Source organism: Tamandua tetradactyla, chromosome 17, assembly GCF_023851605.1.
Source record: "Tamandua tetradactyla isolate mTamTet1 chromosome 17, mTamTet1.pri, whole genome shotgun sequence".
In the NCBI taxonomy this organism is placed as follows: domain Eukaryota; kingdom Metazoa; phylum Chordata; class Mammalia; order Pilosa; family Myrmecophagidae; genus Tamandua; species Tamandua tetradactyla.
In genome coordinates, this window is record NC_135343.1 from 71,792,436 (window position 1) to 71,936,614 (window position 144,179).

A 144,179-nucleotide genomic window follows, 5' to 3' on the forward strand; every position below is an offset into this window, starting at 1 on the left:
TACCGCTGTGTTCTGATTTACCTTAGTCCAGATCTGATTGTCTTCTTTCTTATCTCTAATCAAAGCCTGATCTCTTTTTAAGATTCTTTAACAGCTGTTGTATGTGGCAATGCTGACTTTCAGACCTGCAGAACTCCTATTCTGAGTCTTAGGTGTCAACAGGTACACAAAGTTCCAAAGAAATACCAGGTTATATGCATGTAGCACAGTTTCTCAATATCTAGAAATAACTATTATAGCTCAGAACTAAATGTGACTGCTATAAGAGATTACAATCTAGGCCACAATTTTCTTATAATTATTTTCTAAAAAGATGACATAATGTTTGGTCTTTTGGTTCTGGCTTATTTTGCATCACATAATGTTCCTAAGGTTCTTTCACCTCATTGCATGCCTCATGACTTCATTCCTTTCTGTAGCCACATAATATTCCATAGGTATACACCAGAGTTTGCCATTCTACTTCTTAGTCAGTGTATCCTTCAGCCACCTCCATCCATTGGGTATTATGTATAATATCCTAAGTCAAAAGTCCATGTCTCACATTATCCTCACTTAGTTATATAGTCATCAACACTCTTGATTTTATACAATTTTCGTTGCCCCCAGGAGAAAAATAGCCAATGAACACACCCTCACCAAAAAGAAAATCCAAACCTCCCCCTAACTCCTATTCTTCCCCCCTAATTATTTATCCCTGGTAATGCTGTGGCACTATTAATATCTTCCTGTTAAACATATACCATAGCATAAAATAAACATTTTCTCCCTTGCCACAATATCATTTACTCTTTGTACAAGATTCATACCTTTGAAGTAATTCATGCAAGAACTTATTTATAGCTTTAATGTTAATCAGTGGATATTATGGATCCATACAGCCCCTTTCAATCATGTTCACATTCAATATGGCAATATTACTTATAGATGCACTGAAAAACAGCCTTCACCACAATCTATTCCCTTACATTTATGTTCAACCTCATTAGCTTACGGTTCACCCATCTCTAGCCTCCATGTATCTCTATGTCCCCCATTATCCATTTTATAAGCCTCTGAGTTTCCATTTACCAAGGTCTTAAAAGCAGAATCATACAGTATCTATCCATTAGTGACTGGTTTATTTCACTCAGCATTATGTCCTCAAGGTTCATCCATGTTGTCATAGGCTTCAGGACCTCATTTTGTCTTATTGCTGTAAAATATTCCATCATATATATTTACCGCATTTGTTTATCCACTCATCTGTTTTTGGGCACTTGGATTGTTTCCATCTTTTGACAATTGTGAGTAATGCTGCTTTGAACATCGGTGTGCAAATATCTGTTTGTGTCACTGCTTTCAGATCTTCTGGGTGTATACCAAGTAGTGGCATTGACAGGTCATAAGGCAACTTGATATTTAGTTTTCTGAGGAACTGCCAGACTGTCTTCCACAGCGACTGTACCATTATCCATTCCCACCAGCTTTGTGATTTTCTGTCTGCTTTTATGCATTTAAATGCCTTATTAGCTTTATAAGGTTACTTTGAAAGTTGTTTTCCCTCAGTTGTCTAAGGTTTTCTATTTACTGGTCGTTTTTCCTTTCTCTGGTTGTTTCATGGAACAGTGGTGAACTGAATCTATTCTATTCCGCCATCTTTCTAGAAGTGCTTCCAAGTTCTTTATAGCACATTTCTTATTACTTAAACTTCTGAGGACCTGTTACACTTATATTTTTCTTCATGTTTCTTGGAATGCTTAAAAATGTTTTTATTAAATGTTAGGCATTTTGTATAAGTTATAGAGGCTTTGGATGATGTTATGTTTTTTCCAGAGAGGGTATGTTCTGTCATCAGGAAGGCAGATAAATTAGGAGTAGATTGCCTTAATTGTAAAAGGAACTGAGCTAATTGAGACTGGTTTACAGTTTTGTAAGGCCACACCTACCTCCCCGGGGTCTCCAGCTGAGACTGTGAGGTGTTTACTAGGGCTTTTTCTACTTGATGGGGTTTTTCACAGAACACTGGAACTGCAAAACACTTTACCGTGCCCTCCATCCACCTCTGCATATTTTTGTATATAATCTTTCCCAGTCAAGATATTAGCAAATGCCTCAAAAGAAACAATCTGAGTGTAGGATCAGTTTCTTTTACTTCCTTTATCACCCAGATTTGGCTCCCCAAGCCTTGCTTGACTTGGAAACCTCACATTCCAACATGTGCCTTTCTAACACCATGAGGTCATCACAACTTGTACTGGCTTCTTCCTTGTAGCAGCGGCGTTGGCCCAGGCCCTCTGTATCATTCTTAGTCTTCCATTTCCTGCCAAGAGTTGACAATGCTGCCAGAGAGAAAAATGAAATTAAGAAAACAAGCAAAAAAATCCCAGCTGAATAATGTAGGCTTACGTCTCTCATGTTCCTTTCCTCAGGACTTTGGTTGGCGCCTTAACCCTAGCTGCCTTGGCTAATCACCATTATCTTCAAACAGTTTTTTTTTTCTAATATTTTAATTAGTTTTTCTAGTTGCTCTTGTTGGGAGTGTTGATGTCCTGCAATTAATTCCTCACAACCAGAAGAAGAATCTGAAGTCATTCTTTTAGGCTCTAGTATTTCAAATCAGGATATACGGCATTTGTATGTCACTTTGGAGAAAGTCGACTACTTGGCTTTATAGACTGAAGTTCTCTACTTCATGAAGCTGAAATAGGTGATTGCTCAAGAAACTAGAAAAATAGTCAAAACCATGTAGTCCTTTTTGCTGCATTTTTTTATATTGATCTGGGATTCTTTTGTGTTTGCACACTAGGCTCAGTTTCCCAGATGTCACAGAGAGAAGCCAGGCAAATAAGCCTACTGAAATACTGTTTATATGTGAATATATGGTATCACACAGGCAAAAACCATAGCGATGCCTAGAAAAATTATCCAGCAAGCACACATACATTTACATCAGCATATAAATAGCATTGAAAAGAAAATCAAATAATAAAAAGTTGTCATATGAATATTATAATTGGGAATTCAATTTTAAGATTCATCAATCAAATGAGACAAAAGTCTAATTACTCAGTTCTAATGCTTAGCTCATTCTCTTAGCTTAAAGGAAGCAATGTCTGATTTTCTGGGTTAAAATTCATGAGACCTGAATTCCTGTCTCTGTTATTTGGCTTTAAGCAAATAAGATTTTTTTTTTCTAGGTCTGTTTGTTCCTTTGTAAAATGGGCCAGATTTATTTATATCACTCTTTTCATAGAATAAAATTAGATCGTGTATTCATATATATATAAGAACTAAGAAAAGTTAAATGCATCTCTAAATATAGATTATTATTATTCAATTTTTAAAAGTTTGAGAGATCAGCAAATATATAAATAGGTACTTTTAGACAAACTCTTGCCTGGGCATCTGACTCAGGAAACAGCTTTTTAGAAAGAGCAAACTGGGGTTTAAAGCAGAATGAGATTCCTGGAACTTAGTCTTAACTCAGAAGGTGGACAAATATATTTTGTTTTCAGACTAACTTGAAATATTTTGGCTTTATCCACCCAAGTTGCCTTTTCCTATTCTCTGTGACTTAACTTCCCCCTTTCAAACACACACACACACACAAAAACACACACATACACATACATACTCACCCTTGCCCTACCTTAAGACTTAAGTCTAAAGCAGTATCCTTAGATCACTCATTTTAGAGGGACAAGTACAAATTGGGAAAGATAGCATTTTTAAGTCAGTTTAATCATTTAATTACTTCGTATGAACAAGCCTTACATTCTTTCCTGGAGGAAAATGGAAAGAGCCTGTGACTGCTAAGTTCCCAAGAGAGACAGGTTGGAGGCTTAGATATAATGGAGAAGAAGATAAAATAACATCTGTTTAGCTTGACATTAAGCTTGAGATCAACCTCAGGTGTGTGGAGGTAAGGAAAGGACAGAAACAATGGGTAGGATTACTTCAGCCCTGTCTGCAAGGTCATGGAGAAATAAATATCACCCACTGTTTATTGAACACTTATTCTGTGCCATTTTCTCTGTTGGGTGCTTGACATGCATCAGCGCATTTTATTTTCACTATAACCCATGATCTTTATTCTAACATTATATTGTAGAGCAGATAAGTGTAGCTCTGTGCTCGGGAAGGAGAGAGAGCTACTTGCCATTGTGTTTTTAGCACCTCTCTGGCAGTACATGTAAATATCAGAAAAATATTTCATTCGCTGTCAGTTTTGAATAGATGCTCCTTTTTAATCTTTACAGCTTAAACAAACTAGGATTTCTATTCCATTATTTTGCACATGCCTTGTACACTAGCTTGGCTTTTATTGATAATGTTTATTACTTTTATTTTAATCCTCTAACTTTGAAATTAATAGACCAGCTTCACAGCAATCTTCTTAGTCCTTCTCTAATCATTATTATGAAAATTAGGCTCCAGTTTAAGACCTAAGTATTCACATAAATGTCTTCTAGTAAAAATTCAACAATAATAATAATGATAGTCATAGAAACAAATATTTAGGATGCTCACTACCTGTCATTCACTGTGTGAAGAACTTAAAAGACATGATTTAGCTTTTTAATACAATTTACTTTTTAGAATGGTTGAATATTGCAAAGATGATACAGAGAGTTTCCCTATACCCACACCCAGATCCCCCTATTATTAATATCTCCCATGGTAATGGACATCTGTTACAGTTAACAAACCAGCGATGATATATTATTATTAAATAAAATCCATATTTTATTTACTTTTTTAGTTTTTTGTTTTTTTTTTTTACCAAATATACATTTTCCCTTCCAGGATTATATCCAGGATACCCTATTATATGGAGTTGTCAGGTCTCCCTTATTCCCTCTTGGCTGTGACAGTTTCTTAGATTTTTCTTGTTTTTGATCATCTTAATGGTTTTGAGTGTTCTGATTGGAAGTTTTGTGAAATGTCTCTCAGTTGGGACTTGTCTAGATGTTTAACCATGATTATAATAAGGTTATAAGTTTTGGGGAGGAAGACCACAGAGGTGAGGTACTCTTCACATCACATCACATACCATCTCATCATATCATTATCTCATCACATCACATCTTGTCACATCTCATCTCATCATGTCACATCTCATCTCATCATGTCACATCTCATCTCATCATGTCACATCTCATCTCATCATGTCACATCTCATCATGTCACATCTCATCATGTCTCATAATATCTCATTACATCACATCACATCACATCTCATCATATCTCATTACATCACGTCACGTCACATCTCATCATGTCACATCTCATCACATCACATCTCAACATGTCACATCTCATCTCATCATCACATCACATCTCATCATGTCTCCTCATGTCACATCTCATCACCATACCATCCCATCTCTTCACACCTCTTCACATGCTATCACATCACATCTGATCCAATCTCATCCCATCCCATCACACCTTGGGTACAGATTATTCACATGACATCACTGTTGATGCTGATCTTGACCACCTGGTCAATGTAACATTTTTTGGGTTTCTCCACTGTTGAGTTACTCTCTATCTTCTTCCTGTACTGTACTTTTTGAAGGAAGTCACTATGAGCAGCCCACACTAATGGGATGCAGAGTTATGCCCTACAGATTTTATTTGGAATTCTTCTGCATGAGAGTTTTGTCTCTTCTCCCCTATATATATATATTTATTGAATCTTTCTAGCAGGATGGGCCAGTGGCACTTATTTTATGCTTTAGATTATTTGATAACATACTCATTGCTCAGATTACTCAAGTTTTGGCCTTTGGTTGCTTTTTCAGTTGGCTCCTTTAGCCCTTTGACACACCCCCATACTGTGAGGTTGTTTGTATGTTTGTTTTGATCACATCCTTACTTTCTGGCACCAAAAAGTGCTCCAGGATCATCCTTTATATTTCTTGTTTCAGTCCTCAAATCAGCCATTTCTCCTAAAATCCCTGGAGATTTATTTCACTGGAGAATATTTTTCCAAATTGCAATTTTCAATTTGCGTGCTGGATGTGCTCATTTCTACTGGAGTCTCATTGCTTCTAGGCCCTGTGACAAAGGAAATATGTGTATATACTAACCTGGGTATATATCTCTCTTTATATATGCATCTAGAAATATTTCTATGTGTAACCATCTGTATCTCTATCAAGCAAAACCTAAGTTTATATTGATGTCTCCAACTCTAATCCATTACCACATGTATCCCTTTGTATATCTCTAAATTCCCAGTCCAGATGAGAAACCTGACTCTCACAATCTGCCATTCATTTACTTTATTGTTTAATACAAGTGTACATGCCATAGTGATTTCAGAATTGTTAACACATACCCTTATGGTGGAAAATCTTTGTCATCTAGGGGACAATTCTCATTTCTATTTTTTTTGCCTTTCGTATTACAGGTTCTACTCATTTCCAAAGTTTATGTCAGAACCTTTTTTCTCTACCCCTTTCAGTAAGGTTGTCATCCAGTAGTAATACGGTAAGATTGCTTTGTTCCATTGTGCATTCCATCCTGGGTTCCTATGGTTTCATTTTCATTCTCAAAATGAACATCTGAAGTAGGAGTTTTAATTATCTTCTTTCTGCAGATGTAGCATAAGGTTTAACTTGGCCCAGAATTCATAGCTAATAATTAATAGAAGTTAAATTTGAGATCAGATTTGTATTTCTTAGTTTGATGATTGAGATTCTCCTAAAAAGGTACAAATTTTATCATTTTTATTTTTAACAAACCCAAGCATGCGCTTGTCAATGGAGGCTTCTCCTCCTGAAGGGAGATGATCTTGGCTGGAGAGCAAAACATGCTATTGGGCACAACCCTCATGCTCAAAGCATACACTGGTAGGTAAAGGTCACACTTATATCATTTCTCACAGCCATATGTAACATGAGACTGAAGGCTCGAACACATGGTTTTCCAATGTCTCTATTCTCAATGAGAACACAAGGGGGATATGAAATAGGGAAATGAGTTTTATTTATTTTTTTCATTTTTAAAATTGTGAATATGTATATAATCAAATTTCGTAATTCAGTGGCATTAATTAAAAGGATATGTTATCACCAACACCATCTGTCACCAGAACTTTTCATCACCCAAAAAGAAATTCTGTGTGCACTAAAAAAACAGCTCCCGATTCCCTCCCTTCCCCACCCACCTGCCTCCAACCCCTAGTAACCTCTCATCTACTTCCTCTTTCTATGAGCTTTTTTTAAGAAAACATTTTTATTCACAAATGTTCACCCAGATATAGTCTACACAGGTGTACAATCAATGACTCACAATATCATCACTTAGGTATATATTGCATCACAGCAAATAAAAAGAAAAATACACACTGCACCTCTTACCCCTCGCTCTCATTGACCAGTAGTATTTCCACCTACCTGCTTTATTTTACCTCTTACTCCCCTAGTATTTATTTATTTTTTATCCATATTTTTTTACGCATCTGTCCATACCCTGGATAAAAGGAGCATCTCAAGGATTTCACAATCACAGTCACATTTATACTGTCGTCTTCAAGAATCAAGGTTACTGGAATACAGCTCCACAGTTTCAGGTACTTCCCTCCAGCCACTCCAATACACCATAAATTAAAAAGGGATATCTATGTAATACGGAAAAACAACCTTCAGAATAAACTCTCAACTCTGTTTGAAATCTGTCAGTCACTGAAACTTTATTTTATCTCGTTTCTCTCTTCCCCCTTTTGGTCGAGAAGATTTTCTCAATTCCTTGATGCTGAGTCTCGACTCATCCTGGGATTTCTGTCCCACATTGCCAGACATTGCCATGTCCCATGTAGTGGGAGGGCTGAGCTGTGCGTTCATGTGCTGAGTTGGCTTAGAGAGGGCCATATCGAACAACAGAAGAGGTTCTCTGGGGTGATTCTTAGGCCTAATTTTAGGTAGGCTTTCTCTATGAGTTTTTTTTTTTCTGCATGGACAGGCACCGGGAATCAAACCCGGGTCTCCGGCATGGCAGGCAAGAACTCTACCTGCTGAGCCACGGTGGCCCGCCCTCTCTATGAGCTTTTAAAGGCAAGTGAATAATTTGCCTTCCTATGAAATGGCTGTTGTAGCAAGGAGACAGCATTCTCTCCTAGGAATGGAAGAAAAACATTAGAAAAAAGGATTCCCCTTGTCAACTATGAGCAACTAGATTCCATTGTAGTAGGGTTAGTGTACATTTAATCTCAGCCAATTGGAAGACCCCACAAAGGTTTGGGCTAATGTCTGCCAGAATTGGGGGTGTTTATAATGGAAGAAAGAACTTTTCAAAGAAATGAACAACTTTCTTGCCATGCTTAAGCAACTGTGATTTCTACTTTTAGCAGAAATATTAAAGGAGGGGATGATTTACTGAACAAAAATATATCCGTGCATTGAGGTGTCCAGGCTTCACGAGGCTGAGAAGTATTGCAATGACAATGTGATTGCTTCTTTCCCTCACCCTGAAATGCATTTCCTTGGATGAGAGGTGTTGCTTTCAGTTCACCAGCTGCCATGTGCCTTCCCCTGCCATTGATCATTTAAGTCCCCTAGAAGACCTTGGCAGATGCAATCTGATTATGACTTAGTCATTTTGGGGGGGTTAGTGGAGATATTAAATTTTCCTCATGATTTGGAGTGAAGCTGATAACCTGGTTTATCTCAGAGGCTTTGTTGACATGAGCAGTTTCTGGTCACGGTTTCTGAATGAATGGTGTTATCAGAGACAGTGGCTATGACCAAATATATTTCCTGGATGGAGCTAGAGGCAGCCTGAGCTAAAGGTATAAATGTTTCAATTCATAATCCCCTGAGCCTTTCTTTGCTGTCAGGAGAGTGTTTGTGGGTGGCACAGTCAGCAGCAGTATGGTTTAGAAATGACAATTGATTTTATTTATCATTTTATATTATAGTAATCAAATTTTCAAACATCACAAAAGTAGGAAAGATAATTTAATGAGCCCCCATATGCCCATAACCCAGATTCCATCATTCATTTTGCTAATCTGGGCCCATACAAACCACCAGCACACTCTCTGCCCGCCCCACTGACCTTCGAAGTGTTGTAAAGCTGATCTCAGATGTGATTTTGCTTTATTTTTAATATTGCAATATGTTTCTTTAATAGATGATCTTTTAAAACATAAGAATAATAACATTTGCACATGAGACAACACTGAAAATAATCCCTTAACATTACCATAAACCCAATCTGTGTGCAAATTTCCAAATTCTCAAAAATATCTTTTTTAGAGTCGGTTCGTTTGAATGAAGGTCACAAAAGCTTCCTACGTAATGTCAGTTGTCATGCTTCTCAAGTCTTTTTTTATCCCTCTAATAGTTCCTCCTCTCTCCCCTTTTTTCCATGCCATACATTAGCTGATGGAAACCTGATGATTTAAAGTAGAATAACATTTGCCACATTCTGCATAGGCTGATAGCACTTTTGGGGTGTAACGTGTGACGATGTGCTGTTATGTCTGGTGTATTAGTAACCCTCTTGCTTTCTGGCCTTGCAAGATATTCTGATCTTGTCTTGTATATTTTCTTCCCTAGACTTAGAGTATGATTACTTTTAGTGAAAAATGGTATTCAGAGACCACTTTTATGTACATTTGCTAAATGCTTTTAGATTATAGTCATTATCTCTACTGAGCCTTTACAGTAGACAGAGTAGGAAATCCATTTTTGTATTTTAAGAACAAGAAAAATAAATCATGACCATAGTCATATTTCTAATTCAAATTCAAATTGGAATTAGATTTTGTCATCAATTTTGTATTTATTCCTCTTTTCTCTTACGCTAAAAAGTCTTTATGCTTACCTATATTAACATAATTGCTTATTTCTTTAATAATGCCAAAATCATTTGCATAGTTATGGATTTGCTCACATATGGATGTGTGATATGAATTTCAAAATAGCAACATCATGTTATTAATAGCTATGATTACTAAATGTAGTTTAAAATTTCTGGGCATGTATGCATATGTTTTGTCTTAAGAACACTTCCTAGCAGGATTATCCGGTAAAATTGCTATCTTTTAGAGTCACCAAAAACTTTTTTTTTTCAGTGATGCCACTAAGTTGATATGCAGTTAGGATCATTCATTACATTTCATTCTCAAATTTTAATTTCATTTAAATTTCTAATTGCAGTGGGTTGGGGAGAAAGCACAGGTATTTCCCAGGCAGGGTCTGTTAACAGGCACATATTTCTCTAAGGGGAGCTTCCTGCTGGTCAGTGGCAGCCTGGATCTATATGCCCAGATCCCTTCTGAGAACGGTGCTATGCCTCACCTCTCCAGGCCTCTCAAAGGTGCTTGGGGCAAGCTAGGAGAACACAGCCTCAGGACAAACTGCTTCCTTATACAGCCCAGATGTAAACCCGCTATATATCGCACTTCAAATTGGGTACCAAGGTTGATCATGTGTTTACTTGCAAATCCAGATCAGATGGGAACTTCAAAATTTTAGGCAGCACTGCAAATGTAACACGTTGCCTGCACTGGAATCTGCCAACACTCCATCGTCCTCTCTCAGGCTCCGAACACACATGAACGGAGGTCACCTTCAAAATTCCTACTCCCACGCTAAAACAGCCCCGAGGGCCTCTATGCCAGGGTTCCTAACCCAAAGCCCCTCAGTCCATCACTGGTGGGACCCTTTCTGCCCATTTGCTCCAGGCCAAGTTTATAACACGGCTGGCACTGCCTGCTGGTCCCCTCATTGTCCTCTCTCTGCTGGTGGAGATCTGCTGGCCTGAAGCTTGGACTTTATATGGGAACAATTTTCCATCTCTCTCATTCTTGCTTGTTTCCTCCTCATCCTTCTGAATAGAAGCTTAAGTTGCTCTGTTTTGTTGCTCCAAACAGGAATGTTATAAATTTCAACAAAGTCCCAGTGCTAGATGTTTCCCTCAGTAGCCCCATGACATTTACTTTGTCACCAGGACTGAGGGTTCCCTTCCAGATCCTTCTCTGGCTATTGCATTTCACAGAGGCTAACGGGCTTCCTTGTCCCAGTGGTGCTGTGGGTGGATGCTCCCGGTGTCTGAATTAGTGCCACAGACAACTTGCATGGCTGAAAAGAGAAGGAGGATGGTCAAGCAGCTGGTTGCTGTACAGAGACTGTGGGAGAAGCCCTTTTATTTTCAAACATTTAGAATCTCTTAGGCATATTTGCCAAACACAGAAATTCTGAATGCTAAATAGTTCTTTAAAAGTTTAAACTTTGCATCACTCGTATCACAGGAGAACAACTTTGCTAGCTGTGGAGTCACCAGTATCCACTAAGAATTGCTTCATGTGGTCATAGGTAGCACACATCTACCTTTTGTTGTCTTTGGATTCTCTCCCTCCTATCCCTGCTCTAGAAATATATCTCAGCAAAGAGCTGTCCAGTTAAATGGATGATGTTTCATTGTGTTAAATTTATGGCTCAATTACTATCAATCTTATGCTATCAGCTTCCAGTGTCTGAATATAATTAATATAAACAAAGTAGTGAACCATCATTTCTTATGCCACCTTGTTTTATGTAGGAAAAAAAATTAAATCAATGCCCACTTTATAAGTAATTGCCTCTAACATGTGATCTTTGATTGTCCAGGTAGGCATAACAGGAAAGAGAATTATTCCTTCGGGTATAGTTTATTCCAGTTTTGTACATTTCTAAGTGACATTCACCTTGCTTAAATTAATGACATATTTTTTCCCACCATTTCTAGCATGTTCATTGGAAGGGGGAACTCAGACATGCAGAGGTTAACTTCTGAATAAAGAGTAATGGCCATGTGCGCTTGGTCATCTGAGAATGTCCAAGACAAACCTAGTAGGTATCTTTATATTGTGTTCAGCCAGGTGTGACCGAGAATCATGTAGATTATTACATAACAATAACATTTTGCTGCACATCTATCATGGGAAATCATTAAAGCAAAGTTTTATAAACTACTTGCCTTTTACGTCAAAACAGTGCTGTGTATTAAGCCAATAGAATGCATTTCTCTTGTTATAACAAGGCCATTCAATTAAAACAAAATGGCTCACACCAAGTGACTTCCTGGCATTTAATTATTTAGCATCTCAGATCCACGTGTACTTAACAGCTAACCTTTTTACCATTTGTAGTTCTATGGCATTTTAAGGTTCACTGAAGGTATTGAACCCTCATTTTTCTGTTGAAAACTTTATTAAGCATTCCTTGCTTAGCCAAATAGACATCTGATTTCTCCAGATTAATGTTTTAGATATTTTTAAATACCAGAAGCACATTTAGCTGCTTTGCAGAAATTTCAATATGTGCCCAAAGGATTATCAAGGATCTATAGAGGGTATTATCATTATATATTCATTTGCTTCCCTGCAAAAGACTGAGACTTACAGCAAATCTTTATAAAAAGCAGCAGAGTTGCTGTATTTTGGCAGAGCTCCAGATTGTTTGATAATAAGTGCCACCTTATTACTTCACTCTGAGTGTTCTCCCTTAATACATCTTTTCTTCCTGAATTTAAATTGCTCATATATGCAGTGTGACTATATTTATGTTTCTTTCAGACATTGCAGAATGTTTATTGGCATAAAATTAAACAGTTTACAGTTAACAAAAATATATGAAAATGAAAGTCAAATGGTAGTATCAAATTGTAACATATAAAATAATGAGCTAACTTCCCTAATATATTAAATTAAGAAAAGAACATATACCGTAATTAGAAGCTGGGCAAAAAACATGGGCAAGTAGTTGATAAATAAATGCACAGGGTCAATAAATGTATTAAAAATGTTTATCCTTGTTAGAAACCAGGAAAAGGCTGATTGAACAATGAGAATTAATTGCTTTCTCTCAAGTTCCTCAAGATGGAAAAGAATGAAAAGTTTCTTAGAAAGCAAGTCCGAATACACACATCCTCCAACATCGCTGGTGGAACTCAAGGGGGAAGTCCTTTCAGAGAGCATTTTGTCAATATGTATTTAAAGCTCTAACTTAGTGAATGTTCCCTTGATCCACCAACTAGCAGTTAACAAACACACAAAGTGCATATAAAATATTATTTACCACAGTGTTTTTGAAAGTGGGGCGGAGTGAAAAGAAACCACCTAATCTCCAATGATAGCCAACCGGTTAGATAAATTATGGTATAGTTATAAAATAGGATAATAGGCAGCTTTTAAAGTGAAGTTATGGAAATCTATTTATTGGCATGAAAACATGTTGATTGCAAATTTTGCTGGAAAAATAAGTTAAAATATATCTCTGCAGCATAAAACCATTTTTTAATAAATGGTCACATCAAGAATATTAAAAAGCCTGAAAGAGGGTGGGCAACAGAGGCTCAGTGACAGAGTTCTTGCCTGCCATACCAGAGACCCAGGTTCGTTTCCTGGTGCCTGCCCATGTTAAAAAACAAACAAACAAACAAAAAAACCGGAAAGAGTAAATACTATGTCATTAGTGGCAAACTTTCAATAATAGACTCAAGGGTGGAATAGTTCCTCCATTTGGTTTATCTGTATCTTCTCAATCTAATAGTCAAGTATTACTTTTGCAGTTTACAAATAAAAATTTCATATTTTTAACACGGTGTGTATGGATCTAAATGAGCCTTGTCTCCTATTGTCGCCTTTAGAAACAAAAATTCTAATGATTGGCATAAAATTACTTTTGTGCCTTTTCACTAGCATGGTGTTCTCTACTGAAAGAGTCAGGTTTTATCGGTCTTACTGAGCAGATTTGTGATATTTCTTAGTAGCTGTGTTGTCCTGCAAGGTGCTCTCATCCTCTGGAGGAACCTGTTTTCTTACCTGTCCTAAAGCTGGAAAGAACTTACAACATGAGTAAGAGTGGTGAATTCCAAAGATGAAGTCATGAATAAGATTACTTTGATAAGACCTATTTTCAAGATAATGCATTGTTTTTCCCATAAATGTAAGTGTGCAGTATTTAAGATACATTTTGAAGTGTGCTACGCATTCTGTTTGAGCTTAAAAAATTATGCAAAGGCCAAGTCCATCAATTCTAAGAACATACACACACACACACACACACACACACATTTATTTCACTGTTAGTTCTCTTTAGATCATACCAAATGAAGCAAAATGATGCCACCCAAGGGGTTTAAACATATTATGGTAATAATTCAACATCAGAAGCCTGGACACATAGTCATCCAATGTGATGGCAATTTGTCATGGACAGGAAATGAACAGCTCAGATTAGCTGCCTTTTATGGACCACATGCTGTGTGCTCCACCCAGACCACCCACGATGTCAGCGCATCCTCCCGGTGCTCCTATGAGGTAAGTAGTACTGTCCGCAGACCTGAGGCTCAGAGAATTGCAGTGGCCTGCTCAATTTCACATTCTCTAAAGTGGCACAACCCAGGATTATGTGACTTGACTCCAGAGTCCTTGCTCTTAATGCCACATTAAACTCCTGGTGATGAGAAAAACACAATTAGCAAAGCCTCTAATCTTTTATTTGCATTTCTATTGTGGCGGTTAGTCAATTTTTTTAAAGAGAAAAATGTCTGCTTTCCTTAAAGTTAATAGCATCCATGAATAAATGATAGAGTATGCACAATCCACAAATCTATTTTAATTTCAAATGCTTCCATTTCCTTAAGAAAGGCCTAGGGTAAGTTAGTTATTTGTTACAAACACAATATTCTACCGATACCTATAATTAAGACAATTATTTGTTACATACACAAATTGTACTGCTGCCTGTAATCAAGGCAAAGAACTTTCAGCAAGTTGACAAATGATTATATTTTCCAGTAAGAAAATCCTGAGTCCTATAGAACAGTCTCTAATTGTACCTTTATTACTTTACTTACAATATTCTATCTGTAATTATGATGTGCATGAATGGCAGGCTTTTCAGTAATTAGACAACAAGCATTGCAAAGGTAGGGCCCCCATTTGTATATATATCCAACAAAATCCAGTCCAGTGTTCTCCCCAGAGAAGGTGCGCACTGAGATGGCTCCAGAAAATTAGACGTCATCCAGAAGGTGGGTAGAATGGAAGAGAGTTTTTCACAGTAGGTAATAGCGAGAACAAAGGCTCTGTTATGGTAAGTTGAATGGCATTTCAGCAAAATGCAGGTAAACCTGTCTGGTGGAAGCTGATGGCGTATCATTTGGAATAATTACAGAACTGTGGTCACAATACACAGTGCCTGTCAATACTTGCTGTGCATCGAAACAGAAGCTTTCTGTGATCATTACAGATCATCTTTGAGATGCAGCTGGGGTCACGGTGAGCAATTTCAGCAGGAAATCTGCTCAATCAAGTGTTTCTTTTTTGAGGTGTAAGAAAAAAATCAAGGTACATTTTTTTGACCCAGTCTTTTTGGTTTCTCCCAAATCGAGGGGTTTCTGAAGTATAATGGCAAGCATCTTGCTGTATTGTGGTACAGGCCTTTTAAATACATGCCTTTATGATTGATTACAAGTCAGAAAATTGTGAAATGTGGAATAGATCATTCAGATGTACCATGACAAAGTAGTGAAATGCACTTGCTTGTGTGATCGAACATGTGTTGGGTGCTGTGAAAATACATTGCATGCTTTGCGTCTAGTCCAAAGGAAGACTCAGAGGCTTTAGGGGAGGATGGTGAGGCTGAGACAGGACAAAGCTTCCTGGTCAGTGGGTATGTAACTGGCGTTCAGAGAGATTTTTTTCTTTTTAAATGCGTCTCTCAACTCAAGTTTGAGCAACATCACATACAACACTGCCTTTTAGCCTTAATATGCTCACTACTCTAAAAACCTTCTTATTCACGCATTTATTTAGTAGATGCCTATTGAGCTGCCACTACCAGCAACACAATCAGCACAGCGGTAAGATTTAGACGGCCCTTTGCCTCTGGGGGTCCCTCCCACCATAAGAAAATATTTAAAATTTTATTATATGACTGTACTAAGCTAAAGATGAGTATAATCTAGGGTAGATAATTTATTAAATATTCATTACTATTACATTATTTTTTGCCTTCTAATTTTAAAAGAAATACAAGAAAAATATTTTCATGGGCCCCTAAAATGCTGTAGGTCCAAGGCACTGTGTCTGTTGTGCCTAATGGAGAAGTGAGCTGGAACCACAATACTTTACTTTCCTGCTCTATGCATGGGACTCCTTTCTCTTGTGTACTCGGGGAATGAGTAGTAATACTTAAATACAGGTGCATTATTTCTTATAGTCTATAGACATTTAATTCAGCAGCTAAGTCATTTGAAATTTGAATCTACTCTTCCTCCTCAGTTTGGGAATAATCTCCTATTTAACCAGTTACACTCCTTTATGAACAGTATGTTTTCTAAAGGTAAAATCAGGGTCAGAATTAGGCCATCTGCTCCAGCTTCTTTTTTATTTTTATTTATTTGCATGGGCAGCACCAGGAATCAAACTCGGGTCTCCAGCATGGCAGGTGAAAATTTTGCCACTGAGCCACCATTGTACCGCCCTCCTGCTTCTTTTGAAGTTAGATTGAGGGGGGCCAGGAAACTTTCCTTTGAGATGGCTCCTCTGCCCCAAGTCTGATTTCCCCAACTGGGCAGGAGCGAGTCTGTTCTTGGGGAGTGATTTGAACTATTCCAGCTCACAGGAAGTTGAGACATGAAGCAGGCTCTTAATAGAGTAGTCAAGTGTCACAGAAATCTCTGACCGTGGCATTCTTTCCCTATAGGAAAACTTCCAGGGAAGCCAGATGGTAAGTGGATGCTTGCTTTGAGAATAAGCATGGAATCAGAGTCAGAGAAATGAGTTGGGTGCTTCAGTGGCACACTTGCTATGCCCATCTCTACAATAATACCCATACTTATACCTCTGTGCCTCAAGGTCAAGCTCTGTGGTCTGGTTATCACCACTGCTGGATTGGATTGGGTAGAAAATGTGAAATTAACTTTTCTTATCCCATCTTCCTGTATATCCATGCTGTCCAACTCTATTTGATCGATATTTTCTTTCTTTGCACATGTTGACATTGATTTGGTAAGTGTCCTCTTTGGTTATATTTTCATTACTAGGTATTCTTTCAGAGTGTTTTAGGAGGGGTGGACTGTGGTAAATATACCACGTAGAGCTTCTCAAAATGACTTTCATGTGAACCTATTTTGCAACCAAAATAACATGACCAATTTGGGGACATATAGACCCTAAATTTCATGGTGATTTCTAAGTAGGGAGGCCTCCTATGCCTTATCTAAAACAATCAAGAGCTTGTGTAATTAATTATGTGTATGGGTTAGTCTATCTCTTAGACTGAACTAGGTCATACAAGAGTAATGTTTACCATACAGTGAGTTCTTATGTACAAAGTGCTAGGCAAAGAGCTTTATATTCTTTTGTTTCAATTGACATCACAATGACCCTCTGATCAAGGAAATTGCTGATTAGGAAACTGAGGGTCAGAGACATTAAATGATTCAAACAAGTTCACTGAGGAAGTGGCATATCAAGACTATGCACACATGATGTGACATCACCATACACCTATTAAGGCAGTTAGAATAAAAAATAGTGACAATACTAAATGCTGGTGAGGATTCAGATAAATTGGATCTCTCATGCATTGCTTGTGGTTATAAAAAGTGATATAGCTACTTTGGAAAATATTTTGGAAGTTAGTTAAAAACTAAATATGTATTTATCATATAGGACCCAGCAATTTCACTCCTGAGCATTTATCCCAGAGAAATGAAAATATTTGTTCATGGAAAAACTAGTACACAAATTGTTCTTTGCAGTTTTATGTGTAAGTTCCAACACAGTAAATAATCAAAATACCCTTTAACAGGTGAATGGTTAAATTGACTGTGATGCATGCATACTGTGGATTATTATTGAGCAATAAAAGGAACAGACTCTTGATATATACAATAACTTCATGCACTTTATAATATCATTTATATAGTATTCTTGAAATAACAAAATTACAGGATTAGAGAACAGTTATTTGGTTGTCCTTGATTAGGGTTGGTGGGGGTCAGGGAAGTGGGTATAAATATAAAGGGGTAGCATGAGGGAAATTTTTGTAGTGATAGAATAAATACTTATTTATCTTGATTGCTGTAGTGCATACATGTATCTACAAATGTGATAAAATGGCATAGAACTATACAAACACATTGGACCAATTAGTTCCCTGCTTTTGATACTATACTACAGTTTTTGATATGTAACAATTTGGAGACACTGAGTGAAGGATACACAGGGCCTCTCTATATTATCTTTGTAATTGTGAATCTATAATATTTCAAAATAAAAAGTTTGAAATATTGAACAAAAAGTGACTGAGTAAGAGTAGTCTTTTATGAAACATGGAAGTCAAGAGGACCCAGGAAGGCTGAAAATCTTAAAGTTCTTATTTGTTTAGGCACACTTTAAATGAGCAAGCTAAGACTAACAGCTTTTTGAAAGTAATATGACAGTGACAAGCAGTAAGGGTCCCCAGTAAGGGTTCATTTTATTTATCAAGAAATACAGGCTAGGCATCCTCTTACCTTTCTGCAACTCTACCCACAGACTTGATCATCTCTCTTGTTGCAATGAGTTGAATACTCCTCTTCTTGTCTAAGGTCAATTCCTCCACTGATGGCCTCTGTACCATTACCTCCCTCCTTTCAAGGCTTTTATTTATGCAAATTTCTTCTGTCTCTTACACCATCAATAATACATCATTTGTGTTTTCTAATGAATCATTCCCATCAGTCTTCTTTTATTCACTCCCCCTTGTTATTATACATTTCTCAACACCCCTCTCTTAACACCTCAACACTCCAACTCCTACTGATGGTTGTCTTATATTTACTATTTCTACTTCTTTACTTCTCATTCTCTCCTCATCCCACATCAACCACTTGTCAACTCCAAGCACAATTCTGAAACTTACACTTCTGACCTGACCTCTCCTGACTCATCAGTAGCATTTCACATGGTTGATTACTTTCCTTCTTGAAAACATTTTTTTTCTTGTGTTCAAGTCAGCATCTTTACCTGGCTTTACCTCCGTCTCACTCGCCTCCCTTCTCAGGCTCCTTTTCTGATAGTTCCTTGTCTGCTAGTCCTATCACTGTTCCAGTACCCCTGGATTTTTCTTTTCTAGACTGTTCTCTTAAGTTATTTCATCCAGTCCCATGCCTTCCAAAGTCAATCATTTTCAGATGATTCTCTTCTTTAAATGTCCAGTTCAGATCTTTCTCTTGAGCTCTAGCTGGAAGATCCAAATAAAGGAAAGAAGCCTGCTTGATAGTGCCTCTTGGGAGTTGTGGTGGATTAAATTGTGTAACCTTATTTTGACATGTCCTTGTCCTTGGTCTGGATTCTGTTGGGTGTAGACCCATTTTAAATAAGATCTCTTGAAGATGTTATTTCAGTCAAGGTGTGGCCCAAATGAATCAGACTGGGCTTTCATCTGGATTACTGGGGTCCTTTATAAGTAGAATAAAATTTAGATATAGAGGAAGAAAGCCATGGGAAGAAGCTGGAAGTCAATGGAATCTGGAGGAGAAAGGAGAAGACATCGCCAAGTGTGTCACACATGACAGAAAAGTCAAGGATCAAGGATTGCTGGCAGCTAGCCCCAGAATGCCACGGTCTTTGGGGAGAAAACATTTTCTTGCTCATGGCTTAATATTGGACTTCTAGCATCAAAACCATGAGCCAATAAATTCCCATTGTTTATGCCAATCCTTGCACAATACTTATTTTAGCAACTGGAAATCTAAGATAAGAGTTTAATTGCACCTCAAATGGCACCTCACCAGTTTGTCCCAAGCCAAACCTAAGGGTAACTTTAGATTTTTTGTTACATCTTTTTCCTTATCTAATCTTTTAATCATATCTCACAAATAAATCCCAAATGCTATCACATTTCAGAATTTCTAATACTACAACCATCAGTTAAGCCATTATAATCTCTAGTTTTGACAACAACAATTCCCCTTCACCACCACTGTACCCTAAGAGCTTATTTTCTCCTGAGTAGCTTGATGGATTTTTCTAAACCACATATAAATTATGGTTCTTTCTTGGTTGAAACTCTCTAATGGTTTCACATTATTTTCAAAATAAAATCCCAGCTCTATACCAAGGGCTTTTGCTTCCTACATGATCAGGTCCTTACCCACTTTCACCTCCCTCTACTCTACCCTGTTCTTCACTCCTCCATAGCTTCATAGACTTTCACTGTTCTTAAAATTCAGCAAGGGGTTTTGCATGTGCTGTCTTCTCCTTATGGAATGTATTTCCCCTTATATTAACCTGAATGTCTTATTCTCAAATTTATATTTCAAATGGAGTTTCCTTCAGAGAATCTTTCTAAAACCTGAACTAAAGTAGTTCCCCAAACATTTCCTACCATATTACCTTTATTATCTTTATCATGGCACTCATCAGCATGTAAAATTATTGTACCTATTTATTATTTCATGTATTTCTTCCCACTAGAATGTCACCTTCCTGTGGACATTTTATTTCTGGCATCTAAATCAATGCCTCACAAATAGTAAGGATTAATAATTAGTTATCAGCTAATTAACCCAGGTATTAATGTCTGAAAATGTTGAAGAACTTTCTGAAGTGATTTTTGTAGTTCATTCTTGGTTAACCAGAGCTATGCCAAAAAAGAGCTCTACTTCATCTCTCTGAAGCATTGAGAAATTCCATCAACCCCAGACTTGTCAGCTATTGGCATTTCATCCTGATGTATCTTGAGAAGTGACGATTGTTGGAATTCTTGAAGTAGCACCATCAGTGATCAGCTGCTCTAATGTTGAGAAACATTAAGATTTGAAATGATATGTAATTCTACAGGAAAGCAAACCATTCATTGCAGACACTGAAGTGGGCCTTTTTATGGGGCATTGTGGTTTTCAGAAGACCTTTCCTTGTTCATTAGATTTTGTTCTGCAGATCAGTGCCATCTCAGGACCAGAGTGGGCTGGTCCAGTGGGACTAAGTAGGCTAGGACAGGCTACTGAGGTGGGCAGGGTCTGTAAACAGGCGCCACAGGAAGATTCTGGAAGGATGTCCCAAGGGAGTGAAAACAGATTGGAGGAGTCCCTCTGAGCAGGAGGCTTAGTAACCTCATATCCAGGTAAAGGAAATTATGCAAAAGACCTTGATGAGATAAATAAATACTAAGGCTGAAACATACTAGTCATTAGAATTAACAAACAACACACAACAAAGAGAAATAGAGGAGAAAAACAAAACAAAACAAGGCATCCCAATGAGGAAGACATGATCTTCCCCCAGAAACAGCCGCAGATGGAGGCTGGTTGAGTGAAGAAGGCTTGGCCTTATCATGGGACTGATATAGATAACACACCAGTCTTTGTTGGCGTAGGCCTTTTAGGACATGTTGTCTGTGTTGTCAAGTTACTAAGTAGTCCTTTATTCCTGATCAGACCATTGGTGACAGCCCATGTTTTTGTAGGTCCTTCCCCAGTTCCTGTAATACCCTCTGCTCACTGTGGACATTCTTTGATACCCTGGAGCATGCTTGCTTATATACTTGTCTTCTTCTTCAGTATTGTTATGGACTGAGTCATATCTCCCCAAAAGATGTGTTCAACTCCTAAACCCTGGTTCTTTAATGTAACCCATTTGTAAATAGGATCTTTGAAGATGGCATCTGTTAAAGTGAGGTCAAATTCTATCAGGATGGGCCTGAATTCAGTAGGACTGGAGTTTTTATAGGCAGAAGGAATTTAGGCACAGAAGGAGAGAAGAAAGCAGAAGTCAGATCGCCATGTAATGAAGGCAGAAATAGAGTTACGGATTGTGGGCAAGCCACCACCAGAATGCCACAGCCTACAGAGAAAGCACGATCCAACTGACACCATGATTCTGGATGTTAGGGTGTCATTCTGAACTTCTAGTATTCAAAACTATGAAACAATAAATTCTTGTTGTTTAAGCCAACCAATCTGTGGTACTAGTTTGAAGCAGCCCTGGCAGACTAAGACTAACCCTGGCAGACTAAGCTAAATCTACTGGGGACTTGGGTTCAGAGGATGAACCTGTGTTCCCAGTTACCAGCACCAAGCAAATGTCCTTCACAGAGCGAAGGAGCTGCTTCACTGAAGTGGCTTTCTATCTGGGGGCTCCAAGGGATCACTTGTTTGTGGCACTCTTCCACTGGCCTATTGAGCTGCTGCCTGTTGACCCCTGAACCCGTCTTCTATGTGTCTGGTCACAGCATCTCACCCAATGAAGGCAGTTATCCATCTACCCACCATCCTAGGCCATTCTAATTCATTTGCGCCCACCTGTTCTTTTTTGACCTTATACATTTTCTTAATCTTGTAGGGAATGGCACAAAGTGGTAGGGGGTGTGATCTTAAATCCTGGAACACAGCAGGCCTGGTTTGACTCCTGGTTGGGTCCTTTTTTTCTAGCTGTGTAGTCTTCAGGAAATTACTTCCCTTCTCTAAGTCTCAATTTCCTGCTAAATGTAGGTAATGATAATTTACCTGTGGAATGCTTGCGAGGAATAAATGAGACAGTGAGTGTGAAAGCCTTTCTTTCTTCAATGTAGAAGTTCATTAAATGTTAGCATCCTTATGCCCCTTCATCATCTTTTTACAAGATAGTAGTCCAAATACATTTGGCTAAGAGTAAATATTAAATACATTTTTAAAGGAGGGAGATCATTGAGGAAATTAGAACTAAACAACCTAAACATGTTACAAGTTTCTAAGGATATCTTTCAAATAGGCATTCTAAAAGTCCGGGTAGAGTGACTCCATTGGAACGAAGCACACATCCACTCAAGGTGACTCTTAGAAGAGAGCAGAATTCCTTTGGTTGTTCAGTCCTGGGGCCATTTGTTGAAAAAACAAAATTCACTTGTTACTTTATAATGGTGCCTCATGCATTTTACATTTCAAGCTTCACTTATCCCAACAGATAAATGTTTTTTTGCAATCTCTCCAAAAATGCTTTACATTTAAATACCAAATGTTTAGTTCAACCCAGTTTTCTACTAGAATAAATAGCTTTCTTTAAATATGGATTGGATGAAAATGGAGATTACGCTGTCCGGAGTTTGATATAACTCCAGTTATCAAATTTGGAACAAAATAATAGAGTTAAATTTTCCTTTCAAACCATAAAGTGGGACAAAGTGCTTAGAATTAGCATCATGTTTAGAATGAAACTTTTGTCCATGAAAAGTGCATTCATTTGTAGCCTGATCAGGGATTTTCATTTCTGCCATCGCTTTTTTTGTTGTTGTTGTTTCTGTTCCCCTAGCAATCCTTTAATTGTTAAAAGAAAATCATTGGAAATTGAAGTGCTTTCAGTCAATTTGTTCCCAGTCATCTCTACATTATTTTGCATCCCCTCCCACCAATCTACTCTCCTCTTTTCAAGCACTGCCTCACCTCCTCCAGGGTAATTGAAGTCAAACAGAAACTGGAACACAAAACACGCCTGACATTCACAAAAGAGGTGTACTGAAGCAGTATCAATTGGCCATGTTTAATTTTTTTTGAATAGGTGATACACTGACATGATTTAAACATCAAAACATTGTAAAGATGAACACAATGAAAAGACTCTTTTTCACTCTCCCCACTCGCTGTTTGTTCCGTTTCCACCATTCACATCAGGTGAATACTGTCATCAATTTCTTACGTATTCTTCTGGAGAAAAAAATATCACATGCACGCCTTTACAGATAGGTGTACACACACACAAATACATGAATATGATTAGTTTTCACAAATTTAGTAGCTTAAAGAACACACTTATCTCTGTAGATTCTGTGGGAATTGGCTTAGCTAGGCTCTCTGGTCAGAGATCCAGGGGGTAAAATCTTGGTGTCAGTAGAGCTACGTTACCTTCAGAGAAGACCCCGCTCCTCTTTCAAGGGCTTCAGTAGACCAAGTCAGGCAGAAACATGATGCACTCCCTTGTGATGCATTTAGAATCATCTGATTCAGAACCTTCATTTTTTTGGCCATGTTCTATTGGCTAAGAGTCCCAGTCCTGCTCATAAGGGGAGGTGAGTATGTAAGGCAGGAACCCAAGGAGGTGGGGATCATGAGGACAATTGTAGAATTCTGCTGAATATGCTTGCATGCATTCATTTATTTTTATCTCTTCCTCATGCTATCTCTTTCTATTTGTCTCTTTGTCTCTCTCTGTTTATACACATAAGTACATATATAAATATCTATGTGCAAACATTTCCTATTCCTTTACATATATATTGCAATCCTCAATACTATTTCTCCATTTTGCTTATTTGTACCTACTGATATATCTTAAGATAGCTTTCCAAAGCAATGCAAAAAGTTCCCTTATTTCTTACAGCTGAATAATATTCCACTTTTTTGGTACATTATAATTTAAATAATCAGCCTTCTGATGAAAGATACTTATGATATTACCTTTATTTGTTATTAAACAATGGTGCTAAAAAAAATCCTGTTTTGGTTTATAAGCTGCCAGAATGTGGTATACCAGAATTGGAATGGCTTTTAAAAAGGGGTATTTAATAAGGTACAAGTTTACAGTTCTAAGCCTATAAAAATGTCCAAACTAAGGCACACCTTAATTCAAGGAAGGCTGATGGGTCAGGAACACCTCTGTCAGTTGAATAGTCACGTGACTGGCGTCTGCTGTCCTTTGCTCCTAGGCTCCATGATTTTAACCTGTGTTATTGTGGGGTCTCCTCACTTTGCTTCTCTGGGGCTGGCTTTCATCTCTTGGTTTCCCTTGGCTCTCTCCAAGTTCTGGCTTGCTTAACATCTCACAGTGATTTCTGCTGGAATCCACCCATCTCCATATGTCCATGTCTCTGTTCTCCAAGTGTCAGCTCAGGATTAAAACATGGCTTTTCTTGGATACATAAAACTTTCAAACCACTACATTCTACCATCTGGACCCCCAAAAGACATGCTTTTTCCATATGCAAAATACATTTACTCTTTCACAATACCACAAACTTTAAAACATTTCAGTAACAATACGAAGTAAAACCAATACAAAATCTCATCAAAGTCTGTTATAAGCCTGTTCTGTTCTAAGGCAAAATTGTCTTCTGACTTTGCCCCGTAAAACTCAGAATAGTTATCTGACTTTTAGTAGTATATTATCTGCTACCAATACACAAAGGAGGAACAGACATAGGATACATGTTTCCTTTGCTATAGAGAGAAATTGGAAAGTAAACAGCAGTCATTGGGGAGTCACTGAACCCAAACAGTTCCATAGGGCAAACTCCATTAAATTTCAAAGTCTGAGAGTCATTTATCCTCTGGGCTTTAGAAAGCAGTAGTCCCATACTTTCTAAGGGCCTACAGAACAGCCTTGTTTTCTCTCCAAATGCTGGGGTGTGTTGTGACACTGAAGCTCATTTGGGGGGCCACCTTTTCCTTGGCTCCACCCTCTCCATACATTGGGGCACCACCCAGGATCTCTGCCACCTCTGGCACATGTGCTCAACCTCTTCAGAACAATGGACAGCAGCCAGGTCCCCCCAATCCCCAGCTTATGCACTCCACCCTCTCTGAGGTCTGAGGTGGCACAATTCTTCCTAAACAATGAAGTGGAAGCCCTCCCCTCGGGGGCAAACTCACCTTCTCCATGTGTATGGGTTGGTCCGCTCTCGTGGCCTGAGGTTTCCTGACCCCAGACCTTAACCTCCATGGTTCTGTCTCTGAAGACATTTTTCCTTCACTTTGTCCCTTTTCTGTCCCTTTTCATCCAGACTGGCAGTGGTTCTGTTTATACAGATCCCACAAAACACTTGTTAGTTTTCTATGCAGTATACTGGGATTATACCCATCAGATAATAGGACTGTCCATAAATCCTTTCTGGATAACCCCATCTCAAATCCTGGCTTTTGTTGAAATGGTTGACTGCTTCCATGTTTGCTTAAATCCTCACATGGGGCCCTATTCACTGGGGTCTCACTTTCTGGAAGCCCAGAATTTTCCAGTATGTCAATTTCTGGTTTCTTTGTGCCCAAGAGTTCAGTTCTCAACTTATCCCTTTCCTCTCACATTGTACTATAAACTTCAAGGAGTAACCAGACTGCACTTTCCACATTTAGTTTGGAAATTTCTTTTGCTAAATATCCAAGTTCACCACTCTCAAATTCTACAAAGAATCAAAATCTACCAAGAATGCCTTCCTTCCAGTTTGGAAAGGCATGCTCATCATTTCTTTCTAAAGCCTCATCGAAGATATCCTTAGAGTCCATAACTTCTACCTAGAAGTCTCTTCAAAGCATTCTAGGCCTTCTCTATCAAGTATATCGTAATTCTTCTAGAATCTTCCCCTTATCCATTTAAAAAGCCATCCCAACATATTTGGCATTTGCAAACCACAGCAGTACCCGCCTTCTCCAGTACCAAAATCTTTTTGGAATTTGGTATACCAGAACTGGAATGGCTTTTGAAAAGGGGACCTTAATAAATTATAAGCTTATAGTTCTAAGCCTATAAAAATGTCCAAACTAAGGCAACCAGGGAAAGATATCTTAATTCAAGGAAGGTTGATGGGTTGAGAACACCTCAGTCAGCTGGGTAGTCACATGGCTGACATCTGCTGGTCGCTTGCTCCTGGGCTCCATTGCTTTTGGCCTCTGTTCCTGTGAGTTCCTCACTTTGATTCTCCAGGGCTGGCTTTCATCTCTTGGTTTTCTTTGGTTCTCTCCAGGTTCTGGCTTGCTTAACATCTCATGGTGATGTCTGCTAGAGTCAAAGTATCTCCAAACGTCTGTGTTTCTGTTCTCCAAGTGCTGGCATCTGTGTCAGCTCTGCTCTGAAGTTTCTGTCAGCTCTGTCATTTCTAACTCTTTCCAAAATGTTTATCTTTTAAAGGATCTCAGTAACCTAATCAAGACTCGCTTGGCATGGGCAGCCCCATATCCCTGTGAAAATAATCTAATCAAAAGTTTCTTTGCTGCAAGATTGGATTAAGATTAAAGGAAATGGCAGCCTCCACAAGATTGAATCAGGATTACAACATGGTTTTTCTGGGGCGCATAATACTTTCAAACCAGCATGTAATCTTATTTCAATTTTCTATATCTAGTATTTGTAGGAAATGTATCTAAAAATGGAACTTCTGAGAAGTTATGGGTAAATGCATTATGCTTTGGTTTTGCATTGCCCAATTTTGCTTTGTTTTATTCACCCCAATTTATACTTATGCCTGCAATGTATTAATGCATTTGTTCCTCCACAGCCTTACCAACACTTTGTATTATCTGACTGGTTCATGGAAAATGTAGTTAAGTATGGGACACATGATAAACTAGCTTATGCTGTGGTACAAACATTTTTCAAAGCTCAGTGGCTTGACATGACAGAGGTGGTTTTTATTTCTTTTTGCTCATATTATATAATGTGCTTTCAAATATCCACCATTTGACAAAAAACCTTGGGATACTTACTCACTTCTTGGACTCAGAATTTTTAAAATGCAGGGTGCAGGTGTTCTTTCATAGAACCTGTAAGTTGCTGTATCTCAGCACCTATCTTACTATCTTTCCAATCTAAATGAAGAACAATGTGAGGCAACAATCGTCCTTTTCAGGTCTTTATCCTTGGTGCCAAGCACAACAGTTGGCACAATAAATATGTGCTAGATGGATGGATAGGTGAGATGTGAGCTGTGCCTCAAATAACAGTGGAAGCAGGCATCCAGAAAAGGGAGAACCCTAGAAGACAGATACAGGGGCTCAGACTTTTATTGAATCTTACAATCCATATTGGTAGTCATGACTCTAAAATAAATGATAATTGTCCAAATAGTTGTCTAGAGAGGGTTTCTATTTATTCCAAGGATTCTGTGATAACTCCACATAGTTTTGAGTACTTCTGGGACAATTGGTTCCAGGTCTGTAGTACATTCTTCTAAAAGCTCTTTGAGGTTTGGTTTAAATTTTAGAAGCAAGTCAAAGACATTTGGAGAAGAAACCTTTTATTGTTGTATCCTTAATACTTTTGACAGTGCCAAGCACACAGTAGGTATAAAAATGAATGTTGAATGAATGAATATTGGTGAATAAGATTTAATATATATTAGTATACTCCCAAATGAAGCTTAGCTAAAATATGTTCTTTTTCTATTATGACTTGTAAACTACTGAATGCTATTTAGAAAAAATTTTCATGGAATGAATGAATGAATGTGTCAACACCAGAACCCTGAATGCGGAGGGTTAAGGATTTCTGAGGTTAGAAATGGAAGCAGGATGGCCTCCAATCTATTTTGTAAAAACAGGATTTAAGATTTTTAAAAATTCATTTATTTCCTGAGATGATTCTAGAAAAGGAAGTAAAGGTTCAGAGATTTTGCTCAAGTGAGTAGCAGGGCAAAGACTTTTAATAGTCTCTCTTTAGAGGAAAGATACAAGTATCTTCATCTTTGCAAAGCAGAGAATCAGACTAAGCGAGGACTCCATTTGTGATGAAGATAAATGTTCATGTTCAATAATACCATGTTCAAGGTATTATTGGTTTAAATGGTAGTTCGACCTAAGCATTTGGAGTTATTCTTTATTCCTATCTTTCCCTCCAAACATATATACAATCCATTAACAAATTATATTGGCTTAAACTATTTTAGACTATTTTAACCACCTATAAATCCAATTCATTAACATCACCGTTTGGTGTCATGACCAGAAGTTTCAAAAATCTGCTTAAGACTAAGCATTTTATAAAAGTTCCTCTCTCAGATTTTATCATATTGAGCTGTTGGCATGTATTCATGTCATAAGTAAACTTTATGTCATCTTGTCATTTCCCATCTTCAAACATCTGCCAATGGGTATCTTTGCTTAGTGAATAACTAGTCAATCTCCATACCTGTATTTACATTTTTAATATCTTCCACACTGGAATATTCTCCAGATGTTTTAAAAAGACATTCTTATTAATTGATTTAAAACCATGCTTTCTCTCTCCAGTTATTACAGTGAAAAAAATTAGAATATTGCATTTTCCCCAAATCTTCCACAACAAAAGACTCAATAACTTTGTATGATACATTCTCTCAGACCTCATTATAGTTATTTCCCTCATTACTCCTCCTTTGTTATAAAAAAATAATTTTTCTGTGAAAAAACACGTGTTGTCTCAGTCTGACACCCCAGTGTGGTTGGGGTGCCCTGATTCATGGTTAATCAGTATCCACAGGACATCAGAAATTTGGTAAGAGTTTAAGTTAGTTGGTGCAGTTTATTTTAGGAGTAGAAAGCACGAGGGGGTCAGGGTTGATGGATGAGAGGAACCTCACTGTGTTTTTCTATCGTCTTCAAAGAGACAGGATAATTAGCTAAGATAAGAACTGGACATTAGCAATAAAAGGTTATTTCTTCTTAATACAAGTGTAACCTTTGTCTATGAGAGCCTCTTCTGGGGCTTCTCTTTCTGCCTTAGAGGTACACTATGAGGGGTCAACTATGTCTTTCATGTATTTGTTTATCCAACTAGGATTACGGTAAGGTCCAGCACAGAAGATGTTCAATAAATGGGATAATTGTTTGCATAAAACATGTATTGATGTGATTATCTGATGAAGGACATTGACAAATGGAAGTCACAGGAAAGGAAAGTGACAAATAAGCCACATGAGGGAGAGATTCTGGGAATCAAGAATAAAGGAAAAGAGAAAAGAGTGACTGAGGTGAGACAGGGAATGATTTGTTTCAATACAATTTTAAAGTCAATACATTTTATTCGATATTGTACAGAACTCCATTTTTTTAATTTTATTATGATCCACCCCCAGTGAGAAAATTTGGTAAACCATGGATCAAAAGGCCCCCTGAAGTAGGACCAGGTCTTTGCTTTGACCTCCTGTCCTGCTGGCTCCTAGAGAAGATGCATGTTGGTCCCAGCTTTGTGCAGTTCTACTCTCCTTCACACTGCTGTCCACGCAAGCCCTTCTCACCACTCCCCTGCCATCCTCATCCATTTCCTACAGCTCTGGAAGAGCCCTACTTTGGACTGGAAATGCCTCACTCCTGCTTTGCCATCTCCAACTCAAATCGATAGTATGGCCTCAACTTTATCTGCTCCATCTGCAATGTTCCTGACTCAGCTTTGCTCATCCCTGGTTTTGATGATCTCTTATTTCCTCACTCCTGCCTGTCAAAGACATTCTCAGTCCACTTTTGGCTACCGTAGTTTAGTGCATTTCTTCATCCTCTAAACATAAATCCTACTATCAGTCCTTAAAATCCCCCATGAAATAGAACTACTGTCAAACCAAAAAATGTAAGCAACTTGCAGTACCAGTGACCTGCAATCTCACCTACCCCAAAAGGAACCACCTTGCACGTGGAAGGTGCTGGGATCTGCTGGTGAGGTTTACCATGATTGTACAAGTGTAGCAGCAGAAGCTGGAGGGAAGATAATTTGGAAGAAATGAGGCACTAAGATTAGAGAGTGGAAGATGGGGGTGCCAGGAAGTCACAAATATGGAGAGAGGCTAGGAACGGTGGGGGGCTAATGAAACGCTCCATTGGTGGAATGGCAATAGGACCTTAAATGGCGATGTCTGGGATGATCAATTTCATGTCTATGAAATAAGTTCCTTACAGAACTCTTCCAAAAATACTAATTACATTCTACATTAGTTATTTGGAGGAAGGACTACCAACAAAACCTAAGTTCTTATAAGAAAGTAAGCATTCAGGACTTTGTGAAAACTAAACAGGAGCATTCAGAGATTTATAAGGCCTGGAGCAGCAGTTGGGATCAGGTCAATGTGTTGGGTTGAACTGTGGACCCCAGTTTGGACATGTTCATATTCTTGGCCTTGATGTACTTTCTTGCCGGTGTGGATCCACAGTATCTCTTGAAGATGTTACTATAGTTACGGTATGTCCCAACTGAACTAAGTAGGGCCTGAATCAGGTTAGTCGACACCTTTAAAAAGAGACTGTGGTAGTTATTCACTAACCACCTGTGGGTGCTGTAATGTGTGATGCTTGATTTCATTGGCTGGTGCTTAAATGAGAGGGCTCAATGTAGCACAGCCCAAGCAGCTCAGTATACCTCATCTCAGCACTCGCAGCTCAGCCCAGGCCTTTGGAGATGCAGAAATAAATCACCCCAGGGAGATTTGTTGGAACTTAGAGACATGGAGAGAAAGCCAGCAGAGAGCACCCTGTGCCTTCCGACGTAAGAAAGAACCTCAGTTGAAAGCTAGCTGCCTTTCTTCTGAAGAACTATACATTTTTAACTAAATAAATCCCCCTTTATTAAAAGCCAATCCACCTCTGGTGTGTTGCATTCTGGCAGTTACCAAACCAGAAGAGATTTTGGTACTGGACAGTGGGGTGTTGCTGTGGTTTGCAAATACCAGATATGTTGGAATGGTTTTTTGGATGTCTAAGGGGAAGATTTTGGAGGAACTGTGAAGAGAATGATGGAGAAGTCCTGGAGTGCTTGAAGAGACTGTTGGTGTAAATGGAACCACTGCCAATCTGGACAAAGGGGGACACAAAGGGACAAATTGGAGTTTGCAGAGTGAGAACCATGGAAGCTCAGGTCTGAAATCAAGAAATCTCGGCCAGGGGTGTGGACCCACCCATATACATGGAGAGGGTAAGTTTGCCCTGAGGGCAGAGGATGAGTCTCCCATCTCATTGCAGTGGAAGAGTTGTGCAGCCTCAGGCCTTGGAGAAGAAGGTACGGCATGCTCCTTGGGGACTGGGGAGAGCCTGGCTGCCACCGCATGGAGGGGTTGAGTGTGCACCCCAAAAATGACAGAGAGCCCAGGGGTGGCCCTGATGCCTGGTGAGAATGGAGTCGAGAAAAAGGTGGTCTCCTCAATGTTCCCTGAGGTTGATTTGGGAAGAGGCGGGCCACTGCATAGGCCCTTGGAAAGGGTGGGACTGCCATTTTCTAAAGCTGAAGGATGAATGACTTTCAGACTTTGAAATCCAATGGAGTTTGCCCTGAAAGTTTTCAGAACTGTTTGGGTCTTGTGACTCTTATGTTCTTTCCAATTTCTCCCTATGGAAATGAAAATCTGTATCCTGTGAATGTACTCCTTTACATATTGGCACCAGATAACTTGTTTTGAGATTCATAGGTCCACAGCCAGAAGAGAATTTTTTGGACCTTAATATTGTTTAAGGTGATGCATGTAGTTTTCAAGTTGACAAGGGGTAGACATGTGGTAGTTAGATTCAAGTGTCAACTTGGCCAGGTGAAGGCATCTAGTTCTGTTTCTGTGGACATGAGCCAATGGTATGTGAACATTACCTGTTGTTCATTACATCTGCAGTTGGCTAAGAGGCATGCCTGCTGTAATGAATGAAGTTTGATTTCATGGGCTGGTGCTTAAATGAGAGAGCTCAATGTAGCACAGCCCAAGCAGCTCAGCATACCTCTTCTCAGCACTTGCAGCTCAGCCCAGGCCTTTGGAGATGCAGAAAGAAATCACCCCGGGGAAAGGTGTTGGAACCCAGAGGCCTGGAGAGAAGGCCAGCAGAGATCACCTTGTGCCTTCCTACGTAAGAAAGAACCTCAGTTGAAAGTTAGCTGCCTTTCCTCTGAAGAACAAATGAAATAATCCCCTTTTATTAAAATCCAGTCTGTCTCTTGGTGTGTTGCATTCTGGCAACTAGCAAACCAGAACAGAGAGTGAAGTTCAGAAGGAGAGAGAAAGCAACAGGGACTAGCCAGAAACTGGGAGTCAACAGGACACAGAAGAGAAAGAAGACACTGCATGCCATATCACTGGCAACCAGCCTCAGGATGTCACAGTCTCTGGGAGAAAGGATAACCTTGCTGATGCCTGAATTTTGGACGCTTAGCCTCAAAAACCATAAGCCAATAAATTCCCATTGTTTAAGCTAACCAGTTGTACGGTATTTATTTTAGCAGCTAGAAAATCAGTTTTGGTACTGGAAAGTGAGGTGCTTTTATTACGAATACCTAAACATATGGAAACAGTTTGGGGACTGAATAATAGACTGAGGCTGAAAGAATTGTGAATTCTTGACAAAAAAGATCTAGATTTCCAAGGAATTATGGGGACTCAGTTGACTGTTGTATCACACAAACATTTTATTTTAATGGTAGTTAGGAATATCTGCTTTCTCTCATCCCCAGGAATCTTTCATCAGGAAGTAGAGTTCTAAGTACATTTTTCTTTCTGTTCAAATAGACACTTGAGTTTGGGATTTGAAGGAATGATGGAGTCTATATTGGGTTTAATGGTGTTCCTCCAAAACTCATGCCCTTCTCAAAATGCAGACTGTGACCTCATTTGGGAAGAGGGTCTGCACAGCCGTAATTAGTTAAGATGTTTTCATATGGATTAGGGTGTATCCTAAATCCAGTGACTGGTGTCCTTTGTAATTAGACCACATAAAGATACAAAAGCACACTGGAAAGAAAACCCTGTGGCAAGGGAGACAGAGAATGGAGTTATGTTGCCACAAGTCAAGGAACACCAGGGGTTGCCAGCAACCACTAGAAGCTAAAAGAGAGGCATGGGACAGATTTTTTTCTCAAAGAATTCAGAAGGGGATCTGCTGATGTGGTATTGTGTTTTAATTAATGCAGTCCCTAAGCTCATCATCTCTTCTGCCAATCAGTGACTTGTAGTTAGAACACCAATTTTTTTTCCTGTGTGCTTCAGCAAAGCAATATTTATTTCTTTTTTTTTTTAATTTTTTTATTAATCCAAAAAAAGAAAAGAAATTAACACAACATTTAGAAATCATTCCATTCTACAAATGCACTCAGTAATTCTTAGTATCATCACATAGATGTATGATCATCATTTCTTAGTACATTTGCATCGATTTAGGAAAAGAACTAGCAAAACAGCAGAAAAAGATATAGAATGTTAATATAGAGAAGAGAATTAAAATAATAATACTAATAATATATATATACATATAAAGGAAAAAGAAAAAAAACAAAAACAAAAGATACAAACACACAAACAAACAAACAAAAAACCATATTTCAGGTGCAGCTTCATTCAGTGTTCCAACCTAGTTACATTACACTTAGGTATTATTGTGCTGTCCATTTTTGAGTTTTTGTATCTAGTCCTGTTGCACAGTCTGTATCCCTTCAGCTCCAATTACCCATTATCTTACCCTGTTTCTAACTCCTGCTGGTCTCTGTTACCAATGATATATTCCAAGCTGATTCTCGAATGTCGGTTCACATCAGTGGGACCTTACAGTATTTGTCCTTTAGTTTTGGGCTAGACTCACTCAGCATAATGTTCTCTAGGTCCATCCATGTTATTACATGCTTCATAAGTTTAGTCTGTCTTAAAGCTGCATAGTATTCCATCGTAGGTATACGCCACAGTTTGTTTAGCCACTCGTCTGTTGATGAACATTTTGGCTGTTTCCATCTCTTTGCAATTGTAGATAATGCTGCTATAAACACTGGTGTGCAAATGTCCGTCTGTGTCTTTGCCCTTAAGTCCCTTGAGTAGATACCTAGCAGTGGTATTGCTGGGTCGTAATCCATTCTGCCATTCTATGTCTTTTGATTGGGAAATTCAGTCCATTAACTTTTAGTATTATTACTGTTTGGATAATATTTTCCTCTACCATTTTGGCTTTTGTATTATATATATCATATCTGATTTTCCTTCTTTCTACACTTTACTCCATACCTCTCTCTTCTGTCTTTTCATATCTGACTCTAGTGCTCCCTTTAGTATTTCTTGCAGAGCTGGTCTCTTGGTCACAAATTCTCTCAGTGACTTTTTGTCTATAAATGTTTTAATTTCTCCTTCATTTTTGAAGGACAATTTTGCTGGATATAGGAGTCTTGGTTGGCAGTTTTTCTCTTTTAGTAATTTAAATATATCATCCCACTGTCTTCTAGCTTCCATGGTTTCTGCTGAGAAATCTACACATAGTCTTATTGGGTTTCCCTTGTATGTGACAGATTGTTTTTCTCTTGCTGCTTTCAAGATCCTCTCTTTCTCTTTGACCTCTGACATTCTAACTAGTAAATGTCTTGGAGAACGCCTATTTGGGTCTATTCTCTTTGGGGTGCGCTGCACTTCTTGGATCTGCAAATTTAGGTCTTTCATAAGAGTTGGGAAATTTTCAGTGATAATTTCTTCCATTAGTTTTTCTCCTCCTTTTCCCTTCTCTTCTCCTTCTGGGACACCCACAACACGTATATTTGTGCGCTTCATATTGTCATTCAGTTCCCTGATCGCCTGCTCAAGTTTTTCCATTCTTTTCCCTATAGTTTCTGTTTCTTTTTGGAATTCAGATGTTCCATCCTCCAGTTCACTAATTGTAGCTTCTGTCTCTTTAGATCTACCATTGTAGGTATCCATTGTTTTTTCCATTTTTTCTTCTTTGTCCTTCACTCCCATAAGTTCTGTGATTTGTTTTTTCAGATTTTCTATTTCTTCTTTTTGTTCAGCCCATGTCTTCTTCATGTCCTCCCTCAATTTATTGATTTGGTTTTTGAAGACTTTTTTCATTTCTGTTCGTATATTCAGCATTAGTTGTCTCAGCTCCTGTATCTCATTTGAACTATTGGTTTGTTCCTTTGACTGGGCCATATCTTCAATTTTCCGAGCATCATCCATTATTTTCTGCTGGTGTCTGGGTATTTGACCAGATTTCCCTGGGTGTGGGACCCAGCTGGTTGAAAGCTTTTTCTGTGAAATCTCTGGGCTCTGTTTTACTTTTCCTGCCCAGTAGGTGGCGCTCGTGGCGCTTGTCTGTCTGCACGGCAGTCGCCCGGGAAACCGCGCGTGGAGGCGGGGGTCGCTGGCCGCCACGGCTTGGGAGAGTGCCGGTCCTAATTGCCCAGCTGGCCCGAAAAGCCAAGCGTGACGGGAGGGCCCCGCTATCCAATGTTCCCAGTCAGACCGGGGAGCCACGTGCGTGGAGGGGACCCCAGTCGCCAGCTGCCCCGGCCGGGAAAACGCGCGCCCCTCGGGTATCTCACCACAGCAGATTCTCCCTGCCCGTTCAGCTGTTCCAGAATGGGGTATGCTGTCTTTTTGGTCTCTGTAGTGACTCCGGGAGCTGTTTCGTATTGTTTCTGTTTCTTTAGTTGCTTTTCTGGAGGAGGAACTAAGACCCGTGCGTCTTACTAAGCCGCCATCTTCTCCGGAAGTCAGCAATATTTATTTCATCTTCAATTTCTAATGTTGTTTTTTTAGTCACAAATATAGATCATGTCATCTTCCCCTGTAAAATTTCAACTTGTTAGATTTAGCCTATGTTTATTCAGTCAGGATTCGGGGGAATCCTGATTCAATCAACGAATGTATCCACCATCCTCCTGAAATCTGAAAACCCCAGAAATTTGGTTATCATGCCTCTAGATTTCAATTTAAGCCCTTCAGTTTATCTCTAGAAACTCCTTTTCATATTGACAAAAGTTCCTTCACCTTAATCACCACCTTTATGGTTACAAGGCCAACTACAATTTTGATTTGCCCTGTAAGATATAGTAAAAGACCATTTCACATGAAATCCTGTGATGATTAAGTTCATTTGTCAATTTTGCCAGGTAATGGTACTCAGTTGCCTGGTCAAACAAGTACTGGCCTGTTATTGCAAGGACATTTCTTGGACTTAAATTATCAGTAAGTTGCTTACATCTATGGCTGATTACATCTACAGTCAATAAGGGGGAGTGTCTTCCACAGTGAGAGATGTTTAATCTGATCAGTTGAAGGCTTTTAAAGGAGGAGTGGTAACTTCAGCAGTCAGAAGAGAGAATTTTCATCTCCCCTTCAGCCAGTGGGTCTCTCCTAGGTAATTTATTGAAGCCCTTCATTGGAGTTACCACCTCGTGGCCAGACTTATGAAAACTGGACTCATGCATCTTCACAGTTGTGTCAGATACTTTTATAAAATCTTTACAGATATCTCCTGTATGGTTGTGTTTTCCTGGAGAACTCTGAATAATACAGCTTTCATACCAGGAGGGTTTTTTGAGAAACAGAATCTTAAAAATAGGTTTTCCAACTGGTTTTCTACTCTGATTAGATTCAAAGGCACTAATAACTCTATTTCCAATAATCAAGATGGCACTGACAGTCCATGGTGTGAATTGGCAATAGAGGTATGCAAAATATCACCATTTGATTCTGCTAATCATATGCTTATATGAAACAGTGCTCTGGGTAACAGTTTTCAGGACCTAACAGTTTTGTGGAATTAAAAGTTATAATGATGTTAACTGGTTGTTCCTGGGTATATGAATTCAGTTATAAAAGTAAGGGATAAGCTGAAGGCTTCAAATTTGCAACTTAAGTGCTGAATGAAAGGTGTAAAGGTTTCTGTGTGTGCCTTGAAAGAAAATCTTACTTCCTGTGGTCACAGAGTTGAGATCTTTGAAAACCAGACCCATAGTCTCACTGTGTGAGTAGCAGATTTACAATGTAAGCTAAATTCTCAAACTTGCAGGGTGTCTGCTGTTAAAGTAAGGAGATTGATGGGAAAGGAATGGGATCCTGAATATTGGAATGAATTGATAATGGTGGCAGTGTGGACATTATTTGCTAGATAAACCTGTAACGGTCTGCCCTGAGGAAACAGCTGTCCCACCTCCAGCTTGCCCTGCAGACACAGCTGCCCTACCTCCAGCTTGCCTTGGGGAAACAATTTCCAGACTTTCAGTTTGCCCTGAGGAGTCTGTCATCCATCCACCATCTAAAGAGATTAACCATTCAGTGTCTGCTACCTGTAACCACCTCCCCTGAGGAAACAGCTCTCTCACGCTTCTGGAGATATTAATTCTGTTTTACCAGATGTATGCAGTGGACTGCTCTGAGCTAATTGGCTTGAAAGATACTTCTAATGTTTTCCATGACCCATCCCACTGCTCTCTTTACTTCCAGGCCTAGAACTAGACTAAAGTCCAACAGATGCCAAAAAGTGAGGTAAAAAATGTGACCCATGAGGAGGTATAATACACCCCAAAAGAACTGCATGAGTTTTCCAATTTATATAGACAGAGATCAGAGGAAAATGTATGGGAATGAATATTAACGGTGTGGGATAATGGTAAAAGGAATATTAAGGCAGATCAGGCTGAATTTATTGACATGGGCACACTAAGCAAAGATTCTGCATTCAATGATGTACCTAAAGGGTTAGATCTAAAGGCTTAGAGAGACTGGTATGTTAGAGTGGATTTAACATGGAAGGCCTTCTCACACACCCCAGGAATATCCAGAGGACCCTCCACCTTTCACAGGACTGTGATGAATAAATTTATGAACTCTTCATCCCTGAAGAGCTCTGCAGTTGCCCTTCTCTGTAGGCCAGATGTTATTGTGGGAACTGCTCTCACTGAGCTAGAATCCTTAAATACAATGGGAATGATCAGATCTTGAGTTGGAAAAAGCCACAGGACAGCACTTAATTGCCAAAAACAAGGTGGGTGTGGCTATCATAATGGACAACAGACTCAGAGCAATAGTCAAAATAATCTTACTTGGACCAGAGACTATGGCCTTGGCTAATCATGGGATACATAGAAGTAAAATTAGATGGGCTGTCTACTAAATTCTTGTTTGAGCTGTATAATAAGAAGAATTCTAGGTCAAGTGAACAAAAATCTAACGTGAATTATAAAAACAGGGAATTGAGATTCCTTAATCAATTCCCAGACTTGAGACAGTTTACAGACCCAGGATCTCTTGAATGAGGGGAAGGCCTTGTCCCCTTGGCAAAGGATCCTGCTATACTGCCAACAATTTACACTATTAATCTTCCTCCCACCCTTTCCCAAGGAGACCCATAGCCTTTTACCAAAGGTGACTGTATTGGGGGGCTATTAGACACTCTCTCAGAAGTGACATTAATTTCAGGAGACCACAACATCACTTTGTCCACAAGTCAGAGTAGAGGCTATTGGAGGTGACTGATAAAGTTTTAGCTCAGGTTTGCATCACAGTGGGCCCAATGGGTCTCTGGACATATTCTGTGGTTATTTCCTCAGTTCCAGAATGCATAATTGTTTTTGATGTACTCAGCAACTGGCAGGATTCCCACATTGGTTGATTGACTTGTAGAGTGAGGGCTATTATGGTAGGAAAGGCCAAATGCAAGCCAGTACAATTTTCCCTACCCAGAAAAATAGGAAATCAGAAGTAGTACTGGATTTCTGGAGGAAATTCAGAGATTAGTGCCACTATGAAGGATGCTGGGGTAGGAATTCCTACCACATTCCCACTCAACTCTTCTGTTTGGGCTATGCAGAAAACAGGTGGATCTTGTGACTCCAATTGCATCTGCTTTTCCAGATGTGGTATCATTGCTTGAGAAAATCAACACATTCCCTGGTACCTGATATGTAGCTACTGAACTGGTGAATGCTTTTTTCTCAACCGCTGTCAGTAAAGGCCACCAGAAATTGTTTGCAAGGCCAGCACTATACTTCACTGGGATTTTGGAGTAATACTTCACCATCTTCTGCAGATAACTGAGACCTGAGTTGCTTATCATGAGCTGGGTATTGTCTGATCTGCCAAGCCATAAAATCAAGCATGCACAGAAGCACTCCATCATAAAATGAAATGGTATATGCAAGATAGGGCGGAAGTGGATCCTGAAGGCACAAGTAAGTTACATGAAGAAGTGGACCAAATGCCCTTGGCCCCCACTCCTGCCAATTACCTTCTATTTCCCATCCCAGACCTACAGCCTCTTTGGGAGTTCCTTACAAACAATTGACTGAGAAAGAGAAAACTCAGACTTTGTTTACAGATATGCCAGAGCCCCCCAAAGTGTACAACTGCAGCACTGCAGCCCCTTTTAAAGATGTTCCTGAAAGACAGTGGTGAGGGGAAATCCTCTCAGTGGATGGTACTTTATAAGCAGCATACCTGGTTGTTCATTTTGCTTAGAAGGAGAACTGGCCAGAAGTGCATTTGTATACTGACTTATGGACTGTTGCTTATGGTCAGGTACTTGAAAGGCATGTGATTGAAAAATTGATGAAAAAGAGGTTTGGGTAAGAGGTATGTGGGTAGACCATTTTGAGTAGGCAAAAAACCATGAAGATATTTGTGTCCCATGTGGAGGCTCACTAGAGGGTGACTTCATCAGGGGAAGGTTTTAATAATCAAGTGGATAAGATGACCAATTTTGTGGATACCAGTCAACTTCTTTTTTCAGCCATTTCTGCCATTGCCCAGTGGGCTCATGAACAAAGTGGTCATGAGGTTTTGAATGGAGGTTATGCATGGGTTCAGCAACATGGACTTCCACTCACCAAGATTGATCTGCTTACAGCCACTGCTGTCTGCTAAATCAGCCAGCAGCAGAGACCCATATGGCATCATTCCCTGAGATGATCATCCTGCTACCTGGTGATAAGATTACATTGGATCACTTCCATCACAGGAAGGGCAATTATTTGTTCTAACTGTAATAGACACATACTCTGAATATACGCTTGCCTCCCCTGAACACAATTTGTCCACCAAAACTACCATATGTAGACTTTCAGAATGCTTTATCCACTGTCATAACATTCCACACAGCATTGCTTCTGATCAAGATCCCACTTCAAAGCTAATGAATTATGGGAATGGGCACATGCTCATGGAATTCTCTGGTCTTACCATGTTCCCCATTATTCTGAAGCATCTGAATTGATAGAATGGTGGAATAGCCTTTTGAAGACTCGATTATGAGTGGCAAAACCTTGCAGGGCTGGGGTGATGTTCTCTGGGAGGTTGTGTGTGCCCTGAACCAGCATCCACTCTATGGTCCAATTTTTCCCATATCCAGGATTCATGGCTCCAGGAATCAAGGGGTGGAAATGGTAGTGGCACTCATTGTTACTCCTAGAGCTCCACTAGAAAAAAATTTTGTTTCCTGTTCTTGAAATCTTCAGTTCTGCTGTTCTACATGTCTTAGTTCCAAAAGGAGGAGTGCTTCCATCAGGAGACACAATAATGATTCCATTGAACTGGAAGTTAAGACTCTCACCTGGCCACTTTCATGGCTCTGAATCAACAAGCAAAGAAAAGGATTACTGTATTGCATAGGGTCATTGATCCTAAGACAGCCACCTGGTCACTTTGGGCTACTCATTGGCTTGGATCAACAAGCCAAGAGGGGGATTACATTACTGGGTGGGGTGATGGACCCTGACAATCAAAGGGAAATAGGACCACAACTACACAGCAGAGGTAAAGAAGAGTTTTTGTGGTCACTCCACCAGGAAAACAACCATGGCCAGCTAAAAGTGCTTGCTGAGGGTAAAGGGGACATGGAATGGGCAGTGGAAGAAGGTAGTGATCAATATGAACTTTGACCATGTGACCAGTTACAGAAACAAGGACTATAAAGTTATGAATATTTTTCCTCATTTTGTTATGAGTATGTTTGTACAAAAGACAATATCTTTGCTTTCTTCTCTATCTTATCCCCTTATTATATGACATAAGTTGTATTGTTCATGTCGTAGTATTTAAGTTATAGGCTATCCAGTTTAAGAGTGAATATGACCCAAGGACTTGCACACTATTCTGGAGAAATCAGTGCATTTCTGGTTGTAGAGAGGACAGTTTAGTATGGTTAGGTGAAAAATATGTCTTTTTTTATTTAGAAATTAAGTGTGGTTTAAGGTGATGTATATAGCTGCCAAGATGACAAGGGGTGGACTGTGATGGTTAGCTTCATGTGTCAACTTGGCTAGGTAATTGTGCCCAGTTTTCAGGTTACACAAGCACTGGCCTGTTACTGCATCAGTAAGTTGATTGCGTCCATGACTGATTGCATCTACAATCAACTAAAGGCAGTGTCTTCTGCAATGAGGGATGCTTAATCCAATCAGTTGAAGCCTTTTAAAAGACAAGTGATAAATTCAGCAGCTAGAAGAGAGAATTTTCTTCTCATTTCAGCCAACAAGCCTCTCCTAGGGAATTAATGAAATACTTTCATCAGTCTTGCCAGCTTGTACCCTACTCTATGGAATTTGGACTCATGCACAGTTGCATAAGATACTTTTCTACAATCTCATAATTACAAATATCTCTTGTAGGCTCTATTTCCCTAGTGAACGCTGACTACTAGAAATAATGAATGAGAAATATATAACACCACAGTATTTCTATAACTTTTTGGTTGAGAAATTCTATCAAAATAAAACCAGGTTAGTACAACTGATTTGTTCTGGATCTTAGTGATATGCCTTCTTTTCCTACATATTCATAAAATGTCCTGGACAAAAGCTGCTTCATTGTAGTTTATGCCCATCACATTCACTGTCATCAAAGATAGAATCACATGTATTCCTCTACAGGTATTCTATTTCTCTCTCATTCTTCATCCTTCATTAGTAATCATTGATAAAAATATGGAGATTTCATTCCCAATATCCTTAGTGAGTGACACATAATTCATTTCTTGCATAAGTCATAAATTCACTCAAAGGCAGTAGGTATTTTATGTGTGTATGTATGTATATATACAAGTATATATGTCTATGCACATTCCATTTAACATATACTTCAATTCACTTTTATAAGTGTTTCATTCTCTTCAGTTTCAAAGTTATTTTCAACTTTGAAGCCAGCAAAACAATAAGTAAGTTACATCATTTTCTCGTCATCCATCATATTTTCACTAATAAAGGGATAATTCTGTCTTTATTACCTATTCTCCAAATGCAAATTTTATATAGTGTTTTAAAATCACTTGTTTTGATGTTTTTTCCCTAGCACTTATTCTTTCATTGCAGATAGTCTCTCACCTCCTAAATCCCTAAGTATCAGGACTGTTTTCTTTTCATTGCTTTCTTCTTATATATTCTTTTTTGGTCTAAGTCCTCATTCCCTTTCAGCCTAAGTATTTCTTTATGGTGTTGATCCTCTTTCCAGCTATCTTCCTTGGATCATCCAAAAGTCTCCTCATTGGCTGCTTCCCCAGCCCACATGCAGTTCTAGCCCATGCCCATACTCCTGGAGAACTCTAACCTGAGAATCCAGTCACCTCTCCTTTTCAAACCATTGCTACTCAAAACACATCAGGTGTTTCTACAGTCTCGAATCATCTCTTTTTGAAACTTTCACTGTACCTGATTTTCCCAGTCACTTGACCTTCTAAAATGACATAGCATAACCTTTACAAAATTCAGTTAACATTATTCTTTATAATTACAAATTAATATTTTGTATCTAATATTATTCATTAAATATTAATTAGATAATAAAGAAGTAAACATTCAGGGAACTGAGAAATCCTTTTTCTTCCATTATTTTTGTTATACTTAGACTATTCTTTCATTTCAATGTCAAAAATAAAAGAGAGTTGGAGAACAAAGTGGGGAATAACTATGGGGAAATTAATTAGTATTACATTTGTATTTTTACTGTCAATTTTATTTGAACTGAAGTCTCCCAAGTTTAATGTAATTTTTAGATTTTCTTATAAAAAATAATATTCCTGAATTTTTGACTGTGCATGAATGCATGAAACTTGCATTTCTAATAAGATTAATTGAATTAACTAAATAAAGCACTTAGAACAGTCCCTGACACATGGTAAGAACCCAGTCAATGCTAGTTCTTATAATAATTATTATTGACTTCATTAGTATTTTCATATTATGGAAAGCAGTAGCAAGGTCTTATTTAATGAAGTATGTGATTATTTGAACAGCGGTGGAACAAGAATCTACACAATGAATTTCCTGGTTGACATTCTCTTCTTCTACATTATGCCATTTTGATCCCTTAGTATAACATTTTCAGAGATAGGTATAATAGCTTAAAATATCAATGGTTGGAAATGCATCCTTGTATATGAAAGCCCTATATACTGAACTCAGACATAGAAAATATATAACTCATACCACAAAGGAAATTCACCTTTGGGTTCCTTTAGGTAATCATGTCTGCTAAAACAGCAGCTGGTCCTTGAACTTTTGATATTGGTTCAGGTGGAGAGAAAGAATTTGGGCCAGAATTGCAATCAATACACTGATTACTTCATCAAGAAAATCTTGCTACTAAAAAGTTTGTCAGCTAAATGAATAGTATGCCTCATGGTGCAGTTGATTTACTTTCTTGCTCAAGTGAGTTATCTCAACATTAACCAGTAACAAATAGTTCAAGAATTAGCAATGGTTTGCAGACTCCATTTTGACTGGTATTTTGCTACAATATTTGAAATGAGCTAGTTAAAATATTACTTCTTAAATAATTCAACCAATGAGTAAAACACATGCTGGGGGGGTAATTAATTCGTTATAAAATTATACAGTAATTTATGACTTTACCATGTTTTTCTTCTTTTGGCCAGACAGCATAAGACCCTGAAGTCTATTACTGCTATTTGAGGTTTCCTTATGCTTATTACATAGATAGCATTTCCAGATATTGCAAATAAAAATATAGGATAACCAGATAAATTTGAATTTCAGATAAATAATGATTTTTGGCATATGTTTTAATTTGCTAATACTGCCAGAATGCAATATTACCAGAAATGGGTTGGCTTTTATAAAGGAGATCTATTAAATTACAAGTTTACAGTTCTAATGCTATAAAAACGTCCAAACTAAAGCATCCAGAAAAAGATACCTTAACTTAAGAGAGGCTGATGGCATCCTGAGCACCTCTGTCATCTGGGAAGGCATATGGCTGGTATCCGCTGGCCCTTTAGCTTTTGGTTTTAAATTCCTTCCCCAGGAGGGGTAGGTGGTTCTTTCTGCATCTCCAAACATCTCTGTCTGTGTCAGCTCCGAGATTTTTCCAAAATAGTTCTCTCTGAAGGAATTCCACTAAGCAGATTAAGACCCACCTTGAGTGGGGGGAGACACATCTCCATGGAAACCATCTAATCAAAACCCACCCACAACTGGGTGGGTCACATTACCATGGAAACAACCTAATCAAAAGGTTCCACCCTAAACAATGGGTCTGGCCCCACAAGACTGGACCAGGACTGAAAGAACATGGGTTTTCTGGAGTACACAACAGCCTCAAACCTGCACAGTATGATTCTGTCCCATGCAATATTAGAGATATACTTTGAACTGAAAAGTTATTTGTTGTTTATAACAAATTCATATTTAACTTGATGTCTTCTATTTTATCTGGCAATTGTATACATAGGAACATGAGCTAACTCTCAGGGATTACTTTCTTGCAATATTATAATGGTCGATAGCCACAAAAGTTATTTTGTTTAAAATCTCTGATTTCAATTTCCTAGACTGACAAGAAAGGATAATTAGTTGATGTTAAGTGTTGAGAACGGTGGGTAAATTTTGAAAACTTTCATGAGAAGGAATTTGCTGTTTATTATACATTGATCTTGACATGCCAGGTAAGTAAAGAGAGTCTTTATTAATATTATTCAAGCATTAAATGATGAAACTGAACTTTGAAGCAAATATCATTTTATCATTTTTGATTGTACAATAAGTTATGGGCATATTATTAATAGCCATCTTGTCTATATTAATCACAGGAGCTTTATTTTTCCTGCTGAGTTACAGAATGGATAATATGCTTTAAGATTTTCTTTCAATTTAAAACTTTGTTTGAATGAAATATGGAGCATAGACATTTCAGCGTGATTTAAAATAATTGCACCAGTTAATATCTTAAGGGTAAATAGAAATGAGATAAGATCATTTCACTAAACTTTATTTGTGTGTATGCTGTCTGGTGGGGTCACATTTCGCTTTTTTTTTTCTATGTGAGTATCCAGTTATTGCAGCACCATTTTGTAAAATGTTTGGTTTGTTTTTGTTGGTTTTCTTGTTTGCTTATAAAGTGCATGGGCTGGGAATTGAACCCACGTCTCCCACATGGCAGGCAAGAATTCTACCACTCAACTAGCCTTGTACTTCCCTCACTAACTTTTTTGACCTGTAGCTTTATTCTTAGGATTTTTTTGACTTGTTGCTCTATTCCTAGGATTTTCTGTAAACTTAACTTAGATCTAAAGCCTTGATGTGACTCAGGTTCAACATATTTTGCAAGAGTACCTCACTAAACCTTTTTATATTTATTTTAAAAAATATATTATTTGCCAACGGTTTCATACATATATTATTTCATTTGAAATTAATAATCCACAGAGTGTAAATAGATAATTCTTAGATTTGAATCCATGTCTACCCACTTTTGAACCTATACTTTCAAACATGCTACCCCAGGACATTTCTTAGACTAGAATAATAGTTGGTTTTGTGTTACTAAAGGTGGTAGTTAATGGGCTATATTTTCTTCTTCCTTCCTATTTTGGTTTGCTAAAGCTTCCAGAATGCAATATACTAAAAATGGGTTGACTTTTTAAAAAGGGGATTAATTAGGTTACAAATTTATAGTTTTAAGTCTATGAAAATGTCCAAATTAAGGGATCCAGAAAAAGATACCTTGACTCTGAGGAAAGGCTGATGGCCTTCAGGGTTCCTCTGTCACATGGGAAGGCACATGGAAACATCTGCTGGCCCTTCTCTCCTGCTTCTGGTTTCAATGGCCGTCTACAAAAATGTTTCTAGGCATTTCCTTCTTTCTTAGCTTCTCCAGGACTGTTCTCTTTCTCTGAGCTAAATGTCTCTGAGCTCTGTCAGCTTAGTCTGCCTTTTATCCTCTCATATAGGACTTTAGCAAGGGAATTAAGACCCACCTTGAATATGCTGGGTTACATCTCAATGGAAACAACCTAAGCAAAAGGTCCCACCCAACACCACATCTGCCCCACAAGAATGGATTAAACACACATGGCTTATTCTGGGGTACCCAGCAGATTGCAACCAGTACATTTCCCTTTAGAATTGTCCCTTAACACCTCTTGCGCTTACATCTTCCATGTTTCTCTATACCTTCAAATTACTAAATAGCTTCAAATTAGTCTTTGAGTTCACTTTTGAGAAATAGATTAAAATCTCATGGAAGTTTTATAGAAGAGAATTCTAGGGCCAAGTGACCAGCCTGAGCTCACATTGCCTATCTTGAGGAAATAAAGCCAACAAGCTCTAACTCTGTTAAAACGGCAGCAGCAGGAGAATAAAAACTAATGGATGGCATTTACTTTTTTTTTTCAACTTTTTAAACATTTTTTCTTGTGAAATATAACATATATACCAAAAAGCAATATAATTCAAAGTACATTTTAACAAGCAGATATAGAATAAATTTCAAAGTTTGGCGTGGGTTACAGTCCCACAATTTCAAGTATTTTCTTCTAACTGTTCTAAGACACTAGAAACTAAAAAAGAAATATCAGTATATGATTCAGTAGTCATACTTATTTGTTAAATCTGATTTTTTCTATTGCAACTCCTTAGATTCTTCTCCCAGTCCTTAAAGATATGTAGGTAGTGACCATTCTAACTTCTTCATATTGTGAAGGGGTGTCGACATTATGGGCAAGGGGGCTGCAACTGGTTGATACTCTTAGAGAGGCCGGTAACTCTGGGTTTTAGGGCTTATCTGGCATAAGAATCATATAGAGGTTATAGATTTCTGAAAAGTAGACTTAGTGAAACTTTTATAAAGTCTTAGATAGAGCTCTGGGTATTCTTGAGGGTTTACAAGAATATTGTTGGTTGGGCTTGGCATACAAAGGCAACTAACAACATCTAACTCTGTAGCTTGTATAAGAGTAACTTCCAGAATAGCTCTTGACTATTTGAAATCTCTTAGCCACTGATACTTTATTCTGTTTCATTTCTTCCCTCCCTCCCCACTCCCCCCCCTTTTTGGCCAAGTAAGGATTGTTGATCCCATGGTTGCAGGGCCAGTCTCATCTCTAGAAGTCATGTCTTGTATTGCCAGAGAGAATTTCACCCATGGAAGTCATGTCCCACATCGGGGGAGAGTAATTATTTCACTTGCACATTTGGGTTTAGAGAGAGAGAGGCCACATCTAAGCAAAAAAAAAGTTTTCCTCAGAGTTACTCTTTGGCGTAATTATAGGTAGGTTTATCTTCTCTGTAAAATAAGTTTCATAAGAGCAAGCCTCAGGATCAAGGGGTTGGCGTATTAACTTGGGAGCCCATAATGTTTGAGACAGTATCAGGGGTTTCCCAGAAGGGAAAGTTTAATAGTTCCATATTTTTTCTCCAGATCCTCAAAGGGCTTTGCCAGTACTTTTAAATTATCTACCCAATATACTCTGAAATATATCTGGTATGTATCTGGGTATTACAATAAGCTATATAGAATTGAAAGAACTTGTTCTCAATTCTAGGTTCCATGTGTTTAGGTTGTTTAATTGAGCTGGCCAAACAGGTAAAGTTAGATTATGTACTATAAGAAACTTAGATTTTGGATGAAGTAAATCTCTGTTCTTTTGATCGCATACCATAGATGAAGATCTAAAATATAGATAATATCATCCTTTACCACATATTCTGACTTACCTTAGTCCCAACTAGATCAGTTTATTTTGTTTTTATTAATATATTTATTGACAACTCTTCACACACATACAGTCCATATATGGTGTACAATCAAAGGCCCACAACATCATCACATAGTTGTGCATTCATCACCACAATCACTTCTAGAACGTTTGCATCACTCCAGAATCACACCGTCATGTTGTAAAAGCTATACTGTTATATCATCTTCAAGAATCAAGGCTACTGGAACACAGCTCAACAGTTTCAGGTACTTCCCTCCAACTACTCCAATACACCATAAACTTAAAAAGGAATATCTATATAAAGCATAAGAACAACCTCCAGGATAAACTTACAACTATGTTTGAAGTCTCTCAGTCCATGAAACTTTATTCTGTCCCATTTCTCTTTTCCCCCTTTTGGCAAGAAGGATTTCTCAATCCCTTGATGCCTGGTCCCATCTCATCCTGGAGTTTCTGTCCCATGTTGCCAGAGAGGTTTATACCCCTGGGAGCCCTGTCCCATATAGAGGGGGAGGGCAGTGAGTTTGTTTGCCATGTGGGCTTAGAAAGAGAGAGGCTGCATCTGAATAACAAGAGAGGTTCTCTGGGACTAACTCTTAGGCCTATTTTTAAGTAGGCTTAGCCTATCTTTTGCAGGAATAAGTTTCATAGGGACAAACCCCAAGATTGAGGGCTCGACCTATTGATTTGGTTGTCCTCACTGCTTGCGAGAATATCAGGAATTCTCCAAATGGGGAAGTAGAATGTTGTCTCCTCTCTCCCCATTCCCCTAATGGGACTTTGCAAACACTTCTTTATTCACTGTCTAAATCTCCTTGGGATGCCTCTCACTTCTGAAACCGTGAGCTAATAAATTCTTGTGGTTAAGGCAACACATTCTATGATATTTGTCATCATAGCTAAGAAACTAAGACATTTATACTTTGGGTTTATAAAATTTTTACAAAAAAAAAGCATCAATGGCAAAGAATTTAGAAATTAGAAATAGGAAAGAGCTTGCCTTGCCTTGGGCCATGATTGGGTTTCTCTATGAGTTGTTATATTTCCTTAGGTTGCTTGCAAGCATCTGTTTAAAAGTAAAGGGGCATCAATAACTTTAAGAAGCAATAAATACAGAGTTAGTAAATGCTACAAAATTCAAAACTGTATTTTCCTCAAACTGCAATTATTACCCTCTTACATTCTGCTAACTTTGAAATTAGTTTACAATCTGTTTGAAAATACAACAAATGCAATTTACTTGGAACTGCAGAACAGCTGAGCTCAGAGTACATTTGTTAGACTTTGTTCTGAACCATTGAGTAAGAAGATTTGTAATGAGGTTGCTGGCATATTATTAACTTCATAACAGAGCACTATGATAATTGTTCCCTAGCCAGTTTAGCTCTTAGGTGTCATTTTGATGGTTGATATAAAAAGTTTGTTCTCTTCCACCTTTGATCATAGAACTTTGACATTTTTCAATTTTCATTTTTAAAGGTTTCTCTTTTCCCTGATGGAAGAGAAATGGAAGTTGAAAGGCTTGGTTTTGCCTATTAAAGTAGAGCAGAAGCCTTGACTTAAAGGCGGGGCAGTCACTGGGATGAGGGTACGTCAGGCTATTGACATCTAACGCATTTTACTTTCTGGAAAATGGTTGAGTTCTCTATGACCTCAATCTTACCTTTTCATTTTGGCATCTTTGGTCATTTATGCTTCCTTTCTCAGATTTAAAATCATTTTAGGCACCATTTTAGTTCTTTTTCTTCAATTCTCTTTCCAAACATATAGTTCTTTCCTTAAATATCCTATTTTTTATCCCTGTATCTGTGCTCATCTTTCGAGTCTTTTACCAATATCTTGTTCTTCCTCAGGACCATTTCCATTCTGTTCATGACAGTTTTTTGGGGTTTGTATCTCTTAATCCAATTAAGTGGATCTTCTCCCCATAATTGTAGATATTACGTTATACTACTATATAACCTTTTCTCTTGATGCAGTCAATTCAGCAGACTTTCAGAGTGTATTAGTTAGGGTTCTCTAGAGAAACAGAATCAACAGGGAACACTTGCAAATATAAAATTTATAAAAGTGTCTCACGTGACCACAGGAATGCAGAGTCCAAAATCCACAGGGCAGGCTGTGAAGCCGACCACTCTGATGGATGGCCTGGTAGAATTCCATAGGAGAGGCTCACCAGCCAAGGCAGGAATGGAACCTGTCTCCTCTGAATCCTCCTTAAAAGGCTTCCCATGATTAGATTTAGCATCACTAATTGCAGAAGACACTCCCCTTTGGCTGATTAAAAATGGCATCAGCTGTGGATGCAGCTGATGTGATCATGACCTAATCCTATGAAATGTCTTCATTGCAACAGACAGGCCAGCGCTTGCCCAATCAGATAAACAGGTACCACAACTTGGCCAAGTTGACACATGTCCCTAACCATGACACAGAGTGTCCAGCACCTGCAAACAATTCTCTGGATATTCCAAGTTCTATCTTTCTATATGCTAATTCCCTTTCAAAGAGCATCCGGTCTTTAAAACATGAGTGGTGGCCATGTATTACGGCAAACCCAATAATAGTTAAATATTTTTCTGTAATTCGGAACTTTGCATGCCTGCTTTTGGATAGTGTTACATTTTAAAAACACTCCTGCTGGCTCAAAATAAGCCATATAACCCACAATTTCTACATATTCATGACGTAGATGCTTGTAATTTAAACTAAATAGAGTTAGGAGTTAAATGACATTCTTAGTATTCTTACAGTTGCATTTACTGTGATGTCATACTGTATCATCATCAGACACTTAGATTCTAGAGAAGAAACAATGGGAAAATATGTATATACACAATAGGGGAGAGAGAGGGGGGTAGGAACTCTATATTTTCTACTCAACGTTCTGTAAACCTAAAACTGCCATAAAATAAAGTCTGTTAATTAAAATACATATGTATCTATATCTGTATCAGTCTAACAATCATTGTATTAGTTAGGGTTCTCTAGAGAAACAGAATCAAAACGAATATCTGTAAATATAAAATTTATGAAAGTGTCTCATGTAAACATGGGAATGTAGAGTCCAGAATCTGTAAGGCAGGCTGTGAAGCCAACAATTCCGATGGTGGGTCTGGACGAACTCCACAGGAGAGGCTCACTAGCCAAAGCAGGAGGAAAGACTCTCCTTTCTGAATCTTCCTTAAAAGCCTTCCATTGATTAGATTAAGCATCACTCATTGCAGAAGGCATGCCCCTTGGCTGATTACAAATGGAATCAGCTGTGGATGCAGCCGACATGGTCATGATTTAATTCCATGAAATGTCCTCATAGCAACAGACAGGCCAGCACTTGCCCAATCAGACAAACAGGTACCACCACGTGGCCAAGTTGACACATGAACCTGACCATGACAATCATCTATCTAATCCATCTAACTAACCTATCTGTATCTATGGATGGATTCTAACTTCAAGTGTTAATAGCAAATTTAAATCCGTTTCTCTGGTTTGTGGAAACTTCCCCTTGTTAAGATCTTTTTTATTCTTATTTGAAAATTAAAAATTAAGCCTCATCTTGGTGTACAAAATGTTGTTCTTTCTTGCAACATTTGAAATGCCCTCATAGCAACAGACAGGCCAGCACTTGCCCAACCAGACAAACAGGTACCACCACGTGGCCTAAAATCATTCTAATATACTAGGACTATAATCTACCTGAGGAAGAAAATTCAACTATCTACAATTTATAGATATTATTCTGAATTGCAACCAGCATGTTTAGGAGATTCTTAGGCTTGCTGGAGATGGAAAATTAGTTAGGAGCCATAAAGAAGGAATTTGGGAAAAAATGTGCTGTCATTATTAGCCTTTTTCCATATTGGTTTTTCTGGAAGATATCATACTAGAGATGGAAATGTAATATTGAAATACAATGTGAAAGTGTATGGATTACTAAAGAGTTAAAATTTTGTATTTAGCTTCCTCAGAGCCACTTTAATTGTCATATTTTGCATACTGCCTCTCAAACATATTCATGGATAGTCATTTCCTTAATCAAAGAATAACACTAATGGTGTTATCAGAATTTTTTTTAAGTATAAAAATCACACTTTAGAAAAAATATAGCATTAGCGGTAGCATGATGATTATCCATTAGAATATATATGGCATATGTTACTCTGTGGGGAGGTCTATACTCTATGGTTTGGAGCTAAGGGCTCAGGCAGATTGTTAGGAAGCATCCTAACTCATAATCTATAGAAGTCCTGGGACCCAGAGTTTATTTTGTGAAGTGATGTTCTGAGTGGCTTTCTCTAATCGTTTGGATTGGGCCCTGATAACGCAAATGATGTAGAGGACATCGAAGCATTAGCACATTATCTAATGCCTGAGCATCTGCTGAGTCTGTAAACTATGTTTTGGCATCCCATCTGCTCTCACATTTTTCCAGATAAGTTGCTTTTTAAGTCAAGTATCAGTTTTAATTTGCTATATTAGAGTACTCCAGGATTAGTTTTGAAGACTTTCACTTTGTACTTTCAAACTTCTGCTGTGCTCTTGTGTAAGTGTGTGAGATGCTTAAGCAGGAAAAAATGCTCTCTTAGCATGTGATTAAATATGAAAGATAGCCATTAATAATTTGTATTTCTTTTCCTGGACCATTCTGCTTGCATAATAATTAACACCTCCCTTCCAATGCCATTATGCAGGTGCTCCCTGATATAACCAAACATGCCAAGACACGCTGGATAGGGAAGGTTTGTTCTTTCTTGTCTTGGCAGCTGGTTGGAAACATATTCAACATTACTCCTTTGCTAAGCACATCATGTGCAAGCCAGCTGTCCCAGGGTAAGATCCATGAGAACGGGGGAATTACTCATTAACATCTATGCAATATGTGAGAGAGATAGAGACTGAACAAGCTTCTTGTAAGGACCTTAGGGAATGCTTTTTCTCTTTTCCTAAAAGGGCTTTGTCATCTATGTACAGTGCAGAACTACAAGTATATTTCTATTTGCTTTATTATTTTGCACCCCAACGTTTTAGTATTTATAAGCTTAAGAGTGAAAATACTAGTTTAATGAAAAATGAAGAAGTGCCATGATTTTGTGGAGCAATTGAAGACCAGCTGACACAAATCTGCTATGGAAAGATCGGTACCTATTTCATTAGTTAGAATTCGGGAGTTGTAACTGTTATTTCTAAATTCTGAGAAACTGAGCTATTTGTGTATAACTTGGTTGTTTCTTTAAACTTTGGGTATTCATGTGACAACCTGAGACCCAGAGTTAGAGCACTAAAGCTATTACAGTCAGCATACCCCATACAGCCACTGTTAAAAGACTTGAAAAAGGGATGGGATTTCAACTAGAGATATAGATGAAGCTGATCTGGATAAGACAAAAGTAAATCAGAATACAGGGCAAAGAATGATATGGTCTATATTTTAAAACTTCAACTTCTGCATAAGACCAAAGGGAGAGATGCTTATTAAGTGCAAAATTTATATTTTGGGTAGCACATTATCTAATTTAACTTGTATGGCTAGTTTATTAAAACACTGTGATTACATGGAATCTTGAATAGGGTGTGAGATCTTTTTTGTTTGTACACTTGGATGTAATTTGGGCAAAGGATAAAAGAGTATTTGCAAAGTCCCCTTGGGAGACAGGGGAGAAAGAGAAAATACTCAACTTCCCCATTGAGGGGACTCCTGATATTCTTGCAAGCAATGGGGACAACCAAATCAATAGGCTGAGCCCTCAATCTTGGGGTTTGTACCTATGAAACTAAATCCTGCAAAGGAGAAGCTAAGCTTACTTATAATTTGCCTAAGAGTCATTCCCCAGAGAACCTCTTTTGTTGCTCAAATATGGCCTCTCTCACTAAGACAACTTGGCAGGGGAATCTCTGCCCTCCCCCCCTATGTGTTCTCAGGGGTCTAAATCTCTCTGGTAATGTAGGACAGAACTCCTGAGATGAGCCACGACTTGGCATGATGAGATTGAGAAAGGCTTCTGGACCACAGTAGGAAAGAGAGAAATGAGACAAACTAAAGTGTCAGTGGCTGACAGATTTCAAACAGAGTCAAGAGGTTATCCTGGAGGTTATTTTTATGCATTATATAAATATACCTTTTTAGTTTGGGGTATATTAGAATGACTAGAGAAAAGTACCTGAAACTATTGAACTGTGTTCCAGTAGCCTTGATTCTTAAAGATGATTGTATAGCTGTATAGCTTTTGTAATGTGACCATATGATTGCGAAAACCTTGTGTCTGAAGCTCCTTTTATCCAGGGTATATACAGATGGGTAAAAAATAAATAAATAATGGGGGGAATAACGGGTAAAAAATATTGGGTAATGTGAAATACTAGAGGTAAATGAGAGGGAGGGGTGAAGGGTATAGTACACATGAATTTTTCCTTTTTATTTCTTTTTCTGGATGATGCAAATGTTCTGAAAATGATCATGGTGGCAAATACACAATAATGTGATGATACTGTGAATGACTGATTGTACATTTTGGATGGACTCTATGTGTGTGAAGATATTTCAATAAAAATATTTTAAAAAAGAAGTCTGTGCCCAGAAATGTTAGTTTATAAGTGTAGTTGTAGAAGGTACATTACAAATCACTCCATGAAACATGGCTTTTCATTTAGATCAAATGTGCACATTATTTAATTACAAGGTTTTTGTACATGTATGAAAACTGAGCTGTTAGTTATGAGAATATTAGCTTCATTAGCAGGAGAAGAACCGGCCAATAAGTTAAATGATTCAACTTTTAGTCAATGGGACCAAATGCTTCAAATATAAAACCAGTTAAAGTAAAGCAAAAACTAATTTGATTTTTTAAAAAACCAATTCATGAAACTAAATTAAAGCTTTTGGACAGTTTTTTTGTTGTTAAAGATGAAATATCTGGCATAATTTGTGAATACTATTATAAATTCAGTTACAATTCAACATTGAAAATATTTTTTGTTTTTGTGATGAAAATATGAATATAAAATTTACTGAATCACAGTCTCATGGAAAGAAAGAAAGATGTTCTTTTTTGAAAGCTTTAGAGCAGAAATGTACGTGAAATTTAACTGTAGCACAAGTATAGTTCATAATTGCATTCAATTCACTTATTTCGGTCTACCAATTGAAATCAAAGCTGTTGTTATTAAAATTTACAGATCTTTACACTTATACCAGAAATGCAACATTTTTCTGATGAAGTTGATGTTGGATCAAAATGAATTGCTAAATAGAACTTCATCCGTGCAGTATGAGCTTTCTATCTTTGCTGTTCATTATGAATCATATTTTAGAGATGTTTGAGCCTTTGCGAAGAATTACTTTTTGAATCAACCTAAGTGCCCTATATAGAGCTGAATACTTTTTGTGAACATGTTCTCTCAAATCTAGTTGCTTTATGTTCAAAACTAGTTGGAAATTTTTAATTAAATAATGCCACAAGTGAAGCACAAACAAATTTCAGCTTTTGCAGCTTTTAGTAAATTACCATTATTAAGAACAAAATTGCTACACAGAGAAATAGTGTGATTTATCCCTGTAACAGCAAAGAGGAAGAGAACAAATGAAAAATTAAATGCTGAGAGATCATAGTATATGAGAAACTATTCCAATATTTTATACTTACTAAAATATCTTAATCTATGGGAAAATATTTTGATGGTGATCATATTTTTAATGAAAAGTCTTGTATTTATATTATGAATCTGCATACAACAGAATGAGAAGGCCTACAATTTTGAATAATTTAAATTTGGCACAATATTTCAAAGACAATTTTTTGTGAGTTTTGTTTTGTAAAAATATTTATTGAAGAAAGATGACTTTGAGTGAAGTATCGTTTTTTCATATGAAAAATAAATTGAATTGAGAATATCTTCTATTTAGCAGAATTTTCCCTGAATTTATCAGGTACCTCAGCACTGATAGAATATTCTCTTCTTTAAAAATATTATGGTCCCCAAAGAAGAGTTGACTAAGGTAACAACAATTTCAAATGTATTAACTATAAAACTATACAGAAGGATATCGCAGGTAATTTTGTGAAAATTTTTAAAACAATGATTAGATTTAAATTACCATTTTTGTTTTGTGGCATGGCACAAAAGATACCTGTGGCTTAGAAACTGATTAAATGTTTCAAGTATGGTACCTTGCTTCCATACGTGTGCATGTATTTGATTCGGACAATTATGGTAAAGGTTTTTAAAATTAATGTAAATATATGCATTACATATACACACACATATATGCACCCACATATATATAAACAGACATATAATGTAGAAATAATTTTATTTTAAAAGTAGTTTTAGACCAGAACTATTCTATGGCTGGTATACTCATATAATAAAACCAAGTTATCGATCAATAAATAAATGCATCAGAAATATTTAATTTGAATAATTTTAGCCTCAGTTATCTCACAGTTAGGACAATAAATTATACAGCCAGCCCACCTCTGTTGGCTGGTATCCGTCATGCATCTCTGGCTACTTAATTAGGTAGCGCAAGCCACTAGCCAGAGCTGTTGTGTGCAAGAGGCGTCTAAAGCCCAGCCCTATTTATGAGGAGACCTCCACCTTCTGAGTCTTGGTGAAGGCATAGCCACCTCCCTGTCTCATAGGTGAAGATGTCAAATGCTGACTTTCCCAGAAGTATCCCTGGCAGATGTGGCCAAAGCACGTGACCTGGGTATGGCTAGGCAGAGCCATCAACCGTGGAGCTTGACTGGGGAGCCGGAGATTCAACGGGGTCAGCAAGAGGCTGTTGTGATGGTGGCTGGTGACAGCAGTGACTGCAAGCTACCCAGTTTTCGAGGGTAGCACCAGTGTCAGCTTCAGGTCCAGGTCCCAGCAGCTACAGCCAAAATCTGCCGAGTTCAGTGACCTGTAATGTGTCCTGTCCAGAATTCCTTATTCCTGCTTGTTTTGTAAGCCTGATTTTCCTGGTTGATATGTGATTCTGGGGATTGCCCAACATTTAAAACTAATTTCCTTTCCTGCTTTTATGAGCCAGAATGTGTTTCTGTTGCTCACAGCTAAGAAATTTATATCAACTCCGTGTATATACACTAGGAACAAGCTAATAAGAATTCTTAATATGCACTGGGCTCAGATTGTGGCAGTTTTCTTTGCTCTACAAAGGACTTAAATCAAGGAATTTCTCCAACCGGAAACAAACTCAGCAGAGAGTGGATGCAGCCCAGCCACGGAAAGAACAGGGTAGCTGGGAGCATGGCAGAGTCTTATGCAGAAATCAGTTTGTGTGTCCTGTTCTGCTTAGTTTCATATCAAATTTGTTGTGCTCTTAACAGGTAAAGTAAGACGCCTAGTATTCCAATCCATCTGGGGTTCCATGTTTTTCTAATTACTTTTGGCCTTGTATGCCTGCTTCTACCTAGGTTACAGTCTTTATTTACCTTTTAAATTTATTTAATGACTTTTACCACAGGCATTACCAATATTAGCTCATTTAATACTAATAATAGCCTTATAGATTAGGTATTATTATAGCACCATTTTACAGATGCAAAAACTGAGGCATTGAGTGGTTTAAGTAACAACTTGCCTAGAGTGACAATTATTAGTAAGTGTCAGAGCCAAAATTTAAAGCCAAGCAGTCTGACCCCAAAGCCAGCCCTTAAACCACACCTGTCATTAGGCCACCATGCTATGCATGCTGTCCATTTTCTATCCCACAACTTTTATTCCCCAAGATACCTCCAGCATGAGGCTATGCAAAACAGATGTCCATCTAAGTTTTGGGAACACGGCATACATGTGTATATGAGGGGGGGATTGGGAGAACATTTTGTTGAACATTGCTGCAGTGCACCAAAATGAGCTAACAAAACAGCAAAAAAAAATCCCTTCAAATTAGATTTTAGACACCCACATTTCCAAAATGCACATTGGTCATTTTTTTCCAGCCTAACCCTCTGGTAAGACCTTTGCTTCCATTTTATTGCTGAGCTTCTCCAATTTTCACCCTCCTTTCCAGAAACCCCAGTTTATTATTACATTATATTGATCAAATAATTTTTATTCCTCTGCTTTCTGAACCATGTGCTGAGGTTCATCTTTTGTAAGTGACTCATCTCTGTCTTTGTTAAACCAATAGTCATGTGCTCTACAGCATGACAATGCTATGCCCTTAGAAGACAGACACATAACATCACAGTTATGGTAATAAAAACAAGGATTCTTCTGTCTCCTACACGGACCTAGAATGATGAGCAAAGATGTTGACCTTCACCCAGTGAAAACGCTAGTGCCATCAGCCCACCAATTACCTTCTTATAGACAAGTCATGTTGGGTGATAGAAATGGGGATGAATGGAGGACTTGCTGGAGAGCAAAGGAGGCCCAGGGGTGGGGTCTTGGGGAGCTCTATGATGTGTCCTCCTCTTCAAGCTGCTGGGGACAAGGGCAGGATTTACAGGAGCTAAAGCGGCTGCAGAGCAGAACCCAAGGGAATGCATGGGGAGCAGGTATGGAGTTAGGTATAAATGTGTAAAGAGAGGGTCAGGAAGTCAGTTCTTAATTTGATTGAGAATCCTACCAGCTCTAGCAGCAAGCTATCCCAGAACTTGTCAAGACAGGACTCAAGGAAACTGGTCAGCAATTAAGCCATGGTGCTCAGAGAAATGAACCAGGGCCTGTGAGCCTTTAGCAGGGCCTGCAAAACCAAACTGGGGCTGTACTTCAGTTATTTCACTAAGAAAGTGTTGCAGCTTTAGCCATACCTATTATTCTTCTACATATCTTAGTTTATCAGTAATGTTACTTTTGAGAAATTCTCATTGACTTCAGCATAATTACCTCTCCTCAAGAAGGGGAGTCTGTTACTCTGCATTGGGTTTGTGCCTTGCTTAGGCCAAAAAAAAAAAAAAAAAAAAAAAAAAAGTATAAGAAGTCATGTTCCAGTTCTGAGCCCAGTTCTCAAGAGGCCTCATGTGTTTCTGCTCTCTCTTCTAGAACTTGTCCTGCACGGTCACAAGAAGCTTAATCCAAAGCTGCTTGAGTGAAGTGATTACACCAAACCTTTTTTTTTTTTTTTAGCTACAGAAGACTATTCTAAGAATTTTCCAGCTGAAGGATGTTGAGTATTTTTTATTTATCCAGCTGTTAGCTATTGAGCTAGCCTGTTGGTGGAGGAAAGACCATGTAGAACAAAGATGAATTGTCTGGGATAAGTCCTTTCTAGCTCACCAGATCCTATCCCCCTGCCAGCTGACTGAAGAAGCATGGGCCAGCACAGGCAGGAGGAGCAGAAGTACAGACCTAGATTCGTGGACAAAGACTGGATTAAGAGCAGTGCTGGTAAAGGGAACATGTAGGCAGGTTGAGGGGCCCGTGGAAGAGCATTGAGGAACTACCAGAACTTCAGGATGAATGGAATCTAATGTGGGTATGTGTGCATGTGCGTGTTTAAGGGAAATCCAGAGCTGAAGGAAGGATCAGCCAGGCCATATTGTCTTATGTCATGCTTGGGAGTTTGAACTTTATTCAGAAGTCAGTGGGAAATCATTGAAGCTTTTAAGCAAAGGAGTGACAGGGTTCAATGCACATCTTGCACCATATTTTATGCGGAAGTTCAGTTGGAAGTGGTGTTGCTGTCACCTGTGAGACTGATGAGGAGGTTATTGTTTTAATTTAAGACAAGCTCTGCTGGGCACCTGACAGAAGGCAGTGCAGTGAGGATGATAAACGTAGGGAATAAAATTAATCTCCAAACCATATCTTTTTAAAAATAATAAATTTCATTATCGTTAATGCAAATACAGGCATATTTTGGGGTTAGCTGGGGAGCCAACACTTAGCTGCAAATGTGAAATCTTTCTGCTAGCTTCTGGCTGTTATCTGCATCACTAGACAGTGACTGTCAGATTACTTTGGTGGTTCTCAAGCTTTGTGTGCCAAGGAGCTGCTGAGACAAATGTTCACTTCAACCCCTCAGGCACTACTGAACCTTGAGAGTGTGGTTTGCATGGTGCCTCTTTCACTGGGTGATGGCAGAACGGCTTTCAAGGCTATGTTTTTAAAGATACAGCCTTAGATGGCTCTGCATGGTTTCCATTAAAGTAAAAATGGAAACTGGCTTATGTCAAAGAGACAAGAATTTCAATTGCATTTGCTGTGTATAAGTTATTCAGAATTTTTACCTCCAAACACAGAATTGAAGTGATGTTACTATTAGAAAACATGGTTCTCAATAGTCAGACCTGCCTGAGCCCTCATCGAACTGAGAAATGAGTCTCTTTATTTTGTTGAGAAGATGAGTTTATTGAAGACGCATCATCAAGGAACTGGAGGAAAAACTTTTCAAGAGCAGCTTGCAGTGGGATGGGTGATTTGGGCTTTTATAACCCTGAACAGGCAAAGAAATGGCAAAGGCCCAGAAGAAAGCAGAAAAAAATATTAAAAAACTAAGTAAAAGTCAAAGGATTCATGAGACTTGAGGAACAGTCACTTGCCTCATTTCGTTTGGCCAGCATCTCCTGCTGTCTCTAGGTCCTTCCTTCTCTGTTGACCTTGAGGCCTTTGATCTTGTCCTTCAAGAGGGAGAAGGTGCTGGTGTTAGTTCATATGATGTTTCATTCCTGCCAGCAGAGCAAGGGAGGGTTTCTGGGAACAGAGCGTGAGCTTTCTTTTTATTGAGATTAGACCAACAGCAAACTATTTCAACAAGGGCCTTTTAAGCTAAAAATAATTCAAAGCTGCTTAAGTGAAGTGATTACACCAAATCATTTTTTTTTTTTTAGCTACAGAAGACTACTCTAAGAATTTTCCAGCTGAAGGATGTTGAGTATTTTTTATTTATCCAGCTATTAGTGACAATGTGGGGTTTAGATTACCGCTGAGGTGGGTTTGGGGAGCTATCTCTTGATATAGCAGGGGATGTGGGTAGGAGCTCTCACTAAGCTCTATAGGTGTTAGGCAGGTTTTTCTTCATTATCTCATTATACAAAACTCAGAAAAAAAGTCTTCTTAACCACATTTTCAGAGGCTAATAACAATAGTGGTTAGCATTTATTCAACATGTTATGAAATGTATTCTTCATTGCAATCCATAGGGAGAAGGTTATATTAATATCCCAGGTTTTGGAAGGAGAAAACTGTAGTATGTAAAGATTAAATAATTGCAGAAAGCCTGTGGCCAGTAAGTAGTAGAGATAGGATTGTAAACGGATCTATCTCGGCCCAAAGCCTGTGCTCTTTCTGTCTCGCCCAGGCTCCATGTTCCCTAAAGTTGGGTGGGGTACCGAGGTTGGGAATCCTGGCTGGAGAGACACTTGGTAGTACAGGAAGGCAGACAGGTGATTGCAGAGTTCTTTCAAGAGGAAATTGCACCTCAACAGATAATGGGCTTGGCCTGGGGACAAGACTGAGTCAAGGGCTGGGTTTGAGTTCCTAGAGATGGTAAGGAAGGGTGTATGAGAGAGGAAGAGTGAGAGAATCATAAAGGGAAAGCAAGACCTCTACTCAGGAGAGGCATAGGTGATGAGGGGCCTTCCGAGATTGTAATGCCTGTATATGGAGAAATACAGAGACTCTGCTAAGGGTAGCGAGGGGCATATCTTCAGAGCCCAGTCATCATCACTAAAGTCCAAGACACTTTGCTAGACCTGCCTCCATTCCTTTAGACTCCTATTGGGATGGGGCCTATGGGTGATGGGTTCATCCCAGAAGGCTAGAATAGACATGGAAATAAATTACTGAGCATAGTGGAGGCAGCTGGTGACCTACATGGATATTGGTTTTCCCCACCTAATTTTGTATTAGCACCCTTGGATTTTAGTTCAGCACCTGAATAAATCCCAAATTTCCAAGCCTTCTTGCAGGTGGACATGGCCATTTGCTTAAATTCTGACTACCGAAACATGACTAAGAGTGAAACAGGTCTTCTCTGAGAACTGTTCTTTAAGGAGAAGGAGCATGCTCTTTTTATCTCTTTCTTCTCCTGCTGGCTGGCATTTGGGCATCATCAATGCTGGAGCTCAAGCTGCTGGGAGCAAGTTGCTGCACAGTGTGTGACTGTAACAGAAGTTCAGACCCCACAGAATCCATCAGCTGAAGAAACTCAGCAGAGGACCGCTCTATTTCTTAGACAGAATGAAGGGCCCAAAAGAGCAGGGAAAGAGAGCCCACTATGGTTAGGCTTCCAGAGAGGCCAAACTGCTCAGGGTAGGTAAATGGATGGCGGCTCTCCTTGTCCCACTTCCCAGGGGCAGGAAAGACAAGCCTGCGCTGCCTAAGGACAGGGTATTAATACATCAGAGGTCAGCCTGATCAGTAGCTGGGGCTCCTCCTTCAGGTTTCTGACTTCGGATCTTGGTCTGGCCTTTTCATTAGACCAAATGTCTCCCAGGCTGGGGAATGGAAACAAAGAGAAACATCTGCACACAAAAGGAAAGGAGATGAGGGTAAGCCAGGGCTGAGACTTGGTGCTCAGTGTGTCCCTGACTCTCTGGGCAGTAGTCACCTCGGGCTTTGGTGTGGCCTGCTGAGGAAGGTGGACAGCCAAGTAGAACAGCTCTGGGCTGCTTCTTAGCAGACCTTTTATGTGTGAGAGTAATAACCTTCTATCTTATTTAAGCCACTTGAATATCTACATGTATGGACCTCATACTGCAGCAAATATAATCCTGACTGAATCACTGGGTTTACAGTTCTTTTTTTACTTTCAAGCTATGAAAAATTTTCCTTCTTAGTGTTCTGTTCAAATCATTGTATTATTAAATGGAATTTGGGAAACAACAGTGGGAGCTGAGACATGGATGGATTTGTTTTTACCTTGCCTTATTTTAGTGCTAACTTTATCTGGAAAGAGAGTTTTAGGAGTTGGAAGAATTGATTTAAAAAATAAGAAACCCAAAGCCTAGCTAATTAGTCTTTTCCACACTCAGTTCCCAAATTGCGACTTTATTGTGTAATGCCAAGGCTGTTTTGAGAAACTGGACCAGCCTATTATTTATACTTTAACCCAGATGCACACTTTTTTTTATTATTAATTTAAAAAAATTAACTAACACAACATTTAGAAATCATTCCATTCTACATATGCAAATCAGTAATTCTTAATATCTTCACATAGATGTATGATCATCATTTCTTAGTACATATGCATCGATTTAGAAAAAGAAATAGCAAGACAACAGAAAAAGAAATAAAATGATAATATAGAGAAAAAATAAAAATAAAAATAAAAAATACAAAAATATATAAGAAAAAAACAACTATAGCTCAGATGCAGCTTCATTCAGTGTTTTAACATAATTACATTACAATTAGGTAGTATTTATTGTGCTGTCCATTTTTTTTTTTTTTTTTTTTTAGAAATCATACCATTCTACATATGCAATCAGTAATTCTTAACATCATCACATAGATGCATGATCATCGTTTCTTAGTACATTTGCATCGGTTTAGAAGAACTAGCAATATAACCGAAAAAGATATAGAATGTTAATATAGAGAAAAAAAATAAAAGTAATAATAGTAAGAACAAAACAAAAACAAAACAAAACAAAAACCTATAGCTCGGATGCAGCTTCATTCAGTGTTTTAACATGATTACTTTACAATTAGGTATTATTGTGCTGTCCATTTTTGAGTTTTTGTATCTAGTCCTATTGCACAGTCTGTATCCCATCAGCTCCAATTATCCATTATCTTACCCTGTTTCTAACTCCTGCTGAACTCTGTTACCAATGACATATTCCAAGTTTATTCTCGAATGTCCATTCACATCAGTGGGACCATACAGTATTTGTCCTTTAGTTTTTGGCTACTCTCACTCAGCATAATGTTCTCTAGGTCCATCCATGTTATTACATGCTTCATAAGTTTATTCTGTCTTAAAGCTGCATAATATTCCATCGTATGTATATACCACAGTTTGTTTAGCCACTCGTCTGTTGATGGACATTTTGGCTGTTTCCATCTCTTTGCAATTGTAAATAACGCTGCTATAAACATTGGTGTGCAAATGTCTGTTTGTGTCTTTGCCCTTAAGTCCTTTTAGTAGATACCTAGCAATGGTATTGCTGGGTCGTATGGCAATTCTATATTCAGTTTTTTGAGGAACCGCCAAACTGCCTTCCACAGTGGTTGCACCATTTGACATTCCCACCAACAGTGGATAAGATGCACACTTTTTAATGACATCAAAGAGGCACATTTACCCCTAGCTGCAATATCATGTAGTTTCTAAGAAGAAACAAGTAAATATGGTAGAATCTAATAATGTAGGTTTTATTTTTCAGCCCAGCAAAGACCAAAATCACATTTTAACCCTGTCAGCAGATATAAATCTGTAAAAGAATTTAAAAGTTTTTCCATATGCCCAGAAACACGACCATTCTAACTGAGGTAAATTCACATCACAGTCTTGTCACATCTTCTCTATTTATCTTTGGGTGTGTAGGGAGCAGAGGAGAAGGAGGAGAAGGACGAGGAGGGAGGGTTGAGACTTGGTGTTTAAGGAGATAAATTCTTTCATTTTTTTTTAGGTTTTCCTTTAGGTTCTGAAACATGGGACCATCTATTATGGTCTGCCATCCTGTGAAACAGAGATGCAGCATGTGAAATACAAAAGATCTGGGTTAAAATCCTAGCTCTACCACTCTGTGTTTGCCTGACCTTGGGTGAGCTAGTTAACATTTTTAAGTGTCTGCTTTCTCATCTGAAGAATGGGATAGCAATCTACCCTATAGAATTAGGCAGTAGCATGAGATAATCAAGTGAAGAAAATGTGTTGGTGACCTCTCCACCCCCTTCCCTGTCTAATAACCGTGTGACATCATCTAAAGGAGTGGATGGAAGGGCCATCAAGTAGTCCTTTAAGGCTGGGTTTGGAATGACAGAGTCTTACTTAATTTCAATCACTGACACATTGATTGTTGGAGCTCTCCAACTCTGCAAAGCAAGTTGTCCACTGGACAGAAGTCTGCTCCTCATGCATGAGAGGCTGGCCTGGCTCAGAGTCCCTGTGGCTCTGCGGCTTTCTGTTATTTCCGAGATATTTGTCTTGGTACTTGCTATGTTGATATGTGAACGTTTAGCAGACTTGAGCCCACTCACATCATATGGAAATAGTTGGAACAAAATCTACATGTACCTTTTTGGGAACAATTCCATTGCTTGATTTTCAGTCTGACTCTCCAATACTGCTGGGTGAAATCTCCAGCTCCATTTGTGATGAACTTACTGAATTTGTTTCCATCCATACATTAGGGAAAAAGGAACAGTTCAGTCACATAATTTATACCAGAAAGTGGTCTTTCTGATGGTTAAAAACTAATATATGTTAGCATGTCTTTTACATTAAATTCAAATACAAATAATACTTGTCATCATTTTATGTTTATGTCATGGGCCTTTCTATGGGCTCCTATTTCTGCTACTTGACATAAACGCTTACACATCTTTGTGGTCTTACACACATTTTTTTGGAGATAGTGATAATATCAATTGACTGGTAAAAGCTTTCCTTTTTTCCTTTCAGACACGTTGTCAGTTCGGTATAAATGAGGCTGTTGAAATTGGAACTTTTTTCCATGCATAATTAGGGAAATGTAACATGAACCTATTTTCAATGTCTTTGTTTTATTTGGGGAAATTTTAATTTCTAAAAAAAAATATGAGCAAAATATGAAGCTGGGAAATGGGGGATATAAACAGTAGATTTAGAAGGGAATTTTAAATAACTGCAGATTTTCAAGATGTAAAAACTCATGTAAGTTTGCATATGCATCATCTGAGGTTTCTGCTGTAGAGCGACATGCAGTAATTTAATCATACACAGACCTGCAGCTCTATGAAAATCCTATACAAACCACAAAATGCTAAGTTTCTCCTCCCACTTTCTTCTCCCATTGCTATGAAACCTTTCCCTTCTTTTAGCTGGAAGCTTCCTAAAAATAAGTAGTTTCAGAGCTCAATTATCCTAAAATTGATGACTATTGTACCATTTCTGTAGGAAATTTACTGACTATTAAATACATTTTTCAATAGACTAAAAATATTTTAAAATCAGACCCCCAGACATCAATAAGGACTTTATATTAAAAACATGATATGAAAAAATGAACATAAATATAATAAATGTCTCCACAAGAACCTATTTTCTGATTATTTGTTTTTGTATTTTCTAATTTGTCTGATATTGCAAATAGTTATATAAAAATACACAGCCTCAAATTTATTTCTAGCACCTTCCTTGAGGGAGAGAAATAATTTATTCCAGGACAAATGTAATGCATTCTGATTTAATGGATGTTATTGCCTCTGAAACTTCTTCTAGAGTGAGCAGACTGGTAAAAAAAAATGTTTCTATGATTCATTTACATTTTAGATTTAATGAAGTATTGCATATTACATATAAAACTCCACATAAGTAAATAAACATATAATGAATTTAAAAATCTACCTGTATACTGAAATACTGGGTTCCCAACCTTGGCATTATTGACATTTTGGGATGGATGCCTATTTGCTGGGGGAGGGGAGCTGTCCTGTGCATTGGAAGATGTTTAGCAGCACCCCTGGTCTCTGCCTTCTAGATGCCAGTTGTGATAACCAAAAATATCTCCAGAAATTACCAGCTGTCCCCTGGGGTGCAAACTTGTACCTAATTAATAACCACTAGGGGCAATCCACCTCTCAATCTGAAAATGTGGATTATTTTCTCTTGAAACAAGTAATTAAGTAATGACTCATTGTTAATTGTTATGTTTGTTCAGTTGCATGAATTATACCAGAAAACTGGTCTTCCTGGTAGTTACTAAGCTGATATCTGCAGCAGGCCTTTTACCAGGTGTCAGAACTGTTCATGTCACCAGGCCTGCAGTTTCAGGCTATGCTTTAGGTTTTAAAAAGTGACAATCATCCAACTTGTTATTTGTATAACCGAAGGGTGTTAATAATTATCCTTTTGCTTAATTGTTCATTCATTAAAAAAAAACATATGGGACATCTCTCGTATGCTTAATAAACGTTGTGCTGGTTCTGGAGATAGCTCAGTGATCAAAGGCAGAAGTCTGCACTTACGGATCATACTCTCTAGGGTTGGAAAGTGGTAAGTAATATGGAAAAAGGAAAAGGTGACCAGAGTAAGGAGAATTAGAAATCCAATAAGGGCCGATGCTGCAATTTAAATGGGGTGGTCAGAATGGACTTTACTGAGAAGGTAGACCCTGAGCAAAGACTTCCTGCAGGGGAGGGGGGAGTGGTGCTGGGTGTCTGCGAGGAGGTCTTCCTGGTAGAGAAAATAGCTCCTGCAAAAGAGCTGAGGTGCAAGCTCACCTGCGGCGTTCCGAGACAGCAAGCTGGCCAGTGTGGCTGGAGCAGCCTAAGCAAGGGTGAGAATCACAGGAGGCTAAGGCAGAGAGGCAGTGAGAGACCAGGTCTCGTGGCACTTGGTGGTCACTGTAATAGCCTGGGCTTTTCCTCCGAGAAGAATGGGCACTCAGTGGACGGCTCGAGTAGAGGCATGCCATGAACCTGCTTATATTTTAACAAGATTACTCTGGCTGTTATGTGTGAAATAGACTAGGAAAGTGAGGATTTTAGCTGACAGTCCAGTTAGGATGCAACTGCCGAATCTAATCTGGCAGAGATAGTGGCTTGAGCTAGGTAGAATCGGGAGAGGTAACAGGTGGGAGAGACAAGAGGGACCAAATATGACAGTAAGGCTTTTTTTTGGTAAACTTTGTGCTGTAGTGACATGTATACAGCTAAAAATTTCCATTCTTAGCCACTTTCAAGTGTACAATTCAGTCATATTAATCACATTCAGAATGTGCTGCCATCACCAACATGCGTTACAACTTTTCTATCTCTCAGGCAGAATCTCTGTGCCCATTAAGCAAAAACCAAATGTTACACTAAGGCTTTTGAAACCTGGTTCTTTCCCAGGGCACATAGATGGCCAGAATACAGATTGGTTTATAGATCTCATGCATCTTTGTGTAAAACTGGAATTGGGCCTCGTTCCACCTATATGTTCCCTGTATGATGAAATGTAGACATGCTGGCTGCCCTCCATGCTGAGTCAAATAAATGACTCAGGTTCAGCTATGTGCTGTGGTAGTTAGATTCAGTTGTCATCTTAGCCAGGTGAATGTGCCTAGGTCTGTTGCTGTGGCCATGAGCCAATGGTACGTGAACCTCATCTGTTGCTGATTACGGCCAGGAGGCGTGCCTGCTGCAGTGAATGACATTTGACTTAATTGGCTGGTGCTTAAATGAGAAAGCACAACGTAGCACGGCCCAAGCAGCTCAGCATACCTCATCTCAGCACTCGCAGCTCAGCCCAGGCCTTTGGAGATGCAGCAAGAAATCACCCCGGGGAAAATTGTTGGAACCCAGAGGCCTGGAGAGAAGGCCAGCAGAGACCATCCTGTGCCTTCCCACGTAAGAAAGAACCTCAGTGGAAAGTTAGCTACCTTTCCTCTGAAGGATCAACAAAATAAATCCCCTTTTATTAAAAGCCAATCTGTCTCTAGTGTGTTGCATTCCGGCAGCTAGTAAAGTAGAACATGTGCCTACCCCATCATCTCCCTTGCAGTTCTCATTCATTCATCCATTACCTATGCACTGACTTTCCTCACTAGGCTATATCAAGATTCTGGTAAACCCATGGAGGTGGATTGTTGGAAGGGTTGAAAGAAATGAAGAGGCCGGGTCTTATGTAAAGTTCCTGAATCCTCTTATCAGCGACCCTGTTTGACTTTCTCTTAATGGTTTTATGTTGTCAGGAACATTCACATGTTAACATAAAATTGATTTTAACTCCCCAGGTATTGGCATTTTGATGATCTATACAATGGTGGAGTGCACAAAATGCAGCACATGTGAGGGCTTCAGTTATTAGAGTCACAGCATCCTTTAGCATTTCCATTAGAAAACTAGCTTCCTACAATGGTGCCATGATTGGAAACTTGACACAAATTCTCCCAGCCAGGGAGTCGTCGGTCTCTTGTAATTGCAAAGTCATCATTAGGGAAAAGTATTCTAATTGGAGAATTCTAATTAGAGAATGAACAAAAAAATTGTAAATTCATTTAAATAGTGACCTTTGGCATTTGTATTGCTTAGTTTTAACTTCATATTTACTTTATTTGTTTAAAAGACTCAGAAGTGAAATGAATTCTCCAGCTAATATGGCCTACATGAAATAGCTAAAATAGTAAATATGGTTAAAACTGGTATTCATTTTTGTATTCAAATATATGTAGTCAAAGCTCTGATGGGAGGTCTCTTGACCCCATTCCCCTGAGTAGGAAATTGAAGGCTGGGAACATAGAAGAACCAGAGCTTACCTGTTGGGACGTAGAGGAACAAGAGCTCACCTGTTGTTGTTCTTTCTCCTTTTTTAATTGACATTTTGTTTTTTTTTTTTTTTTTGGCATGGGTAGGCAGTAGGAATTGAACCCAGGTCTCTGGCATGGCAGGCAGGAACTCTGTCGCTGAGCCACTGTGACCCCCCCAATTGACAAAAGCTTTATAGTGCAAAAAATATGGTGCTCTTTGTTGTAACTCAGAGAAAATGAAAAACCTAATTTGTTGGGATCCTTGTAGCAACAGCAGGAGGAAATTCTTGTTTTCACTGATGTGAGTTAGAGCCAGTCTCACACACCAGAAGGGATTTAACAGTGCTGAGTGGATACTTTTGTACTATTTGAGTATCAAAAATTTCTGTTCTATTAAGAACTGAATCGTAAGAAACTCAACTTGCTTTACCAAGGTCTTATCTAATAAAAAAGCAAAAAAGAATTTTTCAAAATATATATAATTTTATATCCTGTATGTTTTTCCTTAGTTCTAAAGGCAAAAAACATCTAGGCTTTGGAATGTGAAACACTCGGTTAAAAACTCTGGCTAACCTCAGTTTCTTCATCTGTAAAACACAGATAGTTACGGCTCTTTTTTGTTGGTTGCTCTCCACTTGCCCTTTTGATCCATTTTCCAGCCTTCTCTGCTCCAGACTGGGAAGCTGGCCTCTGGAAGCAGAATCTATAAGACCCCCCTGACCTATCACTTTGGTTGGATGAGCCCACGGGGATTGAAGAGTGGTGGGGTGTTTATTTCTCCCTCATTCTCTGTCTATTGAGCCGTGGCTGAGCTCCACTATCCAAGAGCCAGAGCCCCTTCTAGGCCATCACTTTCAAGTTCTCTAAGGCATTGTTTTTTCCACTTGGCCTTTTAGACTTACTTCCCTAGTGTTTCATCCACGTCATTTTGGTTCCCTTAATCCTGATGACACATTTGTAACTTGCCCTTTCATTATTGCCTCTTTACCCATATGTATATGCTATCTGTGCCTGGTTATAAGATTATGGTTGGGGTTAAATAAATGAAGGTATGCAAATTGTTTACCATTGTACTGGATTTACTGAAGTATCAGATACTTAGGTACTTGAGAGTTAGCACCTTTCCCATATTAAGTACCACATGCAAGAAAAAGATAGGGCTACTTTTGAAATATTAATATGTTAGAGCTTAATGTTAGTCTTCCAGTTTTCATAAAATTATCATTACAAAGATAAGGATAGAAGCACTACTCTACAGTGCTACTCAAAACTGTTTCAAAAAGCAATCAAAGAGAACCGTAAATGAAAACAATCACTTGTCTTTTCTCATCTACTAATTTTGGCACTATCTCTGGTAGTAAAAACAGTTCTGAACTAATAGCTGGGGACCTATTCTTCAGTTCTGGCTCGAGACTTACAAGGACTTCGTGAGATGATTTCAATGCTTCTTTTTAGCTTTAAAATTATGTCAATTGAATACAATTTAATGAAATGTACTATAAACTTAGTATAGTACAGAGCAACTGGGTGGTTGAATTTGAACCAGACATTGAAGTATGGATGTGTGCTGGTTTGAATCTGTTGAGTACCCCAGAAAAGCCATATCCTTTAATCCTCATTCAGTATTGCTGGGTGGGATCTTTTTGATTGTTTCCATGGAGATGTGACCCACCCACTGTGGGTAGTAGCCTTTGCTTATGTGGTTTCCATGGAGATGTATCTCCACCTATTCACTTACTGGAGCCCTTTAAGAGGGTACCATGTTGAAAAGAACCAACGGAGCCCAGAGAGCCAGAGACATTTGGAAATGCAGAAGGAAAACACCTCTAGGGAAGTCTTATGAAATGAGAAGAGAAAGCTAGCAGACATCACCAGGTGCCCTCCCAGCTTAGACAGGAACTTCGAATTTCAGTGATCCTTTTTTTGGAGTTAAGGTATCTTTCCCTTTATGCCTTACTTTGAACATTTCATGGTCTTAGAACTGTAAACTTGCAGCTTAATAAATTTCCTTTATAAAGCCAGCATATCGTATCCTGGCAGCTTGCAAACTAAAACAGGATGTGATCTGGAAAAGCAGAGCATAAAGCTAAGTAGAGCCCAGTCTAGAAGTAGAAAGAACTCCCATCAGAAAAGAGTATATTTGCATAGATTTCTTTGTATGTTTGAGAATAACATGTATTTTGCAATAAATAAGTGCAGTGACCTATAGTTGTCATTAAGGTCAAATTTGCTAATAATGTATTTCAAACTCTCACTATGAATGTACAAAATCTCTTAGTGATTATTTTGTCAGCTTACATTATAAGTTACTAAGAGATTCTGAATGATTATATATTTTTCTATTATCTTTTATCTTTGATTATATTTTTGAAGCTATATTTTAGATACATTTGCATTTAGAATTATTTTATTTTCCTATTTAATAAAACTTTTATCATTATGATATAAGGCCTCTTTTTCTTTTGTACATTTATACATATCTATACCTACCTTTTCGGGGGGTGCATGGTCCGGGAATCAAACATGGGTCTCCTGCATGGAAGGCAAGCATAACCTCTGAACCACCCATGAACCCTATACCTACCTTTTTGTAGTTTCCTCATAGTTTATCCTTTTCCATCTTTTATACTCAACCACTGTATGGCTTTACAGTTCAGATATATCAATTATAATTAGCATTTAGTGATTTTCTAAAAATTGGATCTCATATTTTTTTCTTTGAATTGCAGCATATATTTTCAAGAAATGTAATCACTAATAAGTTATATGTAAATCCACCATTTTGCCATTTGTTTTTTATTTTTCCTGATTATTCTACATTTTCGTTCTATGCCAATTGTAAACCTTCAATATACTATCATTTTATATAAGTAATACTTTTATATGTCTAAACGCATGTTTTTTTTTGAAGATTTTACGTGTCTTGTTTTATAAATAAAACACCAATCGTTACTGTAGCTTAAAAAAGAACATCTTTCAGAGTCTCTAATTTATTACTTTTTTTGTATTTTATTTTGCTCTGTTTTCTTTTTAAGCTTTTATTTTGATATAACTTTTGACTTACAGAATAGCTGCAGGGAAAGAACAAGTAATTCCCATATATTCTTCACCCAGATTCTTCAAATATTTACATTTCATAACATTTGCTTTATTCTGCTCTGCCTCTCTCTGCACGTGTATGCACAGAGAGAAAGACATGCACACACTTACTTTTTTCAATTGTTTGAGAGTCAGTTAGCTACTGACATTTTGCCCATTTACCTTTAACATTTTTCAGTGTGTTCTTAAAACAAGGGCACAATCTTTGACAATGGCAGTACAATTACTAAAACTCAGGAAAGGAATATTGATGTGATACTATTATTTATCCTACAGACCTTCTTCAGAGGCTATCATATATACCAAGAATGTTCTTTACAGCAAAAAAGTCCTGATCATGTGTTCCATTTGGTCATCACATTCCCTTAGTCTCATTGGAGCTGGACAAGTTCTTCACTCTGTCTTCACATTTTATGACATTGGCCATTTTCAAGTCTCCTTCAATGTGGATTTGTCAGGTGTTTCCTCTGGATTTGCTTCAGGTTGTGTAAGGCAGACAGGGTTATCACAGAAGTAAGGCTGGGCCACCAACAGCCCAGCTGATGAGATACGTGATGACAGGGTGTCCCGTTTCTGGAAATGGTCATTTTAGGCACTTGACAGTGATGGAGTCTATGAGATTTCTCCACTGTAAAGTCACTATTTTCCCCTTTGTAATAAATACACCTAAGACTACTTAAATAACTGGTTATCCTCAAAATTAAGCAGGTTGTAGCCTTCTCAACAGAAATAATGGAAGCCAGGAGACAGAGAAATGCATCCTTCATGCTGAAAGAAATAACTGCTAACCTAGTAGTTGTCTTCTAGGTTGCTGAGAGAAATAACTGCCAACCTAGTTGTCTTCACTTTACAGTGAAGACACCCTTGAAGAGTAAAAGTGAAACAAGGTCCTTTTAATGAAAAACCAAGTCTGAGAGACTTGTTAGCCTGAATATCTGAATATTCTCAGTACAGGAAAAACAACCTTCATTTAACTCCTGTTTCCATGTCCAGAGTGTCACAGGTATTGCCAGGTCTTCACTGCTTTGTGTTATGGTTGACATATGTCCTCAACCAAGATCTGACCTCTTGCCTCCCTCTGATCTTGAATTGCCTAAATCCTGAAAGATGTCTTGGCCCTTGACTTGTGCCTCCTCCTGGAATCCCAGATCTAATGGAATGCTTCTCTCCCTTACTTTCACCTCAAGGCTTATCCTGGCCTTCCCGGTGGTAACTTCTTAGACTGACTCAGTCACCTGCAGCTGGTATGCTTAGACATACTTTGAAATTTGTTGTGCGGATCTTGATAATCAAACAAAGAATTCCAGAGTAACTTTTCTCTCAAGACTCTTTTAATATATTAACAGTCATCCGCAGAACTTTGGTCCTCAGATCTCATTTCCAGAAAGCTGTCCCAATATCCCTCTAATAAATGTGCCATTGCCAGAGGATCCAGATGGTTGCTGATTTAATTCAATTGTGAAGAAGGGGGGGGGGGGAGTCTCATCTACTCACATCTGAAAAAAGAAATCTTAATTTAGGAAGTTGGCTCATTCTGCCTAACATACCACAAACACTTTAATGGGTTTGATGAGATCAGTGGCATCTTGAAATTACCTAAGAGGGGTAGTTTTGTAGGACTCATGGCTAATGTGTAATAAAAGAAGCCTCTCAATTCCCTTTGGCAGTTAGTTCATATTTACTGAAGCCTTGCAAGGGAGAATTTCTGAGTGTAGTACAGTATGTCAGCCTGGGCCTGGATTGAGGAGACCTTAGTGCAAGGACTCATTCTGTGCTGTCCACTTGTGTGACTTGACTTCTGTAGCTAAGATAGGTATTGAAAAAGATGATTTCTACAATCCTGTCCCATAGCTTTAATATTATTACCATAAAATTAATATTGAACCACTGTCTCATTCATACATTTAAAACAGAATTTTTATAAGTGTGGCAATGTTCTTCTGAAGGGAAGGATAGAAGAGAGGCTACCTGCCAATGATCTTGATTATTAAAATAAGTTGCTGTTTCTTACATAAACACACACACACACACACACACACACACACACACACACACACACAGCAGTGTACACGTTGAAGCAATATGCACAGGGATGATAAAATGACAATTCTTAAGCTAAAACGCAAAATCATTTTCGTTCATTATTTGGCATGAAAACTCATTCCTCAGACTTCAGAGCCATGGGAGATATTAAAAATGTCAAGCGAGAAATGACAGTGTAAACTGCAGATTGATTTAGGTTTTCAAAATTGATTAGCAGTTTGAGGCCATGAGAGCAACTTGTGTGGTGTTTTCACTCTACTAGTTGCTAAAATTGATTAGCACTTTTTGAGAAAGGTATAGCAAATTGCTGTGCTAATCAAGGTAAATTAAATCATGAAACGACTTGATTACCACACTCTTTGCACTCCCAGCTATGCTTCAACAAAACAGGTTTGGGAAACAATCTTTCATCAGAGCAGCAGATTAAGTTTACTCTTCTCTGCTCTTTCCTCTTGATTTTGGAATTGGAGGAAAAATCATTCACAGTTGTCATTTTTATGGTTTTGCAGTCCTTCAGAAAAAAAACATATCATTTGAGAAGGTGGAAGTGTCTACACTACCCTACAATGCAAAACAATAAATGATATTTGCATTTTACCAGTTTGTATTAAATTGCTTTCATTTGCTAAATGACTTTAACTGTTGTCCTGTATGCCTGGTGTGGCGATATAATTTGTCAGTTAGACTCTGGAATGTTGAAGCTATAGTTTTCCCATCAGATAGAAGTCTTGGCATGTCAAAAAGGCTCATGATCTTCTACGGCTGGCCTGGACAAGATTCTGAGTTAGAAAGAGTGAATTCTTTCCCTTGAATGTACTTGACTCATGTTTTACTTTCATATTCTTAGGACATTTAGTACAGTTAACAGAATATTAAAAATAAACATCCAATTTAAATCAATTCCGCACAACTAAGCAATTAGTTACAATATAGGATCTAGTTCTGTCAGCAGTTCAAATTAAAGTAATAAAAAATAGCATTTCTAGATTTGGCTCTACCTGTTTTTCATACTGTTTGAGAACTGGCTGCACAAGAACCAATCACTTAGTAGATAAAAGGCTTCTCAGACCTAACTTCCCTTTCTTCCTTTTTGTCTCCCGGAAAAGTGATTCATTTGGGTAAGGGGCAAAGATTAGGGAATCTGTATTGTCAGTGAACTCCTTACATGTTACAGTTCTGCAACCAGGATTGAGGAAGAATGGCAGGCCAATCTCTCCATTTAACAAATAAGTAATCAATATTCAAGGAGAGAAACTGAAATGATGGAAGGTTGATAGTAGATCATTATGAAAAAAGCCAAATATAAATGACATCATCTTAGAGAAGGTGATACTGAAAGATAGAGCTTGAAATTTGAGTAGAGTTTTATGAAATACCTGAAAATTTAAGGAAGAATTGTGATGGGAGGCACATAGTCAAATCACAGAGCACAGTTGAAGGAGGCTTTGAAAGGGCTTACTATACTCAGTGAGTACAATTCAGGGAATGGGGGGCCTTGGGTGGGGCTGGAGTAGCCAAGAATGAGACAGAGATAGAAGAAAGCATGCAGTGGAAGATGACACTGAAAAGAGGGTAATAGCAGGCCCTAAAGGATTTTAACACCATGGCCAGAAAATTTTTGCATTTGAAGTTAAAACTATGATTATGAAATACAATGATTTGTTCTTTGTTATTAAAGATCTCTCAGAATTGGAGAACAGACAGAGAAGGTGATTTTGGATCAAAATGCTCTGACAACATCCTCACAGATGCCCACACCTGAGATAATGACCTTCCAGGTAGAGAATTCCCCAGCTACCACATAAGATTAAGTCATGATGCTTTAGGAATGCATCACATGAATCAACAAAGGCCTGTTTCCACCCGCCCCTTAATGGGCCAACATTAGGATAAGACTAGAGGTTGTTCGGGACTGGCCATGAGGCAATAACGTAAACGATGTTGAATGGGGGAATTTGTGAGCATGTGTGGCTGCAAGTGTACCTGTATTCACACCACCAAAAAGATTCAGATAAGAAGAGCATTAATTTCAATGCTTTCATTCCCTTTGGGCGCTGAAGCTCTATGGACCTAAATATTTTGCTTGTACAGTATCAAAAATTCCTAGGGTTTCATAATCTGGACTATTATCTGAATTTTTTACTTTAGATCTGGAAATTTTAAGGCTACAGATTGCTAGTAGTTTGATTACAAAGCCAGAGAAGAGGTTTCATATTGCCCAGTGTGCACTCTCTTTAGGAACACTCCCATGACAGAAGAGAGCACTGGTCGTAGGTCAGATGTTCTGGGTTCAGGTCCTTGCCTTGGCACTCGCACGGTGACTTTGTGTGTGTAAGTTGATTTACCACTTTAAACCTCTGTGCTCTCATCTATTAAATAAGGATAACAATATCTCTACTCATTTTGCTGGGTTGTGAGGTCATCAAGCCAGCTAAAATTAATGGGGCTGATAATTGACTGAATATTTCCAAGTCAGTTTTGCGAAGTAGCTCAAGTCTGCTTTTGGGGAGTAGATGTAATGGACTAATAATGTACAACTCATAGAAGTTATATGTTACATGCTTAAGTCACACAATCATCGGGAGTTCCATGACAAACACAATCTGTCAAGCTACATATCCATAGCAGCAAAGAAGTGTGGTTTCCATGGGTCTTATAGGCATGGCTGACTACATTTCACCTACTTAGGCATGAGCATACCTCTCTTCACTGTTTTAAATGATGTTCAGGGATGAAGCGCCAGGAAACACACCTCTGGGTGTAGAGGCCTAGAATCCAATTTTCTTCTTTGTTCTCTTCCACTGGTCCTATTTCCTACAAGCATACCTCTCTGTCCACCATCCTCCTTAAGAAACTGCAGTATAAACCAGAGCACAAATCTTGTATTTGCTATTGAAAAATAGGTATTAAAATTGTGATTTGGGGGTGGTGCAAGGTAGGGGCAGTGCAATGGTGGCTCAGTGGCAGAATTCTTGCCTGCCATGCTGGAGACCTGGCTTTGATTTCCGGAGCCTGCACATGCAAAAAAAAAAAAGAAAGTTATAAAAAAAAAATTGTGCTTTTACACTGGCTAAAACATCCAACCACTCTAAATATTTTTTTCTTATCTGTAAAATTGGAAAATAATTTCTACTTCCTATATTTTGAATACCGATTAGGAGTTATAACATATATAAAAGTACTTTATAGAGAATAAAACTCGATGAGTTCATATTATATTGTAGTAGTTATTTTACAGAGTTCTTATTTGTTTCAGATATCATGCTAGGTTATCAAAATTAAAATTTATGGGTCCCGCTCTTTCTCCGCCGGCAGCGCTCCCGCTGCCAGCCAGCCCTCCTCTCCCTCTTTCTCCGCAGCGGCGCTCCCGCCGCCAGCCAGCCCTCCTCTCCCTCTTTCTCCACCGGTGGCACTCCCGCCGCCAGCCAGCCCTCCTCTCCCTCTTTTTCCGCCAGCAGGGCTCCCACCGCCACCTTGCCCTCCTCTTCCCCCTTTTGCTCCAGCGGCGCTCCATCCGCCATCTTATCCTTCCCTTTCTCCTCCTGCTCTGGCGGCTCTCCAAACACCATCGTGCCCCCTTCTGCCTTCACCGGCTCCTCCGCCACTGGCCTCGACAGCCTTGCCACTCTCACCTTTCCTCCTCCAGAACAGCTACTGGGTGAGTGGAGACGATACAGAGCAGCTTCCGGAGTCACGACGGAGATCAAAGGGACGGCGTACCCCATCCTGGAACGGCTGACTGTCTGGGAGAACCAGCTCCGGTGAGATCGCCGAGGGGTGCGGGCTTTCCTGGGCGGGACGGCAAGCGGGCGGAGTCCCTCCCTTCCTCCTTCCCAGGCCAGCTGGCAGAATTGGGCAGGCGGTCCCCTCGGGCCATGGTGGCTGGCGCCCCCACCACGCGAGGCCTCCCGAACCAACTGAGAGAGTTGGGTTGGAAATCCCCAGACTGCGGAGAACGGTGACCGGGGGGATCCCTTCCAAACATGTGACTCCCCGGTCCGGCTGGGAATGGTGCACTCTCCTGGGCTGCGGCGGCTGGCACCCTCCCGCCATGCATGGCGCCCCGGGCTGACTAGGAAATTCAGTTGGGTGCTCTCCCGGGCTGCGACGGCCAGCGACCCTCCCTGCGTTCGGACCCCCGGGCCGGCTGGCACTCTTCCAAGCCGCTTCGGCTGGTGAACCTCCCCCACGGCGAGAGTTTTCCAAGGTTAAAGGACCCAAGCACCTTTTACTGGTGGAACCCGCAGACAAACGTGTGCCACGAGCGCCACCTACTGGGCAGGATAAGAAAAACAGAACCCAGAGATTTCACAGAAAAATCTTCCAACCTGTTGGGTCCAACTACCAGGGAAATCTGACTAAATGCCCAGACGCCAGCAGAAGATAACAGATCACGCTCAGAAAATTGAAAACATGGCCCAGTCAAAGGAACAAACCGATAGTTCAAATGAGATAAAGGAGCTGAAACAAATAATGCTGAATATACGAACAGAAATGGAAAACCTCTTCAAAAACGACATTGATAAATTGAGGGAGGACATGAAGAAGACATGGCCTGAACAAAAAGAAGAAATAGAAAAACTGAAAAAACAAATCACAGAGCTTATGGAAGTGAAGGATAAAGTAGAAAAGATGGAAAAAACAATGGACACCTAAAATGATAGATTTAAAAAGACAGAAGATAGAATTAGTGATTTGGAGGATGGAACATCTGAATTCCAAAAAGAAACAGAAACTATAGGGAAAAGAATGGAAAAATTTGAACAGGGTATCAGGGAACTCAAGGACAATATGAACCGCACAAATATACGTGTTGTGGGTGTCCCAGAAGGAGAAGAGAAGGGAAAAGGAGGAGAAAAAATAACGGAAGAAATTATCACTGAAAATTTCCCAACTCTTATGAAAAACCTAAAATTACAGATCTAAGAAGTGCAGCGCACCCCAAAGAGATCAGACCCAAACAGGTGTTCTCCAAGACACTTACTAGCTAGAATGTCAGAGGTCAAAGAGAAAGAGAGGATCTTGAAAGCAGCAAGAGAAAAACAATCCATCACATACAAGGGAAACCCAATAAGACTATGTGTAGATTTCTCAGCAGAAACCATGGAGGTGAGAAGACAGTGGGATAATATATTTAAATTGCTAAAAGAGAAAAACTGCCAACCAAGAATTCTATATCCAGCAAAATTGTCCTTCAAAAATGAGGAAGAAATTAAAACATTTTCAGACAAAAAGTCACTGAGAGAATTTGTGACCAAGAAACCAGCTCTGCAAGAAATACTAAAGGGAGCACTAGAGTCAGAAACAAAAAGACAGAAGAGAGAGGTATGGAGAAGAGTGTAGAAAGAAGGAAAGTCAGATATGATATATAGAATACAAAAGGCAAAATGGTAGAGGAAAATATTATCCAAACAGTAATAACACTAAATATTAATGGATTGAATTCCCCAATCAAAAGACATAGACTAACAGAATGGATTAAAAAATAGGATCCTTCTATATGCTGTCTACAGGAAACACATCTTAGACCCAAAGATAAGCATAGGTTGAAAGTGAAAGGTTGGGAAAAGATATTTCATGCAAATAACAACCAGAAAAGAGCAGGAGTGGCTATACTAATATCCAACAAATTAGACTTCAAATGTAAAACAGTTAAAAGAGACAAAGAAGGACACTATATACTAATAAAAGGAACAATTAAACAAGAAGACATAACAATAATAAATATTTACGCACCGAACCAGAATGCCCCAAAATATGTGAGGAATACACTGCAAACACTGAAAAGGGAAATAGACACATATACCATAATAGTTGGAGACTTCAATTCGCCACTCTCATCAATGGACAGAACATCTAGACAGAGGATCAATGAAGAAATAGAGAATCTGAATATTACTATAAATGAGCTAGACTTAACAGACATTTATAGGACATTACATCCCACAAAAGCAGGATACACCTTTTTCTCAAGAGCTCATGGATCATTCTCAAAGATAGACCATATGCTAGGTCACAAAGCAAGTCTTAAAAAATTTAAAAAGATTGAAATCATACACAACACTTTCTCGGATCATAAAGGAGTGAAGTTGGAAATCAATAACAGGCAGAGTGCCAGAAAATTCACAAATACATGGAGGCTCAACAACACACTCTTAAACAATGAGTGGGTCAAGGAAGAAATTGCAAGAGAAATTAGTAAATACCTCGAGGCGAATGAAAATGAAAACACAACATATCAAAACTTATGGGACGCAGCAAAGGCAGTGCTAAGAGGGAAATTTATTGCCCTAAATGCCTTTATCAGAAAAGAAGAAAAGGCAAAAATGCAGGAATTAATTGTCCACTTGGAAGAACTGGAGAAAGAACAGCAAACTAATCCCAAAGCAAGCAAAAGGAAAGAAATAACAAAGATTAGAGCAGAAATAAATGAAATTGAAAACATGAAAACAATAGAGAAAATCAATAAGACCAGAAGTTGGTTCTATGAGAAAATCAATAAGATTGATGGGCCCTTAGCAAGATTGACAAAAAGAAGAAGAGAGAGGATGCAAATAAATAAGATCAGAAATGGAAGAGGAGACATAACTACTGACCTCACAGAAATAAAGGAGGTAATAACAGGATACTATGAACAACTTTATGTTAATAAATACAACAATTTAGAGGAAATGGACGGGTTCCTGGAAAGACATGAACAACCAACTTTGACTCAAGAAGAAATAGATGACCTCAACAAACCAATCACAAGTAAAGAAATTGAATTAGTCATTCAAAAGCTCCCTAAAAAGAAAAGTCCAGGACCAGACGGCTTCACATGTGAATTCTATCAAACATTCCAGAAAGAATTAGTACCAACTCTCCTCAAACTCTTCAAAAAAATCGAAGTGGACGGGAAACTACCTAATTCATTTTACGAAGCCAACATCACCCTCATACCAAAACCAGGCAAAGATATTACAATAAAAGAAAACTACAGACCAATCTCTCTAATGAATATAGATGCAAAAATCCTCAATAAAATTCTAGCAAATCGTATCCAACAACACATTAAAAGAATTATACATCATGACCAAGTAGGATTCATCCCAGGTATGCAAGGATGGTTCAACATAAGAAAATCAATTAATGTAATACACCATATCAACAAATCAAAGCAGAAAAATCACATGATCATCTCAATTGATGCAGAGGAGGCATTTGACAAGATTCAACATCCTTTCCTGTTGAAAACACTTCAAAAGATAGGAATACAAGGGAACTTCCTTAAAATGATAGAGGGAATATATGAAAAACCCACAGCTAATATCATCCTCAATGGGGAAAAATTGAAAACTTTCCCCCTAAGATCAGGAACAAGACAAGGATGTCCACTATCACCACTATTATTCAACATTGTGTTGGAGGTTCTAGCCAGAGCAATTAGACAAGAAAAAGAAATACAAGGCATCAAAATTGGAAAGGAAGAAGTAAAACTATCACTGTTTGCAGACGACATGATACTATATGTCGAAAACCCGGAAAAATCCACAACAAAACTACTAGAGCTAATAAATGAGTACAGTAAAGTAGCAGGTTACAAGATCAACATTCAAAAATCTGTAGCATTTCTATACACTAGTAATGAACAAGCTGAGGGGGAAATCAAGAAATGAATCCCATTTACAATTGCAACTAAAAGAATAAAATACCTAGGAATAAATTTAACTAAAGAGATAAAAAATCTATATAAAGAAAACTACAAAAAACTGCTAAAAGAAATCACAGAAGACCTAAATAGATGGAAGGGCATACTGTGTTCATGGATTGGAAGACTAAATACAGTTAAGATGTCAATCCTACCTAAATTGATTTACAGATTCAATGCAATACCAATCAAAATCCCAACAACTTATTTTTCAGAAATAGAAAAACCAATAAGCAAATTTATCTGGAAGGGCAGGGTGCCCCGAATTGCTAAAAACATCTTGAGGAAAAAAAACGAAGCTGGAGTTCTCGTGCTGCCGGACTTTAAGGCATATTATGAAGCCACAGTGGTCAAAACAGCGTGGTATTGGCATAAAGATAGATATATCGACCAATGGAATCGAATAGAGTGCTCAGATATAGACCCTCTCATCTATGGACGTTTGATCTTTGATAAGGCAGTCAAGTCAACTCACCTGGGACAGAACAGTCTCTTCAATAAATGGTGCCTAGAGAATTGGATATCCATATGCAAAAGAATGAAAGAAGACCCATATCTCACACCTTATACAAAAGTTAACTCAAAATGAATCAAAGATCTAAACATTAGGTCTAAGGGTTTAAAACAGTTAGAGGAAAATGTAGGGAGATATTTTATGAAACTTACAATTGGAGGCGGTTTTATGGACCTTAAACCTAAAGCAAGAGCACTGAAGAAGGAAATAAATAAATGGGAGCTCCTCAAAATTAAACACTTTTGTGCATCAAAGAACTTCATCAAGAAAGTAGAAAGACAGCCTACACAATGGGAGATAATATTTGGAAATGACATATCAGATAATGGTCTAGTATCCAGAATTTATAAAGAGATTGTTCAACTCAACAACAAAAAGACAGCCAACCCAATTAGGAAATGGGAAAAAGACTTGAGCAGACACTTACCAGAAAAGGAAATACAAATGGCCAAAAGGCACATGAAGAGATGCTCAATGTCCCTGGCCATTAGAGAAATGCAAATCAAAACCACAATGAGATATCATCTCACACCCACCAGAATGGCCATTATCAACAAAACAGAAAATGACAAGTGCTGGTGAGGATGCGGAGAAAGAGGCACACTTATCCACTGTTGGTGGGAATGTCAAATGGTGCAACCACTGTGGAAGGCAGTTTGGCGGTTCCTCAAAAAGCTGAATATAGAATTGCCATACGACCCAGCAATACCATTGCTGGGAATCTACTCAAAGGACTTAAGGGCAAAGACACAAATGGACATTTACACACCAATGTTTATAGTAGCGTTATTTACAATTGCAAAGAGATGGAAACAGCCAAAATGTTCATCAATAGAAGAATGGCTAAACAAACTGTGGTATATACATACGATGGAATATTATGCAGCTTTAAGACAGGATAAACTTATGAAGCATGTAATAACATGGATGGACCTAGAGAACATTATGCTGAGTGAGTCTAGCCAAAAACTAAAGGACAAATACTGTATGGTCCCACTGATGTGAATGGACATTCGAGAATAAACTTCGAATATGTCATTGGTAACAGAGCCCAGCAGGAGTTAGAAACAGGGTAAGATAATGGGTAATTGGAGCTGAAGGGACACAGACTGTGCAACAGAACTAGATACAAAAACTCAAAAATGGACAGCATAATAATACCTAATTGTAAAGTAATCATGTTAAAACACTGAATGAAGCTGCATCTGAGCTATAGGTTTTTTGTTTGTTTGTTTGTTTGTTTGTTTGTTTTACTATTATTATTACTTTTATTTCTTTTCTCTATATTAACATTCTATATCTTTTTCTGTTGTGTTGCTAGTTCTTCTAAACCGATGCAAATGTACTAAGAAACGATGATCATGCATCTATGTGATGATGTTAAGAAGTACTGATTGCATATGTAGAATGGTGTGATTTCTAAATATTGGGTTAATTCCTTTTTTTCTGTTAATTAATAAAAAAATAAAATAAAATAGAAAAAAAAAATTATGGGTCCCAAGGGCAGTGTGATGGTGGTTCAGTGGCAGAATTCTCGCCTGCTATGTCGGAGACCCGGGTTCAATTCCTGGTGCCTGCCCATGAAAAAGAAAAAAATTATAGGTCCCTGGAATAAATAACCTGACAGTGTGTGCCACTCAGGGAAAAACAGAAGAAGGAATAGAGACTTCTCTGTCTATTTTAAGTAGATGAATTTGGTCAATGGAGGCAATTGGTTATATAGGTGTTGGAAGAGCTGAGATGCAAGAAAGGGGGTCATAATGCAACCCAGAGGTTAGCAACAGCAGGGTGCAGCTAAAATTCCTAATGCTGGAGGGATAAGGGAGCTGTTGGAGGCAGGAGCTGAAGCCACCCAACAGAAAATAAAACCGTGGTGGATCTGTCCCATGGAAGCAGGAACCTCAGAGGAAATCCAGCTGCTACCAAAGATCCCATTTGAGATAAAGTGAAAAAGGGAGAAATATCTTAACTTCTCTCTTCCTCCTGTCCTGCTACTATCTTTCTTTTCCTAAAGCCAGCTAGAAACTGCCTAAACAATGAGAATGTAGCTCAAATCCGTCCCCTTGTGATATATCACAATCCCACACTGTGATATGCCACAGTGTGGAAAGGGTGAGGGATGTTTCTGAGAAAAATCAAGTACAGGACTTATACTCACTCTGTTTTATTGTAGATTTGAATGTGGTCTGCTTGTCACCTGGACCTTGCAGATTTTACATAGTGAGGGTCTTGCTGCAAGAGTTATGTTCTCATGAATTGCTTCCTTTTCACTGAAAATTTTGATGATAATAATAATGATGATGACAGTCATTTACTGAACTATTGAGTTATTCTAAGTATTTTGCATGTGCTGCCTCTATGATGTATCATCCTCATTTTATGGAAGAAACATGATTAAAAAGGTTGAGTAACTTGTTCAAAGACAGTTAATAAGAAGTACAGCTGAGATAGGAGCCCAAATCTCTGGTACCAAAGCTTTGGCTCTTTAGTTTCCATTATCTGGGATCTCTGCAGCCTCTTGTTGCTGTCCAGCCTAGTAGTTCGCTCTCCCTTGACACAAAGTCTTAAAGTAGTGCTGGCACCTCCTTATTTTCTCGTTTCTTGCCCATTGGGATGGGCTCTTTCTAATTTCAGCAGTTCTTATGTTCAGGAAAATCAACAAACAACGTGCCATTTCAAAAGGCAAAGAACTCCTCACAGAATTTGACTAGGGCTATAGTGAGGGCCACTCTCATGAAATATGGACGCCAGGCTGGCTACAGATTCTCCACTTCTAATGTCCTTCAACTCACACTCTAGACTAGAGGTGGACATTCTTCTTTAAGGAATCGCACCCTAACTGTACAGCAATCCAAATTGCCCTGAAGTTTAGTCCCTTGAGACATTGAAAAACGTTATTCAAATTAAACACCCCTCATTGAGTTTTACCAAGCTCCTTTTATCCTTTTTATTCCTTTCCTTTATGGCTACCGCACAATGATTCTGAATAATCAGAATAAGTCCGTTATTTTGATGGCTCATTCTTTCAGGAGGAAAACCACCTGGCACATAGCAATCAGCCTGGTCAAACCGGGGTGCGACAGATGAAGGTTTTCTTTTCAAGTTCATCCTTTGTGTTGTCTTATTTCATGTCTAATACGTCTGCATTCCAACTGAGCTTCAGTTGCAGGTCACATCTGGTTATCCCCTGGGGAATTGTTTCATTAACTTCTAGTCTCAACTAAAAGTAGGTTAAGACTCAATGGTAGCAGTTTTCTGTTTTTGTTGTAATCAGTTAACCAGTTACTGACTTTCCTGAAAAAAGGCATCTGACTAAAGTCCTAATGGGCAAGATAAATTAGAGGTGGTTTATTTGCATATCAAAATAATTATTACCTTAATAAACAGATTGCCTTGGGCATTCTTTAGTATCGTCAAATATTTATTGAGTGTTTATCATATGCTAGGTATTCTAGTCTTGGGAATACAGTGGTGGACAAAGTTGATAAAGTCTATGTTCTCTTGGAGTTTATATTCTAGTGGGAAAAACAAAAATGATCATACATATATATATACTGTGTTTTCAAGTAATAATACCTGATAAGTACTCTGAAAAAAAATAAAGCAGGGCAAAGGATTATAAAATGTATTAGGGTTCTCCAGATATTCATAATATGAATTGGCTTGCATGACTATGGGGATGGGAAATCTGAATTCTGTAGGGCAGGCTGCAAGTTGGAAACTCCAATGAAGGTGAAAGTATATTACTCAGGAGAAGTTTTCTGTCTAAAGAAAAGACAGAATTTCTTCTTTCTGACTTCTGTAGTCTTCACTTCTTCCTGGAAATCCTCCAACTGATTGGATGAGGAGACTCCCCTCATTGCTAAAAGCAATCTCCTTTGTTGACGGTAGATGTGATCAACTGATTTATTATGTAAATGCGTCTATGAAATACACTCACAGTAACTATCAGGCCAGTGCTTGGTTGACCAAACACTGGACACTATAACCTAGCCAAGGTGGCACATGAAATTCACCATCATAGTGAGTGACAGGTTCCAGGGAGCTATATTAGTTTGAATGGGAAAATCTCTCTAAGGTTGTAACATTTGAATGAAGAAATGAATGGAGTGAGGTAGCAGTAATCATGCAAAGATATGGGGAAAGAGCTCTCCATATAAGGGGGAGCCAGTGCTGGCCCTGAAGCTGGTATAAAGACTTCAGTGGGAAGGCCAGTGTGTCTGGACTTATGTATTTATTCTAGACGAAGTCTTAGAAGCTAGCTCCCAATAAAGATCACAAATAAAAACAGTTAATCTCTGAAAAAAAAATAAAATAGATTTTGATGGATTGGAAATCAGAAAATGAAAACCAGGAAAACCCAGGACTCTAGCTCTGTAAGTGGAGAAGAAGAGATTGATGGAGTAAAATAATTTTTCAGTAACTATTTATTGAATATTCAATACAGAAATTTTCTACTTGAGAACAAGGCAGAGTCCAAAGTGCTACTGTACAAGTAATCAATATAATTTACCAGGGTGGACAAAGTTGCTGATTAGTTTTGCCTTTGGACATGAGGTCCAAAGAAAGATATATAGATAGACAGGAATTCATTGGAAGTTTATAGGTGAGAAGCCCCCTGAACTAGGAGTTGGATTTTAAGTGACATATTTGAGGCAGTTGCCATTACAAAAAATGTGTGGTGCTTGTCTCAGATTTTTCCATAATGGAAATACAAAACTAATAGCAATGACAGCTTCCAGTTTTATTTTTGAAAAAAGGTGTAGTGTATCCAATAAAGGAATGAGTGGGAAAGCTCTCCTGCTACGGACCATCGACCCTGGCCTTTAGCTCTTGAAGGAATCCACCTAAATGGTAGCATGTGTTTGGGCTGTTGTGATGTTTGTGCTCCTCTTTTGAGTGTAATTTCCAAGGAAAAGAATATCTCCAGTGGTTTCTTTTGACCTCTAGGAGAAATCTGAACCTCCCATCTCTCCCACGCATCCATCCCTCACCCCACAGTTTCAATCACCCCTCAAAGTCCTTCTCTTGAAGCATGCATCCCGTCCCCATACCTGTCTCATCAGCTTCCCTCTTCTCTGCTCTCTTCTCTCCCTTCCACCTGTGTGAAATGCCCATCCTTGTATTTCTCACACCGCTGTTGGAAAGAAGGAGGTGGTGGTACTGGAGAGGGGTTCCAGAAACCTGACTTCATCTCATCCACGCACCATGATAAAAAGCACTCTCCAGGTCACTTTTTTCATCTGGAAAGAGGTTCAGTTGGAAGGATAGAATAGGATTCATGATGAAAGCTTCACCTGCCTTCTCCAAGGGCCTTAATTGCATATTTCAGTTTGAAGTATTATTGCCACCCTCCAGTTCTGATGTATTATTTACTGCCTTTGAGATCCATTTGGCAATTAATCACACTGTCCTGCCTGAAACCCCCAGCTTTCCCAGCAAACTGCACCTGTCCCGGGAAGCTCTGTCTCTGTGAAGGGGCCAGTGCCCCCTGGGTTAAGGGCATTGGAGCCTGAAATCTGACTTTATTCCATCCTCTTCCTTGTCTCATACCCATCACTCCCACTCCCCAGAGGTAATCAGCTGCCAAATCCTATACTTGGTCTCTCTACATATCTCTTGAAACTCTCCCCTTCCACATGATTCTTACTAAGAGGATGTTTCCTACAATGCCTTTTTGAACATGTCTACCATCTTTGAAATCTTGTTATTAACTGCTTACACTTACAGAATGAAGCACTAACTGTTGACTTGGACTTCAGATTTTCTCCAATATATGTATATTTAATGACTCTTCCCCTTGTGAAAACCTTGTGTCTGATGCTCCTTTTATCTACAGTATGGACAGATGAATAAAAAACATGGATTAAGAAGAAATAAATAATAGGGGGAACAAATGTTAAAATAAATTTAGTAGATTCAAATGCTAGTGATCAATGAAAGGGAGTGGTAAGGGGTATAGAAAAAAATAGGGGAAACAAAAGCTAAAATATATTGGGTAGATGGAAATATGAGCTGTCGACGAGAGGGAGGGGTAAAGGGTATGGTATGTATGAAGTTTTTTCTTTTTTCTTTTTTTTCTTTTTCTGAATTGATGCAAATGTTCTAAGAAATGATCATGGTGATTAAGATACAACTATGTGATGATATTGTGAGTTATTGATTATATACCAAGAACGGAAGGATCGTATAGTAAGAATGTTCATGTTTGTTAAGTTTAAAAATTTTTTTAATTAAAAAAATATAAATATATATATATATATATATACATGTACATGGAAATGTATTGCTTTTTTTGGTATATGTGTTATATTTCACAATAAAAAAGTTTAAAAAAAATTACTCTTCACCAATTGCTGTAAGGATCCCCTTCATTAAAAATAAAGTGTTTTTCCTGCCAAAACTATTTCCTTACATATATGCATATATGCATACATATAAAGTTTTAGATAAGAGGATCATATAATCAGAACTATTTTTCTATGGTTTGTTTTTTATATATAAGAAATCTTTCCATGCCAGTTATTTATAGGTGTAACTTTCTTTCAACAGGCACATATTATTCCACAGAGTCAATGTAGTAATTATTTTAACCTCTTCCCTCTTAATGAATATTTAGATTGTTCTTGGTACTCACTGTTACAGAATGGTTTCACACATGTATTTGTACAAACATCTTCTTGTATATGCACAAATACTCCAGGGAGTAGATTTCTGGAAATGGAACTTATGACTCAAAAGGTACATCTATTTAGATTTAGGTTTAATACTATCAGATTATGCTAAAAATTTTAGCTATTTATAGTCTCACCAGAAGTTGAGGAGACTGCTTGTATTTTCACGTGTGACATTATCAATTCTTTACTTTTATCACAGTCTTCTGAATAAAAAAGTGTACAATTTTACTTTTCTTTCCTCTATTGAAATGATTATGTACTAACATTTTATTGACTTTTTATATTATTTCTTTTTCTATAAATTACCTTCAGGTCCCTTGCCCATTTTTATATTGCATGTTTGTTCTTTCTTATAGTCTTGTAGGGCTTTTAAAAACAATCTGGGTATTCTAATTCACTATTTTCTATTCTGAAAGTTGCAAATATCTTTATTTTTGAAGCATTTTACTTTCAATTGTAATAGTCACATATTTCTTCATAGAGAAACTGCAAATTTATATATAATCAAATGTGTCTTTTCTGTATAGCTTTTAGTGGTTTTGTCGTTGTTGCTGCTTTTGGTTATTTGGTTGGTTGGTTTTAGTCTTTCTTAGTAAGGCGTTTCCTCTCCCAAAGATGATAAACTAATTTCTTGAAGTCTCTAACTTTTCTTTTGGGTAAAGAGTAGTCAGATAATGCTTGTTCATCATGCAGATTGTTGTGTCCTACAGTAGACTTGCTAAATAGGTATCTTGGTGTGGACCTGGGAATCTGCATTTTAGGTATTGATGTATAGTCAAGCTTGAGAACCCTTGATTTTTATCTTTTTTGTTGTTGGCATGCAAACTTTCATTCTTTTTGTCTTCAACTTACTCCTGAGCATTTTTCACAAAGGAACCAGAGCCTTCTCCTCCTTCCTAGCATTCCTATGTGTTCCTCATCACATAGCACTCACAGAAACTGAATTCTATAAGGGAATTATATTTTTCCCTTTTTGAGAACCAGAATCTTCTAGAATTAATTTGAGCGTACAGGTTTCAGATGTCTAAGTACATGTCTTCTCTCTCTCTCCTCTCTCTCCGAAAAATAGGTTGTTAATAACCAGGGTTGCCAGAGAGTTTCACCAAAAATACTGTAGCCAAAAACCAAATTTGTTCACCAATAACACAAATATGCTTGACATAGGAAAAAAAATGTTGATGAAACTCTACACATATATATTTTTTGCGCAGTACCTCTTTTTTAAAATCAATCGCTCATTTGAAGATTGCTCACCACAGAAAAGTATGCTTAAAAGCATATAAAGTTCACTTCTATTTGACTTAGGATACAGGATATTATGATCATTAGCTATCATTACTATGATTATTAATGGATTATTATTTCTGTGCCAGATAGTGAAATGTAAATTAATATCAAGCAAATTTTAACAAATTTGGAGCTCTCTATCTTGTGCTGGAAAATTTCAAAAGGAGAGCTGTTTCTTTTAAAGGAAGTGAACTTCATGCCAAAGGCATTGGCCATCCCATACAGAGAACTTGTGTCTGAAAAATATTCTTATTTCTAGGAGGACAGTCTCTAGATTTCACTTACTTTATCAAAAAAAAAAAACAAACCCAGAAATGAGTCGGTTTAGCCAAGAACAAAGCCCTAGGAGATGAGGTGATGACTTTTAAGGAAGGCACATCTTTAGGTAGATGAGGGTTTTCGCCCACACTTTACTGCTCCAGCCTCCTGGACCCCAGAAACGGGGATCCCTTCCACAATAGGAACACAGCTTGCATCCTGAAACAGTTTATTGAGTTTGTTTCCCAAGGAATTCAGGAGTAAATCCGATGAAAACACCTTGGTTTAATCTGGCTGGTCCATATTAAAATCAACATGTGTACTTTGTGTTAAAAAGGCAGTAAGTATTATTTGTAATTTGAGTCCGCTTGGTAGGCTCATTGTACTGTTCAAAATAAGCAACTGCATTGATGCGCAAGTAAAACTCACATAATTGCACCCAAATGACAAATTGGCAAAGCACATAGCATTGGCTGAAGGAGTGAGTTAAAATATTTGCCCAAGAGTCACATTGTAACCTGTTAATGATACTCCACGCTCTGGTGCAGAATAGAGCACGTGGAAATCATTTAATGCCTCATTGGAAAAGAGCTCAAAGGGACCCCAATGGTCTGTCAGGCTGTCTAGGAAAGCACATGTGAATGTTAAACAACTGTTTTCAGAAGACAGTTGCCCCAAATTTTGGTTTATACCAGTAGAAAATCTGGGAGGGGAGGGACGCCAACCTGATTCCGAAACTTGGTAGGATGAAAAATTTGAAATATAGATAGCGAGAGGTTAACAGTTTGAGGTCTTCAAATTTCTGAACATCCTGAGTCCTAAAAGTAGCTCTAATGGTCTTTTCCACCCCCTTGCTGAGTAATAATGAAACACCACCCAAACATTTTTTAAAGGGAAAAATCAGACCTTAAGCAAGCAGCACCTCACAAATAATTACCTCTTCCTCTCCCTTTTCTTGTTCCCACTTTTCCCTCCCCTCCCTCCTCCTTTTCCTTCTTCAGTCTTTTGAGCACACACACTGTGCTGGATACTACCCTGAGCTTTAGGTACATTACCTCATTGGGTATACTTTTACATTGGAGAGAGAGGTTTAGTAAATGTTCAACCAAGCTAGTATATAAGGGAAATAAAATTTGTTTTCAAGGTATGGCCTTAATCACAGTCTCCTTGCTTGAAAAAAAAAAGGGAAAAGGACATGTCTACTAACTTTGAGTTTGCATGTCCTAGGTCATACTTTAAAGACTAACTCTAATGCCCCCCTGATCCCAACTGTCAGGGTTGTGTCCTCAGTGAACCTGGTATGTTCACCCTCATTATAGGTCCCAGCTATAGGTTTGCTTTCTCTTCTAGATTCTGAGCTTAAGGGAGAGGCCTTTTCTAACTCATCTTACCATCTCCCAATAACTAAATACTGTTGTCAGTGCATTGCAGAGATGATAAAAGTCAGGTGAATTGAATATCGAAAGCAACATATTCTCAGGTCCTTGCAACACAGCTGCTGTACTAGTAACTTAAAAAATATTTTTTGTTTATATTTTTTTACGTGCAGTCTATAGCCAGTGGTGTGCTGGAGTAGGCTCTTACTAACTAGTGAGAGTTCTCATTAAATCTTCAGGAATTTTCTGAGCAGGTGTTCAACATAGTCATTATTAAAAATCAAACTACAACTTACAGTTAAATACATTTTATTAAAAACAAAGGTAATTTGTACTAAAAGTGATCGTTTCCTAATTATTTTACAGTTTGCTATTATCTGTGCTCTTGAGATTATTTTTATCTGTTGCACCTGTAGGGTGAGGATACTTTATACTAGGATGTGCTTTTGCATCTCTCGTCCTATAGGTAAAAATATATTTCGGGGATCTCCTACCTCCACCCCGAGAGCCGGTTGTTAAGCATTTAATAGCATACTGTTGACTTATTCTAAAATCAATTCTCCTTCATCCAGATTGAGTACTCTTATTTTCAAATCTTCTGATTAAACATTACACAGACTCCCATACATAGCTTGCCAACAATCAAAAATGTAAAATATAGAAAAATGCATTTTAGAATTAAAGAGGTGCTGAATACCATGAATTTTTTGTACTGATTTGGAAGTCAGTATAGCATCTTGCAATACTACAAGGCTGTGATCATGAATTCAATTATTACTGTATAATCTAGAAAATAATCTTTGTCATTTGAACTTTCAGGTTCTCTAGAGTCGAGAAAAACAGAGTTATACTTTTCCATCAGGGTGCAAAATCGATAAAATTGAGGGTATTTTCCTGCCAGTTGAATCACCATACTGAGTATTTTTTGAGAAAAATGCTTAAATACAGCATTTGGTGATTTAATATAGAATCAAGATGAAGCAATAAAAAAGTTATACACTATCATGGGACAATCTTCTTACTGAGTTTATTCTCCCTTTCTTCCCTCCCCCATGTCTTCTTTGCTCTCTTTCTTTTTTTAAAAAAAAATCCTTTCTCTGAAGTTTTAGAGATTGAGCAGCAAAGCAGATAAAGTTTTAAGAGAAGCAGTGAGCCACTCAATTATTTGTTATAATTCATTTGAATGTGCTATGTGGGGTTACTTGGGGTAAAGACAGTTATCACTTTGCACTGTCAAGTTCTGCCTTTAAATATGAAGTTGTTGTCTACAGCAAGAAAATAAGAGTGAAAACAGAAAAAGAAATCCTATCTTATTTCTGTAAATCGAGAGAAATTGAACATCCCGAGTTACTGTTGCCTGTAGTCGTTTTCAGTCATTTATCCTTTTTTCCTCCTAATTGGATTACTTCTGCCCTATTTTGCTCTCTTCAGCAAGAATTCTTTCCTTCTTAAATCTTCTTACTTAAGTGTGGTATGACCCAATTTGAGGTGATAAACTTTTTGGGACTTTTTTGAACAACGGTTACTTCAAAAAAAAAAGATGTGTGAGAGGTATAATTAATATAATTTCTTTTTAAACTTTTAAATTGTATTATATAACACATATACAAAGCAAAGAAAGAAAAGAGCATTAGTTTTCAAAGCGCTCTTCAACAAGTAATTACAGGACAGAGTTTGTCATGGGCTATCATTCCATCATTTCAGATTTTTCCTTCTAGCTGCCAGAACATTGAAAGCTAGAAGAAATAAATACAGTTTTATCATCACAATCTACTTTTTAAAAATTTTTGGTGGAAAATAATGTATATACAAAAAAGCAACAAATACTAAATATCAATATAATAATTCAGCAATCATACTTGTTTGTTAAACCCTACCTTCTCTTTATAACCCCATCATCACCTCTGATCTTTCTCCCATTCTTTAGGAATATTTGGGCTATGCCCATTCTAATTTTTCATGTTGGAAGGGGCTGTCAATAATATGGGTTAGGGAAATGGAACTAGCTGATGTTCTGGAGAGGCTGGCCCCTCTAGGTTTCAGAACTTATCTGGTCCAGGGACCCATCTGGAGGTTGTAGGTTTCTGGAAAGTTACCCTAGTACATGGAACCTCTGTAGAATCTTCTATAAAGCCCCAAGTGTTCTTTATCATTGGCAGGAATGGTATCAGTTGGTGTTTGGCAAGCTATGATAGGTAGCAACGTCTAACTGAAGCTTGCGTAAGAGTAACCTCCAGAGTAGCCTCTGGACTCTATTTCAACTCTCTTGGCCACTGACACCTTATTTGTCACCCTTCTTTTCCTCCTTTTGGTTAGGCTGGCATTGTTGGTCCCATGGCACTAGGGTAAGACTCATCCCTGGGGATCATTTCCATGCCGCCAGGGAGAATTTCACCCCTGGATGTCATGTTCCACGTAGGGTATAACTTGTTTTTATGAAGTGAAGATAGGATCATTTTCTGAATGCTACATATGCTTAACAAGCTTTGAACTTTTTAACTAAAAAGAAATACATGGATGGAAAGCTTTTCTTCATAGTGAGCAATGAAGGAAATTTTAGTAAGCAAAGTAGTTTCATTTTTCTTTTCTTTATACTTCTTTTTTTCCATTGTAATATCCATTCATTTTGTCTCCTGTTAAGCAGTTCATTGCTGAAATAATCAAAGGTGCTATAGTCCATAGAATTGTCCTCTGAACAAATTTCTTTGGGGCACATTTCATATACAACACAAAGGATTATTTCTTAAACTTTAAGAAAGAGAGTCAGGTACGTAGGGGTCTCAGAAGTCAGAGGAAAACACTCAAAAAGTAGGTGCTTTGGATGAGTTCTGCACTGACAGGACACTGGCTTGGAGACCCTCTCATAGCTGACATCCCATTTTCCAAGACCTGGGTCTGTTTCGGAAGGTTGGCAGTTTGTCCTGTCTTCGTGGGTACACTCCCAAGCAGAATGATTGGGCTGCTCAACCTCCTCCACCTCCAGGATGTGAGGAGAAGCTCGTTTTCATTGGCTTAAATTGTACAGGTGCACAGGAGAACAGTTTGGTGAATGTTGGTTGAGACCAGAGCTCCTCTACAGAGGAGGAGAAGAGGTGGCACCACTGGCCTTTCTGAGAATATGCCTGCAACGTTGGCGTAAAGAGTAGATGATAGAGAGGGACATAGCAAAAGAGTTATGGGTAAAAAGGCAAAGCTTTTCTTACAGCATAGGGGAAACAAAAAGCCAACATACAATCTTAACTCTGGGTTGGGGTATTGGTTTTTCCTTTTGACCTTCAACAAAAGTCATATTCTCCCTAAACCTTAGTTTCAACATCTGTAACATGAGAATAACAGCTCCACTATCTACTTCAGAAGCTGTTGAGAGGAAGTACTGCAATTTCTTTTAAATAGTGAAGTGCTCTTAAATAGTTTGAAATCTGTCTTCTAGAGGTTTATCACTGGGGAAAGAAATGAAATTGGCCTTCATGTGTCTGGAGAAATATTGCATCCTCTTACCTTTCCTTCCAAGTGACCAGGTAGGCTACCCTTGAAGGCGTAATTTTAATGACACAAGACCAGTCTGAATGTCCTCAGGAGCTTATATAAACAAACTCAAAAGACATTGAAATGAATTCTCCATTCTCAGGAACTCTCTCCCTCTCTCTCCATAAAATTAAGGTGTTGCAATGTGTGTAAAATATCGATGCCATGAAAAGGTCCCTCCTTCCACATCCCTGCGAATTTGGACAGTTGAGAGGGTCACGGCTGTCTCCAGGAAAGGGGGCATCCCCGTGACCCTCATCTTCCTCATCTGGAAGGGTGGAAAGGCCCACCATCTAAAGAAGTGTACCGTTGTTGGGTCGTCCACCATGGAGCACAAAACTGAAACCCTCTCATGCCACAGGGATGAGTGGGAGCCACTAGCCATTACCTGTAGCCACATTAGGGGGTTTCTCTCTCTAAGATTTAGTCCCAACTAATTTACCTGAGCATGAGATCTTGGACAATGAGACATACTGCCGTTAGATTCATCTTGCAAGTTTTTTTTTGTTTGCTTTTTTTTTTTTTTACCTATTTCTTAGAGGACTGTCAGGGGAGAAAGAAAACCATTTGGTGGAAAAATAAAAGATGCACATCCTCCCAGGTGCCAAATGCTTTTTTGACATAGAGACACTTAAGTTGAAAAATATTCAGTCCAGCTCAGTGGGCTGTTTTAAGAGGACAGAGCAGCTTCTTTGACCTGAGCTGTGATGTGCTGCATGTTTGGAGGGGCTGTCTGGGGTCAGTTACCAGTGTGTAAAGCAAAAAAGTGAGCAGCTCCTCTTTCTTCATGCACGCAGCATGGGGCGGGGGGGGATCAGATGGGATCACCCATTTCTAGGCAGGCCGTTGTCTGTGTCTGCTGGGAAGGGTTCCACAAGGCAGCTTCTAACAAGCTAATCATGCATGCTCTCCGTCAACATTATAACACTGCCCAGGACTTGGGGAAACATCGATTTTTCTATTTTTTATTTTTAAGCATAATACCATGCCAATTTTCTTGCTCCAAAGCTAAGCTTTATGGAGTGCTGATGTGGACAACGATTCCAATAAACTTCAGTTCAGCAACTGCAGGTAATGGCCATGGGAATTCAGGCAATAAATATTCTATGTCTCCTCCTCTTGCTGAACACTCTCACTACTAAATAACTCTGTTAAATGCTGTAAACCTGGCCAACTGTGTGTCATGAGAACAAGAATATCCTAGCCAGAAAGAAGTTATAAAGAAACAGCCCCTCTAAAAATTTCTCCAAAGAACTAACAGTGGGGGAGCCCATCGATCTCTCTTGTGTCATCTAAACAAAAATGAAACGGAGAAAGTGAAGTTACTTTGATCCCAGTTTATTCAAAGAAAGCAATTTCTTACACACATGTACTCTGTAAACAGTTTCCTGAACCTCAAGCTTAGCTTTGCTAAAAACGAACAAGATGGGCTGTAAGAGTTGTAAAGAATTTAGCATTCCTAGGACAATTCATAGTGTCTATAACAGTGCTCCTTGATTCTTGCACACACTAATTTCTTTTTTAAAAAATAATTTCCAAATCATAATTTCTTAGTTTCCTGTCCAAACTAAATAAAGGCTGTCAGTCTGCTAAGCAGATAAGGCTGCCTGACTTGGCTCCAGTCTTCCTTTGTGAAACTGCACTTCCAAAAGTTGTCCTTCAGTGACCATCCAGACTGGAACAAAACGCCTTTGTTGGGAAGCTTGGAGACCAGTGGAGAGCAAGCGTGAATATCAAGCTCAGCCTGTCTCTCTGCCTTGGCCAGTGCTCTCTCCTTCTTGAGCTAATCCCCTGAAATTATAGTAACATCTTGTTCTAAATGAGTCTCACAGAAATCAAATTTCAGTCATGGAAGAGCTGCATTTTTAACCTTTTTATCGGTGTGGACTGTATGTGTGCAGAGAAAGAGTGAGCATGTTACTCAGAAATGCTCACAAACGCACTGCCCCTGTGTAAGCAGCATCTCAACCAAGACACGGAAATTATCAGCAACTGCAGAACCCACCCCCCATAGGGCCTCCTTCTCACCAGGACTTCTACAGGCTTACACTAGTTTCACGTATTTGGGGAATTTTTATGAATGGAACGATCCAGTCTGCAGTCTATTGTGCCTGACTTTTTTCACTTACTATTATTTTGTGAGATTCATCCATGTTGTTTATAATGATACTGCATTGAAGTTTCCCATGATATGACTATACCGCGATCTGTTTATCCAGTCTACTGTTAATGGATATTTGGATGATTTCTAGTTTGGGGTTATTACTAGTAGTTATACTATGAACATTCTTGGACATATCTTTGGATAAAACCATGTACATAATTTGGGGGTGGGGGGTTGCTGACCTTAAGAATGAAACCATTAGGTCATGGAATATGAAAATGTTCCGCTCTAGGAGATACTGACAAACAGATTTCCAAAATATATACTAGTTTAAACTCATAATAGCATTCTATAAGAATTCTAGAAACATTCCTAACAACACATAGTATCTTTTGTCTTTTCCATTTTAGTGGTATCACATAATGGTTTCAAATCCCATTTCTCTGATGACTAATAAGATTGAGCACCTTATCATAGGCTTAGTGGCCATTTGGATACCTCTTTTATGTATTCTATTATTGATTTGTAGAAGTTCTTTATATATTGTGGATGTGAGCCCTTTGTAATATATATGGTCTGTCCCAATCATTCTCTTAATGATGATTTCTGATGAACTGAGGTTTTTATTTAATGTGGTCCGATTTATAATTGTTTTCTTTTATGAACAGCACTTTTTGTGCATCCTTAAATAATTTTGCCTTTAACCAGGCCATAAGGAAGTTCTCCTATGCTTTCTTCTAAAAATTGTATTGTTTTTCATATTTAGATAGGAGGAAAGATTATTAGTATTTCCATATAAATATCTAAATAACCCAGCCTCTTTTAGAAATCACCACCATCCTTTCCCCATTACACTGCAGTGTCACACTTATGCATTTTTCATTATTATTTTTGAAGAAAAGATATGCAAAAGAGTACTACATATTCCTTGTTTTTCAAATGTAAATAACTGAGCAAAGTTAAATAATTTATTTATGTCTCAGTATGAATATTTTCATTTATCGGTTATAGCTCCCTAGAAAATATTGTAGCATATAAAGCTACTCACAACTACATAGAATGGGCCTGTATTGCTTTATTTTTAAAATTTGCATGTCCATTTTTATAGCTTCTTTGCTTCCTAACTTCTGTCCTGATCTTCCAGGCTTTTAAGTGACCAAATTTCCTGCTTTACGAAGTACCAACTCAGCCGTTCTATTATACTGTGTCTCATTTCCTGTAGACTGGAAATCAGATGTGCCACATCATGTGTTCTAGAAAGCAGACCTAGGACACAGATTTTCTGGCAGGGCCTTTATGGAGGCATGCTGTTGCAAACAACACTTTAAGGTAGGGGTGGGGAAGACAATAGGATTTTGCAGAGAGAAGCTGGCTGTGATTGCAACAAGGTCATCAGTAGGAGGTACATGGAGCTTTGGAGATGGACATGTTTGCAACGTTATCTCAGCTAGAGGAGCGCAGGCTAGAGAAAGACAGATAATGAGATGGAGATAAGGCTGGGGGCAAAGTGCATCAGCTGTGGGGAAAAAAGGCTCAGTTCAGCTTTGGGGAACACACTCCCCATGTCTGGAGGAGTGAGTGCATCAGGCTGGAGGGGTTGAATGGCATACGGGGGATACGCTCATCAAGACCTGCATTTGTGGTGTCTACTGAGTAGGAGTTTGAAGTAAACTGCTTACGTATCTGTACATAAAGATTGAAAGTTCTGGAACACCATTCACCTCTCTGCTGGGAGTTATAACGTGTGTACACTGTAGGTGTATTTCGGAAATTGTGTGGGTGTGAATGTGATCACATACCTAAATGAAATATAACTCTGAATATTTAGGTATTTGTATTCTGTGTTCTATTTGTGTTTTAGCTCACTGGGTTAAAATGCTGATTAACATAATGCTTCCTTCATTCACAGTGAAATCCACACTTTAACATATTCTCAAATTAATTTTTAAAGCTGTCCTGTGATCGCTTTGTGTCTCACGTCCTCGCTTTGTCATGTTTGCTCCTGTGGTGGCCTACAATGCTCCCTGGCTCCTGCTCACTCACCAGGACTGGAGGGGCTCCTCAGCTGCTCTACCCCTAGGCTGCCCAGTGGCTGTGTTGGGCCACTGTCCCAAACCCCTCCCTGCAGAAGCTCCCCTGTGGTGGTCCCTGCCGGAAGAAGAGTCCATGAAGTGACAATATTTTCAAGGTATTGGTCCTAGGAGTGGGGAAGGAAAAGGAGAGGCAGAGCACATACCTGGCCGCGAGCACTGGCTTTGGTCTCTTCTAATTAGAATGACCTGCACCGTCCCAGCTGTGAACCTGCTACATACCAGGTGTTGCACTAAACACCTTGCATGCACTCTCATGTATCTTCTCGATGACTACAGTTGTCACACTTTTATAGATCCAGGGATCGCAGAGTTAGTGTGCAGTAGAACAAGGATCAGCAACCACCAGGAATTAGCCAGGCTAATTCCAAAGCTCACGTACTGCTGTCTCTTGGTCCTCTCTTGAACATGAGAGCACACACGCACACAGAGCAGATTCTCTTTACCTAGTGCCTTGCTACACAGGAGCTTATGGAATACCCCATTTTATTACCCATATGTCGAAAAAGTTTTACCTTATATATAACCCTTATGCCAACAGTTTGCTTCATGATGCATCAAAGGAACTGTATTTTAAAATAATGAATAATGATTTTTTTATTAGAAAAGGAGCAATACTCTTCTCCATAGAAATTCAGGAAATAATGATAGCAAAAGAGAAAATCAAAATCTCTATACTCTCCATGTAAATTCAGAAAGTAATGGTAGCAAAAAGAGAAAATCAAAACCACCTGGAGATTGTTGCTAGGTTATGTTCTTTAGTGTATTGTTTTTTCAAGTGCATTAACCATAATTGAAATCATTAGCTTCACAGATTTTTGCTTCACTTGAGATTATGTCAAGCACATTTTCTGTCATTAAATATTCCTTGAAGATTACTTTTAATGGCTAGAAAATGCTTTTTGTACGGATCAACCATAACTTATTTTTTTCACCCATTGCTATATATTTTAGCTGTATACGTTTTTGCTATTATGTAAATATACATGGTCAATATGTTGTCTCACAAATCTTTAATCACATTTCTCTTTATTTCCTAATGATATATTCCTAAGAATAGAATGGTTGTGTCAAAGTTTCTGACCATTTTTAAAGAATTTTAAATAACTCTTCAGGAGTCATCTTTCCAAGTTTTTATTTTCTGGGAAGATAGAAACTTTCCTTGATGTGTGATGCCAGTGACACAGTCTTCACACAGGTGAAATTTGAATCTGTGGTTGCATATAAGCTTGCAATCACTTATACTGTCCTTTGTAGCATCAAAATACAGATGGTGGGATAAATAACACAAACCGCAAAAATAAGATAGGTTTTGTGGAAATAAGCAGCAAAGTTAATGAAGCAATAAAATAAAACAATATTGGGCCAGCCACGGTGGCTCAACAGGCAGAGTCCTCGCCTGCCATGCCTGCCCATGCAAAAAAAGAAGAAAGAAAACAATTTTTATAAGCTTCTGGAAACAAAGTGTGTGTGTATATCTGTGTGTGTGTGTGTGTTGTGTGTGTGTGTGTGTGTGTGTGTGTGTGTGGTGGGCGGGGCAGAGCTTTAATGCTGTTTTAACCAATTCTCCCCAAAACTCACTCAGAAAAGTTTCTGTCTTCCCCAAAATAAAAGCTTAGAGGTATGACTCCTGAAGGATTATTTCCTGGGTTTATAGCTAAGGAGGTAATATGAAAAACCCTCTCAGAAAGAATAAGGGCAACGCTTTCCATGCCCAAAATTTTTAATCAATGTTTACTTTTTGGAAGCACATGATTATAACCTGCATCTTAATCTCATTGTGACACAGAGTTTATCTCATAATCTATGGTAGGTAGAAAGGGGCGATGCACACCCAGTGAGTCAGTCTTTTCAAAGTATCTAAGGGTGCTTTTTCCTGCATATCAGACTGAACAACCCACAAGTGAGAGTTTGGATTTGCATGAACAGCGAAAGTGTGAGGGACGAATCTTTAAGTTTGCCTGACTCCTAGAATGTTTTAGCCACTTTGACCATTTTTAATAAGCAAGGAAAGGCACAGCCAGCAAATTTTATCTTATAAACATCTCAGGTTGAGATCCTGACACAACCAGGAATATGTGTCTTCTTATTTTGTGTGCTTTGCCCCTGCAAGCCAGTCATGCTTTGCAGACACCAAATGCTTTGATGGATCTCATTACCTTTGTATTGATGACGCTCACTTTCTAGGCACGGGCTTTGTGTCAGCACCTTTGACCCAGGACAACTTAATAGTTCAGTCTAATCCTCAATTTCCAAATTCTTAAAATGAGGATAATTGCATGTACATCTTACTTTTCCTTTTTTTGATCTCCTTCCTCAAAGATGATCATGCCTTGACTTTTTAATTCATTATTCCTTGTCTTTATCTTTGTATCCTTTATAACATATATAGCCCATTTATGAATATTTTTGAACTTCATGAAAGTTTCATATAAATAGAATCTGTCTAGTTCTGTTTGGTATAAGCATTATTTATAATTCTGATAAGAAGCCATTGTGAATTCCATGTCCTAGAAAAATCTTCTCTCAATTTACATGTGTCTTTGCTCTCTTCTTTATAGATACAACTTAGCACACTGCTCATACTTCATATCCTCCATGAAATATACCTTCCTTACCTAGTATGATGGATGATGGCATTGGTAGGGGATGGGGCATCAAGGGAAAGTCTTGGATAATAGATTCTGTATTAGAAATTCTGGTCATATAGCAGAGAAGATACATGTATGTACATGTCTGTGTGTGTGAATGTTTCAACATATGCATATATGTGTATGTATAAATACGTGCATGCATTTTTGTGTATATATGTATATACGTGTATATGTATATGATTTTTATATAGGTTATTTATATATTATTTGTATGCCTATTTCATGAAAAGTGAAAGGAGAGTGATAAAGTTTGGAATATTCCTTTGACATTCCAAAGGAAATACAGCTTTTTGCTGCACAGGGTGCCATTTTTTTGTAGCTGATGGATTTCTCTCTGGATATGAAATTGTTTGGTCTTTGGTCTTATTCCTGATTTCACCCCAAATTCTGGTGACAGGATAAAAGAAAGAGCAACAAAGCCCTTGCTTTGTCGTTGTGAGTTGTCAGTGTGCTTGCTAAGGCAGGTCACCTCCACATATAGGGATGCAAATCTCACCCCAGAGCTATTTCAGGAAACGTGTAAGTCTCTGAGTGCAGCCATGGCCTTTCAGTTATGCTGGCAGATTTGGATTTTGCGGATTTGAGAAACTGTGCAGCTGACATGTATTCTGTGCCTTCTGTGCACTGATGCTATGCTTTTATTCTGAGAAAAGTATGAATGTATGGACTGTGTTGTGAATTGAGACTTGGTTGATAGATTTATTTAGTTCAGGATATGTAAAGCCAATATGTGGTAGAAGGAAACATTTTGGAAACTGCTTAATAGTTTATCCCCCACTTACCTAACTCTAACAAATAGTGTGTTTCAAGAATGATAACATTGCCAGAAAACTCCAAACAGTAAAAGACTTTCAAAATACAGGCTATTAACAAGGGCTGTTATTGTAAAATGTGAGGGTGGAGAATTAAGACACACTTAATTCCTATTATTATGGTTCTAATATTGTGACTGATATTTTACAAGGGTTGTAAAAGTGGAAATATAATTTAAAAGTATTTGGTAGATTATTTTCCAACTACTTGATCTGAATTTTGACAGGAGGCACCATAAATTTTAATTAAGCTTTAGGAAGGTTGTGCTTTGGAAAGATTTGCTTTGTACCCCTCAGGGAAGAAGGCCCATGAAATTCTGAAGTTCAAAATAAATGCCTCAAGAATCAACGGAGGAGATTATTTGCTGGTTACTGGATTGTGTGGCTTGCCTGAACAGTACCTTGTCCTAGGAAGTCTGCTTGTCACTGACACTCTGGGCTCAGATTCATGAAGGGGATTTCAGTTGATTGAATCTTGTGTTGAGATACCCACAGCCCACAGGTTTCATGAGAAGAGCCCACAAATCATAAGGTTCACCATTTGAGGACACGTGGTTAGGTGGCTATGACCTCAAGAAATATCAACAAACTTGGGTGCATGCTTTGTCACCATGGTTGCCTGATTTTCTTGTCTCTCCTATTCTTTTGTTCCAAATTGCTCAGCCAAAATGCAGCCTTGCTCTTTCACGCATGAACGTCTCTAAAGCTCCAGACCTTAGTGACCAAAACGTCTGCATGTATCTAAGAGTTTGCTGGCAATAAGTATGCATGATTGGAAAAATATCTTGTGATGATACCCCCTTCTATAGTAAATTCTATCTGCTTCCCTCCAAATATTCCAGAGACTAATGTTGACCATTTCTTTTCTTTCTCTCTCTCTTTTTTTTGGAAGTTGAAAAAGGAATGCTATAATTCATGATTTCACTGGCTAACAAGGGTGCTTTTGTATTCGTTTGCCTCCCAAACACAGGTAACAAAATTTTGTATTAAAAAAAATTAATAACAACAAAATTGTGTGCATGTCAAGCTGCACTAGAAAATGTTTATTATTGTATTAATAATCAAGACACATCTTGCTATGAAATTTCCCCCAAATATTTTAAAATAAGACAAGAGAATAAATATTTTCCGAGCTGTACTTGATAGTAGTTCTGCTTAATAGTAGAAATTCTAACTGAACTAAATTGACAGCCAACATGGCAGACCTAAAAGGTCACCTGCAGATCCATCATAATTAGTTTGTTTGGCAGGATGGTGATGGTTCGGACAATAAAGACTCCTTACAGCATCAGTATACATTCTCTAACCATAAGGAGCAGTCCCCCTGACAGTTATAAATATGACCCTGTCAGCCTTGGACACTGAGACATGACACTGGTCCAGAGCTACACAGACTGACAGCAAATGATGAGTCAGCTCTGCAGGCTCTAGAGGAGTGAACACACTGTCTGGAGAGGTGGAGGGACTCCAATCATTATTATTATTATTTTTTTGCATGGCCCTTATGCCCAGCAACCTTTCCTGGGGCCCTCATTATGATAGCTGGATAAATGAAAAATACTCAGCATAATCCCTCAGCTGGAAAATGTCTTCAGCAGCTAAAAAAATGGTTTGGTATAATCACTTCACTCAAGTAGACTTGAATTATTTTAAGCATAAAATGCCCTTGTTGAAATCATTTCTGTTGGTCTCATCTCAGTAAAAAGAAAGCTCGCTCTCTGTTCCCAGAAACCTCCCTTGCTCTGCTGGCAGGAATGAAACATCATATGAACTAACACCAGCACCTTCTCCCTCTTGGAGGACAAGATCAAAGGTCTGAAGGTCAACAGAGAAGGAAGGACCTAGAGACAGCAGGAGATGCTGGCCAAACAAAATGAGGCAAGTGACTGTTCCTCAATTTTAATGAATCTTTTGACTTTTACTTAGTTTTTTATATTTTTTTCTGCCTTCTTCTGGATCTTTGCCATTTCTTTGTCTGCTTGAGGTTATAAAAACTCAAACCACCCATCCTATTCCAAACTGCTCTTGGAAAGATTTTCTTCCAGTTCCTTGATGACGCATCTTCAATAAACTCATCTTCTCACCAAAATAAAGAGGTTGTTTCTCTGTTTGATCAGGGTTTGGGTGGCTCTGACTATTTAGGATCATATTTTCTGATGGTAATAATTAGTACAGGTGCAAATTAACAAAATGCTGGTTAAAGAGCAACTAAGCAAACACATCATTCCACTACGTTCTGATAATGAATTTCTAGCCATGCCCTGACTCTTGGACTGAGGACAATTGTTAGAGGAGCCCAATCCCAGCCCCTGAGCCCCCAGGTGGACATAGCAGCTGTCACAGTGCATCAAGGCATGTGAGTGTATCTGCCAGCCTCCCTGTGCACAGGAGTCATCCTCATACACGTGGACGTCAGAGGAACCAGACTCTTTTTCTACCACCTATGCAGAACTTCTCAACTGAAGTCATTTTCATCTCTTCATTTCAGTTCTGGCGGACAGAACCCTTCAGAAGAGACATATAAAGCAGTCGTAGGAGCCCAACAGCCTTTGAAGCAAATGGACGCAGTCACTGTCCTAAATCTGCTGTGATTTCCCCCTCACTTTTTATAAAATCAGGAAAACATTTAGAAGCATGCCCATGAATTACACTACCCAGCCTTCAGCTCGGTTTCCTTTTGGAACAAGAACTTATGGTTTTCAAAAGCTATCAGTTAATGAGGAAATAGAGTCTCTTTTTTTTTGGTATCTGTTGTATTCAGTACAATCAACATAGACTCTGAAGAAAAGAGTGATGTGTGAGAGAAGACAAAGGTGGTTCTATTTTGAAAAGCCCATAGGTCTTCAAATAATCCTTCTGTGTTTCAAACAGAGGATTTTCTTTAGTTTTGCTCCAAAAAATACAAAATAAGTCAAGTGATCTTTTCATTGCAACCAGTCAAAAACCAGTGCCTCAGTGCTTGCAACTTCGTTGGGTGAAAAAGCAGCATCTCGCTTCTTTTCTCTCCTTCAGGGCCAGGATTGGGGCAGGGGGTTAACCATACAGCAGTGTCAGCAGAGCGACTTAGTGAGGGAGTGTCCTGGAAGGGAAGGGAGGACACAGTTGGGATCTCCCAGGAACACATCCCCTCTGTCACCAGGAATGACCTAAGAGCTGTGGAGCCTCCTTCCTTCAGTAGCTATGTGGGTAGTCTGTCGTTTCTCCAGCTCTCTGCGTGCCCAGAACAGCACACCCCCCCAGACATACAGATGTACACAGAACACATACCACAAAGTAAAACAACTCTTGAAGCATAAATCAAAGCGTGTTTCCTCAATTGAGACTTTTTCTGTGATCATCCATGCGAACAAAACTCTACTCTTTAAAGGGAGGGAACACAGCAAAACAACCCAAAAAAAGGTAACTGCCCCTTTTTTTTTTTAATAAAAGAAAAGAACAGATAAGGGCATTCTCCTGTGGGAATGAAGTCATTGATGGGTCTACAGGGTTTTTAAAGTTTTATTTTATTTTATTAGAGAAGCTGTGAGTTTAAGGATCAAGCCTAAAATACAGCATTTCCATACACCACCCCACCACCAACTCCTTGCACTGTTCTGGAATATTCATTACAATTGATGGTAGCACATTTTAAAAATTGCACCATTAATTAAAATCCATGATGTAACATAGGGCTTTTGTGTAGTGTAGTTCCAAGGATTTAAAAAAATGCTGCATTATTAGCATACATACAATTTAATATTTCCATTTTAATCATATTTGTATATATATTTCGCTGCTGATAATTATGCTCACAGCATTGTGCTACCATCATGACCATCTATTACCCAAACATTTCCATCATTCCACATTCCATAGGGTTTTATAAATCCAGCTCTGTTACAGTCTCAGAGCTGACAATCAAACAAGAGTCATTTGTCTTTTAAGTGGAAGGGCCAGGAAGTTAGGGTCGGGTAGTGTTATGAACAGATTCTGATCATTTACAACAAAAAAGGAGATATTTACTAATTAGGAGGGTAATGATTTAATAAACACAGAAATGCTTTTTGAAAATATAGTACAGAAGATGAAAAGCTTATTGTAGATTTTTGTGAGAAACTGTCACCACTTAACTATGATAAAATATGAATTAAACGTGCCTTCATAAACACATAGGTTACTGCAAGGTGAAGTCCCAGAGAAGTTATGAGATCTGAGATTTGTTTCAAATTAAATAATAGTATTGGAAAATGTCACAACATCTTTTTATTTGACAGATATTTGGGAGTTTTAACAATATTAAATCTGTTAAAGAGATCCTCTATTTATTAAAGAAACTGCCACCTGTCAGCCTTTAAACATCTCCATAATAAATGTAATTGAAAATATTCAGCCTATGTCTACAAAAATGTTTGAATGTTTAGGGCCATATACTTTCAATAGCTGCCTAGGAAGCTAACCTTTTCTCTTTCTGACTATAAACACTCATACACAAATATCACAGCATGAGCAGTTGTGGAGGTTTGTGAGCTGCATTTAACGTCCCTTGAAATGGACGTGGATGTAACTGAGGGCAACTAATTGTGAGGTCATCCCTCTTGAAATCATATGGGGAATTTTGTGCATATACATATTCTTTGGAGAAGAGAGTTCATAGTTTTCATTTGCCTGTTAAAAGGATCAAAACCTCCCCCAAAGGTTAAAAAGAACACAGTTTGATTTTTGAAGTTGTGAGCACATCGGTGACAGATCACGTTCTATTCATCTCTCTATCTCTTGTGCCTGGCAAGGGGTCTGGCAATCGTAGGGTTTCAGGAAATGTTTGCTAAATGAATGCATGCCTGAAAGAATGACTTTCCTGTGTCTTGAAGTCCACCTGGGTGTTCCTTTGTGAGTAATGGCTCTTAGAACCCATTCAAGTCTTCTGCCATTGCTCAAAACACTTTTAAAAACTTATATGTTAAAACTTGCCTAGTTTTCAAGATACTTTATCCCACATTTCCTAATATTATCTTCTTGTATCAATAAACTTTGGTTCTAAGTAACTTATTATTTTTTTAAAAGAAAAGCACTGCTGCCTCCCCCCCAAAAGAGATACACCATCACTGAAAACATTACAGACTATTCCAAAATTCTGAAGGCAATTAGAGGCAATTAGAGACTCTAGCTGAAATTGGAAAGGCTCTTAAAGATCCTAAGGGAGGATTTAAAAATATTTTTACACAAAGATAGCATCATTGAATAGGAATTTTAACTTCAAAATCCAAAGTAGTATTTTATACAGTTGCTTTATTTAAATATATATATATACAAACATGTGTTGTACATGCATAAGGAACACATATGGGAGGATTTTATCAAAATATTGATCTCTGGATGGGTGATTATGGATGACTCATTTTCTTCTTTATATTTTTTGACATTTTATAAATTTTCAACTGTGAATATGTCCTACTTTTATTTTTCCATGTTTCAATTTGAAAAATAAATCCATACATACACAAAGGTGGTAAGAATATAAGGTGGTAAGAATATTGTTCAGTTTCAATTATCATGCATGACTGACTTTGCTTCATCTATATCCCTCCATGCCTGTACCTCCCCTGGAACATTTTAACATAAATTCTAGATCTGTCATTCATCCATAAATGCTTTAACATGCATCTTTTGAAAGGGACTTTTTATATTTAATATATCTAAATGATCCATTGGATTATTTCAAAATAAATACCTGATATTTCACTTGTCCATAAATACTTCAGTATGTATATTTAAAAGATAACCATAATAACAATATCACAACTAAATAAATTAACACTAATTTATCACCTTCAATATCCAGGCAGGGTCCCACTTTCTCCAAATGTTTCATAAAATAATGTTACAGTTAATTTGAACAGTTGTTTAAATTAGGATACAAACAATTTATAGACATGTTTCCACAAGATTTACATACAGCCCTCCACCATATTTTTCTGTTATCCATTTATTGAAAAAACAGGATACCTACCTCATTCATATATTTTATCACTTATGTCAGAACTGCATTCCTTTTTATCACTGAAAAATATCCCAGTGTATGTATACACTACAATTTGTTTATCAGTTCATCAGTTGATGGGTGCTTGGGTCTTCCATCTTTTGGCAATTGTGAATAATGCCGTTATAAACACTGATGTGCAAATATCTGTCTGAGTCCTGCTTTAATTCTTATGGGTAAACACCTAACAGGGGATTGCCAGGTCCTATGCTAATTCTGTTTCTAGCTTTCTGAGAAGCTGCTAAATTGTTTTTCACAAAGACGTCACCGTTTTTACATTCCCACCAAAAATGAACAAATTTTCCTATATCTTCACAACCTTTCCAACACTTTTTATTTCCCATATTATTATTAGTAGCCATTCTAGTGTGTGTGAAAAGGTATCTCATTGTGGATATGATTTGCATTTTCCTAATGGTTAATGATGTTGAGCATCTTTTCATGCGCTGTTTGGCTCTTTGTATATCTTCTTTGGAGAATTGACTATTGTCCACTTTTATTGGGTTGTCTGTCCTTTGGTTGTTGAGCTGTGGAATTTCTTTATATGTTCTATATATTAAACCTTTATTGAATATGTGGTTTTTCAAATATTTTCTCCCAAACTGTAGGTTGTCTTATTACTTTCATGATGAAGTCCTTTGATGATTAAAAGTTTTTAATTTTGATGAGGTCCTTTTTACTTTTTTTTTTCTTTTCTTGTTAGTGTTTTTGGTATAAAGTTTAAGAAACTACTGCCTAAAACAAGGTTCTGAAGATTCTCCCCTATGTTTCCCTTCTAGGATTTTATAACTTTGGTTTTTTGATCCATTTTGAGCTGGTTTTTGTATATGGTGTGAGCTAAGAGTCCACCTTCATTTCTTTTGCATATAGATATCCAATTGTCCCAGCACCATTTGTTGAAGAGACTAGTATTGCCTATATTACCTTTTGAATGAACTTGCCAATTTTGTCAAAAATCAGTTGGCCATAGATGATATTTTATTTTGTTGCTCAATTTGTTCAAGCTTTGGCCACTGGGAGCTGTTTCAGTTAGCTGTTATATCTCGTAACAACCCTGCATCAATACAGGCCTTTATAATTTTATGAGCTCTTCCTTAATTTTTGACACTACAAGATGCCTTAGGCTCATCTTGCATGTTTCCTGCCCAGTCCTGGAGTCAGTCAATTCTGCAAGGAGCTCTGATTTCTTTTGTCAGAGAATATCAGAAACCAGGAACTAGACACTATGCATGCTCCGTTTCCTACATTTTCATTCCTTCTCTACTTTTTGCTGCTTTCTAAAGTACTGATCAGGATTAGTAATAGAACAAGGAAGTGTACACACGTATAACATTTGCAACAATTGGGAAAATGAGGACATATGTCCATGCAAAAGCCTATATGTAACTGTTTATAGAACCAAAAAATTGGAAACGACTGGTGAATAGACACAAATTGTGGTATATTCATACAAACAGGGAAGAGACCACAGGCACATACAACAATGTGGACAAACTTCAAAAGTATTAAGCTGAGTTAATTAACCTAGATATAAAAGACTGTGTACTTACTATTTCCATTCCTAGTCACTCCTAAAACAGGCAAAACTGTAGGGACAGAAAATAGATCAGTGGTTACCAAGGGATGGGAGTACGGAGAGGGGATTAGCTTCAAAGGGATCATGAATCCTTTTGGGTGATGAAAATCTGAATCTTAATTATAATGGTGGTTAACAGATGATATACATTTGTTACAATTCTCTGAGCTGTACTCATATAGTGTGAATTTTATTGTTTGCAAATTATATCTCAATTAAAAAAAAAAGAAAATTAAGCAACATGTTACTCATGTTGTGAGTCACCTGGGTCTTCACTTTTAATGAACTTCCACATGATTTCAATCCAGCATTTGTTTGGGCTTGCACATTCATTAACATCAAGCAATTCAACCTTAACTCCCCTGTCTAATGAGAAAAGAGCACATGATGTGACAATGAGGGGACTGTCCTGCCAAGCAAAATATAGTGACTTCCAAAAGTTGGGCATAGAATGGGGCACAGGATAGGTATGTAAGAAAAAGTCATTACCCATTGTTATTATAGCAGCTTAGACATTTATCAAAACTTTAAGCAAAATATAATGCTAGTCTTTGAATGATGACAAATGCTTAGACAAAACCTCTGTGCTATATGGGCATATCGTTGAATATGTTGGTATTTAGGAAGAAGACTTATAAAATAAGCTTAAAATATCTAGAAATATAGAATAAGGGTGAAGAGATTAACAAATTGAAAATTGTATTCCCTAAAAGCAATTCCTATTTTTGCACCAAATTATGCAATTGAGGTATGCATATGCATATGAGGTATTGCATATTGAGCCCTCTGAGGGCTCAGAGTCTCTTACAAATGAAAAGTTATTTTCAGAAATCTTTAAAAAAAGAGATTTTAAAGATTGGGTATTAATTTAATGTGTAACAGTGAAAGACTAATAAGCAAAGCAGCATTCTGAGCACTCTAGTCTTTTTTTCTATAATTTAGGTAATTAATTTAAAGAACAAAGATTTTATATGTACCACTTGAAAAGTTCTGATAGATGTATTTACCCATGAAAACACTACCCCCGTGAAGATAAAGAATTTTACATCAGCACACACAGCTTTCTCATGCCCTCTTCCAAGAAATGCCTTCCCTCACAACTAAGGAGAGCTTCTGTACTGACTTCTATCACCAATGTTAAAATTTTTTTGCCTGCTCTGTAATTTTGTGTAAATCGAAACAGACAATATATAATGTATTCTCTTTGGTTTGTGATCTGGCTCAACATAAAATATTTGAGATGTATAGTTTCAATTGTGTGTGCCTCTAGTTTGCTTCCTTTTAATGTTGAATAATATTCCATTGTATGAATAGACCACATAATATTTATTCACTTTCCTTTTGATAGACATCTGGGTTGTTTCCAGTTTTTAACTATATGCATAGAACTGTGATAAGAATTTTTTGTGAGTCTTTTTGAGAACATATTGGGTTTTTTAAATTATCTTGGGTAAAAAAAGATGTAGGAAAACAATTGCTAGGTCATGGAGTAAGCTTATACTTAACTTTAAAAGAAAATGCCAAACAGTTTTATCAAATTGTTGGAAGTTCCATCTTTACACTTCCACCAGGAATGTTAGAGAATTTCAGTTGCTCTTCAATCTTGCCAACATTTGATATGCTCAATTTTTTTTTAAATGTAAGTATTCTAGTGAATTTGAGGTTATATTTCATATCGTTTTTTTTTTTTTTTTAGAAATCATTCCATTCTACATATGCAATCAGTAATTCTTTTTTTTATTAATTAACAGAAAAAAAAAGAAATTAACCCAACATTTAGAAATCACACCATTCTACATATGCAATCAGTAATTCTTAACATCATCACATAGATGCATGATCATCGTTTTTTAGTACTTTTGCATTGGTTTAGAAGAACTAGCGACACACCAGACAAAGATATAGAATGTTAATATAGAGAAAAGAAATAAAAGTAATAATAATAGTAAAAAAAACAAACAAACAAAAAACAAACAAAACCTATAGCTCAGATGCAGCTTCATTCAGTGTTTTAACATGATTACTTTACAATTAGGTATTATTGTGCTGTCCATTTTTGAGTTTTTGTATCTATTTGAGCTGAAGAGATGCAATCAGTAATTCTTAACACCATCACATAGATGTATGATCATCATTTCTTAGCACATTTGCATCGATTTAGGAAAAGAACTAGCAAAACAACAGAAAAAGATATAGAACGTTAATATAGAGAAAAAATAAAAATAATAATAAAAAAGACACAAACAAACAAACAAACAAACAAAAAAACTATAGCTCAGATGCAGCTTCATTCAGTGTTTTAACATAATTACATTACAATTAGGTATTATTGTGCTGTCCATTTTTGAGTTTTTGTATCTAGTCCTGTTGCACAGTCTGTATCCCTTCAGCTCCAATTACCCATTATCTTACCCTGTTTCTAACTCCTGCTGAACTCTGTTACCAATGACATATTCCAAGTCTATTCTCGAATGTCGGTTCACATCAGTGGGACCATACAGTATTTGTCCTTTAGTTTTTGGCTAGACTCACTCAGCATAATGTTCTCTAGGTCCATCCATGTCATATCGGTTTTTAATAATAATTTCTTAATGCTGTTGAACATACTTTCTTGTACATATAACCCTTTGAATATCTTCCTCTGAGAAATGTCTATTCATCTATTCTGCCTACTTTTAAGTGAAATGTTTGTTTTTCTATTATTGATTTGAAGGCATATTTATTATATTCCAGATATAAGCCCTTTGTCAGACATATGTGTCACAGATATTTCTCCTAGTATGTAACTTACCTTTACATGTTCTTAGCAGTGAAATTTTGATTAACAGATATTTTTAACATTGATGAGGTGCAATTTTTCTTTTTTGCTTAGTACTTTTGCTCAGTCTAAATTGTCTTTGCCTATTCTGAGGTTGCAAAGCCAAGACTGCTTTGGCATTTACATTTACAATTATGATTTGCCTCAGATTAACTTTTGCGTATGGAATGAGGCAGTTGTCAATATTTATATTTTTTCTAGGGGTATCCAGTGTACCAAGCCTCATTTGTTGAAAACTTTTCTTTCCACATTGAATTGCATTGGTGCTTTTGTCAAAAATCAACTGACTGTATTGCATATAAGTATATTTCTGTTCTCTGTTCCACTGGATTTATTTATACATTCTTATTATTTATGTATTATAATAAAACTTAAAATCAGGTATTCTAAGTCCTTCAACACTGCTGTTCTTAAAGACCATTCAGAATACTCTGCCTTTTGTATTTCTATATAAATTTTATACTGAGTGTATCAATGTTTACCAAAAGCCCTCTAGGATTTTGGTAGGGATAGCATTAAATTTATATATTAATTTGGGAGGAATGATCACCTTTACACTATTGAGTTCTCCATGTCATGAGCCTAGTATATATCTCTTGTTATTATCAGGTATATATCTCCTTTTATTCTTTAATTTTTTTCATTACTGTTTGGTAGTTTTCAAGGTAAAGATCTTGCATATATTTTAGTTAAGCTATTATAACTTGCCAAACCCCAACCAAAACCATTCCAGCCAATCCTAAAAAACACCCAGGGCAGTATATATGATTCTACAAAGGTTCCAAGCACTAGAGTAACTTTCCAGAAATCTACAACTTCCAGATGTGTTCCTGGTCTAGATAAGTCCTGAAACCTAGAGCACCCAGCCCTTCCAGAACATCAGATAGTTCCATCTCCCTACCCCATAGTATTGGCAGCCCATTTCAACATGAAAAAGTTAGAATGGCCATAGCCCAAATACCCCTAAAGAGAGGGATAGAAAGATCAAAGGTGATGATGGAGTTATACAGAGAAGACAGGATTTAACAAATGAGTATGATCGCTGAATCATTAAATTGATATCTTTTAGTCTCCAGTATCCTTGAGCAGGTAAATAAAAACCTAAAATTGTGGAATTGTAACCCATGCCAAACTCTGAAATCTGTACTATAACTAATGGTGGTGTTGTGCTTTGAAATTTATTGCTTTTTTGTATGCATGTTATTTTTCACAGAAAAGAAAAAAAAAGTCTATTGTGATGATTAAAAAATATTTTTTCCTTCTAGCCGCCTATATTCTAGAACAATTAGAAGGAAAAATTTGAGAGTATTGTATGGTAGCCCATGACAAACTCTGGGATCTGTCTTGTAACTACCTGTTGAAGAGTGCTTTGAAAACTATTACTATTTTCTTTCTTTGCTTTGTATATATGTTATATTATACAATAAACAAAAAATTAAAAAACTTTGTTCCTAAGCATTTCATAATTTTTCATGCTATCGTCATTGGTATTGCCTTTTAATGTTATTTTACTTTTGTTTGTTGCTAGAATATAGAAATGCAATTGGTTTTCATATATAAGTTTGTATCCTATGACCTTGCTAAAGTAGATATTATTGCTAAAATGATTTTGTAGATTCATAAGGATGCTCTTTGTATACCATGATGTTAGTTGTGAATAAAGACAGTTTAATTTGTTCCTTTCCAACATCTACACATTTTAGTTTCGTTTCAATTCTTTTCATTTTTTACTTACCTTAATGCACTGGCTAAGAGTGCAGGCACAATGTTGAATACAAATGGTGAAAGCAAGCCTCCTTGCCTTATTTCCAATCTTAGGGGGCAAATGTCCCTATATCACCATTAAGAGTGAAGCTCTTACAAAAATGACTTCAAATAAACCAAGGAAGCTTCCTTCTAGTGCCTCATTGCTGAGAGTTTTTACAACAATCAGCTGTTGAACTTTTTCAAATTATTCTTATGTATTTATTAGGATAATCACATGTTTCTTCTCTTTATTCTATTAATGCTGTGAATCACATTGATTGTTTACAGTGTATAACAAAACTTGTATTTCTAAGACATATGCGCCTGGGTTTTGAGATATATAGTATATATACATACATACACATATAAATACATATATAATATATACACATATAATATACATTCATGTATATGCGGACAGATATATTAGGAACATATATTATTCCTAAATTTGTTTTCCTAATAATTTTTTGAAGAGTTTGCATCTATTCTCATTAGGGATATTGATCTGTATTTCTTTTCTTGTAATGTCCTTTTCAAGGTTTTGTATCAGGCTAGTCTAACCCCACAACACAGAATGAGAAGTTATTTTATTCCTTTATTCTCCAAAAGAGGTTTTAGAATATTGGTACTATTTCTAATTTAAATGACTGATCGAATTCACCAGCAAAGCTATCTGGTCCTGGTATTTCTTCATGGAAATATTGTTAATATTATTTAAATTCCTTCACAGACACAGAATTACTGAGCTTTCCTACTTTGTTCTGTATCAGTTGTGTTAAGATGTATTAAACTTTTGGCTGGGTTTTAGTTTTACTTTTGTTTGTCTCTTCTATTTCATTAATTTCCACTTTTGCTTGTGCTATTTCCTGTTTTTGTCTAATTTATACTATTTTCCTTAGGTTTTAAGGGTAGACTCTTAGATCATTAAAAGAAAGGAACATTCTTTTTGTTTGTTTTATTTTGGTTTTGGTTTTGAACAGAATCATCAGTGGTAGGATCAGTTCTGATTAGTGCTACAATAAAAAAGCCTATTATTGTGGGAGTGATGAAAGATGCAAATAAGCTTTTGCTTATTTTGTTTCTCAAGGGGTAGGGTGTTTAGGTCCTAATGTAAAAATATAATTGGAAATGTAAAAATATAATCAATAAAACCATTTCCATTAGTATCTAAAGCACCATATTCTTTTTTAAGAAAAAAAAAAACTGCTGAGTGCATACTGGCATAAATATAGTTTTTGAGACTAATTATGAAAATTTTTTAAGAATAATAGTCTCACAAAAACTAAAATTAAAATGCTAAGCTTTAAAGTTATAATAAAAGAACAAAAAGCAAACAGGGCATGTGTCTGTTATCAAAAGGCAAAATAGAAAAGCATATTTTATGACATAGCAAAAACAAGGTATTTCTTGCTTACCATTAAGTTTAGCAACAGCATAAAAGATAACTTAGATTCCAATATTTAAGAAAATGCATTAAATGTAAACTCTCCATCCAGGTAAGGGTTGGTACCCTACTCTACATCCTGCCAGCCTGTGATTTGGGATATTTTCTTGACCTTAGTTTTGCTATTACTGGTTGTTCAAGGAAAAGCAGCAACCAGGCGTGTGGTTTGTGACCAGATGTGATGGATCTGCTCTCCACCTCCTGGGTCCCCTCCCCTCCTGGAGTGGAAGTGCTTATTTTCCCAGCTTCTGGGGGTGCTTCATGGCTGGCAACTTGCCCCTGAGCCCCATCTCCCCACAATCGCTCTGGGCTGAAGAGCTGCCTTGAAGGTCGAACACTTTCTCAGGGCAGACTGCATGCAGTGTTTGCTGCACCTGAGGATTTAAGCCCTGACTTTTTTTCAGCAATTTGAGGCAATGATTTTCATGCAAATACAAAAAATGTTTGTAAAAATTGAACAAAGGCATACCTAATTACATGCAAAATTGCAACACATCTTATTATTTTTCAATAGTTTGAACACATTAATTTACGTGACACATGTATATGTACAAATATGTTTAAACAGAAATAAAGCATTCTCCTCGAATTAAATTGCAGACTTTAATATTAATTTTTATTTTTGTAGGGAGTTCTCAACTTCAAATATTAAGCAACAGCATTTAGTTTCTGCAGCACTCATCATGTGGGATATGTTATGAGGCAGAAAGGATGATTCAAAGAAGGCTGTCTGTGTTTAAGCCCGTGCAGTAAACACTGAGGACTGCTGTTTCTTCTTCTAGGAGAACAGGCACTCTGACACATCCGTTCATTAACCTCCATTAAGGGTGCACTCCAAGTTTATAATCCAGCACTTTGGTCTATCTTACCATGAGAGCTACTTCTTTTAATAGTCTTTGATTGGCACAAACTCTGGCATGAGGTTCACAGATATATTATTTACAACCTATCAACAGTATTTTTGGTATATGAATTAAATTGTTCAATCCATTGATGTACAGATGTTCTTTTGAATATCTTAGTAATTGACAACTTAAAAACTGGGCTTTACCTCACTGGTGATGAGGAGTAGACTTGTATTTTCCTAAATCTCCATCTGGTCTTTGTCACTTTATAGTTGGCATAGTGAACACTATTCCAAAGGTGATCTTCCTCTCTGTCCCCAGAAGGCATTAGGAAAGCCATTGATCTTTCTAAATCGTCCCATCAGTCTAACACCACCAAAACACTTCTATATGGAAGAATATACATGTACTTATCCAGCTTTGCTGCAAAACGATGTGGCATCTTTCCACATCCATAATAGTTTTGGTCAATTTCCGGGAGGTGATCCACATCAGGGAACATTACAGTCCCAGACAGTGTCTTTCATGGCCTCTCTGAAGCTCACATCGAAGAGAATTGCATAATTAAAATGTTGTGTGCCAGTCTGTTCAATAACATAAAAGGCAAATTCCAATGGGGCATTGGAATCAGATGCAAGAAAAAAAAAATGGAAGATGTTGATGGCGATTATGGAAAGGAATGAGAACTGCCACCTGGGTTTATAGCCTTTAAGCCTCCAGTGACCTCCTGGCTCAATATCTAAATCCTTGGAGAAGAGATGACGAATTTCATCAAAGCTGACTTTGCTTATATTGACATTGAGGAATCTCCCACTGGGAGTCCATGAGCTGCTTTCCTTTTTGCTTACTGCTTTGAAGGTCAAGAGGACCCTGTGGGATGAGGCTTTCATCACAGAGGTAAATAATAGCATCGCTATATTGGGGGGAGATGTGAGAAAACAGGTCTCCAGAACTGGAATGGCCAGCACTGGGAACAGTGAGCATTTCTCAGAAAGAGAAAGAGGAAGAGTAAACATTAATTATTATGTGGAGAGAAGGAAGCGGGAGCTGTTAGGGAGAAGGTCCTGTGCACAGAAAAGGAAAAGGATGTTTTGTAGAGAGAGTGTCTAGGAAGACGTACTCAACCAAATGACTATTGAGGCCATGGCTTCCAAAATGTCCTCAGTAGAAGGGCCCTCTCAAGGTATTCCATGAGTTTTGATCCTGAGAGCCTCACCCACAAACTTTCATGCAAACCTCAGTCTCAGGGTGCTTTCTTAGTTACCTGGCTGGAAGCACCACACAAGTGAAAAGTCAAATCGCACTGTTCTTCTGTTTGTTTATTTGTTTTAAGAACCAATTGTGTATTATAAGTAAAGGGGCAAGAGGGAGATAACTCTTCCCAAGGTGATTACTATGTAACTTGGAAAATGCTAATAATCATCTGGAAGTAGTGAATCTTGTTTTCATGAGCAGAGATGTCTTTTTTGTGGGGCCCCACTCAGTCTACATTGTTCCATATTGCATGCTTCATTTGTGTACACAAATGTCAAGCTAATCACCATTTGGAGCTCAAGCATTATTAGAGGTGTTGCTGCAAAATATACGGGGTCTTTAAGGAATGCTTTTCAAAAATGTTGCTTATGGAAAAAATAAACTCAACGGAAGAAACATTTTCAGTACTTGGGAGATCTGATGATAAATGATTCTGTCTTACATTTCAGTTCTTTCTACATATATAGTTTGCTTGAGCTGCATTTTTAGGGTTTTGTGGGGGGTTTTTTGTTTGTTTTTTTTTTTTGCATGGACAGGTTCCGGGAATTGAACCCAGATCTCTGGCATGGCAGATGAGAATTCTTCCACTGAGCCACTGTTGCCTGCCCTAGGTTCCGTTTTTAAAATTAATATAAAAGAAACTCCAACAATATTTGCAAATATAGATATTTGAATATGGCATCTGTAAAGGTAAATTATTCCATATGGAAAACTATAAAATGAGTTATATTAGAGCATACAAAAAAAAAAACAGAAATGAGAAAGTTGTAGCCATTATCTTGCCTTGAAAAACAATTGCAAGCAAGTACTGTATCAGGTACTCGAATTAGAAAATCTGATATAATTTCTGAAGTAATTCAGATCTTATATCTCAGGTCTCCTAGAAAATTTCTAGGAATTATACCCAGCTGCATAAATTAGACAAGATCTTTTCCTCAATGAATCCTGCTTGCAATTAGAAAGAAAGAAAAGTGTGTGCTATTTTCAGGCTCACAGTTAGGAGAAGCTCATTCAGCTTTGCATTATTTCTGGTCTGTGAGAGAATTCAGGACATCCATGCACATGAATGGGGAAAAAAATTGCACCTTTATTTTCAATGTTTCCTTTTTGAAACGTAGCAATTCCTACAATCGCAAGTGTGGGCAACAAGCCAGAGTAATATTATGATAAGTATGACTTTATCATCACTAGAAATAAGAGGTAATTTTATATTACGTTGCAGTTGCTGGAGAGATCTTGAAATGTTTTTTTTTTTTATATTCTTCACTACTGCAAAATTATAGCAATTATTTGATTCTCTGTTAGATCTTATTTAATGCATTAATGATGCAGCACGTCAGTCTGTTTTTAAAAATACTTTAATAACATTATTTTGGTAATGTTATTAATGTTCCTGCACTGAGTCAGTCCTTTGCTCTGCAGCCATGTGGGCAAAGCCTTTGTCTTTCTGTTTAATGAGAATGACATCCCCTTCACTGTGGTTTTGGAAGAATAAAATGAGTGGGCATACATGGGAGCACCACAGAAGCAAAGGTTGGGTCAATGGAGGGGAATATGAGTGCATTCTTAGTGGAGAGTTTCCTCTTCTTTAGTCAGGACGCCCTCAGTCGGAAGTTCACTAATAAGCAAGAGCACGGTAATAGCACAGCCCTCCTAGGAATTTTCCAGAAATCACACCCAGTTGTATGAGTTAGAAGAGAATTAAATTGATTTGTATGCTATTTGCATAAGAGTTGGTATTGGTTCTTAAAATTATATTGGCTACTTTCACAAAATTTTCAGGTTCATTTATTATTATTTCACAGAGGGCTTTGGGGTCTTGAGTTTCTCCCCTGTCTTCCTCTTCCCCTAACACTATGATTAACTTAAAGGATAATTGAATGGAAAAAGAGAGAGAGAGAGCACCTAAGTCACAGGGAGAGGAATCTTGATTTTAAAGCTTGCTCCCACCTCCCCCCAGTAAATTATGTGGACTACCAATGATTCACAATAGCTAAGACACAAGGAATATAATTTCTTGGTATCTCTTGAATTCAGCAAGTATGGCCCCATCTCCTCAGCCCTCTGTACTAGGTATGCACCCTGCCTGTAATGCTATTCTCCCAGATATTCATATGCCTTCTGTCTTCAAAACCGGGTTGTCAGTTTTGGCAAATAAAAATACCAGGGACCTAATTAGAACTAAATTTCAGATAAACAAGAAACAATTTTTAGTATAAGTATATCCCATACAATATTTGGGTCATACTTACACTAAAATATTACTCATTATTAATCTTGAAATCGAATTCAGCTGTGTTCCCTATATTTTATCTGGCAACCTTACTTCAAGGGTTTCTAGTCTTTGCTCGCACATCACCTACCCTGATAAGTCTTTGCTGACTATTCTTAATCCAAAAGAATGCTTCCTTGGGCTGTGTCCACCTTCCCTTGCTTCATTTGTGCTTTCACAACACTTACCATTGCCTTCATAAGATTTTATATTTATTTATTTGATGTAGCAGTCAGGGTCCTAGCAGCAAACACGTGGCACAGTCACATGGGTTCATTTAAGAATTCAATGAGGGATTGCTTACAAGGCATGAGCAGCATTAGGGAAAACACCAAGACATGGTAAAGCAACCTGAGGCCAGCAAGACTGAGGCACCGTTACCACAACTAACCCTATGGGGACAAGAGGGGTAGGGGAGCAGCTGCAAAACCCAGGGAAAGAAGCTAGAGAAGGAGGCTGCCTGGCAGAAGCTGTGGTTGGAATTCGAAAAATGTAGTCAGTGTCTTGGCAGAGAGCGAACTGGGGGATGGGAACTCCATTTCTCTTTCCCTTCTTTCTATCCGTTCTCCTCCCTGTGCTTCCAATTGGCTGAATCCAGCTGGAAGCCTGGGAGCAAAGGAACCCTGAAGCAGTCCATAGAGCTTAGTGTCCAGGGACACAGAGTGAGGTAGAGAGGGCAGAGAATGGGTTTTGAAGAGATAATGAAAAGTGCCCAGCACATTTGACCCTTGTCTGTCTTCCCCACTAGAATCTTAGCTCTGTAATGGCAGCAGCTTTGTTTTTTCATTGCTCTAGCTATAGTATATAGAGTAGTGTCCATCCTATGGTAGGGGCCTATTAAACGTTTGGTGAAGTGAATATATTTGCCCAGCATATTCACCTAAGATGTGGCTGAGGTTAGTGAAATAAGCCAGGATAAAAAGGGCTGCTTCCTGCCTGGGCTGCATTGGAATGAGGCAACCACTTAAGTGACAAAAGTGTTATTTATTTCTAAGAATATGTCCAGTCCTGATTGCCATCAGAACCTGGCAATCAAAGGGTAAGAACACAGACAGCAGGTATAGGTTCAGGCAGAGAGTTGACATCAGGTCAAAATGATGGAGGTGCCTTCATGGAAGAGTAGACTGTTGCCAAGTGGCATCCAGGAACGGTCAAGGTTAGAAATCCAGGCAGGTGCTGCCCTGAGGAGGGACAACAGCATGTAGCACTACCTCAGCTCCTGGGAACTTTGTAGAAGTAGGACTCTAGGATGCAGGTATGAGGGTGATAGGTAAGGTAAAGGAAGACCGATTTCCCAAAAAGACAGGTATTCTCACCACTGGGACTGGCACTCTGGCACTCTGAGCACGAATCCAGTTATTAGCGCTCAGCTAGAATGTGATGATGGCGTCATGATAGCCACTAGAAGTCAAGTTGTTGGGCTTGGAAATTTGAGGTCAGGAATGACCTTGCAGGGAGGGTGGTTTCAGGCTGGGCCGCCATATTGACCTTGATCATGTTTCCTTCTCCACTAAGGATGAGATGTGGGCTCAGCCTCCAGGTGGGACAGCCAGTTCCCTAGCAATGGGAAGAAATCAAAGTGAAAAGGGCAGGTTACAAATATTTATCAAGTACTTCCACTGACGCAGATATGACTCTGAAGTTTTTTCATAACCCCACTCTTTAAATCTTTATAACCACTCTGAGATACATACCATCTTCCAATTTTACACATGAGGAAACAGATCCAGACCCAGAGGCTTGCTCAGAATCCACTGAGTGTCTCTCTTGATGTTTCTTCCTGAGGAAAGAGAATCTAGGATTGCAAAAATGAGTTTCTTCTGGAACTTCCTTGTTCACATTGTTGGTTCTGTTGAAATACAGCTATTCCTTTTCTTAGGAGAGCTGGCTGGATAATGAAGATTTCTTCTTTCCTGTATGTATTAAATGATGGTAGAGGAAAAGCACATGAAATCAAAGGCATAGCTTAGAAGATTTCCTCCACTGATTCTAGCTGATTTGTGGCAAAGAAGTTTTACCTGTATTGTGTTAAGGAGATAATGATACTCTGAAATAGGCAATTATTGCCAGGGAGGCAGAATTCTGTGTTCAGAACAGGTCACGGGTCACAGAATGGGTCACAGATGTACTGGACTTGCTGGTGATAAATATTGAATGGTGGCATTTGTAACGGAAAGCTTGGGAGCCACTGTGTGAGTGGTTTTAAATTCAGCTCAGAAAATAACTCTCCAAATCAATCTTCATGGTTCTTGAGGTCTCCATAACACATTTCAGAAAGTTTCCATTTCACAGCTGCCTCTAAAACAAAATGATGAGTTTTTTTCCTATCTGGGTACCTTTACATCTTCACCTTTCCTTTCAGAAAAAGGAAAACCTCAGTTAGAAAGGGGAAATTTTAATTAAAATATCTGCCCATCATTAACTCTCGATCCCTCCTGTGGCTTATAAATAATTAGAGTAAACACAGATCTAACAGTGGCTATGATGGGAACAGTGATTATTTGGTCTTACAGCAAACCAGTCATCTAAGCTCTTTTACGCTAATCAAGATAGATCGTTTTTTTTTTTAAGACCTCTAATTACTTTCCTATTAATTATTTATAGTCACCAAGTGTTTTGTGATTGTTCATTAGTTAGAAGCCTCATGAGGTATTAAATATTGATTTACAAATCTGGCAATTGTGCACCAGCGGTGGCCTGCCCCCCTCAATCCCTGGCATAAACCATTCATCCCCAACACAAATCTTTGTCTACAGAGGTTCATCATTAACAATAGTGCTAAGTATGGAACAAATCTTGTATTTCTGTGGTGACTTTCACCTAAGCAGTCTTGTTTTCAAGGATGCATGGAATTTATATATTTTTTTATTTTTAACTTTTTTATTGTATAATATAACATATACACAGAGCAAAGAAATAAAAAAGCAACAGTTTTCAAAGCACCCTTCAGTAAGTAGTTACAGGACAGATCCCAGAGTGTGTCATGGGCTACCATATGATTCTCTTGTATTTTTCCTACTAGCTGTTCCAGAATATAGGAGGCTAGAGGGCTTAAGTATTTTTTTATGACATGATCGACTTGTTTTCCTTATTTTTTTTGTGAAAAATAGCATGTATACAAAAATGCTATAAATTTCAAAGCGCAGCAACATAATTAGTTGTAGAACATATTTTAGAGTTTGACATGGTTTATAATTTCATGATTTTAGGTTTTTATTTCTAGCTTCTCTAAAATACTGGGGACTAAAAAAGATAACTATATAAGGATTCAGCATTTATATTCATTTGTTAACTCCTATCTTCTCTGTATAACTCCACCATCACCTTTGATCTTTCCATCCCTCTATTTAGGGGTGTTTGGGCTATGGCAAGTCTAAATTTTTTATATTGGAAGGTTCTGTCACTAATATGGAGTAGGGTGATGGAAATATCTGATATTCTGGAGAGGCTGGGCTAGGTTTCAGGATTTATCTGGACCAGGTACCCATCCGGAGGTTGTAGGTTTCTGGAAAGTTGCTCTAGTGCATGGAACCCTTGTGGAAACTTCTATATTGCCCTAGGTGTTCTTTAGGATTTTCTGGAATGGTGTTGGTTGGCGGTTGGCAGGTTATGATAGGTAGCAAGGTCTAACTGAAGCTTGCGTAAGAGCAACCTCCAGAGTAGCCTCTCAACTCTATTGAACTCTCTCTGCCACTGATATTTTATTAATTATGCTTCTTTTCCCACTTTTTTGATCCCATGGTACCAGGTCTTGATTCACCCCTGGGAGTCCTCTCCCACGTCACCAGGGAGACTTTCACCCCTGGATGTCATGTCCCATATAAGGGTGAGGGCAATGATTTCACTTGCAGAGTTGGGCTTAAAGAGTGAGGCCGTATCTGAGCAACAAAAGAGGTCCTCCAGAAGTAATTCTTAGGCATGCCCATAGGTAGTCTAAGCTTCTCTGCTACCTACATAACCTTCACAAGAGTAAGCCTCATGATCGAGGGTATGACCTATTGATTTGTGTATCACTAAAGTTTGACACAGTATCAGGGGATTCCCTGATGGTAAGGTTTAATAGTTCTACATTCTTTATCCCATTCCTCAGGGGACTTTGCCAATACTTTTTGATTATCTGATTAATATACTCTAGGATATTTCCAGGTATTACCATAATCTGTACAGGATTAAAGGACCTCTTTCGCATCTGTGCTCCCTGTGTTTCAATTGTTCAAATGAGCTACACAGACAGCTTGAATTAGTTTATGCACTGCAGAAAATTTCAGTTCCAGACCAAATAAACCTTTCTTCCATTTATCTCAAACAGTATGTGTGGTTCTAAAATATAGACATTGTCTTCCTTACCCCTATGTTCTGAATTACTTTAGCCCCAACTTGTTCAGCTTTGTTCTTATTCTAAATATCAGGTAATATATATAAAACAGCCTCTCTAAATCCAGAAATAATAATCACCACTCCGGACTTAATGTGTCTGCTCTAAAAGCTCACAATCTAGGCCCCTGTTTTCTTATAAGTATTTTCTAAAGGTGACCATACCATTTCTGTTCTTTTGTTTCTGCCTTATTTTGTTTCACCAAATGTGCTGCTTTTTCATTCACATCATTGCATGCCTCACAACTTTGTTCCTTTTTGTAGCAGCACAATCTTAATTCATGAGTTAACACCATTGTTTGTTAATCTACTTCTCCATCAGTGCATCCTTCAGCCACCTGCATTCATTGGGCATCACGTAGAGGGCCCAAAGTCCACAGTCCATCAACATTCTCAATTTTAGATAATTTCATTGTTCCCAAGAGAAAGAAAATGAATAAACACACCCTCACCAAATAGGAATCTAAACCTCCTCTTAACTCTTGCCCCTCGCCCCATTATTTACCTCTGCTGTTGCTGTGGTAGTGCCAATGGTTTCCTTTTGAACATAGCTCATAGGATGCAATAGCAGTTTCCTCCCTGTACCCTGGACTTAAACACTCTTTGTACAAGAATCATATCTTTGAAGTAATTCTTGCAAGAATTGTGATAATATTGCTTATAGACCCAGTAGAGAATCACCTCCACTTCTATCCATTCCCTTACAATTAGAGTTCAACTTCATTAGCTAACAGTTCTCCCATCTCTAGCTTCTACGTATCTCTAAGTCCCCTATATTCTGTATTATAAGCCTCCGATTATACCTTTATGCTCATCATAAAAGTGGAATCATACAGTATCTGTCCTTTTGTGTTTGGCTAATTTCACTCAGCATTATGTCCTCAAGGCTCATCCATCTTGCCATGTGCTTCAGGACATCATTTTGTCTTACTGCTGCATAATATTCTACCATATATATATATATATATATATATATATATATATACACACCACATTTTGTTAATCCATTCATCTGTTGATGGGTATTTGGTTTGTTTATATCTTTTGGCAATTGTGAATAATGCTGCTATGAACATTGGTGTGCAAATGTCTGTTTGTGTCATTGCTTTCAGCTGTTCTGGATGTATACCAAGTAGTGCTATTTCTGGGTCATGGCACAACTTGATATTAGTTTCCTAAGGAACCACCAAACAGTCTTCCATAGCAGTTGCACAATTATACCTTCCCACCAGCAGTGCATAAGTGTCCCAGTTTCTCCGCATCCTCTCCAACATTTATAGTTTCCTGTTTGTTTAATAGCAGCCATTCTTATAGGTGTGAGGTGGTATCTCATTGTAGTCTTGATCTGCATTTCCCTTATAGCCAGTGAAAATGAGCATCTCATCATGTGCTTTTGAGCCATCTGTATTTTCTCTTCAGAAAAATGCCTATTCATATCTTCAGCCCATTTTATAATTGGGTTGTTTGCTCTTTTGTTGTTAAGTTGTATGATTTCTTTGTACATACAGGAAATCAAACCTTTGATATGTGATTTCCAAATAATTTCTAACATTGACTTGGTTGCCTCTTCACCTTTTTGATAAAGTCTTTTGAGGTGCAGAAGCATTTGATTTTGAGGAGTTCCCATTTAACTATTTTTTATTTTGTTGCTTGTGCTTTGGGTGTAAAGTTTAGGGAAGCTATCTCTTATTAATAGCTCTTGAAGATGTTTCCCTACATTTTCTTCTAAAAGCATTATGGTGCTAGTTCTTATATTTAGGTGTTTGATCCACTTTGAGTTCATTTTTGTGTAGGTTGCAAGGTAGGGTTACTCTTTCATCCTTTTGGCTATTGATGTCCAGTTCTTCAATGCCCAATTATTGAAAAGACTGTTTTGTCCCAGTTCAGAGGAATTGGGGGCCTTGTCAAAAATCTGTTGACCATAGACTTGGTGGTCTATTTCTGTACTCTCAATTCAATTCCATTGGTCAATGCTTCTATCTTTGTGTCAGTACCATGCTGTTTTGACCCCTGTTGCTTTATAATAGGTTTTAAAGTCAGGAAGTGTTAATCCTCCCACTTTGTTCTTCCTTTTTAGGATGCTTTTAGCTATCCGGGGTCTCTCACTTCCAGATGAATTTGGTAATTAGCTTTTCCAAATCTTCAAAGAAGGTTGTTAGAATTTTGATTGGTACTGAATTGAATCTATAGATGAATTTGGGGAGAATTGACATCTTTACTTTATTTAACCTTCCTGTCCCTAAGCAGGGAATGGCTTTCCATCTATTTAGATCTCTTTTGATTTCTTTTAACAATATTATATCGTTTTCTGTGTACAAGTCTTGTACATCCCTAAGTTAAGATTATTCCTAAGTATTTGATTCTTTTAGCTGCTATTTTGAATGGAATTTTTTCCTTAACTGACTCCTCAGCTTGGTCATTGCTTGTGTATAGAAATGTTACTGATTTTTGCAGGTTAATTTTATATCCTGCTACCTTGCTGAATTTGTTCATTGGCTCAAGTAACTTTGCTGTAGATTTCTCAGGGTCTTCCCAGTATAGTGTCATATCATCTGCAAATAATGAGAGTTTTCCTTCTTTCTTTCCAATTTGGATGCCTTTTATTTCTTTGTCCTGCCTGATTGCTCTAGCTAGAACTTCTAGCACTATGTTGAATAATAGTGGTGACAGTGGGTATCCTTGTCTTGTACCTGATCTTAGGGAGAAAGGTTTCAGGCTCCCTCCATTGGGTACAATGCTGGCTATTGGTTGTTTTTTTTTTTTATATTCTGTGTATCATATTGAAGAAGTTGCCTTTGATTCCTATCTTTTGGAGTATTTTCATCAGAAAAGGATGCTGAGTTTTGCTGAATGCTTTGTCAGCATCAATTGAAATGATCATGTGATTTTCCCCTTTCAATTTGTTAATGTGCTGTATTACATTAATTGATTTTCTTGTATTGAACAATCCTTGCATTCCTTGTATAAACCCCACTTGGTCATGGTGTATATTTGTTTTAATGTGTTGTTGAATTTGATTTGCTAATATTTTATTGAGAATTTTTGCATCTATGTCATTAGGGAGATTGGCCTGTAGTTTTCCTTTTTTATAGCATCTTTACCTTGTTGTGGTATTAAAATAATATTAGCTTCTTAAAATGAGCTAGGTAGAGTTCCTTTTTCCTCATTTTTTTTGGAAAAGAAGTCTGAGAAGGATTGGTGTTAGGTTTTTTTTTGGAATTTTTGATAAAATTCCCCTGTGAAGCCATCTGGCCCTGGGCTTTTCTTTGTAGGAAGGTTTTTAATGACTAATTGAATCTCTTTACTTGTGGTTGGTTTGTTGAGATCTTCTATTTCTTCTTGAGTTGGTATAGCTTGTTTGTGTGTTTCCAGGAATCTGTCCATTTCATCTAAGTTGTCTAGTTTGTTGGTGTATAGTTGTTCATAGTATCTTCTTAAGATTTCTTTTAATTCTTCACCTCTTCTGTTAATGCACCTCTTCTCATTTCTGATTTTGTTTAATTGCATCCTCTCTTTTTTTCTTTGTCAGCCTTATAGTGGCCCATCAATTTTATTGATTTTCTCAAAGAATCAGCTTTGGGTTTTATTGATTCTTTCTGTTGTCTTTTTTTGTTTTCCCACTCATTTATTTCTGCTTGAATCTTTGTCATTTATCTTCTATTTGCCTTGGTGTAGTTTGCTGTTCTTTCCCAAGTTCCTCTAGGTATGCCGTTAAGTCCTCAATTTTTGTTTTTTCTTGTTTTTTAATATCGGCATTTAAGGCAATAAATTTCCCACTCAGCACAGCCTTTCCTGCATTCCATGAGTTTTGATGAGTTATATTCTCATTTTCATTCATCTCCAGATAGCTACTGATTTCTCTAGCAATTTTTTCTTTGACCCACTTGTTCTTCAAGAGTGTGTTATTTAATCTCTGTATATTTGCATATGTTCTCATTCTTTGATGGTTATTGAGATCCAGCTTCATTCCATTGTGATCAGAGAAAGTGCTTTGAATAAGTTCAATATTTTTAAATTTATAACGATATGTTTTATGTCCCAGTATATGATCTATCCTGGAGAATGTTCCATGAGCACTGAAGAAGAAGGTATATCCTTGTGCTTGTGGGATGCAAAATCTGTATGTGTCTGTTAGGTCTAATTCATTTTCTAGTTATTTAACTTCTCCATTTCCTTGTTGATCTTCTATCTGGTTGTTCTATCTATAGAAGAGAATGGTATATTGAAGTCTCCTACTATTTTTGCTGAAACATCTATCACTCCTTTCAGTTTTGCCAATGTCTGTCTCATATCCTTTGGAGCTCCCTGATTGTGAACGTAAACATTTATGATTGTTATATCTTCATGGTGAATTACCCTTTAATTAGTATATAATGTCCTTTGTCTCTTATGATGTTTTTACAGTTAAAGTCTATTTTGTCCAATATTAGTATAGCTATTCCTGCTTTCTTTTGGTTACAACTTGCATGTACAATTTTTTCCATCCTTTCACTTTCAATCTATTTATATCCTTGTGTCTAAAATGAGTCCCTTATAAGCAGCATACAGCTGGATTATGTTTCTTAATCCATTCTTCCAATCTGTATCTTTTAATTGGTAAATTTATTCCATTAACATTCAAAGTTATTGCTGAAAAGGTGTTTCTTGAATCCACCATCTTATCTTTTTATTTTATTTGTCAGATCTATATATTCTTTTCTGTCTTTCAGTTTGTAATCTTTAAATACAATTCTATAGCTTACTCCAGACCTCCCTCTCCTGTTCCTTCTTTTTTTTGTAACTGTCAGAACTCCCTTTAGTATTTCTTGTAGAGTTGGTCTCTTGTTGACAAATTTTTTCAGGAATTGTTTGGTTGTGAAAACTTTAATCTCTCCCTCAATTTGGAAGGACAATGTGGCTGGGTTCAGAATTCCTGGCTGGAAGTCTTTCTTTTTTCGGATCTTGAATATGTCATACCACTGCTTTCTCACCTCTATGGTGCTAATTGAGTAGTCTGAACTCAGTCTTACTTGGTTTCTCTTGTATGTAGTAGATTGTTTTTCTCTTGCTGCTTTCAGGATTTTCTGCTTCTCTTCAACATTTGACAGACTGATTAGTATTTGCCTTGAGGAAGGCCTATTTGGATTTACTTTGTTTGGAGTTCGTTGGGCTTCTCTGACTTGTATATTTACTTCCGTTATGAGGGTTTGGAAGTTTCCCCCATTATGTCCTCAACTACTCTTCCTAGGTCTTTACTCCTCTCTTCTTCTGACACCAATGATTCTTATATTTGTGTGCTTTGTTTTGTCTATCACTTCCCTGATATCCAATTCAATTTTTTCAATCTTTTTCATCATTTGCTGTTTTGAGTCTTTGAAGTCAGTTATCCTGTCCTCTATATCACTTATTCTTTCTTCTGTCTCTTCAAATCTGGTGTTGTGCACCTCTAGTATGTTTTTTATTTGGTTAACAGGGTCTTTAATCTCTATGATATCTGCTATTTTTTCCATTTATTCTTTTTAATTTCTCTTTATGCTCTTCTACTGTCTTCTTTTTTTTTAATTAAAAAAAGAATTAACAAAACAATTAGAAATCATTCCAATCTACATGTACAATCAGTAATTCTTAATAACATCACATAGTTGCATATTCATCATTTCTTAGTACATTTGCATCAATTTAGAAAAAGAAATAAAAAGACAACAGAATAAGAATTAAAACAATAATAGAAAAAAAAAACAAAAACAAAAAACCTATACCTCACATGCAGCTTCATTCAGTGTTTTAACATAATTGCATTACAATTGGGTAGTATTGTGCTGTCCATTTCTGAGTTTTTATATCCAGTCCCGTTGTACAGTCTGTATCCCTTCATCTCCAATTATCCCTTCTCTTTTTTTTTTTTTTTTAATTAACGGAAAAAAGAAATTAACCCAACATTTAGAGATCATCCCATTCTACACATGCAATCATTAATTCTTAACATCATCACATAGATGCATGATCATCATTTCTTAGTACATTTGCATTGGTTTAGAAGAACTAGCAACATAACCGAAAAAGATATAGAATGTTAATATAGAGAAAAAAATAAAAGTAATAATAGTAAAATCAAAACAAAACAAAACAAAAACCTATAGCTCAGATGCAGCTTCATTCAGTGTTTTAACATGATTACTTTACAATTAGGTATTATTGTGCTGTCCATTTTTGAGTTTTTGTATCTAGTCTTGTTGCACAGTCTGTATCCCTTCAGCTTCAATTACCCATTGTCTTACCCTGTTTCTAACTCCTGCTGAACTCTGTTACCAATGACATATTTCAAGTTTATTCTCGAATGTCCGTTCACATCAGTGGGACCATACAGTATTTGTCCTTTAGTTTTTGGCTGGATTCACTCAGCATAATATTCTCTAGGTCCATCCATGTTATTACATGGTTCATAAGTTTATCTTGTCTTAAAGCTGCATAATATTCCATCGTATGTATATACCACAGTTTGTTTAGCCACTCTTCTGTTGATGGGGATTTTGGCTGTTTCCATCTCTTTGCAATTGTAAATAATGCTGCTATAAACATTGGTGTGCAAATGTCCGTTTGTGTCTTTGCCCTTAAGTCCTTTGAGTAGATACCTAGCAATGGTATTGCTGGGTCGTATGGCAATTCTATATTCAGCTTTTTGAGGAACCGCCAAACTGCCTTCCACAGTGGTTGCACCCTTTGACATTCCCACCAACAGTGGATAAGTGTGCCTCTTTCTCCGCATCCTCTCCAGCACTTGTCATTTTCTGTTTTGTTGATAATGGCCATTCTGGTGGGTGTGAGATGATATCTCATTGTGGTTTTGATTTGCATTTCTCTAATGGCCAGGGACATTGAGCATCTCTTCATGTGCCTCTTGGCCATCCGTATTTCCTCTTCTGAGAGGTGTCTGTTCAAGTCTTTTTCCCATTTTGTAATTGGGTTGGCTGTCTTTTTGTTGTTGAGATGAACAATCTCTTTATAAATTCTGGATACTAGACCTTTATCTGATATATCATTTCCAAATATTGTCTCCCATTGTGAAGGCTGTCTTTCTACTTTCTTGATGAAGTTCTTTGATGCACAAAAGTGTTTAATTTTGAGGAGTTCCCATTTATTTATTTCCTTCTTCAGTGCTCTTGCTTTAGGTTTAAGGTCTATAAAACCGCCTCCAGTTGTAAGATCCATAAGATATCTCCCAACATTTTCCTCTAACTGTTTTATGGTCTTAGACCTAATGTTTAGATCTTTGATCCATTTTGAGTTAACTTTTGTATAGGGTGTGAGAGATGGGTCTTCTTTCATCCTTTTGCATATGGATATCCAGTTCTCTAGGCACCATTTATTGAAGAGACTGCTCTGTCCCAGGTGAGTTGGCTTGACTGCCTTATCAAAGATCAAATGTCCATAGATGAGAGGGTCTATATCTGAGCACTCTATTCGATTCCATTGGTCGATATATCTATCTTTATGCCAGTACCATGCTGTTTTGACCACTGTGGCTTCATAATATGCCTTAAAGTCTGGCAGCGCGAGACCTCCAGCTTCGTTTTTTTTCCTCAAGATGTTTTTAGCAATTCGGGGCACCCTGCCCTTCCAGATAAATTTGCTTATTGGTTTTTCTATTTCTGAAAAATAAGTTGTTGGGATTTTGATTGGTATTGCATTGAATCTGTAAATCAATTTAGGTAGGATTGACATCTTAACTGTATTTAGTCTTCCAATCCATGAACACGGTATGCCCTTCCATCTATTTAGGTCTTCTGTGATTACTTTTAGCAGTTTTTTGTAGTTTTCTTTATATAGGTTTTTTGTCTCTTTAGTTAAATTTATTCCTAGGTATTTTATTCTTTTAGTTGCAATTGTAAATGGGATTCGTTTCTTGATTTCCCCCTCAGCTTGTTCATTACTAGTGTATAGAAATGCTACAGATTTTTGAATGTTGATCTTGTAACCTGCTACTTTGCTGTACTCATTTATTAGCTCTAGTAGTTTTGTTGTGGATTTTTCCGGGTTTTCGACGTATAGTATCATATCGTCTACAAACAGTGATAGTTTTACTTCTTCCTTTCCAATTTTGATGCCTTGTATTTCTTTTTCTTGTCTAATTGCTCTGGCTAGAACCTCCAACACAATGTTGAATAATAGTGGTGATAGTGGACATCCTTGTCTTGTTCCTGATCTTAGGGGGAAAGTTTTCAAATTTTCCCCATTGAGGATGATATTAGCTGTGGGTTTTTCATATATTCCCTCTATCATTTTAAGGAAGTTCCCTTGTATTCCTATCTTTTGAAGTGTTTTCAACAGGACAGGGTGTTGAATCTTGTCGAATGCCTTCTCTGCATCAATTGAGATGATCATGTGATTTTTCTGCTTTGATTTGTTGATATGGTGTATTACATTAATTGATTTTCTTATGTTGAACCATCCTTGCATACCTGGGATGAATCCTACTTGGTCATGATGTATAATTCTTTTAATGTGTTGTTGGATATGATTTGCTAGAATTTTATTGAGGATTTTTGCATCTGTATTCATTAGAGAGATTGGTCTGTAGTTTTCTTTTTTTGTAATATCTTTGCCTGGTTTTGGTATGAGGGTGATGTTGGCTTCATAGAATGAATTAGGTAGTTTTCCCTCCACTTCGATTTTTTTGAAGAGTTTGAAGAGAATTGGTACTAATTCTTTCTGGAACGTTTGGTAGAATTCACATGTGAAGCCATCTGCTCCTGGACTTTTCTTTTTAGGAAGCTTTTGAATGACTAATTCAATTTCTTTACTTGTGATTGGTTTGTTGAGGTCATCTATGTCTTCTTGAGTCAAAGTTGGTTGTTCATGTCTTTCCAGGAACCCGTCCATTTCCTCTAAATTGTTGTATTTATTAGCGTAAAGTTGTTCATAGTATCCTGTTATTACCTCCTTTATTTCTGTGAGGTCAGTAGTTATGTCTCCTCTTCCATTTCTGATCTTATTTATTTGCATCCTCTCTCTTCTTCTTTTTGTCAATCTTGCTAAGGGCCCATCAATCTTATTGATTTTCTCATAGAACCAACTTCTGGCCTTATTGATTTTCTCTATTGTTTTCATGTTTTCAATTTCATTTATTTGTGCTCTAATCTTTGTTATTTCTTTCCTTTTGCTTGCTTTGGGGTTAGCTTGCTGTTCTTTCTCCAGTTCTTCCAAATGGATAGTTAATTCCTGAATTTTTGCCTTTTCTTCTTTTCTGATATAGGCATTTAGAGCAATAAATTTCCCTCTTAGCACTGCCTTTGCTGCGTCCCATAAGTTTTGATATGTTGTGTTTTCATTTTCATTCGCCTCGAGGTATTTGCTAATTTCTCTTGCAATTTCTTCTTTGACCCAGTCGTTGTTTAGGAGTGTGTTGTTGAGCCTCCACGTATTTGTGAATTTTCTGGCACTCTGCCTATTATTGATTTCCAACATCATTCCTTTATGGTCCGAGAAAGTGTTGTGTAAGATTTCAATCTTTTTAAATTTGTTAAGACTTGCTTTGTGACCCAGCATATGGTCTATCTTTGAGAATGATCCATGAGCACTTGAGAAAAAGGTGTATCCTGCTGTTGTGGGATGTAATGTCCTATAAATGTCTATTAAGTCTAGTTCATTTATAGTAATATTCAGATTCTCTATTTCTTTGTTGATCCTCTGTCTAGATGTTCTGTCCCTTAATGAGAGTGGTGAGTTGAAGTCTCCAACTATTATGGTATATGAGTCTATTTCCCTTTTCAGTGTTTGCAGTATATTCCTTACGTATTTTGGGGCATTCTGATTCGGTGCGTAAATATTTATGATTGTTATGTCTTCTTGTTTAATTGTTCCTTTTATTAGTATATAGTGTCCTTCTTTGTCTCTTTTAACTGTTTTACATTTGAAGTCTAATTTGTTGGATATTAGTATAGCCACTCCTGCTCTTTTCTGGTTGTTATTTGCATGAAATATCTTTTCCCAACCTTTCAGTTTCAACCTATGTTTATCTTTGGGTCTAAGATGTGTTTCCTGTAGACAGCATATAGAAGGATCCTGTTTTTTAATCCATTCTGCCAATCTATGTCTTTTGATTGGGGAATTCAGTCCATTGACATTTAGTGTTATTACTGTTTGGATAATGTTTTCCTCTAACATTTTGCCTTTTGTATTATATATATCATATCTGATTTTCCTTCTTTCTCCACTCTTTTCCATATCTCTCTCTTCTGTCTTTTTGTATCTGACTCTAGTGCTCCCTTTAGTATTTCTTGCAGAGCTGGTCTCTTGGTCACAAATTCTTTCAGTGACTTTTTGTCTGAGAATGTTTTAATTTCTCCCTCATTTTTGAAGGATAATTTTGCTGGATATAGGAGTCTTGGTTGGCAGTTTTTCTCTTTTAGTATTTTAAATATATCATCCCACTGTCTTCTAGCTTCCATGGTTTCTGCTGAGAAATCTACACAAAGTCTTATTGGGTTTCCCTTGTATGTAATGGATTGTTTTTCTCTTGCTGCTTTCAAGATCTTCTCTTTCTCTTTGACCTCTGACATTCTAACTAGTAAGTGTCTTGGAGAACGCCTATTTGGGTCTAATCTCTTTGGGGTGCGCTGCACTTCTTGGATCTGTAATTTTAGGTCTTTCATAAGAGTTGGGAAATTTTCAGTGATAATTTCTTCCATTAGTTTTTGTCCTCCTTTTCCCTTCTCTTCTCCTTCTGGGACACCCACAACACGTATATTTGTGCGGTTCATATTGTCCTTGAGTTCCCTGATACCCTGTTCAAATTTTTCCATTCTTTTCCCTATAGTTTCTGTTTCTTTTTGGAATTCAGATGTTCCATCCTCCAAATCACTAATTCTATCTTCTGTCTCTTTAAATCTATCATTGTAGCTATCCATTATTTTTTCTATGTTTGCTACTTTATCCTTCACTTCCATAAGTTCTGCGATTTGTTTTTTCAGTTTTTCTATTTCTTCTTTATGTTCAGCCCATGTCCTCTTCATGTCCTCCCTCAATTTATCAATTTCATTTTTGAAGAGGTTTTCCATTTCTGTTCGTATATTCAGCATTAGTTGTCTCAGCTCTTGTGTCTCATTTGAGCTATTGGTTTGTTCCTTTGACTGAGCCATATTCTCAATCTTTTGAGCGTGGACAGTTATCTTCTGCTGCTGGCGTCTGGGCATTTATTCAGATTTCTCTTGGTGTTGGACCCAGCAAGGTTGTAATATTTTTCTGTGAAATCTCTGGGTTCTGTTTTTCTTATCCTGCCCAGTAGGTGGCAATCGTGGCACACGTTTGTCTGCGGGTCCCACCAGTAAAAGGTGCTGTGGGACCTTAAACTTTGGAAAACTCTCGCCGTCCTGGGGGTTCGCTAGCCGAAGCGGCTTGAGCCGGCCCGGGGTCCGAACGCAGGGAGGGTTGCTGGTCGCCGCAGCCAGGGAAAGAGCCCGACCGAATTTCCTAGTCGGCCCTGGGCAACACGCGTGGCGGGAGGGTGCCAGCGGCAGCGGCCCGCCCGAGAGAGTGCACGTTCCCCGGGAGTCACGGGGTCACCGTTCTCCGCGGCCTGGGGGTTTCCGATCCAATTCTCTCAGTTGGTCCGGGGGCTGCGCGTGGTGTGGGTGCCAGTCGCCTTGGTTTCAGGGGACCACCTCTCCAATTCTCCCAGCCGGCCCGGGAAGGGGGAAGGGAGTAACTCCGGCCGCTTGCCACCCCGCCCGGTAAGGCCCGCGCGCCTCGGCGATCTCACCCGAGCTGCTTCTCTCAGCCAGCCAGCCGTTCCAGGATGGGGTACGCTGTCTTTTTTATCTCTGTTGTGGCTTTGGGCGCTTTCTGTATCGTTTCTACTCCCCTAGTAGGTGTCCTGGAGAAGAAACTAAGATCCGCGCGTCTTACTAAGCCGCCATCTTCCAGGAAGTCCTTCTACTGTCTTCTTGATCTCCTTTATGTCATTTGCTGTCCCACTTATTTTATTAAGTAGATTCATATGAACATCTTTGATTAGTTGTTCCAACATCTGCATCTCCTTTTGTGTTTTAATTTGGTCATTAGGCAGGGCTACATCTGTCTGCATTGTGATATGCTTCATGATCTTCTGCTGTCTTCATGGCATGTAAATATCTTGATTAAATTACTTTGGGTGTTGATTTCCTTCAGTAGCCTAAAGCCTTATGTTTGTGGGATCGTTGTACAGCAAGGAGTAGGGTACAGGGTCGGTCACTTGTTTCAGGGCAGCTATAGGCACAGGTTGGGTATGTTACACTGATGCTTGTGAATGTGAATGCCCAGCAGCTTGGAAGGATGTAGCTGTGTGGGTGCATTGGTATTGGGGGTGTTACCCTGGTGTGCACTGGTCTAAGGCATGGGGCCTTTGGTGCACATGCGTAGAGCTGTGGCAGCATGTCAGCATTATGCCTTTGTCGATTGGGGGCAGATGTGACTGGGCTGCGCAGGTAAGTGCTTCTTCAGAGGTGGAAAGTGTGACTGAGGGCTATGCACATGCACAGTTCTAGGACTACTGTGAAGTGTGGCTCCCAGAGCTGAATGATGTGATTGGGGGCCCATGTGCATGTGTGGGCCTAGGAGTGCCATGAACTATTGTGCAGAGCTCAGCGGTGGTGAGGTGAGGCTGTGCAACACTATGGGTGGGGGACAGGGGTAACCTGGGTATAGAGGTTAGTGCCTGCCAGCTTTTATGCACTGGCAACAGCCTGCAGGGAGCAGGGAGGGGGAGAGAGTGCTTGGGAAGGGTGCAGGAGAGGTGAGTTGTGTTGCACTTGGGGTGGAGGTGGGGGGCACATATGTGCACTGGGGGCTGGTGGGGTGGGGGTACTTGGGGCACAGGGAATGGGAGCAGTTAACAGGATTTGAGTGAGTGGGGTGTGGGGTGAGTCACTGGACACAGGGCTGTGCTGGTGTGGGTAGCACACCCAAAGAATGAGGCCTTGCTTACATCCTAATAAAGGGCTCCCGTCTGTGCACTCCTGTGGGCTCCAGGCTTCTGTACCATTTTCCAGCTTTCTGACTCTTGGTTCCTAGGCCTCTTTAAGCAGAGCTGCCCCATGTGGTGCAGAAGGCTCTCCCAGGTCAGCAGCACTCCGAATCCCCGAATCGCCACCTCAGTCACCCTCCTGTCCCTTCTCTAACTTTTCCATGAAACAGGGCCAATCTCAAGCTACTCTATTCTGCCATCTTCCTGGATGTCTGGAATCTATATTTTTAAGAGGTCATTTACTAGAATCCTACCACATGTTACATAAAGTATGTCTCTAGTATCACTGGCCCAGATAAGTCAGATGTATGGCGTTTGTGTGCCACTTCTTCCATGAAAGCAGATATCACTAATCCACAGGGAAGTATCCTGATGATCCCAGGTTCTGGTATGACTTCTTTTAGCACAGTACTACAAGCAATTTCTTCCAATTGATTGTTACTTTTTTTTGTCTCTAGCGCCAATTGATATTTATCCTCCACTAACTGCTCTTAGTGAAGATAAGCTTAGTACTTTTCAAGATAACTCATTCTACTATTAAGTCTTATTTTGAGAACAATTCTAAATACTCTTCTAAAACATCTAAAATCTCTATCTCTTACTTTGTCTACCTTTTCTTATCTACTCTGTTTTGTTTCTGTTTATTCTTAGCCAAAGGGGTCAACTCCAGTGATGGTGAAAAATATATATATAATCCACTTGCTAGTATCATAGTGATTCTTTTTTACCTTCAAATCTATTCAAGTTTTTAGAAATGTACAATCTGGGCCACAGGTGATGGGGATACTGAGGATATTCAGGTAGGAGAGCAAAGGCTCCAAAACAAGTCTCATGAACTAAGATAGAATCACAATGAGGGGTATCCAACATCAAAGATGGACAATTGCAAAAGAATTCAGAGTTGAAATTTGGACTGCATTTTGAAAGACCAGGAGGATATTTTCCAGATAGAAAATAGGGAAACTACATTCCAAGGATAAAAATAAGACAGGGACATTTTGGCTGTGGATAAGAAGTCTTCTAGTCAAGTGATTCAGAACCATGAGCTAGATGGCTTGTTAAAACACAGATTGCCAGGCTCCGTTTCCAAAGTTTTTGATCCGATAGGTCTTGCATGAGCCTGAGAATTCACATGCAAGTTTTCTTGTGATGCTGGTGTGCTGGCCCAAGGAACCCACTTTGAGAACCACTGTTTCTAGCTTTAGTATTCTTGTCTGCACCTGCCTCTAGCTACAAATGGCTGTGCCTTTTTGTCTGTCTGACTTGTATTCTGAGCAGTGAGTGTGGTGAAAAATCAGGACGAACATATTGTTCAAATAAAATGTTGACACTTTATCAATCTGGCAAGCTCATCTGAATCCATCTGGCAAATGTGTGCTCACAATGAGTCTACTTGGCAATTGTCAGGGAGGAAGGGGTCAAGGAGGAGAGAGGACCAAACCAGCTAAGGAGGCAGTGAGGAGACTCCACAGGGCAGCACTGGGGTAAGGGTCCAGTGTGAAGGTCCAGTGCTGTCTCTGCAATCTCCCTGTAGTTTCCCACCCAAAGTTCCATCGTGAGGCTCTCCACGGACATTCTCACTAGTGATTGAGATACAGAGGCTCAGTGTGCAAGCAAAATCAGTGCAGCAGCCTCCACACAAAAGTCATCACTACCACTGCTAGGAAAAACAAACTGTGACCTCCTTACCTACTTTGGTGAAGGATGGACACTTGGTCACATCATTATCCCTTCAAAGCAACGTTCCTTTATGTCCTTCTCTTTATCTTCCTGGCTGCCCTCCTTGTTTCAATTCTCATTGTACCTGCCCTTCAATGAGCTTACATATTAAGTGATCCCAATACTTCATTTCCATGAACTACCACCGTTTTATCAACACTAATGCAATGCTAAATATTTTGCTTTAAATTAAGTCCATTGCGTGTGCATCAGTGTGGTGGTTGGTATAATGGAGCAATGCAAAAGCAATTAGCCTGTGTTGTGAGGGAGTCTATATTTGCAAATCTATAGGACTGGCTTTACTCTTTATGAGCCTCTTATCATGAAACTAGCCCTAGAATTTTAGTTTGCTCAAGCAATTGTTTCCATCCCTCTAATCTGGGTCCTCACTTCATACACCACGGTCTACTTCTACTTGCTGTGGTATTCATGGATGATTTTGGGATAAAGAGGATGATGCCAGGTGGAAGAGAGAGGATGATTTAAGAAGGGGCCAAAGCTACTACACAGGAAAAGCAGAGAAGAAGAAGCTGGGGACATTTTCCAAGCACACTCTTGAAAAATTCCAAATGGATGATTTTTGAAATATCTTATTCTTGCTATGTTTTTCTTCAGATGAAACAGCTGAGGCATGTCCATTCCTCTGATTGATGGAAGCTGGACAAACATTCCCACTAACTGCTGGTCTGAAGCTGGGGACAGTCTTATGCATCCCAGATGGGGGCTTTGTCACCTCAGTCTATGTTGATAGGCTTTCATTTGAAAAATTTGGTATAGTTCCCATTTTACATCCAAGCCCTTCTGTCTTGAATTGTTTTGCAAAACTCTGCCCTCTTTTCTACCCTTCTTCCTTAAAAGCACCGATCACTTAAACAGAAAGAATATGTTTACAATACAAGAGAGCAAAACAGCCATAAGGGGATGGACGGAGAAGAAAACATACTTAAAATTTTCCAGAATGCTATACACACACTTTACAAAAATTTTTTAGAGAAAGTTGATCTAGTTTGTGGCTTAGCAAGTCATATACTTATTTCTGTCTACTCTTATCTTCCCTTATTGCTATTTCTGTAATAGATACCCTGAACTAAACGAGTCTTAGAATGTTCCATCATTTATCACTTATGATATTTGTGGTTACTTGTTGATTACACCAGATATTCTCCCCTTCCCCTAGTATTGAACTGATACTAGGTTTATATTTTCTTTCAAAATTACAGTGGATTTTTTTGGTTATGTTTTCAATATTTATAACATCCCTTGATGCTCTGGGGTGATGCAAAACCTCAGCCAGGAATTGCTAATCAATGTGGTTTAGTTTTTAAAACTATCCTTTTTATCCCCTTTGCCTGGCTAAATACAAATTGGTTTTAAAGACATCAAAGCCCAAAGAAATTGGAAGAGGCTGAAGACACAGTGAACTCTGACAAGAAGTCTCTCTGTCTTTACTTCTTTTAGTCACAGGGCTTTTGTGGTAGGGCAGCTGCTGCAGAGAAGAGACACAGGACATCTTGGGCCTCAGGGGAAAAGCCCATTAGAATCCTTTAATCTTTTGCTTAAAATCTAAGCAGCTTATCTTTTCATAAGAAGGATGCTTAATATTGCAAATTCTATTCTGCAAGTACTTTTGTCTAGGATCGTTCTGCATTGTGTGAATTTTCTTTCTCTTAACATCACCACCCCCTCTGACCAAGCAAACCCAGCACATGCCTGGCTCTCAGTCAGTTCTTCTTTGGGTGTAAAATCTTGGCATTGCTCTCTCAGTCTTGGCTGTGGGAAAGAACATTTTTCAATAATGCTGCTGAAGTGATGCTTTCTCTGCTCCAGTGCTTTATCTGGCAAGGATACTTGCTGGGACCAGACCCAAAGAAAAGGAAAAATGGCTCTGGGAGGCCAGATGCCAGCTCCTTCATGCTTGTGATTCTGAAGCTCATCTATTCTCCTTCCAAATCTCTACTCCCTCACCCCAGAGCATCCTTGCATTTCTAGTGAGAAGAGCTATTCTTCCTCACACCAAACCCTTGAAACTCCCTTTGACTAGACTGTTTTCCCATGTCAAACATTTGACTATATGACAGCCTGCCTGCCCGGGCTCCAGTGATCATGTCATCCCCAAGTCCAAAGAGATGATCAGACCTGACCAGGATTGTATTTGGTAACTTTCCCTATGGACAATGGATTCCCCAGGGTGAAGGATTAAAATATCTGAAGCTACATTTCCACATTATTTGTCTCAAATGGATTTCACCCAGGCTTTGTGGTGTGCCTCTCATCCCCATGTATTTCCTCTTGCTTTATTTTAATCTCTACTCAAATAGATACAAGCTATTTTCTCAGAACTTGTCTCTGCTTTCCAGCTGATTTGGATTGCAAATCATGAGACTTAAGGAGATGTCTGAGACAGAGAGAGTGATGGAAGCCAAGAACTGGAGTGAACCCCCTCCTCATTTTCCTGAGAATTCCTAGGTTCAGTCCTACTTGAGTGAGCTGAGACCTTCTTGCTGACCTCTTCTTTTTTGTCTCTGAGCCTCAAAGAATGGCCCACCTCTCCTTATTTCTATTCTACTATCTAAGGTATTGATTCCAACTGGGTCTTTCTCCCCCCAGTTGGTCAAGTATAATACAGACTCCAGTGAGCCAAAGATAAGCCACGGTTTCTAAGGAATTTGAATGTTAGTTCATCAGGGCAAGAGAAAGGAAATAAAAAAATAACATGCTGTGCTGAAGTCTTATGATCAATAAAGTTATGTTTATGAAAAGCTGATTTTCAGAATAGAACTTTCATGTATTCTTGCCCAACGTCTAGATAATATTTACTACGGTATATGGAAGCACGCATTGTTATATCCCATTTCCAAAATATCATATTTCAATTCTCATCTGAAAAATATTTATGCAAATATCTCAATACATTTCTAGCCATTTATGTGGTCATAATAGCTTAAGAAATCCTGGTTGGTGGTCCAGAAGGGAACAAAAAATCTATGAGTATTACTATGACTTTCTTCTGAATATAGTTTCATCTACATTTCATATTAATATCTAAAGAGCTTGTGAATGTATATTTCCTCTTTAACTTAGGTTACCTAAGAGAATAATGTGCGTTTTAAAGTCTCTATGTGATTGTAATTTGGGAGTTTTAACACGTGCTTTTTAAATTTCTAGTTTCCTCGCATTATCATTAAATAGCATATCTTATAACTTCCTAATTTGTCTAATTTATTGAAATTATCTTTGCAGTCTCATAAATGAATAATGTAAATATTCCATAAACCTTTTAAAAGAATGGGCATTTTCCTTAGTGGGATACAAGTACCAAAA

The 144,179-nt window shown here is 38.1% G+C and overlaps 1 pseudogene; it reads right to left on the reverse strand.

Annotated features, from left to right (window-relative positions):
* Positions 1-118,350: 118,350 nt before the first annotated feature.
* Positions 118,351-119,171, reverse strand: LOC143661234 (beta-1,4-galactosyltransferase 6 pseudogene; annotated as a pseudogene).
* Positions 119,172-144,179: the final 25,008 nt, after the last annotated feature.